This window comes from Cajanus cajan, chromosome 9 (genome assembly GCF_000230855.2).
Source record: "Cajanus cajan strain Asha chromosome 9, NIPB_CcT2T_4, whole genome shotgun sequence".
Classification (NCBI taxonomy): Eukaryota; Viridiplantae; Streptophyta; class Magnoliopsida; order Fabales; family Fabaceae; genus Cajanus; species Cajanus cajan.
Window position 1 is genome coordinate 15430306 of NC_138525.1, and position 141987 is coordinate 15572292.

Sequence of the window (141987 nt, forward strand, 5' to 3'; positions counted from 1 at the left end):
GATATCTTAACTAATTATTCATTATGATTCATAACTATGGTAGATGAATAAAGGAGTATATTTTAACAAGTAATGCAAACAATTCAAAATCAACAAGATGACAGATTTTTCTTATATGGTTATATATGGAGGCATTGGAAAAAATTTCATGTGGAATACATTAGCTTTTATATCAAGATCTTAATGACAAATTGTGCTAACAGTAGTATCCAATGGTATAACATCTTTCTTATTGCCTATGGGTAAAACAACTTGCTCAAAATTCAAAATTCTAGCTCCCACTTTGGATAACACAATTTGTAACATTCACCAAGGAAGTGAACTTGCTAAGTTTCTCAAATTAACAAAGTTGATTATATGGGATAAAGCTCCAATGACACATAAATTTTGTTTCGAAACACTTGATAAAACCCTTAAGGATATCATGAGAGTGGGTAATGACAATACCTTAGTCTTTGGAGAGAAAGTCATTATATTTTGTGGAGACTAGAGATAGATTTTACTAGTCATTCCAAGAGGGAGTTATTATGATATTATGCATGCAAAAATTAATGCACCATATTTCTTGGATTACTATCAGGTATTAACTTTGACTAAAAATATGTGCTTACTAATAAACTTGAACAACACATCTACTTAAAGCTCAATGAATTTTCATATTGGATTTTGGACATTGGAAATGGAAAACTATCTAAACCAAATGATGTTTATGTTTCTATTAACATTCTAAAAGAAGTTTTTATTACAAATTTTAATGATCCTATAAATGCAATCATTTGAAGCATATATCCTGATTCATTAAAAAATACAAAGATGAACAATTATTGAAGTTTAGAGCTATTTTGGCATCAAGAGTTGAGGTTGTCGATCAAATTAATGATTATGTTCTATCTTTGATTTCAGGTATTGCTTTTAATATGTTGATTAAACTATATCATGTAGAATTATAACACTAAATACATTTTTCAGTTGTTACTTAAGGTAATTATATTAAATTCAATTGATTTTAGGTGATAAAAAGGAATATCTAAGTTCAGACTCGATTGACAAGCTTGAAACAATTGAAAATCAAACATTTGAAGCACTTACAAGTGGATTTTTGAAATCTCTCAAAACATTCAGACTTCCTTATCATAAGATAAAATCAGCCTTGGAACACCAATTATGTTATTAAGGAATATAGATCAATCTAATATTTTACGCAATGGTACTAGTTTTGTTGTCACAAGACTAGCTAATCATGTCATTGAAGCAAGAGTAAGAGTTATAACTGGCAAAAAATTAGGGAACATAATCTACATATCAAGGATGTCCATGTTTCCTTCTTAATCTCCATGGCCATTCCAACTTTGTAGGAGACAATTTGCTATCATTTTCTCATATGCCATGACAATCAATAAATCACTAGGTCAAGTCATTGGAAAATGTTGGATTGTACTCGCCTAAGCTAGTTTTTAGCCATAGACAATTATATGTGACAATTTCTCGAGTTCAATCTAAATCTAGATTAAAGATTTTAATCCATGACAAAGATAGACAATCATTAAAGACAACTACCAATGTTGTCTTCAAAGTGGTCTTCCAAAATTTATAGCAGGCATTATATATCTAACCCAAAACTAACTATAATATCATATTTTGAATCTTGTTAGGCATCAACCTTTACCATTTTTAACATGAATCTAATAGAAAAATAATTAACTTGTATAGACCTTTCTAGTTTGAATATGCATATGTCTAAACTTTTACTCACATTTAAATTTTACATCAAAGTTGTTTTTAATAATCCTTTACAATATATTCAATTATTACAAGTTGTCATTGATTATGTTAATTTGATATAAATTTATAATATATGACAACTTACCAAATTTAATACACCATTTATCGTCACATATTTTAATAAGTTATTATTATTATTTATTTGTAGGATAAATATGTTAGTGTAGTATCGAAGTTTGACAACAAAGAATTTTTTGGATGAACATTATTTACTAAAATAAGTTGCTTCATCTATGTTGAATTTTCACACACAATCTAGTTTTAATCTTTTTGATCTTCCCCCCCCTCTAATGTAGTTTACTTGTTATTTAAAGTTTTGACCGTTTTAATAGGGTGTACCAAAAAAAATGCTATTTTGTTCTCATTAAACATAAATATCATAAAACAATACTTATTTTATGAGTTATACTAAGAAAAATAATAGACAAACCAATAACGATTTGTGCATTTGTACAAATTACTTAGTAATTTTTATATAAAACAATAAATGGAATGATTTAATTAAAAAACATATATTTAAATTGATTGATTAGATTAATATATATATAAAATAATAGAATAATAGATTATCATTATTATTATTAATTTAAAAAAATATAAAGTCATGATAACAAGTAAAAAATTGCCATAATCATACAAATATTTTTTAAAGTTTAATTTAATAAATTAGTTGTCGTAATCTCTAAATATTTTCTAATGATTTAACAGATTGATTTACTTAGAATGTATTATTATAATTTAATTACTATAATTAAGTATAATAATATATTTCAATGAATTAATGAATTAAAAAAAATAAAATCAATGAATTTAGGTAGAAAAGAATGAATATGGTAATCACTCGTGACATCTACCTTAGTGACAACCTCTTTTATAATATGTAGATAATACATAGATTTTAATTTGTTCAAAAACTAGATGTTTATTAGATATAATTAAAATTTATAATAAACTATATATATAAATAAATATTATATTTGAATATATAAAGATTCTATAAATATATTTTCAAAATATATAATTCACAAATATATATAATAAATATAAAATTGAATTATATAAGAAATTAAAAATTTCCTAAAAACGTTTATATCAAAAAATAATTCCTAAAAATACTCTCAACTAAGATAATTATATTCATAATTAATATTTAGTGGTTGATGGTTGATGGGTTGATATTCAATTTAGAATTTAACTTTACTTAGAATATATTTTTTTTACTTAGATTTGAAATCTATTTCTGTAAATTAAATATGAATAGTTATTTTTATGGAGATCTTGAAATCTATTTTTGTATATTAAATATGAATATTTTCTAAGGAGAGTAGTTTATTTTAAATGAAACCAATTTTTGAGATTTCTTCACAACCTCTTATATGTAGAAACTCATATCCTTTTAATTTATCAACGAAAACAATATATATCATTTTTAATTTTTAAATTCATTTTAATGTTATTTTAAAATGAACTAGAATTTTATATTAAAAAATGAACAATAAATAATAATTATCTTTATATAAATTATAATATTTATTTTGAACAACCATGTTTTTAGAAATTATTTTTTAATAATAATATTTGTAATTATTTTTCTTTGAAGGTAACAATTTTAAAAAAATTTCTTTACTCTATTTTTTTTAATTAATAATTCTCAATTTTATTTCTAAATAACATTTCAAGATTTTTAAAAGAAATTATTGATAGTTAAAAATAATTTGTAATTATTTATCATGAAATTAAAATATTTATTTGATACAAACTTTAATTATTGTAATGTGATTTTTATTATCTATAATAATAGATGAAAAAGAATATCATTTTTTTCTTAGACACGTTTATTTTTTTAATTAATTAATTTAAATTTTTTTAAGTATTTTTATTTATCATTTGTACTCTCTCTCATTTAATCTATAATAACATATAAAACTGATTCATCATTTTTGTATATACAAATTTTAAGACATTTTGCCTTTTATTTATTATGCTAATTGCACAATTTATTTTAATAGATAATAACATAATAATTTTACTTAATTAATTTAAATAATAATTATCATTGTAACTTCCACATCCCACAGCACCAACAAGGCATATAATCCTCATTTAAACAAAGGCACTTTGTGTCCTTGTTAATAAAAAATTAACAAAATAAGTGAGTATTTATTATTGATAGTGTAAATAGTTACCTTTTATTATATATATATATATATAAATAATTTAAATATAACCTACGAATATCTTTAAGTTATAGATGGTAAAAGATTATTATATTATATAAAAATGAAACTGAAAACTTTTTTGTGAACGTTATTTAAGAATTAAAATATAAATAATATATAAAAATGAAAGTCTGAAGTCTGAAGGTTATCTAAGAATTAAAAAAGAGGAAAGGAAGGAAAAAGAAGAGTTAGGGAAGGGAATTGGGAAAGGAAAGGAAGGAAAGGTGGCGGCGGCACAGAAAGAGAGAGGAGAGGGGAAACGAAAACCATGAGGCATGAGGCATGAGGCATGAGGCATGAGGCATGAGGCATGAGGCATGAGCAGTAGCAGTAGTGTAGTAATAGGCATCTGATCGAAGGGCTGAAAGGAAATCTAGGAAAGCAATCGAACGGCGAGCGTTGGGAGAAGCAAAACGAAGCCACGAATCCTTCATCTCATCATCTTATACCCTTCTTAACTCTCCAATTCAGATTCACCCTTTCTCACGCTCCTCTTCTCTTTTCCCTTTTTAGCTCTTTCTTTATTTGGCCTCCACACTCGCGCATCCATTTATAGAAAAGACAAACACACACACACACACACACACACCAAGCCACCCCATTCGCTCACCGTCCATTCATTCCTTAAGATGCAGCAATCCAACGCCTCTGATTCCTCGCAACCGCCGTCCGACCAGAACGGGCCGCCGCGCCACCAGCCGCCGCGCCCGCACCAGTGGCTGCCCATGCAGTACCCCGCCGCCATGGTAATGCAGCACCACATGCTGCCGCCTCAGCATTACGCGCCGCCGCCCTACGTGCCTTTCCACCACCAGTACCCCCCGCACGTGCCGCACCAGCACCACCACCAGCACCAGCACCAGCACGTGCCCCACCACCACCACCAGAACGGATCCGCCGCCGACAACAAAACCATCTGGATCGGCGATTTGCATCACTGGATGGACGAAAACTATCTCCATCGCTGTTTCGCTTCCACCGGCGAGGTATGCGCGCAATGAGAACGAATCATTGAGAAATGCTGTTATTCGTTATTGTTAGTTTGTTGTGTACCACGATTTATGGGTTTTCTTATTGAATTCGTGTTTAAGTTTATACTTATGTATTGTGTGTGAGAAGCTATTAGAATATCAAGTAAGAGCAGTTAACATTCACATTTAGGTGAATTTTACGTGGTTTTTTCTTTTTTGCTTTTTTTGCTTGTCAAGTGTCAACTTCATTCATATTTTTTTTGAAAAGGTAAAAAAGTTCTTTGGTACTCTTTCATTTGGAATTTTATATGAAACTTACTAGTTATATAATATTTTAAGTTCAGTCCATTAATCCAACGTTATGTATGGTTTGGATGAGTTTGAGGATTTATAGTGTCTTGTCTTGAACATGGGACGCAATAATGGTTTACAATGAGCAAACCATTAAACAAGACATGTTATGTATTGTCATGCTATCCAAAATTGTATTTAGTGGATGTATGAAAATGTTTCTGTTGTGGGAATGAAATCAAGTGGCTATGCTTATTGGTGAAAATAGATTCGTACTTGTTTGGGAATTAATAGTTGAAGAATGCAAATGGAAATAGGAAAGTGGGTGTTATTTTTAACCATTCCCATTTAATGTTTTTAATTGGTTTTGTGCAAATGAACGTGAATGTATTTGATTATTAATATGTGATGTGGTAATAATGGGACAAGGTTATTGAAATGCCTATTTATAGCTAACTTTGCCGTGAGTGGATAATGGTATTATGAGGTTATTGAAATATTTAACAGTGATTAATTGGACTTTAAAGATGTTTAATATTTGCTACATTGATGAAAATAAATATGCATTTTGGAGGCTTAATTTGTTAAGACAAAATATGTTGCCAGTGCTTCTTATATGCAAGCTTCTGACTGTTATATAATTTTGCAGATTTCTTCCATCAAGGTTATTCGCAATAAGCAAACTGGTCTATCAGAGGGTTATGGATTTGTGGAGTTCTATTCACATGCTACAGCTGAGAAAGTTTTGCAGAATTATGCCGGAATTTTGATGCCCAATACAGATCAACCATTCCGTCTGAACTGGGCAACATTTAGCACTGGAGACAAGGGTTCAGATAATGTTCCTGACCTTTCTATTTTTGTAGGAGATCTAGCTGCAGATGTTACAGATAGTTTGTTGCATGAAACTTTTGCTAGTGTCTATCCTTCTGTTAAAGCTGCAAAAGTTGTTTTTGATGCCAATACTGGCCGTTCAAAGGGCTATGGTTTCGTCAGGTTTGGAGATGACAATGAAAGGTCTCAGGCCATGACTCAGATGAATGGTGTTTACTGTTCTAGCAGGCCTATGCGTATTGGTGCTGCAACTCCAAGGAAATCATCTGGTCATCAACAGGGTATGCCAAATCACATTACTTCCTTGGTTCCTTCTCATATATGAGATTTTACCCTTTTCACCTATTTTAACCTCAGATTTCAGCTGTTCTACTTCAGGTTTTTATTAATGAACTTTGAGAACTACATTTCTTGCTCTTGCTCGTATAAACAATAATCAGTGTTGTGGTTTAAATGGTGGATTCAACGACTTTCTAGATTGGTAAATTCCTTGAAATACAAGTAATATGTGCTTTTCACAGCAAAAGAAATAAAAAAAGACAATCACTGTCTCTTTACTAAATGAAAATGAACATCAAATTTGTTTGCGATTTCTTTCGGTAGAAGTTAAGGTAGTTGAAAATTCATCTGAATTATTAATTGCTTCTAATTATGTGAGGTATATTTAAGTGTCAATTTGGTCCATTGGTGTGTGGCATGATATAAATTGCTTTTTTTAGCTTCAAAATAAACTAGTCCAAAAATTTACTCAGTCCTTAATACCCCCCGTTCTTGAATTTATATTTCTGAATTTGTTTTGATTCTTGTCAGACCCCCACAATGGAAAAAAAGTTAATTGTTTTGTTGATGTTGTTTTGTTTTTTCATTGCATGCTACAATATGAGTTTGAAATATTTCGCACCTACATGGTGCTGATTTTGTTAGTTTCCTTGTTTAGGAGGCCAGTCAAATGGCACATCTGGCCAATCTGAAGCAGATTCTACAAACACAACAGTGAGTTTTTCAGTTCCTTTTATTAAGGGTCGCAGTTTAGCCATTTACTGCTTATTTCCAATAGCTAACCAGTAACCAATGATTCATTATAGATATTTGTTGGAGGACTCGACCCTAATGTTTCAGATGAAGATCTTAGGCAGCCATTCTCCCAGTATGGTGAGATAGTATCTGTTAAGATACCTGTTGGAAAGGGGTGTGGTTTTGTCCAATTTGCAAACAGGTAAGAGTTCTGGCCTTCTCAAATCTTTACGTATTGACAGATAACATATTTTTAATCTCTTTATTGATGTAAACACAACATCATTATTCTGAACAACTTTTCCAGGAATAATGCTGAAGAGGCATTGCAGAAGCTAAATGGGACAACAATTGGCAAGCAGACAGTCCGTCTTTCTTGGGGCCGTAATCCAGCAAATAAGCAGGTAAGACTCACTCATGCATTCCCACATTGGCATTTTCATTAGTCTGTTGATCTACAGAAACAAGCATTGTTTGTTGACCTATCAATCCAGCTAGCAATACTGTATAATACACCTGTTTAAAGAAAACAGCTTCTATTTGGCTCCTTGTAATAATTTAAAATATAAGTTATAAGGAAGTTTTCTGGATTTTCTTTTAAGATCAATGGATAAAAGTTTAGTTTTCGTAATCTTATATCCCCACAAAGTTGTGTTAGAGTGCGAGATTGTCTTACTGCTGCCTTTCATTAAGTTGCATGCGATTATTCACTCAATTGGTATATATTTGGATTGCAGTTTAGAATGGATTTCGGCAACCCCTGGACTGGGGCATATTATGGTGGCCCTATATATGATGGTTATGGATATGCATTGCCCCCTCGTCATGATCCCAGCATATATGCTGCTGCTTATGGGGCTTACCCCCTTTATGGAGGCCACCAACAACAAGTAAGCTGATGAAGTTCAGTACAGTGCAGTAGTAGCTTTTACAAGTTACACAGAATCAAGCTTGAATGTGCAAATTAGCATCTCTCTTTGTAACTTGTTTGATCTGTTGAATTCTTAAGAATCCCTCCTAATTGTGGAGCGGAGATGAATTTTGATAGCCTGAGGTAGCAATGTAGGGATTCAATTAATCATTTGTTTAGGCCTGTAGGAGTAATGACTAATGAGGACCTTAAACTTATTATAGGAATAATTGTCTTAAGTATGACAGCGTGTGTGCTTGCGTGCATTTTATTTGATTCCTGCAGTTGATATCGAAGCTTTGCCTTTGTTAGCTTTTAAGGGTCATTTCAATTCTTCTTTGCCAATATTTTTCTTGCATGCCCCTATTCTTTTCAGAAGCGATTATAGCATTCAAGTTCATTGTATTTAAGAGATTTCGTTCATTTTGTTGTCTTCTATGAATCGGAAATCTGAGCTCATTTTGTATGTACATCCATAGTTAAGTTTGAAATATAGTTCAACTTTGCTAAAATAATTGTTTGCAGAGAAAGCTTTCCGGTCCCCTAAAATAATTTCATGTTTTTCGTCTGTAGTGTTTTTTACTCTTTGTATGGAATAATTTTAACCGCATAATGTTCTAGTTTGCCTAATTCATGCCCAAATAAAATTGAGATCCAACCTCGACAACAAAATATGATAGCTGTGTTCATTTTAATCTGGGTTGAGTCTGTATATAATTTTGCTGTATATTGCTTCAACATGCGTAAGATAATAAGTCCCACCTTCATTCCTTTAATAGTTTGTGTATATAAAATTGTTCACCATTAAACCCAGAAGAAATAAAACGGATATTGGCATAGCCTTAGGTTAGGTCCTTGAAGAGAGAGAGAGAGAGAGAGAGAGAGAGAGGAGTGGGTGTATTAATTAAGAATTTGTAATTGAGTTGCTTGAACTTAAAAGTTCAACTTTTAAGTAGAGAATCTCAAAGGAGATAAAAATTCCAGATTTTGCTGCTCGAATATTGAGAGTCGGCGTGGTATTCCTTCAAATAGACAGATAAATGTATTTATGTAACTTATCATATGTACACATCCTTGAATTTTTTACCCTGATATGGAAAGGATATATACCGATCTTTGGAGCTATTTGCCTCCTCTAATTAGAGCTGATGATGAATTTGCATGTGAACCTCATCAAATTTTCACATCTATTTTAAGGATATGTACCACAAATAGACATAAGAGGTTTATTTAGGAGGAAGTTCTCCACGAAGGAAAAATGAGATCATGGTTAGCGCTCGCTGTGGTTGGTTACTTGGAACCATGTGCCCTGCTCCTCTTACAGTGACGAGTGTGAGCCCTTTGTACACAACCAAGTATCCTCCAACCTGCATATTATATGCTGTAGATTACTTACATGTGGCGTTTAAGTTCTGAATATATATATATATATATATATATATATATATATATATATATATATATATATATATATATATATAATAATGCTTCATTGATTACCTCATTGCCAGAGTACCATGGACGCCATGTTGTCACCACTGGGAGTTTCAAGGCATTTACTGAATACCTAGATGATGTTATGGGAACACGCCCATCTGTATCGCCACTGCATTATTGAATAGCAACAACAATGTTAGTGTCTTGGATCAATGTAGCATAGCAATTTGTATAGTCTCTCACCTATAAATCCAAGTGTTTATGCCACTTGATATTAACCGATTTATAGTGGGTAGAATTGTTGCTGGGCTATCTGTCCATCCCACCCCTCTGAACAGAAGCATCAGATGCATTAATTCAGGAAATAGAATAATTACAATTGAAAAATGTAGTCAGGAAGACACAATTAGAGAATTTTCATTTGTCTACCTGCAAGGAGACCATTCTGTGGCTTTAGCATGAAGAGCCTCTTGTACTTCAGCGAGATTTAAGTAGGTGTTGGTATAATCGTCAGAACAAGGGTCCAAACTACTGTCCTACAAAGTTAAACATTGGACAGTTTCTGGCTTAGTTTTGACAAAAATAATCTTGCTCTATTGATCTTAGCGTTCTTAATATGTTCTCAGTAATTAATTTCCCATTTTTGTGAACTTTGAATAGTTCTTACCAAGAAATTATTGTACAGCATGAGTGTGATATGAGACTATCAATGTAACAAGTAGTCAAATTTTACTAATTTTTAAAAAAAATTGAAAACAGCAGGTGTTACGTAAAGATTGCTGAACCATAAACAAATGGTGGTCCGAGCCATACAATAGTTTTTCATTCTTACTCACCTAGTTTGTCTAAATTCATACATATTTATGGGTGTTATAGGTCGAATGAAAGAAGAATAAAAAGTGTGAAGGTGGCGGAAGTTAAGAATGTAACTCAAAGTAAACAAAAGTAAAGATGAAAGAATATAGTAATATAAAGGTTTAAATACCCATTTGCTCCATATAATTTCATAAACTTTCTCCCACAGATAGTTAAAATATTTCATTTCAATCTATATAATTTTGTTCCTTTTAATATCCCGTATAGTTCTAAAAGGTAAAATTTACGAAGTTATAGAGATTGAAAGGAATATATATATATATATATATATATATTATAATTATACCGGTATAACTTTTACCAAGTGTTACACCGCTTAATAACTTTATATTAAATGTGAATTTTGTAAATCCAACCGTTAGATTAAAAATTCATATCACTTTATACGTGTATATCAAATTTTGTTAAAATTGAACAATTTGAAGGTGATCAAAATGTTCATAATTTAGTATATTTTGAAATGAATATATTATGTCAATTTTGTTTTATAAAAATGAAGTATCAAATCATTTTGGATTAATATAAAATTTTGTATATATGATCTAAGAGATATGAACTTTCAATTTAATGGTTGGATTTATAAAATTCGCATTTAATATAAAGTTATCGAGTGATATAACACTTAGTAAAAATTACACCGGTGTTATTATAACTTCCTTATATATATATATATATATATAGGGATGGGCAAAATGAATTAAACTGAACTGAACTTATAAAAATTATACTGAACTTTAAAGTAGTTCTCATGAATTGAACTAAACTGAATGTTAGTTTAGACGAACTAAACTAAACAGTTCTTTTGTATCATTGAACTGAACTGAACTACACTATAAAAACTTGAACTGAACTACAATTCAAACTGTACTGAACTGTTATGATATTTTGAATTGAACAATTTTGACTCGTTGGTTTGTCAAGATAAGACACATTTGCCAACTTTACTTTATTTTCCATTTTATTTAAAATTTTCAAAGGAAAAAAAATATAAAATTGAGTCAAACAAACTTAATGAATTTTAAGCCTAATAATAAGTGATCCAACATAGCTCAATTGATCTGTTAGGTTCGATAAAATTGATACAATTTTTTTTGAATTACTTTTTTTCTTCAAAGTTTTGATCATTAGATTATCGAGTTAATCCATTAAATTAAAATATGTTAGACACATTTAATTTTTATCCTTTTATAAAAATAGTTTAATTTTTATCATTCAGTTCAGTTTTTATAGTTCAGTATAGTTTAACTTTTCAACAGTTCAGTTTAGTTCAATTTTTTTTTAAATAGTTCAGTTCAGTTTTTTTAAAAACAGTTCAGTTTTTTATAGTACAATTCATTTCAGTTCACCAACAGTTCAATTCAGTTTAGTTTTTTTTGCCCACCCCTATATATGAAGAGGGTTATAATAATATCGGTGTAACTTTTACTAATTATTAGACCGCTCAATAACTTTCTATTAAATGTGAATTTTGTAAATTCAACCGTTAGATTGAAAGTTTATATTACTTTATATGTTTATATCAAATTTTGTTAAAATTGAACAACTTAAAAGTAATCAAAATGTTCACAGTTTAGTAAATTTTGAAATAAATATATTATGTTAATTTTGTTTTATAAGAATGAAGTATTAAATTATCTTAGATTAATATAAAATTTTATATATCTGATCTAAAAGTAAAGAACTTTCAATCTAACGGCTGGATTTACAAAATTCATATTTAATATAAAGTTATTCAGCAATGTAATACTTAGTAAAAGTTACACCGGTGTAATTATAACCCCTTATATATATATATATTTATTTATAGGAACTAAAATGAAACACTTTTAATTATTATAAAAATTAAAAGGTAAAATTCATACAATTATAAATATCAAAGAAGTAATTAAGCCTAATGTAAGAAAATATATTAAATTTAGATTTTACTATGATTAAATATGAGTATCCTTTTAAGTTTATTTTAACTATTTATGTACTTAACCAAGTACACTTCTCTACTTCCAGTAGAGTCTTCACGTAACAAAAATGAAAACGAGTATGACATGCAACTTACAGAGTTAGTGGCAGGACTGGCACCAGCTTTTGCTGCTGCTGAATCGCAAGGAGGAGCATATATGTCATATATGTTAATGTTTCCAACTTCATCATCCCCACTATTTTGATATTTGCTGCATTCATTTGTTAAGTTACCACTCTCAAAGTCACAATGTCTTTGAATTCCTTCATGTGTTTCATCAGAGTTCAGAGCATGTGTCCAGAAATAGTCATACATTCCCTTTGCACACATACTATCATCTATCCACCCATTCCCAATCTGCAATAAGAATAGAAACTTAAGACCAAAACAAGTTGAAGTTTAAATGTAGTAAATTAAGAGTGTATTTGTATACAAATTTAAAAGAATTTTTGAGAGTTTTTTTACTGATTTTTTTTTTTTTTTTTTTTAGAGAAACTCTAAACTCTCAACAATACTTTTAAGTTTGTATCGAAACATATTCTAAATGTAACAGAAAATTAAACTCACCGCAACCCCTTTTAGGTTGATCACTGTGTGATTGGTAAGCTTATTATTAGTGAGAATAGTGTCAGCTAGCTGAGGGACATAATGTCCAGCATAGCTTTCTCCAGTGATGAACAAGTCTCGAGTTTTGTACTGTGGAAATCTCTCAAGCCAATTTAGAAGAAAAGTGTAAGAGTCCATGGCTGTGCTCTTGTCACCGGTATTAGGGTAGTCAGAAGAAGTGTTTGAATATGAAAAACCAACTCCTGCTGGAGACTCTAGGAAAATAACGTTTGCCACTGCCAATTGTTCAAGAAACTCTCATCAGTTCTAAATAATAATTATGCCACGGAACCAAATCACAATCACTTGTCTTTCTCTATCCTCCCAGTTAAAATGTGACAGACAAGAGACAAAATTTAGAGACCGACTCTTAATTAATTAGGTGTTTTCTACCATGATCTTCCGTAAGAATTTGAATTTTATATTGACATTTAATGCAAATTTTGTATAGAGTAGATTATTGGAATGAAACTCTAATTTTCATCGGAAAAAGATATTGTAAGCACTTGTTATTTTTATTTTTTTTATAATCCTGTTATTAATACAAAGTATTTATTAAGATTGATAACTATATTTTGTTAAAAAATTTGGTCCATTATTTTTAATGAGATCTTTTCTTTCGGTTACATATTTTTCATTCACAAAACTTAAATTCAAAGTCTTATTTAAGAAGATAAATCCAGTATTACTTAAATCAATGGTTTATTATATTTATTTTTCTATCTAGCTAGCAGCTACATTATGCTTACTATTGTTCCATGCATATTGATTTCTGTGAAGTGTTTTTCCATCGCTGTTGACTCTGAAAGGTCCCAGTTCTTGCATGGCTCCATACCCAAAGGAAGAGCAGCCAGGCCCTGCATATCATACATATATTTAGTGATCTAATTCCTTTAAATTACTAGTAAAGGAAAGCATTTTCATTGTTAGAATGATAAATGATTTTGATTTTCTCAAGTTGCAACAAAAAAGAAAGTATTATGCCCAGAAAACATTAGATAGCCCTATCATCCCCTCTTGTGGAAAAATATATGTTGTTTTCAAGTTTCGAGAGTTTTAGTTGGTAGATTTGTTATTTGGTAATCAAAGTTTAAGATGAACCTAAAAGAGAGAACTACTAAAAATAAAAGAAATAAAAAAAATGAGATTTTGATTTTGAAGATGGGTATGTACATGTATCTTGAAATTTACTACTAAAGAAAGAAGTTATCCAAGAATTGCAACTAGAGTGGCATTAAATTTTTTTCTTTCAACATTGGATGGAAATAATGATTTTAACTTTGAACATAAAAAATCTATTAGGATATGTGGGATTTCAAATAGTTTAATTGTATGAGGCTCTAAATTCAAAATTTATTGTTGTGTAAAGTAAACATTAAATAGAGGGAAAAGGGGTTCTTAATTAAGTCACTTGCAACATTGGTTACTAAAATAAGAAAAATTAATATGTTAATAGTTTTTTTTTTAACTTTTATAAGAGTAATATATATAAATGAAAAATGCGTATTTTGTTACTTAATTGAATTCTTAATGCAAAATATTAGTTCTACAGTTTTTCATATAAAGTATACAATGTTAACATACAATTCAAGAATATAACAAAGCATAACTTAATGAATTAATTAATACTATTATAGCTTTTTATTTAAATACACTAATATAGAATAATGATGATTAGCTTTTATGGACTTACTAATATTGTTTTGATCCATTTATGGACTTACTAATATGAAAACAGAAGTGTGGATTAGGTTATGTAATTATTGTGATAAGCGGTATTAGACTGGTAAAATAGGATCATGATAACTTCATACTATTTTTTTTTATCACACTTATTTTTTTCTTCGTATATTTCACATTTTTATAGTAAAAGTTACATATTAACTTTCCGTGTGAAAGAAAGCGTAAAAGAAATATAAAAATAGGTGATGTCAAATGAATATTACCCATTCAAAGTCAAATATTCGAGATTATGAGATTCTTGGTTCAGTTCCAATTGATACTACTACAAGGCAAACTTAAGAATTTTTTGCTAATTAAACTTCTCAATAATTATTAAGTTGACATCATTTTTAGTGGCAGACATGAGTAATGGCTTCCGTGTTAGAATTCCACTAGCGAATATGTTGTCAATGTTGGAGTGTGGCGATTGATTGGGAATCTATTATCTCATTATATAGCAACAAATTATGAAAAAGAAATTAGCATATAAAAACCCATTGATAACTTACACGGAATATAGGGTGGGGTCATAGTGTCATATTATTCAACACTAATTGAGTCCACTTTATAATTCCCGGGGCAAAAGGAATTCTTTCTCTTTCTAGATTTTTTTCTTCTTTCAATCATTGTATTTTTTTAAAAATATTTATTTAACATTATCTACTAATTTTGAGTTTTAGTAAAATTCTCCAACCTCAAAATCTAACCCGTTAATAAATACATTAATTTAAAAAATAACAAATAATTAAAAATAGCCAACCTTGCCCCAAATATGGCACCTTTAAATAATTGAAATATTTGATTCTCAATTATATAAGTGAATAGAGATTAATGAGTACATTCCTAAATAAATAATTATATTTTGTTTACTATTATGACATCTTTAAGGTTTATTGCATTGCATTCCTTTCCCAATAAAAAATCTCAACTAATTTACAACTCGTTTAGTTTAATTTATTTTAGAAAACAATAATACATTTTTGTCACTTTTCTAAATATAAAACTTCTAAAACTAATCGATTATTTCTACCGAAATAATTTCACACTTAGGAGCTATAAGAATTTCTCCACTTAAGATCGATGATAAAAACTAGCAATGATCCTGGTAAATTCACTAAATCTCTCTTTTATATATATTTGATTATTGTTTCAATAATAATGTAGTTAGTGTAAATGATGTACTGACTTTATCAATAACTGATCTCAGCTAAAAGTTTGCTAGATCATTTTAAGTAATATTTTTGTTTATATATATATTTTTTCATTCACGGTACTCAAATCCGAGATGTTGATGAAGAGCAATGCATTTGATTATTTGATACATAGAAACATAGAAATTTATCAAGAAACAAGATGCATTAGAGTTACCTCCATTTAGCCATAGAACAAGAGGCTTGTTGGAGGAGTTGTTAGGTGACTCCACAAAGTAGTAGAATAGTGCTCTCCCTGCTTTTGCATCCACAGTCACATAGCCAGCATATTGATCAAAATCCACCCCTTGTGGTTGTCCCGGCAAAGCCTTCACTTTGTCACCTTCCCTCAACCCACTTTGTTCCTCAACAACATAAACCTTCGAATAATGTCGGTCGTGGCCACTTGTCGCCATTGAAGCCTCTCCATATGAACCTTTCTTAGATCTCCTTGATCGAATGAACCTGTAGAGGTATTCACCCTCTTGGTTGGCCTCACATGAGATGGCAAAGTGGCACCAAGACAAAAACAGGAACCACAAAAGCAATTTTGTTGATAACATTGTTAGCCTCATCTTTATGTTCTAGTGACTAGTAAGTGTCGTGTTATACCTCTTCCAAGCTCTCAAATCAAGTATATTATATATATATATAATTATAATAAGATTTTTAATAAGACACCTCCACCACCATCTTTTTGTTTGTTAATAAAAAAGTATTTTTTTTATCTTGTTGATTTTTATAGAGATAAAATGGTGTATTTAATTGTAACTTAATGTCTAAATCAAGAATTGAATTATGATTTTTTTTATTAAGAAACACTAATATCAAATAATTTGTACTAATAATTTTTGTGGTACCATCATATTCTTTTAGTAATATATATTTCATTTAATTAAATACTGTTTTAACTTAAATTTATTTGGATAGACTCAAGAATAAAACTGTTAAAACTTAAACTTTAGATTCACCAATTAAAAATTATCTACTATATTATATTCTATAAAAAAAGAAAGGTCGATAAAATTTCTTTTAAATTAGGACAGACCCAATAGTAAGACTATTAAAACTCATATATATTAGTATATAGCTTTATTATTTCAAGTATAAAAGTCTCTTTTAAATTATGTTTTAGACCTTCATCATTGTTGGATTGACCCTAACATTATTAGAATTAGCGTATTTAAGATAATGTCTGTTTTGATAATACCTTAATAAATTAAAAAAGAAGTTTATTAATTACATCTAACTCTTAATCGGTGTAATATTTTTTGAGACACTGAAATAAATATAATCAAAGATAACATGTTATAATTGAGGATAATATATTTAATAATACCGTTCACTTATTATATGTTAAGGTATATGATTAGATATTTTTACAAAAAGAAATCTTATTACATGTTATAGGAATTGCTCTAGGAATTTCATATATTATGCATGGGGACAGGATATTGTTTTTCTTTGGCATATACAGTCTATATAATGAAAGTGGTGATAAGGTTATATGATCTCGTGCGATGTGTTTCCCTTTGCTTTTTTTGGTGAGCGATGTGTTTCGTCATCAACTAATAAAGTGAAGTTACATGTATAATTCGCGTATAGCTTACTCATTTGTGTTTTTGTTGTTAGAGTATTGTATTCAGCATTCACACGTTTTTCATACAAAAATAAATCACATGTATTTCTTGATTTGATAAACAATAATTAACTGTATTTAATGGCAGGCAATTTATAGCTTTGACTTTGGGAAGGAAAATATTATTACTCTTATTACTATTTGATAACATGAAATTATAACTACTAGTATTAAATTTAGATAGAATCATGTATTAGGTTGTGAATGTAGCAATTATAAGGGTAGCATGTAAATATAAAATATTGAATTTTATCTGTTATTGCTTTATAAAATGTATTGTTAGATTATAATTAAAGTCTTATATCATTAAAATAAGAAAAAAAAATATGTTTATAAACACATAAATATTTTCATTAGTATGATATTTTTTAAGTGGTGAGAAAAAGAAAATTTATGAGAATTTAGTGTATAGTATATTTCAAAGACTCTTAATTAGGTGTATTCACATTATTAATTTGTTTTTATTTTCGTATTGAAATATGTATATTTATCAAAATTTAATGTCATGATGGTTTTGATTTAATGATAAGAAAGAACTTTAAAAGATGATGTCTTGTTCGGTGTTTAATTATTTTCCACACAAAGAAAGGTTTGTTCGCAACATATCATACTATAAATAAGTGTAAAAATTGACATGAAACCGATTCCATAAATTTAGGTTTTTGTTGCGAAACTAAATGTTCTGATGAAGGTGCCGTCACGTGAGCTCTAAATGTATTCAGTGCATTGTGTAGAAAAAATAAACCAAATAGAATGAAACTTGCATAACATTAGGCATACGTAAACATTGTCGTAATTGAGTTTCTAAAGAAATAATTCTATTTATTTTCTGCCATTTATTTTTGTTATAAACTTAAGTATACAATATTGTAATAGCAAAGGCTGGTTGAGCATCCATCTATGTACGTGGACACTCTACGTCCCATCAAAGAGGGAGCATCATGAATGCTTTCTTTCTTCATTTTCTTGGCTATTTTTTGGTAACCAATTGTTAGTTGAACTGTTGAAGATTGGAAACACTCTCTGAATTTGCTTTGATGATGCATTCACATGTGGATATGGATATTTTCTTGTTTAGCGTCTTTAAAAAGAAACATTCAATTATTAATGGCCTTATTATTTTAGATTCTTTTTAATCTTATTAATGTGAAGTATTTACTGTTTGTATATCAACTTATAGAATTATGTTATTAGTGTGAAATATGCATCAATTTTATCATTTTTTTTAATGAAATCTGTAATCTTAATTATGTTCACTTCTATTTATTAGATTTAAATCAAGATTTTGTTTAAAGGTAAAATTGATATATGAGATTTTGAGAGAATGATTATTGGATGGAGAAAGGCCAACTATAAGTATAACATTGTCCAAACACAACTTGCTGAATAAGATGATTGGGCTCTAAAGATTTTTTCGTTATTTGGGCCGAATGAATGGTGCTTTTTAGGTCATAGAGAAAAATATGATCCAGTCTTGTATTTGGAAGTTGAGCCCATTTTCATTGTCATACAATATCCCATTCCCATACCCCAATTCATCAGTCAGTTGCATATTTATGAGGGTGATTCCTTTTGCAATCAATTCTTTTTTTTTTTTTTCTGCCAGAAATTAGTTTTTGAAATGAGTAGACACTCACTTTGATCCTGAATTTGGAAAGAGTTTTCATATTAATCCCTAAAATTAAGAAATTATAAAATAAAAATGGAGAGTGGTGTAAATTAAAATTTCAAAATATAAAAATGTAATGAAGTGTCAAAGAGAAAATGGGTGTGTAAAGCCCATTCCTTGTTTTAAGTAAAATCAGGCATACAATATATAGAGTTACTTTTGGCCCAAATCCTTTACTGTTTGAGTTTAATGAACTCCTTCTATTGGCAACAATGAACCTGTAGATCACCTAAAGTCTTTTTAGGTAAATTTTTCCATAAATATTTATAGAAGATAAAACTAGGAAGAAAAAAAATAAATTAATGAAAATTAAAAAAATCTATTTTGATTTTTTTCTATTTTAATTTATATATAAGCTAGTTTTACTTTATGAATAAGTTGATTTTAATTTTTTTTTTGTTTTTCTGTCTTTAAAGTGTTTCTGGAGAATTTTATCCAAATATATTCCTAATAAAGTTATGGCTTAAAGTTTGAGATTTGAGAATAAAGTTTATATACTTTTTTTAACTATACAAAATAAATTAACAGAAATTAAATAAAAAAAACTAAACCACACTTAAGTTTTGAGACTCCAACTTTCCCTATAAAATTTGTCTGCGTCGAAAAATAAAAATGTTACAAAAAAAGCTGTCAATTCAAAAATAATATTTTCAACTAAAAAATTATATGTAATAGTTCAATGTGCAAGTATGATTTCTACTATAGTTTATTAACTAATTTACATATTTGTTTGACTAAAATGAAAATATTTAGTAAATGGATTTAGATAATTAGCTTACAGTAATTTTTTAAATGGTGTTTGAAGTAACACACTGGAATGTGTTTAACAAAGATAAATAAGTGAAGTACAAAGTATGTTTCCTTCTTATTGGTTATAAATTAAGCATAAAAAGGTTGGAGTAGTAAAAAAAAGTATAAAAAAGGTTAAAGAAATAAAGAGAGATTATATTCGACATAAATCATGCATGACCATAAGACCCTAAACCCTCTTTATTATAAATCATTCATTACATTTTCTTAAACAAAGGATATCCATTGAGGAATTTGGATCCTCTTTATTTATTTTTGTGTTTATTTCTTTCATTAATTTTGTAAACTTTTAAGAAAATAAATAAAATGAAGATAATATGTATACATATTTTTAGGGAGAGTTGCATTTATGTTCTCAAAACTTAATAATAGAAAAAATGAAAGAAAAAAGGGAATGAAAATGATCTTTACTCTCGTCTTCGTGGATGAATTACCTCTTTCCCACAAGATTTTACACCCGGGTCAAGATATTCAAATTCTTGACTACATGTTAAGGGCCCCAGATTTAATGTCACATGAACTTAGCAATAGGTCCAAAGATTTTAAGTTATGATGACGGCAATATTATATATATATATATATATATATATATATATATATATATATATATATATATATATATATATGTATGAATTCTAGTTGTATGTTATATATAATGAAATTTTATTTTATATAATTAAATTTTAAATATTTAAAAAGTGTAAATTATATTATAATTAAAATTTATAATAAATAAATATATACAGTAAAATTTGAATTTATAATCAATAATTTGAGTTTTGATATAAAATCATTTTTAATTATTGATAATTTATTAGAAAACAATAAAATTGAATTAAAAAATAGAGTTAAAATAAAAGGTTTGCACAATTAAAAAAATTCATTAATACATATAAAAACAAAAGGTATATAATTTTACTAATTGATTTAGAAATTTTTTTAGTTAGTTTTATATTATTTTATTCGAAACACTAACAGTTTTAAGATAAATTAGCTTTTAAGTTAGCTTGCAAGTTATTGTTAATCTTAATGGACAATGCCGTATTCGAAAATACCTTTACATACCACATGATTAATGACATACGACTATGCTGAGAATATAAATCCTTTAACTATAGTTGTTTCATGGTCACCTCAGTGTAGTGATGAAATGGATTTCCAACTACCAACAATATTTTATTTATCAAGAAAGACAAATGAATATTTTTGCAATATGAATAAAACAAGTGAAGAAAAAATTTAAACAAATCTAGAATGCCTCGAGGAATAAAATAGTGGGTGTTGCACCAAGAAAACAAAAATTGAATGCCCTACCCAGAACCCTATATTAAATTGAAGGATTTATATGGTCATGAGAATGCATGATACTTTAACATTTTCTAAACAAAATAGTGTGTCGTGAGCATTTAACCTTATTTGGAGTGAAGAGAATGGGGACCCTCTTTTTCCTTGCCCCAAAATAAGAGCTGGCAAAGTCCAAGGTAGACCCATATACAAGCTGACAACCATTGGTCACACCATAATTTATGTATCAAAGTTGTGTTCCTGTATTTTTCTGTGACCTTGTCTCATTTAACAGTTGTGCATGCCCCCCATAACCATTTTCATTTTTAATTAACACAGTTACTATAATGGTAGATGCAACTTCCCACCTTAAAATGTTATAATTATTTTTCTATACCCCTTTCAATTTCTGTACTCAGTACTCGTGAATTTGTGTTTTGTTTATGAAGCAATTGTAGGGCAACCTGTCTTAGTCTTATGTGTTAGCTTCTGCGGTGACCCGAGGGACCTGCTGGTTGTTCACTCGCTACCTATACACCAATGAATTTTCAATAGGGAACTAGGTGGTTGATCATAAGTGAAAAACAAGGTATAAGACTCATCAGAAAATAGCCATAGACTAAGCTATAAATTAAGCAGATTCATATATTAGACTGACAAAATTATGTACAAGACTGAGTAGCCTATGCTATAGACTGGAAAGATAAAGTAACAAACTAAGCAGATGACATCAGACCATCTTTAATAGTAGAAATCATTTTGAGTTTTTAATTTTTTTTCTCTTTAATGTCACTTAAAATTTAAGAATTTTTATATTTATTTAAGTGAGGATAATAAAAAAAATTATTAACAAGAATTGGTTCTTGAGGAATGTTATATAAAAACAATTTTTACAATGTGTTATATCCTCATCAGCATGTGTCAATAATAAAATTTATAAAAATTAATTCTTATATTTAAAATCACGGTTAAAAAATCTTATTGAAAATGACTTAAGATGATAAAAAAACTATAGACAGTAAATTATAAACCAAAAACCTTGTAAAAAAGAATATAAACTTATTTTAAATTATTTTATTTATGAAAATAGTTTTGTACGTACACATTAATAGTGTTACAATAAGTATTTAAATACTTAAAATATTAAATTAACGAATTCCGATTTGAGTAAAATAAAAAGTAAATTATGATTAAGCTAATAAAAAATAATTATCATTTGCCTATAAAAACTTGTAAGAAAACAAACTACAAAGAACCTTACCAAAATATTTTCTTCTTGCTTGTTACCTGTTATTATAATTACCTGCTTTTTATTAACACAAATATTAGATTAATAATATTACAAAAACAAACCTTATGAAATAAGGTTGACTAATGAGTCACAATACACATCATTTTACTCAATTAATGATCATATATAACTTCAAAATACTTTCTCATGAAACTTTTCTTAACTATTAACTTCTCCGATATGTTTTGTTGTAAAAAATATAAATAAATAAAAACTTCTCCAATATGTTTTGATCTTTCTTTCTTTTTATTTTTTTCTTTTACGATAATTAATGAAAACCATACAATCTACTTTTCTTACTAGTAGCTCAATCTCATGACTTCTAGTTCTATGTATCTGAACTAAATTATCTGTCATATTTTTTTTAATCGGTGTTGCACCAATCTTACAGTATAAAATCATTTCATATCTTATCTTTTCTTGTGTGATTACATACCCCTCTTAACATTTTTATTTATTTTACTCACATATTTCCCTTACTATTTCTTCAAAGTTCAACTATCCCTCTAGCATAAATTATTAGCCCAATAATAGTGATGGAAATTTGATTAATTAGTATTCTACACATCCTCAAATAATTCTGATTCGGGCAGTGACCAATAACATCACAGAACTAATTGCACCCCAATGCAAAAGTAATGATAGAAAAGGACCAGTTTTGTAGCACACGTAGCTGCTTTTCACCTTTTTTGAGTGACTACAGAAAAGTGCTTCTGTTCCTATTCCTCATCTCAGCCAGACAAACATCTAAAGTAAGACTCCAGAAACCCATGGCCATATGAACGTTCATGTACAACACCACCTTCTAAAACATGGTACCTACCACCTCCTGGACCCCCCCCCCCCCCCCCCCCCCCCTCCTTATTGGTGCACAAATCCAAACCATTTTTTTTAAAAAAAATTTCCAATCATTTATTCACCCAGCAATATTGCCACTTCACTACCATGCTAATGTTATATATATATATATATATATATATATATATATATATATATATATATATATATATCCCTACCATGTGATTAAGTGAAGACATAATGGTTAATGGTTAGGTGCATCATGCATGAGCTATATATTGGACACACAAACTGGTACAAACTCACTGTTTATATAAGTGCAAACTAATCTTTATTTAACATGTAGTTTATTCGTTCGTTAGTTAGCTTACTCACCTAAAAAAGTTTCATATGCACATGACATCGGTTAGTGAATAGTTATTGTCTCGATTCTATATACAAATCATGTATAAGCATTATTCTTAGAATTATCGTATAATATAATTCTTTCTTTGTTTACCGCCATCTTTCTCAACAGTTAAATTGAAAAGCATCCTAATGAAGCTAATTATAAAAAAGAGAGAGAAGGTGGAAACCATGGATAAGGACAATGATTTTGAATGCACGACGATTTAACTCATATCTTTGACATCAAATCAGTCCCCACTAAGAAAAGAAAAAAAAAGTGAAATGTGGTTCACTTTGAACATGATGGAAGACGTGGATCACTAACCATTACGAATTGCACGTCTTGTACTATATATATGTGGGGTATAATATAATACAAGTTTTTTTTTTTTTAATATAATGTATATAAGTTGTTCACCATTCACCGTCATTGAACATATTACATATGAATCTAGATCAAACGAAAGCCAAACAAAAGTACTGAGAAACGGCTTCTAGTTCTCAGTACTCTTTGAATACAAAATTGGTGTAATATTCATTTACAAAATTTCTACCACCCCACATGGCAGTTTGGAAGATTGAGGACAAATCCATTCAATACTATTTGAATGAGGTAGTGATTAATTAAATATAAAAAATATAATTTATTTCCTCATTCATAATGTGAACTAGTTTAACGCAATTAGAAGCACTTTTATTATGTTGTCTTTTACTCTGGCGAGGGAAAGGTAACAATGAAGAGGTGTTGTTGGTGGGTCTAAAATGTGTACGGAAATAGCAGGAGGACAGTGCTATCGTATGTAAAAGCGATTTTTAGTTATGCTTTCCAGCTCAAAGTGGTAACTTTATTATGTAATATATAAATCACAGTGATTTTTATTCTGATGAGATAACTTACAGTGATATTAAATCATTCACTTCTTTAGAATCACATTTTCATTCCAAAAGATAATCGATTATGTGATCAATGATGTCTGATAATCTCATAAAGCGTTATCAAAAGTCCCTAATTGGAACTTCATTTCTAGCTAGTTTAGTGCACCAGTGCCACTACCAAAATTATTTCACTCAAATTTAAGTTCAACATTTACTATTTACCTGCACAGTTACTCATAATTATTGCACAGATGGTTCCAATTGTTAGTAGATTTTAATTTTATGTATTTTACTATTTCAGTAATAGTAATGAACAGGTGTTGTAGGTCATAGTTAATACCTTTTACATAGCTATAGTTATAGATCACTTGTTATAGGTATCTAGCCCTGCTTTTTAAGGCGAAAAATAGGCTGCATTCAGCATTCTACTGCAAATTCATACAGAATTAATAAACTCTAGGGTGTGATTTTATTCTAGAACCTAACCAAATATGTAAACGCTGAAGTGTGTTGATTTTGGCCAAAGGAAATACGCTAAAACAATATGTGCTAGTTTCAGAAGAAGAAAAAAAAGGTGGACACATTTTCTCATCGCATGCAGTACATGTTTTACACATCTTCACAGCTCGTACAAATGGTCTTTTGCAGAGGCACGAATAGTGATCTTCAAAAGATTCAAAAATCATGTCAATGTCTATGGAGAGGTTCTTCCAATTTTGACTTGAAAATATTTTTTATTTTTTATTTGTTGTCTACAGACAATCATAACCATAGAAATTAAAACAATTTTATCATGAATATAAGGATAAATGCATTATATAATCAACCGTAACATGTGCAGTTAATTTTGGACCGCAGCTGAAGAAAATGACGTGTTGCAGATGCAAGAATTCGCTTGTAATTGCAAATTTGTTTTATGAGTTGTTGTCCTGTCCTGGTGCCTGGAGGTATCATTGTTAGTTACGAAGCACTTTTCAATAGAAATAGACAATTCAGCAACCAAATTGTCGCATAAGCTGACACCAACATTATATGATTACCATAATTTACCTTAAACGTGGTACATAATTGCGATAGTAGCATACCTTTCACTATTTTCTTTTTTAATTTTTATCATTATTGAGTAAAATTTTATAAAGACAATGTTGAAATTAAAATTTGTTAGTGTACCCGAAATGTTTACATCAACTAGCGTATAATTGTTATAATTTAATAAGTAATTTTGAGTTTGAGTTGTGATTATCCAAGTGTATTAAATGTTATGAAAGATTTTATTGTGCATAATCATCATTTTAGTGAAAATACATAGTTTGTAAATGATTTTGTTATTATAGTATTTTTTTACATTTTTCTCTAGTAAATTTGACCTAATGAAAAGATAAGGAAATAATCTTGTTCGTGTTAACGTGAATATGTTATTGACTTAGAGTTTTTTCACACGTTAGAGATCAAATATGAGATTTTTCATTATTTAGTTTTAACTATTAGAATAAAAATATAGTCTTATATTCTTAAAACAATATGATAAATATGAATTTATAAACACATATAAAGTCTTTATTAGTATAAAACTTTGGATAATGACCAAATTAAGATAAATGCATGAGGGTTGTTGAAGATCTACATTAACCAATAGTATGATCAAAGTGTAATATATATAAATAAAAAATAATCTTCATTTTACAAGTTATGTTTATAATGTTGAGTTAGCTTTGATTTACTTTTTAAAAATGATATTAGAGTTTATTCTAATATTTTTTTTTATTATTGTTGGTTTATAGCAAACTACTTTGTATACACTACAAGAAAATGACGATTTTGCGACGGTTATATGGCCTACATTGCGACGGTTAGAACTGTCGCAAAGACAACATTGCGACGGTTTGGGAATCGTCGCAGAATCGTCCGTCACCAGGCAATTTTGCGACGGTTATCAGAACTGTTGCACAAACCGTCGCAAAATTGGAATTGCGACCGTTTCAACTGTCGCACCAAATGCCTCTATATTAACATTGCGACCCTTTTCATCAACTGTCGCACCAACTGCCTCTAAATTAATATTACAACCCTTTTTTTACCCGTCGGAAATTATAATTTTTTTTTTATTTTAATAAATTTATTAATGTAACAATCCTTATATTTGGCCTTTCAAGGATTTTATTTCACGATATTTCACTGTTTAGCATGTTTTATCCTTACTTGTGCAATTTCTGGGAGACTTCCCAGAAGGTCACTCATCCCTGTACTACTCCAGGTCAAGCACGCTTAACTGTGAAACTCTGATGAGTAAGCTACCGAAATGTATATGTATGTTGTCAGTATAACTTGTACAAATTAATTCATTTAAGTCATCTTCAAATATACAATCTCATATTTGTACTATAATAATAATATATAATAATTTTATATTACAAATAATAATAATAATAATAATAATATATTTAGTTATTCTTTATTTATATGTACTTACTTTTATAATTAACATCTACTTATTTCGATTTAAAATTATAATTTAAATTATTTAAATTTTTTAATTTATAACGACAATATAATTTATAAAATTATAAATATTTATTTATTACATACTTATAAATTAAATTTTAATATTTTAAATAAATTATTAATTAATTTAATATATTTATTTACCTTAAATCAAACATATAAAATTAAAAAAAAATGTATTTATCCTTGTTTTATTTTCTAATTATCAACTATTAATAAAATACTAACTTAAAATCGTATCTAATTATATATAATAATCTCATATCAAATTTAAAACCAGATATTAGTTATACAAAAATATTAAGATCATATAATAAATTGTCAATAAGATTTTAGTTAAATAATTTAAAATAATTAATGTTTCAATTATATTGTTAATTAGAAAATAATTTATTCCAAAACTAATTAATTTTTTTATATTAATTATTAGTAAAATTTAATAATTTTTAAATTAACAATTAATTGGATCGATGAAATTCAACACACACGATGAGTTATTGAGTGGAATAACTTTACCAAGAGTTATTTTGTAAGTTATCTTAAATCAAACATATAAAATTCAAAAAATGTATTTATCCTTGTTTTATTTTTTAATTATCAACCATTAATAAAATACTAACTTAAAATCTTATCTAATTATATCATAATATTTTCATATCAAATTTAAAACCAGTTCTTACATTTTCAATAAATATAAATTTTTCTGAAATATTCCATCAATAATATAGCTTTTCCTACAAAAATTTTCTCATCGAAAATATAAATTTTTCGACAGATTTAATTTTGTTTTTATAAGAAATCATCTTCGATTAATATAACATTTTGTATATATGATATAACAGTAAAAAATTTTCAATTTAACGGTTAAATTTACAAAATTCACATTTAATATAAAGTTATTGAGTGGTGTAACACTTAGTAAAATTTACACTGATGTAATTATAAAATTTTTACCATGCATGTTTATCTTTTGTGTTTTTTATTTATTATATACGTTGATTGAAAAAATCAAAATAGTAAAATTGTATATATTGAAGAAAAAAATCAAAATAAGAAAAATCAGAAGATTTATGTTCCATTTAGAATTGTTACTATAAGATATATTTTAAAATAAATTATCATCTAAAAATATATATTAGATATTAAAAACATATTTATATCATAAATAAATTAAACTGGATTTTTATAAAATTTAACATATTTATTTTTATATTTTTAATAGTGTTAAAAAGATGGACATTTAAAATAAAATTTATAAAATTTAACATTGTAAATTATTCAATAACATGTGATGTGATAACTCAAAAATTAAGTTATAAAATGATAATTATACTTATTTATATACTCTAACACATCTTACATACAAAATAAATTCATAAGTTTGTTGAAAGATAAATTTATATTCTAGTCACGATTTTGAAATTATATAAAGAAAAAAAATCGTGTACCTCATGTTAAAGAAAGTATATATAAAACTGTTAATAAAATATAAGTTCATTAAGATAATATACATAATACTTCAAAAAAAAAACTTTTAAATTCTAATAAAAAAAATGCTGAAAATTTTGCGACGGTTTATGACTAACTGTCGCAATGTTAAATTTGCGACGGTTTACGATAAATCTTCGCAATGTTGAACAATTTTGCGACGGTTTTGAAAAACTGTCGTATGAAGGGTCGCAATATCAAAGTGACGACGGTTTCTAGATAACCGTCGCAATTTGCCCGTCGCAATTTATCATTTTTCTTGTAGTGGTATAAGTAACATCATACATAATAATATGATTAAATTAGTGTATATAAATAAAGAATAATTATCACCTTAGAAATTAATTTTATAATATTAAGAGATAAGTTTCGATCCATTTCTTTAAAAGGATTTATATCATATAAATGTATGTTGAGATGTCTTTAAATCTCATCACTAAAGAAAAGACAACAAAGTTATTTAACTTTGCTATAACCATTTTCTTTATTATTTTCTGCCATTTTCAAATGATAATTTTTTGAGATCGGGATTTCATATGCCTCAACTCTGGAGAAAGATCTGGTTGGGGGAGAAGGACGTTGCATGATTGGGAAAAATTGACGACCGTATTTGGACCAAAGCTGTCTAAATCATCCCAATTTGTTTTTGGTCACCATTACAACTAATGGAGTCAGCATACAAAATTAACTCCATCTTTGATTATTTGACCTGTGTTTGAGAACCGTTTGCTTTGACTTAAAAAAAAAATCTCATTTTTTGATGCACAAAATTATAAAGTAACTATTTATAACTTTTATTTTTGTTTGAAGGATTTGAAATGTCACTCCAAACACACGGTTAATCTTGCATGGATAGTGAAGATTAACTTTATTCGCGTTCCTAATTGATAATTTACAGTTGAATATGAGAGTTTTTTAATCATTGATTTTGAAAGAAAATTGATATGGTTAGACTAATATAAAAGAAAAGCTGTAAAATTAAGGTAGACTGACTCAGAAATTTCTTGTATTAGATATCAATTTAGCAATAGCCAAATGATAACAATATTTAAATTTTGTGACAGACGATCAAAATATATATAATGCAAAATCGAGGTATATTGGATTAAGACATAATTATCTATATGAGAGTGAGGTTGGGTTCATGAACTTAATAAGGACTTAAATATGAAAAGCATACAAGAAACAGTACTTCATTAATTTATTATTTTATTAATCCACACAATTGTATTGTTAGAGATTTTTTTATATTTTAACTTCTTATCTAATTCATTTTTTGGTAAAAGATTTTTTAAGGATTTTTTTTATCTTTTTACTAAATTCAATTTTTTATTTATCATATTTATTTATAAATTAATTTTTAATATTTTAAAATAAATTATGAAAATTAAAAATAATTTTGTGTTGTAATATAAATTATTTATTTTGAATATAAAATATGATTTACATATTAAAATAATTATTTATACAAATTTTAAATATGATTTATATATTTGAATATAGTATTTATTTGTGTATATAATAAATATAAATTTTAGTTATATATAATAAATATTTTTCTATGAAATGCTAAACTAAAATCCTATTTTTTTTAATAAAATTGAATTGAATTATTTGATAATTAAACTATAAAAATTGAATTATTTTTTAAAAGAGGGAAAATTCTCCTACTTTTAATATTTTATGTTTATCAATGCATAAAAAAGAAATAGAAAAAAAGATTAGATTCAATTCAATTTAAATCGTATTTTAGTTCGGTTAAAAATACAATTTAGTTTAGTTTTGCTCAAATTTCTTTCTACTTCAGTTTGATTCACTTGTTTTTTCAATTTGGTTCAGTTCTTAAATATTTCAGTTAATATTTTTATACACCTTACTAATTTTGAATACTTGTGAGTTTCTATTTTTGTTTTTTATTTTTTATTTTTAAATGCAATTTCAAAACAAAAGGCATTTTTCAAAAATGAAACTGAAATGACTCCTTAACTAATTTTCAAAATATTTTCACATTAATGTTCAAAAAAATTGAAATTTTGATTTAGTTTTTTAAAAAGCAATCTTTTGTTGCATTTGACAATAATTCTTCTCACAACCACTAATAGCATTAATATTATCATTATTATCACTATCACTATTATTATTGATATCATTGCTACTTGCTAGTATCGTCATTACCAACATTGTTATTACTGGCTACTACCACAACATTGTCATCATCATTGTTGTCACCACCAATATCACCATCGATATTGTCACCACCACCACTATTAATATCGACATTTACACTACTACCACCAATGTCATTGGCATCAACATCTTAGACAAAATGACACCACTATTTTTTTTTGTGATAACTATGATATTGATACGAAATATCTACTATTAGAGACTATGAGTGCACACTATACTAGGGGTTTTCATGGATCGGTTTTTTGAAAAAACCGAACCAAACCGAACCAAACCGTTTTATAAAAGTGGATCGATTAACCGATCCATTTTTATAAAGTGAATCGGTTTGATTTTTTTAAAATATGGATCATTTTTTTGAAATTGGATCGATTCAGTGCAGTGCAGTTATCCACTTTTTACTCATATATGGATCGGTTTTTTTAAAAAACCAAACCGAACCGAACTGATCCACTTTGTAAAAATGGATCGGATAACTGAACTAGTTTTATAAAGTGGTTCGATTCATATTTTTTTCCAAAACGGATCGAATTTTTCAATACGGGTTGGATCGGTACAGATCAATTTGGATTTTTTGCACACCCCTACACTGTACATTGTGAGTCTTAGAATGTTGTTGTTATTTAATTATTTCTACGTTATTGTGTTGTGTTGGGAAACTCTAGAATTTGAAGATATCTTATGAGTTTTAGTAGTTTATAGGATTTCTTTGGATAGAGGTCCAGTTTGACCCTAGGAGAGTTAGTATATAAGGTTTTTGTTTAAAATCGAGCTTCACAAGTTAAAGTCCTCAAAAACCTAGAGAGATGAACTTGAAAGATAAGCTTTGAAATCGTAAGTTTTCTTCATCTCCAACTTCCTCTTATAAGGATAATCCTTCCCCCAAAGCCTTATTTGTGTTGTATTGTGGTTGATTCAGATTAGTAGGATCTTGAATCGCGTTGTTGTGGATCTATGCGGGTGTTTCAGAATTGTTAGAAGTTCTTCTTCCTCTCTTCCCCATTTCACTTCTGTTACGAGGTAAGAGAAGTTGGGAATGGTCCTTTTGTTGAATTCAAATGAGTTGCATGTTGATTTAATCTTCATTTAATCACAATATGTTGCTTGGGTTAGGATCGAATTGGTGAAATCAAGTAGGTTGTTTGTGAAGCATGTGTGGTGTGAGAATTTGATTATTCTGATTAATTGGAGTTGCATGTTAAAATTATGCCATAAATGTTTTGACTCATAGTGAATATATGTGGAATATAAAAATTGCATGTTGGTTTTACTGAATTTTAGGTGAAAGAGAGGCTGATTCATGTCTTGCATTAGTGCAAAACTCATGTTGCACTAAATGTGCCTTCGTGGCGTCAAACATAATTCCAACCAAAGGCCTATATTTCGATTCATGTCAACGTAGGATTGGTAGCGCCAAACATAAGGAGGGAGACTTGTCTCAGGTTGTAATGTCGTTGAGTGTGATTTTGAATGGTGTCGAATGTGAGAGTATTGGAAGGTCCCTAACTTGGTGACGATGAACCCCTAGTTGAGTGGTGCCTAATGTGGCCAAGCTAGAACTCTCTAGGACTCTTTGCCTAGACAACATCAAGCTCCACTATGGTGATGTCAAACGTGAGTCAAGCAAAGACTCGATCTCTACCTGAAATGAGGCCGAAATTGGGACTTTGCCACACTAGGTGTGAGGTCCCAAAGGCCTCCAAGTTATCCACATCAAGCACAAATTGTGTAGTGCCGGGCATGGGCGAGGTATAGATTTTTCTACTAGATGAAAATTAGTTGATTAATTTCATAATTTGTGAACATGAGTAGAGTAGATTAATTTATTGCATGTTTTAAGTTGCTATGTGTTGTTTATTCCATATTCATTGATATAGGGTGATATCTAGAGATGATTGATGGTTGAAAGTTGGAAGTTGAGCTGAGTGTATGTTGTATAGTTGTATTGAATATGTTTAATGCATGTTGTTGAGATGATGAATGTCGAGAATGTTGTATGCATTTAGGCATGGTGTTGAAAGTTGTGTTGATCAACTTAGGACTAGAGGAGATGTTGTTTTAAAAGTTGCATAACCCATTATGTGGATATTGTATTGTAGTGCTCCAAGAGCCCAATTTATTGGAAAATCCTTCTTAGTAAGTTGACAATTGAATAGGATAGTTGAGTCTCCTCTAAGACCTTAGTTGGTATCATATGTGGGTAAGGTTGAGACATACATGTATAAAACAACCATAGTAAATGGCTTTGGTATGGAATATAGTAGCGATAAATATGAGGTGTTGTGTAGTGGAGGTCATCTAGTAGATTGTGAAATGTTGTCTTTTGATGCTACTACTATGTGACTTTTGTATAGTTGTGCTTGACTGACACTTAGGAATGCATTTTCAATTATATAGATTACCGTAAGTTATATACTCGTATATATGATTTGTTTCAGTTCAATTGTAGATATGTTTGAGCGACCATTGGTGGTTGTTACACACACAAGATGAACATTCCCCTCCCAACATAGTCTATTCCATACATAAGGTCAGCATTTGAAACTTGGACATCTTGGTTAAGGAATATAAGCTACTACCAGTTCTGTCAACTAATGTTAATTTTTTCTTTTCGACTAACATTGATTGACACAAGTTATACCGGAAGCTAATTTTAATATGCGGGGTTTATTTAAAAAAAAATAAAACTAAAAATTAAGATCTAATATAATTTTTAAAACTTAAAACTAAAAATTCACACCCAAGGTAGCGGTTCCACTTTCCACAATATTGATTGTTGCCGATAAAATGAGCTTTAATTGCACAAGAGAAATTCAAGCGGCACCTAATTTTATTTATTTATTTATTTATTATAGAAACTACTTGATATATGAATCAAATCCTACTTCTATTAAATAAAATAAAAAAAAGAGAGAGAGAGAGAATCAAATCCTACTTATTTCTTTGTCTTTACTTTATCTGTTTATCCTACTATATATGCAAATTATCATTAAAATTTATGAGATATACCCTAACTTTTGAATCAGCATTATTAAAATGGTTGAAAAATACATTGTGTTCAGGAAAAAAGGTGCTTTCAATTTTCATGATCAAGACCTTACGGGAACGACATTGAAATATTAGCTGGACAATTAAATTATAGCAGTAACTAGTCTCCTTTTTCCTTGTATTTTTGGGTCTATTATAGTCTATAGTCTCTTTTCTTCTTGACTAATAAAAAAGATGTTTTAATTTAGCGTGTGATTTGGAGATTGAAGTCACTATCACACGATCGCAGACAGTGACCGGAGGCATGTAATAATCTGTTATATCGAGCTTAATTTTAATGTATTTTAAATATAAAGATTTTATATTATTATTTAATGTTATGTCCATATTTTATTTAATATAGTTAAATTTAATGATAATTATATGCAATATTGAATTTATTCAATAATGTTACATCGTTGAATTTTACTACCAATTTTTTTAATAAATATTTAATTTTGTTTTTGAAAACATATATAGTTGAATATATATATATATATATATATATATATATATATATATATATACATAGTTAATCATCTATATATTGCCAGTATAAAAAAAATTTATACTATCAACTAATTATATCTCTTAATTGTGTCATGTCACTGTTAAAAGTAAATATGTTTACAGTGATATGACACAATTAAGAGATATAATTAGTTGTCAGTGTAAAAAAACTTTACACTGACAGTGTATAAGTGATTAACTCATATATATATATATATATATATATATATATATATATATAAGAGTTCAAACGATACCGGTATAACTTTTACTAAGTATTACACCACTCAATAACTTTATATTAAATGTGAATTTTGTAAATCCAACCATTAGATTGAAAGTTCATATCTCTTAGATCATATATACAAAATTTTATATTAATCCAAGATGATTTGATACTTCATTCTTATAAAACAAAATTGACGTAATATATTTATTTCAAAATACACTAAAATATGAACAATTTGATTACCTTCAAGTTGTTGTTCAATTTTAATAAAATTTGTCATACATGATCTAAGAGATATGAACTTTCAATCTAACGGTTGGATTTATAAAATTCACATTTAATATAAAATTATTGAGCGGTATAATACTTAGTAAAAGTTATATCGGTGTTGTTTGAACCCTCCTCTCTCTCTATATATATATTTCTAATTATTTGTCGCATTAAAATTGACATATTTTACACCCAATGTTTAATGTAATTTAATTAATATTCAATATTTTCTAGGAGCTGATTATAAAGTTTTAAAATTAAAAAAAAAATATTTAATTTTTTTTACAGTAATAATACATAGTCTTGTTTAGTTTTCTTTTCGCCTTTTCCTTTCTTATATTCCCGCATAACCAAAAAAAGAACATAAAAATCAAATCATGTATGTTATATGAGTTTTTTTTTGTTTTTTTAAAGATAGGAAAAATTACAAAGATGGTTGCAATGAGGATTGAACCTAGGTTCTCATGCTTCTAACTACTCCAACTCCTCTCCACCCAACCATTAGGCTAATCCTAGTGGTTTAAATATGAATTAATCATCCATACACGGCCAATGTAAAGTTTTTTACATTAGCAACCAATTATATTTTTTAAATTATTTTTTTATTAAATAAGCAACTGACATATTATTAAAAGATATGATTGGTTGTCAGTGTAAAATTTTTTTACACTGGCAGTATATAGGTGATTAACTCATGTAATATTAGGTAAATGAAAATTCTAATAATGATGTAGTCAAATAGTTATAGCATAATTACATAAATGATTTGAATTATATGTCAAAAAATATTATGAAATAAATTTAAATTTAAATATTTGTAACAATAATTGTATGAGTTTATGATGAAGTTATTTTATGGTATTTGTTTGAAATAATATTTTATAAGTATTATTGTTATAAGGTTATTTCACACATAACTCCATAACGATGAAATATTGTTCACTTTGAGTCTAATTAAGTCCTCACGATTTTACTTTTAGTCATCATCCAAAAAAGTCTCTTAACAATTTATATACACTATACTGTATATAAATTTAAAGTATAATTTATTTATACAAATATTTTATAGAAATTTACTCTTTTATTACATAAAATTAAAAAAAAAAAGATGTTATAATAAAAAGTGTAAAACGTTATATTGAAAAAACATATAAACTGAATTTTATTTGTTTTCATTCGGAATGATTTTTTAATTGATGTTTATTAATCCCAGTTTTATTATAACAATTTTTCAACAAGAATATAGCATATTTATTTTTCATATGTTTTCTATTTATTAAATTATTATTAATCAATTATTATTTTATATATTAAATGATCGAATTTTAAATAAAATATGTTTGTGAATACATTTTACTTATTTTTATTTTATTTTATCGATCATATGATATATAATTTCCGATATCCCATCATTTATCCTTTTATATAGATGAGAAGAGGAAAAATAAAAGCGAATACAAAAATTTCAAAATTGAAAAAAAGGATATATTTGAAGAAAAAAAGAATTGATCGTTTCCCCTTTTTTTTTAAATCTATTTTTAGTCTTGTATGTTCATTCTCTCTTTAGTCAACCAATAATATTTTTTGCCAGACCCACTAGCTTTTTAATCCAATACGCTTCTAATTTATTTATTTACTTTTATTTCAAGTTAAAAATTAGAATCCAACATCTTATTTATTTGGTTTATCACTCATGGTGTAGAAAAATTGCATTTCATTCTATTGGTCTTTAGTTCACTTTATCAAAAATGGGACATAAATGAAAAATTCAATATGTTCATGATTTTAAGGAGACTAAGATGGTGATTGATCACATGACTTCTTTAACTCATTTTTATGATATATGATTTCATTTGTTAGATAACTTTCCTTATAAGATCTATAGGTTTTTTTTTTTTTGGGTTAATATATGCAATAGATCTTTCTATGACTTGTAGCCCTCCTCAATATATATCTATATATATATATATATATTAAAATAAACACCTTATGACAAGATAGCATGTAACATTTACATTATTGATTTTACAGCCCATCTCTCTCTTATTTGCGCAAATAAATAGAAAGGATATCTATCCAAAGAGAAAATGGGTGTTGACAATGACAATAACAACTAAGAGGAGGTTGCCTTGCCAGTTGTTAATATACTCAGATAACAATAACACCAATCCAACATTGACTTCAAGTTCAATTAAATGTTTTTAATTTATAAATTATTTAAATTATACAATTCAAATATATTATTTAAATATGTTTAGAACTATAAATCTGTTGTAAATACATGTACTGATACAATATAAGCATTTTTAAGTGAACTGCTTCATTAAAATATTCATACAGTGAGAGAAGTTGATTTTTAAACTAAAACAAACCAGTTCTTAATCTGTAATATCATACTATATTCTTACACACACTATATTATAAGAATATTTTCATCTGGTGTAAAAAAAATATTTTTTTCATCTAAATTATTTATTTCAACAGTCTAAACTATGCTTACCCAATACAATATCGATTGTGTACTTTAAATATGTTTTTACCCATTAAATTCGAAGTAAATTTACTTTTAATCTTTTATATAAAAATTTTATTTTTTACAGTTTTTATAATTTTAAAAAATTTATTTAAATTTTTCAGATCATTACTAATAGACATAATCGCATCAATTGTGGAATATTGACCAAGTTTTCTTTTTAACTATGATATAATTATGAAGTATTTATTATTATAAATAATAATTAATCTTTGTTGTGAATGAATAAAAGATGAGTATTTCTTTTTTAATATAATTTATTTTATATTCAAAATTAGAATTTGAACTCTAAATAATTTAATTAAAAAAATATAATTCACTTTTACTTGTCTTAAACAGTGTTAGTAATACTCACCAAAATTTAATATAATGTTTTCAGACATAAGAACATAAGAATATTAGTAGAGGGAGATTTATGAGTTACGAAATTTGAAAAGAAGGAACAAAAAATAGTTCCGATGGAAACTTTGAAATTGGAATGCCCTATATGCTATAGTTCAAATGGTATCCTGAAACGAGAAACGAAATTCTTTACTAGGCAACGCATGTGATTTGTGCAGCTTTTGCCCCAAAAAAACACCACCCAACAATCATATTTATTTAATAAATCAACTGCAACGCATTACAGACAGTAAAAAGTATCCTATCCCCACCAAAATCTCCTTTCTAATGGTGTTTAAAAAGCATTAATACAGGAGGTTAATCATTACTTTCACTTCATAAATTGCACACACTCACCATATAACCACAATAACATGTTACCGTAAGTAGAAAACATGGTAAAAGCAAATGGTTGAGGCGAATAGTTGGTAGTAATTTGTCTTGCCACCACATTTATCCTCTATTGAATAGTTATTAATTAAAACACAGACACAGACTTTGGAGTAAAAAATTTAAGGATGAAAATATGCATGTCGGTTCATGATGACATAAGCATAGATTGGAGGGTTGTATGATATTGATTATTGAATCTCAGAAGCTAGCTGTGTCTTATTCTGCATCGAGGACCAGCTTGGAAATGGAAGCTCTTCTATCTATCTCTATTCTCTAGTCTTTTTCGCACAACCAGCCATATCTTTCAACTTCCAAATTCACTATTACGAAACTGCAAGATACTTCTACCTACACTTCATCATACATATTTCTCTCTCTGTCCCCTACCACTCTTCAATATAATATTCCTTTTATCTCAAGCGGTGGAACACTCTCCTCCACCACATTAATGTTTGTCTCTTTGTAGTTTTGTATTCATCATGTTCATTGTGCAGTGATGAATTCAAGTGTTTGGCTTCGGCATCTTCTTCTCATGCTGCTTCATTTATTGTCAAGTTTTATTCTCATTTTGGACCACTGAGCAGGGAGCAGATTCTTTTAATGCCAAGATAAAAAAATATAAAAAGGTTTGATCTTTGGTTCCTCGAAGCAATTGATGACGGTGTCAATGAATTTGTATTACTTACAAGTTGTTCCTGTGCGATTTGGCTGTGAAATTTGACAATTGGGTATGAGTGGTAGTTTCAGTTTTTTAGCATAGGTTGAGAACATGAACAGAAGGGTCAGGACTAGGAAGCTCCAATTCCAATTCAATAGCCCATGAAAAAGTAATTGAAGTTTGGTACAGTCAGAGGTCAGAAAAGGGTACATTCATGTCACTTGTATGTTTGAAAAACAGTTTGTACAGTAATAGCCCAAGTTCATTATTTTTATTATTAAAGTATCTGTGGAGCGTAACAACTTTCATCTCAAACTCTGGCTTCAGTTTCAATAAAAAATAAAAAATAAAAAAGTATGACACGGATCAGTTTATGGTGTAAAGAGGGTGTGTTAAGAAAAAGAACAAAACTGTTTCATAATCTAAATCCGTGATTTGTTATTGATTCTAAATTCCATTGTTTCCCCCTCTGGTAGCTTCTTGGATTTGATTTGATAGATGTTCTTGTCTTTAATTTTTTCTTTGATGGATTCTAACTTGTTTTGCATTGAATGAGAATGTAGATGATGAAGGGAAGCTTGAGAGTTGCAAATAAAAGTGGAAAAGCTTCTAGCAGAGAAAGAAAATTGGCTTTGCAACAAGATGTAATGCAATGGCACTGTGTTTTTTTCCTTGTCCTTATTTGAGTATAGCTGGCAATTGAGCTGAATTCTCCAACCTTTCAGGTGGATAGGTTGAAGAAGAAGCTTAGGCATGAGGAGAACATCCACAGGGCATTGGAGAGGGCTTTCAATAGACCCTTGGGAGCTTTGCCTCGTCTTCCTCCTTATCTCCCTCCCTATGTTAGTATATGAATTTCTCTGAAGTCCTTTTCCGAACACAAGCACTCTTGTCCTTTTTTTTTTTTATTCCATTGGAATCGAACACGGTACCAAGGGAATTTATAACAACTCATGCATCCTGTTCAAGCACTCTTTTCTGTTGCTAAGTTAGAAAGAAATTAGAATTTAGAAATGAAATTTTAGTACTGAATTTTGATGCTAAAAACTGTAGATACTAGCCCTTCTGGCTGAAGTGGCAGTTCTGGAAGAGGAAATTGTGAGGCTTGAAGAGAAGGTTGTGCATTTCAGACAGGATTTGTACCAGGAAGCTGTCTACATGTCATCTTCAATGAGGAAACTGCAACATTCAGTTTCACCTTCTCCAGACAAGTCAAATACAACAATGGATAGTCCCAAGTTGGATAAATTAAAGTCTCAATCTGGTAATTCAGCAACAACATCTGCAACTAGGTCTACCACAACACTCACTGGTGAGAAACTCCATCATTATGTTTCATTGGTTCAGATTAAGTAATTGATGCCTCAGATTTGTGCCTACATTTCTCATAATTTGTGCCAAAAAGAGTTTAGCCACTCCCTCATGGTTTGTGCATATTATTTTTGCTTGCCAGAGGATAGACAAGGGAAAGACAATCAATCCTGTAGTAATTCTTCCAAGAGCAGGCAGCAATCCTCCAACCAAATTAAAAAAACTCCAATTAAGAATATTCATTTTGACAATAAATCACTGCAGAAAAGATGGGATCATCCTAAAAGGAAGGTGTGTTATGTCAACATGTATATTGTAGAAGTTGGGTGATATAGCTAGTAGGTGAAAATTGAAGAATTACTTTTTAGTCAATGAATGTGAGCTTTCACAATGTGCAGCAAGAACCAAGGGTGAACAACCAGCAAATTGCAGATGTAAGAAGTCATAGTGCACATAAAAATTCATCAGAGGCTGAGAGTCCAAATATAATTTCAGAAAATATTGTAAAGTGCTTATCAAACATTCTCTTGAGAATGAGTGCTGTGAAGAATCCAGGTTCTGCAAGTGACATACGACCCTTGTGGGATCTAAAACCTCAAAACTGTGATGAAGGAGCAGATTTTGGGGATCCATATGGCATCTGGTTGGAATTTGGAAAGAGGGATATTGGTCCATACAAGCAACTATGTGCAATTGATGCTAAATCTTTCAATCCAAAACGAACTGCAAATACTTTGTTTTTACTACATCGGTTGAAGTACGTAACATTGTTCTATTTAAATTCAAGTATTGTTTACCTTTCCATCACACTAATTTGTTACTACTTGTGTTAATCAGAAGTTAAAGAGTTTTCATTTTGGGAAATTTGCAGACTTCTTTTAAGGAAACTAGCCTCTGTCGACTTGGAAAACCTCAATCATCAGGAGAAGCTCGCATTCTGGATCAACATCTACAACTCGTGTATGATGAATGTATGTCAGTTATGTCCATTACAAAACATTTAGAATCAATTAAGATTCAAGTTTTGAGAAGAGTTTTTGAGAATTTTTGTACAAAATATATAGAGCTTTTTCTGGTAAAGAAGTTATCAAAACAAAAGTTTTTTTAAGTTTGTATCCAAACAGACTTTTAGTATGATCTGTATCTAAACGTTTTTGTTTTTACTCTTGTGCACAATTTATTGTATCTTTCCTCAATAATCTGAATAGCTCATCTTAAGTGATGCACTTAATTATCTTCTCAAACCATAATAAATGATGGTATTTAAGTTCTACTTTGGTTCAGACATTCATAGAGAATGGCATACAAGAGAGTCCTGAAATGGCTGTTGCACTTATGAGGAAGGTATGGACTACTAGTGTAATTTTTTTATTTCAGTTTAGCAAAATATAGCATAAGTATGGTGCCAACAATTTATGTGGTTTTATTGTTACTCAGGCAACAATAAATGTGGGTGGACACGTGCTAAGTGCAACAACCATAGAGCATTTCATTTTAAGACTTCCTTATCACTGGAGATTTGTAAGTCTTGTCCATTTCAACTCTAGCGTTGTCTGTGGATGAGAATAAAGAATTAACTACTAAATTTTAAACAGACGTTTTCCAAGGGAACAAAAAATCATGAAATGACAGCAAGAAGTATGTATGGACTGGAGCTGTCAGAACCCTTAGTCACATTTGCTCTCTCTTGTGGAACTTGGTCTTCTCCTGCTGTAAGTTGATTGGTAGTTTAAACTGAATTATATAATCTTTCATAACCCCACACCTAAGGTGCTGTCCCATTCATGACTTGCATTTTGTCTCCTTGCATCATTAAACAACATTTGAAAATCACAAATGTTGTAAATCATGTCAAGATTTAAAAATTCTTACCTCCTTTTTAATACATCTATGACTAAATAGTCCATGTATCAAATCATTCTTCACAAATCATGATTTTTATTGGCTGACAATGTATTTTTTTTATTTATGCAAACGGTGCATAGAAATTAAATTTGATTTACTTATGGATTTGTCATGAACTATGCCAAATGCAGGTGAGAGTTTACACAGCATCCCAGGTTGAGAATGAACTGGAAGTGGCCAAAAGAGAGTACTTACAGGCAGCAGTTGGAATTTCAGCTTCAAAGTTTGCTATCCCAAAGCTGCTGGATTGGTATTTACTGAACTTTGCAAAAGACTTGGAATCATTGCTGGATTGGATCTGTCTCCAGTTACCAAGTGAACTGGGTAAAGAAGCCATTAAATTCCTTGAGGAAAGAAAAACTGAGTCCCTCTCACAATTTGTGCAAATTATGCCATATGAGTTCAACTTTAGATATTTGATATGCACATAATTTCACTCCAGTTTTCTGTACATTGCTCTATTGCAATTTTGTATACATCTGTAGATCATACATAATAAAAATGTAGATGATCATCTGTTCTCTCCTCCCATTGGGGGTAAAAATGCTCAGATTCCTTCTTATCAATGAAACAATCACAATATAACCGGTGGAATTTGAACTTAGCAAAATTTTCGAGATTTAATTCCACTTCGTCACCTATCTTTCACATTTATGCGAGTTTTGCCACCCTAATTTTAAAATCACACATTTTGTCATTCAACTTTTAAAATTTTACATATTTTATCATCATAAATATGTCATATTAACAATTTATGTAAGCAATCCACATTCTACATCAACAATTATAAGAAACACATCGATGATCAAATTATTAAAACCTTGAAAATTGAGTGACAAAATTCGTAAAACTATAAAAGATGGATAGAAAACAAAAAATACAATCAAGTCAATTTTCAATTTTCAACAAGTACTTGAAGGAAAAGTATATAAGAAGGTAAAATGAATTAAACTTTGTCAACAAATCAAAATCAACTTATGTATTTTAACTTTTATGAAAACTTTCATCTAACTTCTCACAGTTGAAGTGTATATGTTGATTTTAACTTGTAAAAGAGTTTGATTCATTTTATTTTATTTTATTCTAAATATTTATCGATAAATTTATTAAAAAAACTTTTTCATAAACTTGTCTATTCCAATTAAATGAGTCGATGTTCAGCCATTATGATACCACTTAAAAAGACTTAAATTCTGAACATTCTATCCTCTTCTAACTAGGATTTTTTTGTGTGTGTGTGTGCAAGCAAATTGATATGTAGCAGCATTGACAGATAAAGAAAGTTATTAAGGTGTATATTAAATTGCATATGTTACATGTCAATCAATGAACAATGTGTTCACATGTATTGAAATTAATAATCCAGCATCCAAAGCAGGCTATTGGCACACGCATTGTGGTCCATCTTATGGCAGGTTATATTTGGTGAGGCAGAAGAGGCCACTTCAATTAATACACTTTATGCAGTTAAGTGCTCTAATTGCAGTTCCATTATGGCTTTCATTGCTTTCCAGCACCAAACAGCTTTGCCGCATAAAAGCTGAATTATTAACCAAGTTTTGCTTTGTATTCTTCTGTTGCCAACTACTAAGAAGAACACATACTCCCTCTTTGATCTTAAAAAAAAAAAGTGTTTAAAATTTAAACTTAAATATAAGTAAATTTTACCTAAGTCAACTTTATTTAATATTTTTAATCTAAAAATATATTTAAGACAATAAACAAAAATACTATCTTAATAAATATAATTAAAAATATTTTAATAAATATAATATATATTTTATATGAAATCGTAAAAATTAAATACATTTAATTATCTTCATTAATCTATATGAAATTAGTTTTATATATATAGGCTTGGACAGAGTACCAAATTGTAATTCCTTACTTAGGATTTCGCTGGTCCGTATTCGACATGCTTAACATTGAAGTAGACAACTTGTTTTTTCCTTGTTTGAAAAAATTTCGGCCGAATTGAATCCATAAACATTGCAAAAAATTGTGATCTGCTTCACACAGGACCCCTCTGGTTTCAGTGTACAAATTTGGTTAGGAACTAAAGTGCTTTTTTGGATAAATTTTACTGTAATCATTTATAAGAAAAGAAAACAAGAAAGTAAATTTTAAGTTTAACTTTTATAGAAGTATTCATGTCTAACTTTTCTAAAAGCTGCGATATATAAGCCGTTTTAATGTATGTTGAAGCTAAATTCATTTTACCTTATTTTCTTTTGATGCAAGTATTTATGGAATAGTTTATTTAAGGTGAAATTACTCTTTTAGTCATTTTTTTTATTTAATAGTTTAGTTTGGTCATTTTATTATTAAAAGGTTTAAGTTGTTTTCTTAATTTTAAAAAATGATACACTGTGGATTTTTTTTTTCTAATTGAAATTAATAATATTAAATTCTTGCACAGATAGTGTAATAAAGAATACCATATAGCACCACATGTACAAATGATGCAATTTAGTGTCTTGGTCTAATTAAATTAACATGTTAGTTTCAATCGGACCAAAATGTTATATTGCATCATTTTTAAGAAATCAAATTCCACCTTTTAATAATAAAGGAGACAAATTAAATCAAGTAAATAAAGAGATGATCCAAAGAGTAATTTAATGTTTATATAAACATGTATTCAACTATATCTTTCATGTATCATCAATTATCATCTGTTTTCAACTTACAACTCAATTTGTTGTTGTGTGCTTGAAATTTTTTTTTTTTGAACATATCAATTGAAATTGCTAGAAAATGGAGACAAGAAGTCTTCTATTAAAGATCTTCAGTCCTCAATTCTTTTGTCCTTGATCCCCAAATTTCAAATGTTGATTGTACCTGTAAAAAAGACTTTGATGCGAAAATTAGTAGGTATTCGACGTGTTCGAGTGTGTTTTGTCAGATTACATACCTCATGAGGGTTTGATGCATGTATATTTATAGGTAAAGGAATGTTACTATTAAGGACCTTGATCATTAAGTGTATTCAAGAGACTATATTGCCTTATAGCGATTGAGTGTTACTCTTTATCATGATTGCAACAAGGAGCTTGACTAGGCCGAATACTTTTTAACCTCAAAGATTACTATTTGATAACTGACAACATCTCAACTTATTATTTTGTAAATGAGGCTGACAACATCTTGATCCCAAGACTTCTCTAGTACACAAGCCCCCAAGTCTTTGACATATGGGAGATGAGTTAAGTAGATAGTGAAAATTTTTGCTTCCCTCCAAAAATTTCAGTTGTTTCTTTTTGAGGAAACGTATAACTTTTAATAGCCATTTCACTTGCAATGAATGCATGTTAGAGGACACAATCACGTGGATATGAAACGTCTCGCACATATGGAAAATCGTAACCATTTCCACCATTGATATCAAAGGGATCTAACGGTTTAGGTAGATGCAATGCTTCTTATCTCGAAGTTATCTTCTTCTATAAATAAGGCCTCTTAACCCCTTAGAAGAATTTACCTACTACCTCCAACTTTCAAATACACTAAGCATGTGTTTTCCTTGTCTTAGATTTCTAAAAGTCGAGTACCGACCAGGTATGTCTTTCTTTCGTCTTTTATGAGTTTCAACAATAGTATAGAGTCTCCAATATTTTGTGGAATGGAGGTTAACATTATTTCTAGTTCTCCCTCATTTTTCTCATCTTCATCCTTTTCCTCCAAAAACTCTCACTCTTCTTTTTCTTCCTCTACTCATACATCTAGTGCCTTAATTACTTCTCCATTAGACCTAACCCTCCTCAACTGAATGCTGAGATACTTGTAGAGGATAAGAGTTAGGTGGTTATTAATCAACATGACAACCAAAAAGGTCCAAGCAAGGAAGTACCTACTACTAAGACCGTGGATAATCTACCTTTTTATGTTGATTCCCAACCTAAGAGTTAGGTTTGTCATGGAGACAAACGAGTATTCAAATTGGGTTTTGAACAAAGTTTTTGAGTACTCGTCTAAATTCATGGATGAGTCTTTACTGATGAACTTCTTCCATTGAACCAATATTATGGAATTCAACAAGGGGGACCTAATAGAGGTTCAAAGTCCCTTCGAGGAAGATAGGGTATGCCAAGAAGCTGACAATGATGAAGCTTGCTTATTCTTTGTATACAATTGCTCTTTCAAGTCGTTGAACGTCTGGCTACCTTTTGACCCATTCACATTTAGGGTGTTATTGTTTCTCAAAATCGCCCCAACATAGCTTCATCCTAATTAATAGTTGAACTCTTTTGTAGGCATTTTGGTTTGTCTGTAAGACACTAGACATAGAGCTCACTTTGAGAATATTTTTACATTTATACGAAACAAGGTCGAGGCCCACATCGAGGTGGCTCTCTTTGATTAGTTGCACTCACTGGGTATTGTTCGAGTCATATATTACATCCTTCAAAAACTTCAAGGATGGCTTTTTCAAGGTTTTACCGACTCTAAAGGGTGCACCCTTCTTCATGGAGCTAATTCCTAGGGACGAGGAGCATTCGACTCCCAAATTTCCTTTCCATTGGATGAGAAACCCTTTGAAGCACAAGATTTGGGAAACAAAGTCAATGAGTCCTCAAGAGTAGGAGGACTTAAAAATAATTAAACTTCTTTTTGTTCTCGTTTGTTGTTTTCTACATGATTTTATTACATGCTCTTATTTGTTGTTTTCCACATGATTTTATTACTATTGAATTGTTACAAATTTATTACATGTTCTCATTCGTTGTTTTCCACATGATTTTATTTCTATTGAATTGTTATAAAATTTGATTATATATGATTAATGTCGTGCATTAAGCCTTTTTTTTTTGCATAAATTGAGTTGTTTATGGTTTTTGTGAGAACCCTATGAGTATGCGTGTGAATAATAATTGTGTGAGTAATTAATAGAAAAGTGTAATGGTATAAAATTTGTGTCTTATGGATGCATTTTAGGGTGTTTTATTGATTGAATTGTTCTATGTAATTTTTGGCTCTTAAATCACATGTTTCACAATTCTGTAAGTTTAGGGTTTCTAACACCATTTGCGCCTCGCCAGACATTGTGGTGCCCAAGAGTAGAGTTCACTCTTTGTTTTGTTTGTGTTAGGCATGGGATATGCCTCACCGGGCACTATCAAGGTCGCGAGAATATATGAACCTAACATCAGGCGTGAGTTGAGGCTCACCAGGCATGGGGGCTCCAGGAAGTCCTTGTTGCTATATCAGGTGAGAGTCATCCCAAGAGCTACGAGTTCTCTCTGAACGAGCTACACCGAGCACAAATTGACTTCCATTTGGCGCTACACATTTATGAAATTTGTTTTTTTTACTCAAGCTGAAGAGGTTTTGTTGAGTAATTTGAATGTTGCTAAGTGTGAAATACATGTTCTGATATATTGATTGAATGAGATACTTCAATCTTGTATGGAAAATAGTGTATATGGTAAATCATATGTATTATAAATCGTATGTATGACAAATCATATGTGTGCCAACTCGTTGAGTATGTGTAGTGATTCATAATATGATAGAGAGTCTATGTGACATGTATCATATGCACACAAATCAGCAAATCGACAAATCATTTCATATGCACTGCGCATATCTTAAGATTGGTACCACATGCATGCAAACCGAGAGTCTGTGTCCATTGCATTTAATATTCGCATGACTGATTTGTATCCAGAAAGTTATGATTGATGCATTATGAATGAGTGATTGTGTTTGATAGTGACTAATATGAGTTATGGTGTTTGATAGTGATAATTATTTGTTAATATCATGTTATTATTATAAATAATGTATGAAGTGTATTTGACTATTCATCTCTTATTTCATGCTATGAGCTAGAGTGAGAAGTTTTCTCACTCCCCTTGTTTCCATGTCTTGTTGTTCTCATTAGGGTCTTGATGATGCTGGTTATAATATTTAATCCTTGTCTTGAAAGTACTCTAATAGTATATGTGACATTTGGGCTTAAATTAGGAATATTATTTATTAATTCTTATGATAGGATTATGTTTAGTTTAAATTTTCACCTTAGTATGGTGTTTGTTTAAGTGTATGTTATGTGAGACTCTTTATCTTATGTTAGAGATTTCACTTTGATTATTTATGTAAGATAATTGGAGATTTTTATATCTTTGTTATGAAGTATTAATTATATGAGTATGCGAGGAAGATGGTGTCACAGATCAAGTATGCAAATTTAAAAATAAAATAAAATTATTTGATACTTTGTTATATAAATTCAAATCAAAATATAAATATTTAATTTTTATAATTATCCGTCAATTTAAATTAATAAAATAAGTATCTAATAGTTTTCAAATTTCTTAAAAATTTATAGAATTGATTTATGCATTAAGAACTTTTAATTTAACGGTGGAATCATTAAAATTTTATCTAGAATATGAGTTATTGAGTAGAGTAAGTTTAGGTAGACATACTCTTGAAGTAAATGGATATCTCTCTCTCTCTCTCTCTCTCTCTCTCTCTCTATATATATATATATATATATATATATATATATATATATATAGCTGGCTCAAGTAAGAACACTTGCTAATATATATGAGAACATGAGAACAATTAATAACAAACCTTATATTAAAATAAATGGCGTAGATTCAAAGATGTTATCACGTATTATTATCATCATAGTTTTCTCTATCATTATTGTCCTTATGTTGATTATTGCAACCACCACCTCCATCTTCATCACATTGTTATCACATCATTACTACCATTACCATTTCCACCACCACCTTCATTGAATTGTCGTCATATCATCATCGTCGTTGTCACCACTACTTCCACCACCAACAACAAGAACATTACCACCATCATCGTCGCCGTTTCCACCACCAATATTGGTGTCACCACCCTCACCTTCGTCACTACAACCACCACCGTCGCCACTACCACTACTGTTATGGCCACTACTACCACCACTATTGATGCTAGTAGTGGCAATAATGGCGACGAGGCATGGGTGGTGGTGATGGTGATAATGGTGATGTGGAAGATGTGTAGTGGAGGTGGAGGTGATGGAGTTGATGACAATAATATAAAAAAAAATAAAATAAAATAAAACTACAATGACAATAGTACGCGATAACTTTAGATATATATGAAGAGGTATCCATTTACTCCAAAAATAACTCTACCTAGAATTACTTCACTTAATAACTCGTGTTTTACATCAAATTTTAACAATCCAATTATTAAATTAAAATCTTTTAATACATGGATTAAGTCTACAAATTTTTAAAATATTTGAAAACTATTTAGTATTTCGTTTCATTAATTCAAATTGACGAATAATCATAAAATCATTTTATACGTTGATTTGAATTTATATAACGAAGTATCACATAGTTTTTAAATATTTTAAAAATTTGAAGACTTAATCTATGCATTAAAAACATTTAATTCAATGTTGGATCATTGAAATTTGATGTAAAACATAAGTTATTGAGTAAAGTAAGTCTTCCTAAACTTACTCTTAAAGTGAATCTCTCCTCTCTCTATATATATATGTGTGTGTGTGTGTGTCAAAAGAAGTATAATATCTTTGTAACGAGCATAAGACTAAGGAGGGGAACCATCCCTCAAAAGCCGGCCCAAGAGGTTGGAGAACCTCCCGCCTTATAAGGCCTCCCTGGTAAGGAGACATCCCCGATGTGGGACTTGTTACATTACCACCCCCTTCGAAAGCCAGCGTCCTCGATGGCTGCACTCCACGGTACTTTACTCACCGGTACTTCACTCGGCCCTTGCCGGTCAGAACCCTCCGGTGGTCAGAACCCTCCGTGGGTAGCCCTTCTCGATTTGGCTGGCTCTCAATGAAAGCACCATTGTAACGAGCATAAGACTAAGGAGGGGAACCATCCCTCAAAAGCCGGCCCAAGAGGTTGGAGAACCTCCCGCCTTATAAGGCCTCCCTGGTAAGGAGACCTCCCACCGGAGGGTTCTGACCGGCAAGGGCCGAGTGAAGTACCGGTGAGTGAAGTACCGTGGAGTGCAGCCATCGAGGACGCTGGCTTTCGAAGGGGGTGGTAATGTAACAAGTCCCACATCGGGGAGGTCTCCTTACCAAGGAGGCCTTATAAGGCGGGAGGTTCTCCAACCTCTTGGGCCGGCTTTTGAGGGATGGTTCCCCTCCTTAGCCTTATGCTCGTTACAATGGTGCTTTCATTGAGAGCCAGCCAAATCGAGAAGGGCTACCCACGGAGGGTTCTGACCACCGGAGGGTTCTGACCGGCAAGGGCCGAGTGAAGTACCGGTGAGTAAAGTACCGTGGAGTGCAGCCATCGAGGACGCTGGCTTTCGAAGGGGGTGGTAATGTAACAAGTCCCACATCGGGGAGGTCTCCTTACCAGGGAGGCCTTATAAGGCGGGAGGTTCTCCAACCTCTTGGGCCGGCTTTTGAGGGATGGTTCCCCTCCTTAGTCTTATGCTCGTTACAATCTTATTGTCTACTTTGAACTTAAACTCTTATGAGTTTACTTTTGGTCATCACTCAAAATGTTTCATATAAATAGTATTTGTGTGTGATTATAAACTTATATTACTCCATTTTTCTTAAGGGGTAACTCAAGTGAGAGCATCGACTAATATGTAAACATAAGAATAACTAATAACAAATATATATATATATATATATATATATATATATATATATATATATATATATATATATATATATATAAGGAGGGATCCGTTTACTCCAATTATACTTACTCCATTCACTTACTCATGTTCTACATCAAATTTCAATAATACAACTATTGAATTTGAAGTTCTTCATACATAGATCAAGTATGCAAATTTTAAAAAGAAATTCAAAATCATTTAACACTTCGTTTCATTAATTCAAATTGATGGATAATCATAAAAATATTTTATATATCGATTTGAATTAATGAAATGAAGTATCAAATAATTTTTAATTTTTTTTAAAATTTACAGACTTGATATGCATTAAGAACTTTAAATAACGATTGGATCGCTAAAATTTAATATAAAACATGAATTATTGAACAAAATAAATCTATGTAGACTTACTCCTAAAATATAATATCTTATAACTTAAATCTTTATGAATTTATTTTTTTTTATCACTCAAAATGTTTCATATAAATTGAGTCTTAGTATTTGATTATAAACTTATGTTACTCCTTATTTCTTAACGTAAAACTTAATTTATATTTTAAAAAAATCGTTAGCAATAGAGAATCATTAACGTAAACAAAATCTACTGTATACTTTAAGTCTTTAATCATGATAATTGCTTAAAAGATTAAAAAAAAACTGATTTTACTTAAGTGAATCAATTGTGATAATTCTCATCTGCGGTAATAGCTCATTTAGTTGGCTGTACTTTTCATTGAATAATAGTATGCATTAATACTTTAATATATGAGACTTTTTTTTTAATATATTCTTTTTTTTATGTATTTGAATAATCTGGGTCAGTTTTTATTTACCTGAATGACCTGTTTTTAAGTTCAAGTGAAAAATTGGTTACAATAGATTTTTAAAATTTTTTTTCAAAATTTCATTGAGAAATCAGTTACCCATTTTTTTCAAAATTCCTATAACTGATTTTTCAATGGGCCTATTTTTTTTTTCGTTTTTCATTTTCTAATTTTAAAAAGTTAAAAAAATTAATTTAATTAAATTTTTAGAATATAATAAATATATTTAATATTTAAATTAAATAATTTTTAAAGATTAATATTTAATAATAAAATTAATATTATATTTATTTTTAAATTATAATATTTCTGATTTTAATTTTAAAAAAAAATATAATTAATTTTAATTTTCAAATTTTGGAAATGATTTATTATAATTAAATTATATATTTTTTGAAATAATTAATATTATAATTATATATAAAATTTAAAAATTATGTATAATATTTTAGATTTATGTTAAAATTAAAGATAATGTTAAAAATGATTTATTTTATTAAAAAATAAAGATAATTTAATTAAAAATTTAGAAATAAAATATAAAGAAAAATATATTTTTTTAATAATGAAATTGTATTTTTAAAATATACAAAATTTAATATTATAATTTAGTAAATCATTTGTTAAAATTATAAATATGTTAATTAAGTATGTCATTGATTTATGTGTGTCAAGAATCAAATGCTTTAGTCATGAGTGTCATTGATGTAGAATGTCATTGAATTACGCGCGTCAGGAATCTAATGTTTTAGTGTAGAGTGTCATTGATGCAGATTATCATTGATGCAAATTGTCATTGATGCAGAGTGTCATTGATTTAAGCGTGTCAGGAATCTAATGCTTTAGTCATGAGTGTCATTGATGCAAAATGTCATTGATGTAGAATATCATTGATTTACGTGCGTTAGGAATCTAATACTTTAGTCATGAGTGTAATTGATTGAACCCTATCTTCACCTTCTATTTAAATGAAACCATTCTTGGGTTCAAATGCAGAGTGCAATTGAGCCAAGTATTCTTGTTTCTGTGTGTTAGTCTTTGTCTACAACAATGTCTTCCTCTTATTTCTGTGTGTTAGTCTTCTTCAATGGTGAAATCACTCAAACAAACGAAGGGGATACTTTTGTATCCTCTGACCCAATGTTTTTATCAGTTAATCCATGTACCACACTTGATGCGTTGAAAGCTAAGATCCAAAGAAAACTCAACTTACCACAACCACATTCAGTTGATCAACTTTACTTCTAATATCCACAAGTGGTAAGAGGAGGAATGCTTAATTTTCGAGCTGTCAAGCTTACCGACGATGAAGACGTTCATGGTATGATTCAAATGGTTTATGGCCTTAAATTTCTCACTTTTGATAAACTATATGCGGATCTCACACCAATAAATAACAATCCTCCACCTTCCTATGAAAACCAACCTTCTACCTATGAAAACCAACCTTCTTCCTATGAAAACCAACCTTCTTCTTATGAAAACCAACCTTCTTCATATGAAAACCAACTCTTTTATTATCAAAACCAACCTTCGTTAGACGAATTTCATCCACACACAAGTTCATTCATCCACCTAAATGACGATCTTTTACCACATGGATCCTTTACCAACCTCCTTAGATTTGGAGTCCCACAAGAAGAAGAAGAAGAAGAAGAAGGAGTCCGTGAAGTTGGAGTTCCTGAAGAAGAAGTTGGTCCTTTCAGTGAGGGCGAAGATGATGCAAGACTTCAACAAGATGAACAAGGTCTTGTTCTACAACAACCTCAGCACGTAGGCACATCTTCAACCATATTCAGTTTCCCATCACACATGCATAATGTTGATTTACAAACAGATTTCACCGACCCTGATTATAGACATGCACTTGACCATGTTGATGTCGACTACGCTCCTAACACCCTATTTCAAGGCATGACTTTCAACACAAAAGAGGAAGTCCAACATGTTTTAAACGCACACCATATAAAGAAAGGTATGTATTACAGGGTGGAGAAATCGTCACCAACATTAATTATTGCACGGTGTGTTAACACTACATGCGATTGGAGGTGCAGAGCGGCTTTCATTAATAGAAGCCAAAAATGGGAGGTTCGTAAGCTACCAAGTGAACATTATTGTTCATCTCCTGTTATCACACAAGATCATGTCAACCTTGGCTATATATATATTAGCAAAAGTATTCTTGCTTTGGTGGAGAGTGATCCATCAATTTCAATTCCAACAATAATAGCACACATCAAAAGTGTTAAAGGGTACACAATCTCATACCGCAAAGCATGGATGGCAAAACAAAAGGCAATTGAACACTTACATGGCAATTGGGAACAATTTTACCATGATTTACCCAAGTTGCTAAAGGCCATGACAATATTTCTTAATGGATTTGTTGTTGAGAAGCAGACATGGCCCCTATACAACCAACAAGGTGAGATGGTTCATGATTATGTTTAATTTCATAGAGTATTTTGGACATTTAAACCTTGTATCGATGGGTTCAGATATTGTAAGCTCATTGTTCAAGTTGATGGTACATTCTTGTATGGGAAATACAAAGGAACTGTCCTTGTGGCCGTGGCTCAAGACGGTAACAACAAAATCTTTACAATTGCTTTTGCAATTGTTTAGGGTGAAACAGCAGATGCATGATTTTTCTTTCTACATTACCTAAAAAGACATGTTTGCCTTCAAGATGACCTTTGCTTAATTACCTCAAAAAGGCCTACATTAGACAAGGCAATGGTTGGACACTGGAGAATTCAGTGCATATGTTGTCCAAAACTTCATGAGAGATTTCAAAAATGCAGAATGAAAAAAATTAATCAACAACATGGGTATGTACTTCTTATCATTAATTATTTTTATTTGTTTGACCATATTTCAACAATACAAAATTGTTCATTTTTTGCTCATCTAATTTCACGGCTTATGGGACCATTAACCCAAGGGAAACACGTTTTCTGGTGCAAGAGACCATTAACCCAAGGGAAACACGACCGACTGGAAATTTCACGGTTAGACTACATGACAAGTGGTGTGATTGTAGGAAATTCCAGAAGCTACACATGCCATGCTCCCATGTTGTTGCTGCATGTAAGCATGTTCACCACAATTACAAATCTTACATAAATCAAACATGCACATTATAGTATGTTTCAAATGTGTATAACGAATTATTTGGTGAACTACCGGTGAATCTTATTGGCTGGATTGTGAAGAACTGCAAATCATACCAAATCCGGAAAAGATTAGAAATAAAAAAAGGTCGTCCAAAGCCATGCAGAATACGCACTGAAATGGATATGATTGAATCAGGACAACCAAAAAGATGTTCTATAAGCAAGAATGTAGGCCACTCCAAGAAAAAAATGTCCTTATCGTTAAGGGAGTTCAGGTCAACAAGCTTAAATCGATAATCGATTGTTGTGTGTCTTTCAAAAATTTCATGTTCTATAATTTTAATTTTTCCAATAAATTTGTATTTTTTTTACCATTTCTAATATTTAATATAATAATATTGTCATTTATTTAAAATAAATATAATATTAATTTATTATTAAATATTATTCTTTAAAATTTATTTAATTTAAATATTTATTATATTTATTATATTCTAAAAATTTAATTAATTTATTTTTTTTTAATTTTTTAAAATAAAAAAAAATAGGTCTATTGAGAAATTAGTTATTGGATAACCAATTTTTAATGAGATTTTGAAAAAAAAAATTCAAAAACCTATTAAGAAATCGGTTACGCAATAACCACGGTCATTCAGATAAAGAAAAAGTAGCCTAAATTATTTAAATAAATAAATAAAAAGAATATTAAAAAAAAAGTCAATATATTAAACATTTAGCTATTTATAAGTGATAGGATAAAGTACCGGATAAAAAAACATTTTGTACCAAAAAATTGACACCCCATAGCATAGGGATGATACCTAGGGTGGAGAGTTTAAAGAAGTCATTTTTGTCTTATTAATGAGTTTGGCATCCATAGCCAAGTCAGAACCCATCGTGCATGAGCTTCCAGAAATGAAGAAAAATATAACCTTGATGTGTGATGTATTGAATTCAGTATTAAGTGGTCCTATTTTGTCTTTTGTAACAGTGACCAACCCTATCTACCACTATGGAATTGAATCATCCTCTCACAGGGTTTTGCGGTTGGAATTTTGGAACTCCACAAACAGACAAAAGCATAACTAAATATATACACGATAATTAATAGGATTTGTTAAATAGATTTTTCTTGTTAGATTAAAATGAAATCAAATATTTTATATTTAAATATATTTTTAATCTCTATAAAATTAACAAGTTTTAATTTTAACCCTATAAAAAATTTATTTTTCATCTCTATAAAATTAAAATTATTATTTTTAGTCCTTATTTTTATATGATCATTTTTTAGCTACTTTTTATTTATTAAAAGTTAAATAATCATCTTAAGTGTTATTTATTATCATTATGACATCATATCGATATTTAATATCTCTAAAAATTATAAACTTTAAAAATAAATATTATTTATTTAGCTTAAAATGATCATTAGGGAGTGAAAATAGTTAATTTAGATTTTAGAGAGATAAATATATATATATATATATATATATATATATTTAGGGATCAAAATCAAAATTTATTTATTTTAAAAGGATTAAAAACAATGTTTATAAATTTTAGAAAAATAAAAAAATTTTAAAATAACAAAATCAAAATTATAAATTTTAAAGGGACTAAAAATATATTTAAATTGATATTTTATTATAAATGAGCTAAAATAAAAATATTTATCCCAACAATATACAACCTAGAGCACATAGGCTTGATGATGGTTAGTTGAGATGGTCCACTTGTGCAAAGGAGTAATGGCTGATACAATGATTTTAATTTTTAATGAGATTTGGTTCGATATTTATGATTTTTTTTTTGTTAGCCCCAAGATTTAACACGGCTGTATACACAAGGCATGATTCGAACCCCTGACCTTGTTTAAGCGTGGATCAACCTCTACCGCTAAACTACACGCTTGGGGTTAATTAAATTAATCTTTTATAATTTGGTTTGGTTTGATTTTTATAACTTTAAGATTTTTTATTTAAAAATTAACAAAATAAATATGTAATATTATGTTATTTATTTATTATTATACGTCAAAAATAAAATTAAAGTATATAATTTTAAAAAATTTCGGTTACTTAAGTATTTAATACCAGTTCTTTTATTATTATTTTAATAAAACATTTTTTAATATAATTTTAATTATCATATTAAATATTTTTTATAATATATATAATTTGTCACTTAAAAAAAATATTTTTAGACATTATAAATAATTTGGTTTTTTTAGTTTAGTACCTTACAATTTTATAAAATACTTTTTAAATATTATGATATATATATGGAGAAAGAAACAATTTTTAGTAGCTTACAATTTCATAAAACATTTTTTATGTTATGTGTCAATTTTATATATATGCACTATGCATCTGAAAAAGAAAATTATTTACAAATATGTGTGATTTGGAGTAGTTTCACATTTCAATTCAAAAATCAAACCAAACTATGTGGTTTTGAAAACCAAATTGAACCGCTAATTTACAATTTTTCCTCAGTTTTTGTATGTTTTTTTTAGATTAATTTGTGATTTTTCGTCTAGATTGATTCGATTTTAAACATTACTAATAGCAGTTAAAATAATCGACTAACAAACTTTATGGCATAAGCAAATAATACTTGGTCTTATTATAAAATAAAAAAATGCTAATTCACATTGATTTTCATGAACATATATTAGACACGGAGTGAATTATATCCAAAGAAGTTAATCTTATTTGATCATTAAGATAATAGATAGGGATGTCATTTCCATTACTACTGATCGAGAAATCAATTACATGCTAAATTTTTTTTAGATCAAATAATATTGTCCACTTTGTAGTTAGTCAAATTTAGTAATATTCAATTTGATTCAAAACTTTATTTGCCAAATTGAAGGTTAACAAATACTCACTAGAGGAATTTTATTTTTGACACCAAAAAATCCCCTTCAGTGAGTATACTTACCAAAATAGAATTTTAATAATCATAAGAGGTGTTGAACTTGGATCATCAAAAATACAAGCTCGAACCAAAAATTAATCTTATTTAATTTCACTAAATACATCAAAAATAATTTTTTGTATTATAATTTTTTTTTAATTAAATAAAGAGTATTTTAAGATATTATCATTAAATAAAATAAAATAATTAGTTAAATTTTATTTCTTTATATATATATATATATATATATATATATATATATTCGAGAATGAGGAGTACCATTTAAGAATTTACTATGACCTAGATTTCTATGCCACAAGAATTGATTATGAATTACAAGTCTGTAACATCAATAAATTATTCTCTCTCTTTTTTTCATTTCATTTAACGATTTAGTAAAAAAATTGTCTTATTATATATATATATATATATAATATTTTTAAAAATATTTCTGATAAAAAAACACATTTTATCCATTTCTAAAAGTCATAATTCTTAATATTTATGATCTCTGAAATCATAATTCCATGAGAAAAATTTTGGTGTTCGAAACCCCACTAAACATCAAACAAAATAAAATGGGATGCATGCTTTAATTCAATATGTTTTCGGCTCTCTTTATGAGCTTTTGTTTATCTTCCATTAATTAATCACATGAATAAAAAATATTTTATAAATATTTTATTAATCTTCTTAATACTACTCTTGAAAACAAATATTTTTTTAATAAGCATATATATTAAATGAATGTATTATTTCTTTCTTTCTCTCTCTTAATTATAAAAAGTATTGTATAATTTGTTTTACAAATAGATTTTTCTTAAATTTGTTTTCGTTTGTTTGTTTGAACAAGGCTCAGTTGTATGGCTAGTTCCATGACTTGAATTGAAGTGGTTAGGTGATTCAATAAATATAACAGTGGTCAAATTAAAGCTCTCAAATGTTTTCAATGACACGCTCGTGCTCTTAAAGTTTATAAAATGTGCCTAATATCTTAAAGTTTTTTAAAAAATGAATTTACTAAAATATAACTTCTTTTAGTACGTATTAGTAGTTAAGATTTTTCTGTTCATCGCCACTTTCTTTGAAATTAAATAAATTTTTTATATAAGAAATATAATTTAGACAAAAAAGTTGATAATTATTCAGCAAAACAAAGAGTTAACTTAAAGTTTATTTTCTTTATTTATATTATTAAAAAAATCGATTCCCTTCTTTACACATTTTGATTGGATTTTTTTTATTATAGCTAATTAATCTCTTATTATTACTTTATTTTTCTCTCTCATTTTGCTTCTTTTTAAGTTTATTTAAATAAAATACATGAGGGTACTATATATTTCTTTTTCATTGGTTACTTATAAAAATAATTGTTTTTTCTTGGTCCACGTGATAAGTTTTTCTCAAACCAATTATATTATTGTAGCTCTGTACATGTTTTAGTTCTAAAATTTTGTTTTCATAAATGCTTGTAAATAAAAAAAAATAAAAAAAATAATAATAAGGTTAGAGATATTTTCATCAAAAACAAAATTTGAAACATGGGAGGTTTAAATAGTAATTTGCTGGGATACCAATAGTAGTCCCAAACATAATCCTAGAACCTTGGAGTCGTGGACCTTCAAATTTTGGGCCAATCAAGAACCATATTAAGTGACTTGGGCTCACATGCGCCCCTGTTATTATGGATGAATAAATTAATTAAGGTAAGTCAAACAGTTGACTTTGACTTGAACAATTCCACCAAGCACAACTGCACAGCACAATTAGTGGTTATTTGTTTATACCATCATTATTATATTAAACTATTAATCTCTTTATCTTCTAATGTTGATACCCACCGTCTTTACTTTTATATTTCATGTAATATGACAATCATCTTTTTTGTTAAGCTGAGTCACAACAGACTCTAAGTTGGAAATTCTCCCTTGTTTTTTCATGCCAATAATGAAAAAAATTATTTTTAAATGACTATTTTATAAGGATTCAATGGTAATGCACAAATACTATACAACAATTTTACATGTTTATCTAATCATAATTCATCATAAATGATATAAGTTTATTGATCATTACAATAATTATCTTAAAAGTTATAAGGATTTCTAGTTGACTGACTGTGTAAAACTTTTTAAGTTGATAGTGTATTACCATTAAACACTTTTTATAATATACAAAAAAGTAAATTTATTTTTAAATTATTTAATAATATATTAATTAAAGTCGTGGTGTGTTTTATTTAACTTTGTTAAATAAAAAACTATTGTTACAACCAACCATAATTGAATTTAGCATAATAAATTAATCTTTCACAATGTGATGAGTGGAGATTTTTTTTAATACAAAATATCAACGAGTTTTGTAATTATTGATGATTGATATATATGTTGAGAAACATTACTTTAGATAAATCTTTCCTTCAAAATAAACTCAATTCCACGTACCAACATCATATATAGTTAGTTGTTAACAATATTAGTTGTCATTAGTTTATTACAAGTATTTGTTATTATATGTTGTGTTAAAAATAATACATGCAATGCAAACTAGATCGTTTTCAAAGAAGTATTTTCTCTCTATAGATTCCATTGGTGTTATTATTTTATTCGGTCGTAGATAATGTTTTGTTTTGGGCTCACTGCAAGTAATGCCTCAATTCTAGAAGCTCTTTGCTGAACGAGTCTATAGAGGCATTTACCACATGTTTCTGATCCCAAAGACAATGAGAAAAAGGATACTGTCAAAGCATAACATGCCAACTCAACAATAACTTATGCTTTAAAAATAATATACCATAGTCTTATTTTATAATAGTATCTTCTCAACAAACAACTCATATATATAATTTTCCACATTTTAGTGTATATTGATCCAAGAAAAATAAATAGAAAGTTTTTTGTAAAGTCTTTATCAGGGTTTTATTATGATATTGAGCGTACTTTGTTTTCTGCATGCAATTCTTTTATCTCAGTCCATTTCATGCATTTATTCTTAATATAAAAAAACCTCATCCATATCCTTATATTTAATTTAAATTATTTATAACCAGGAATTTACGATGAATCCTCATCCATCACTGTCCAAATTCCCAAAAACAAAAGACGATTTTTTAAAAATAAAATATGGTTTGATTTTGTATTTATTTATTTTAATTCATGTTGAACTGGCAAGTACTTCTAGATACTAAGACCCCCAACTCCTTACCGTCACCGAAGATGATAACAATCCATTATAATTTTTTTATTCAATTAATAGCAGCTCCGAATTGACCAAGTTAAGGGTAATCACGAATTAGACACAAACTTGCCTTTCAAACAAATTAAATAATGACCAATAATATTATACGCCAACCACATACGTGTACATAAGTAATACATTAGAAATACCTTCACATCAAATCGAATTACATCAAAATCTTCTCGAAGCAAGCAAAATAGATAAAGGATCGACACCAACACTTTTTTTTTTTTTTAAAAAAATTATTTTGTATTGTTTACTAAAATCTCATGACTGTTGAACTTAAGTTTATTTTAAAATTTCTTATTGTTTACTTAAATTTTAATTTATTAATTTTTTATTATAAAATATATATTATTAATGGTCTATAAGAATATAAAAATCACTGTAATTAATTAAATTTCATTCAAATTATAAATATGCTAACAACATATTATGTGATGCTCTTTCTAATTATTTTTTATCATTTAACAGAGTTTAATTAGTGTGACCATACAAAACTTAATTCAATAATAAATAGAATTAAGAAAAAATAATGAAATACTAGCTATAGTAGATATGATATTTTGCTAATATTCCTATTGAAACGTGGACATGAATTAATATAATGCCATCCCAGCCCTCCTATTCAACCCCACTGTCCCCACGTAAATTTCACACTATACAGATGAGTTTAGCTACATCTACAAGTTAAACTCCATTACATGGATGCTTACCAAACCAATATATATATGTAAATGACCCATGAGAGTCAACAATATTGGTTAGTTAACATTATTATTGATTAATTCTTTACGCACGATTTCTATCACATTCACAGGCTAGCACCGAAATGAGAATTTTCGCATAAACAATATGGAACGGTATTAAATGGCGGCTTAATTAACGTAGCACACAACAAACCAATGGTCAACAAAACAATCCCCAACCCTTTTCCCCACTTGATCCTTCTCCTCACCTTCCCCTTCACCATCACCACACATCTTATATAAATACCCACATCTCTCACACAAACATTTTGCTACTAACCCAAACTCACAAACCAAACTTACCCAAGAGATCATAGATAAATTTACGAGCTGTCCAAGAAAAGTTTTATTACTCATTTTTATTTCTATGGAAGTGGTGGTACAAAGCCCTAGTAGTCCTACTATGGATAATTTTGATTTTGGTGGCAACGTGGGATCGATATACCAAAGTGCTCCTTCTTCACCTAAACGATTTGGTGATTATTACCTAAGTGCGCCCGCGAGTCCATCTAGGTTATCTGAGTTATACAATCAATTTGAATATTTCTCTTCAACCGATCCCTCTTCATCATTTGAGGCAGCCAACAAAGTTGATGATGGCGACGAAAATAGCGACTACAGTTTTGCCTTCTACGTCAATGACGACAAGTCCTCCCGTCCGGCAGAGGAACTCTTTGCCGGCGGCAAGATTAAGCTCTTGGACGAGTCTCGGTCCAAGGAGCCTAAACGAGGAAGAGAGAGAGAAAGAGAGAAAGTTATGACGACGACAACCTTGTCGTCGTCAAACTCGGGTAGAAGGGCAGCACGATCACACTCGCCTTATAGAAAATCAACTTCCCACTACTTGTGGGAAGCAGAACAACAACAACAGCAACAACAACAGTCAAGAAGAAGCATTAAAGAGGAACCGAATTCTTGTTCGAAGGGGTCGAAAAGGTGGTGGTTGAAGGACTTTTTGTTGTTCCGTAGTGCCTCCGAAGGGAGAGGGTCGTGCAAGGATCCGTTGAAGAAGTACTATAGTAAGAAGAATAATGGTGAAGAAGTGAAAGGGTCATCAAGTTTTAGATCCTCGGATTCGAGAAAGAAGGGACCTGTTTCGGCGCATGAATTGCACTACGCCATGAAGAAAGCGGAGTCCGAGGATATGAAGAAGAAAACCTTCTTGCCATATAGACAAGGAATCTTGGGCAGGTTGGCTGGATTCGGTCTCTAATTACTGTATCAAGTCTCTTGGATACAATTGTTCTTTTTGTCTTTTGTTAAAAATGTTGCATTCTTTTGTTAAATTAAGTGTAATATATATATCTCTTCACGGATCAACTGAAGCAATATGTGAAATATTGGATTAGTTGTATTAAATATTTAAAGGAGAAACTTTACCTTCTATGATGAAAGAAAAACTGTCACTTGTAATGGTACTAGTAGGTTTAGAAGGAAAACAAAATTGTGATATGTATCACTAGTGATGGATTTGAGCTATATAAACCCAATCATTTGTCCTTTTATGTGAAGTAATTATATATGATGTGAGTTGCAACTTGCATATCATTTGCTAATATACAAATAAAACATCAATTACTTCATCACCTTAGAAGAAACGTAAATGCGTATCATGTCCTACATTTTATGCGAATATTTTCTTATTCCTTGCATAGTTCGAGCTAATTCATCAAATATTTGACTACCTTCCATATATATAGGAGTATATGGAAAAGTTTGTGTAACATTATCATACTGAAGACAGGAAAAGAGTCAAGAATGTGACTGAAAAAAACAGAGAAAGATTAAAAGACTAGTTAATGATAGAGAAAAACTCAGGACGGTCCAATTATGTTATTGGATTCCTTTTGTAAAATAATGTTGTATGTATCTTTTGTAGCCTTGATCCCAATAAAGTCCAGCCCAAAACACTTTATACCTAAACCAAAATAGGAGCAAAAACAAACCAGATTCATAAAGTAGTAATAAATTAAGTACCTTCGATACCACCAATTATAGTCATCACTCCTCAACAATGGAATTACGAGGTTCTTTGGTTTGTGTAACGACTCGGTAAATCATTATATTTAATATAATATAATATTATGCAGCAAAAAAAAATATAAACTATCCAATTATTTTAGGGTTTTCATACAATAATTTTTAGTCATTTATGTAATTTTATTATGTACAAAGATAAAAGACATAAATCCCCTCATAAAGTTAAATATATATACCTTGGACATATATATACAATCTACACAACTACATATTTGTATAAAATAACTTTAATCGTCAATTGAGCATTTATATAACAACCATGCTACATCGGAGTAGCATTACCAAAATTGGGTTATCACCAACATAACCTCTCACTAACTAACCAAGTCATCTGGCTAAATTGTCTTGCTTCAAAATCAAATATGATCGTTGCAATTTCAATCACGAGGAAAGGGATGGGTAAACTCGTGAAATAATTAACATGGGATTAATATACATGTTCAACTTATAACTACATCAACAACTTAGCAAAAACTCTCAACTAGTTCTCAATACAACATCAATATATCATCTACAAGTACAACTTGAAAATCTTCATATACAACTTACAACGTGAATAACATTTTCAACATACACAACTTTCCATCACAACATAAACAACTTTAAACAACCAACACATCATTATCCATATCAACATATGAAGATCTCCTATAATAGAGGTGAGTTGTTTAGGTGGTTCGCCGCAACCAAATCACTATTTTTGATCTATCATCGCCAAATTAAGTAGATACAACATTAGGCCTCAGAATGTTAGTTATACAACTTAAATTAATTTCTCAAGTTTCGACACTTAAACTAGGAAAGTCTAATACTACTGTTAGGGTTGAACAATTTGAGTGTGAGCCCACCACAACATTAGCATACATATCTAAGCATCGCATGGGATTAGTCTGTCAACTATTCTCTAAATACTATGCATCTTTCTAACAATCAGTTAAGAATTTTACCTCTCGACTTTATATTTTACTTAGTTGGTCACTTTATACAAGTATGATTCAACCTTACCCACATACGTATTTCACTTAAAACCTAAAGGAGACAACTTAAAATAACTACCTATTCAGAAACTAACTTACTTACTAAAGGATTCTCAACTTGGGCTCTTAGAGTACCACAACTTATATCCACACAATGATATATTTTAATTTTTAAAATAACTATATCCACACAATGATATATTTTAATTTTTAAAATAACTTTAGTCTCGACTAGTTTTTATGTATCTCAACTAAGACATGTATCTTCACCACATGGCTAATAACTTAACAACTTAATCAACTATAAATATTATACAACTTTGCAACTTAATCAACTATCACCTTACATCTTAACAACATAAATCATCACTATACATCATCTCAAATCAATGCATAATGAGTTACCATCATACAACATTTAATTATATAATAGAATCATCATTCTTCAACTATTAACAACTTAAAACATCATATTTTATTTCAATATCCCACACCCAACACCATCTTTCTTGTGCCTAACATCATTAAGGTAGAATGCTTCGGGCTTGCCCAAGTCGGACGCCAATCTACCTACATTTAACGTGGATGAGGCAAAGAGCCTTTGAGTCAATCACGTTTAGCATGGCTAAACCCATGCCCAACCTCAATTTAGGTAGAAAGCCTCTACCTAACTAGTGTCCGACATCACAATAGCGCTTGGTGTCATCTAGGTAAAGAACCTCTGTCTCAGTCACACTTGGCACCACTCATCTTGAGTTCAACGGCACCAAGTCAAAGACCTCTTTGAGTTCTCTTGCCCAATGCCACTTATTTCATGCTCAAGGTGACCAAATCAAAGAGCTCCTCGCTGACCATGCTTGACACTACTAATCCCGCATTGACATGATTAGGGCAGAGAGCCCTTAACTTGAGTCATGCCTAGTGCCATGAAGGCATGCCTAACGCGATGAGAATTTTTGCACTTGGTAGAATCTTATTTTGGCTCAATCCACCTGAAACTCAGCAAAAGACCAACATGTAACATAAAATTCAACATATGTGCATCATAAACAACACCAAACCAACTCAAAACAACACATGCAACCATTGAAATTCAAAAATCACCCAAGTCACTCAAGAATTCCATTCAAGAGCCTTCCTTTATAACATTTTCAATCCATGATTTTCACCAATTTAATCATGCAATGATGAATACATATAGTAAAATAATAAGTATTCATCAAACAACACACAATTCACAAACTTCCCTTACCTATAGTTGTTCAACTAAGAAGAGATGAGGAAGAGAGTGTGATCCTACTTGTTTCTGACTTTGAGATTCCTACTCCAAGAGCTTGAATCTTCAATTTAATCACCTTAGATCGACTATAAGGAAGGTTGAAGGAAGAATTCAATAAAAGAAGATGAAAAAGAAGGTTGATGATATATATATATATATATATATATATATATATATATATATATATATATATATTATCCTAGATCAATGTATAAAGATTCAACAATTATACCTCAAAATCCAATATATAACACAACTTAATCATCATACAACATATAATAGATTCAACTAACTTATTCATGTTCACCACTTAATCATTAAAGTAATAAATGTTCACAAGGAAGTCAACACCTAGTGTCATTTGCCTTACACTCGGTGTTATTTGGCAAGAAGCTCTTTGTCTAGCTCAGTACGACGTCATTCAACTTGTGCTCAACGTGGATAAGGTAGAGAACCCTTGAACGCCAATGCCTGACGTGGCAAACTCCACGCTCATCCTTATTTCAAATAGAGAATCTTTGTCTGACTCACACCTAACGTCAATCTAGGTAGAGATGATTATTTCTCCTCACATCGACAACATTCAACTTAATGCTTGGTATGACCAAGTTAGAGACAATTATCTCTCCTCACATTTGGTGTCACCAATTTAGCATTCGACATGAGTAAGACAAATGACCTTTGATTAAGCCACGCTTGATACCATGATGATATACTTGGCGTGATGGTGGATTCTGCACATGTGCATTCATGAAAATGGACAAAACCACCTGAAGGTCAGAAATCTCCAACATGCAAGGGCATATATTACATATACACAACGCATTCAACTCATTTCCAACCAGAAATACCACATGCAACAAGAAATTTACTAGAATCACCAAGTTCACCTTAATATGCTCAAAAGTACCAAAACTTTAGGCCTCCATGCATTGACATGTTATCTTTGATGCTCTTAAGTCTAAATAATATGTTCAAAATTATAGTCTTTATTAACTAGTAGTACTGAAAATGAAGATTCATCCACTGATTCAATTAAAAATTCATCAAAACGACATTCTTTGCAAAGGAAGATATGTAGTGCTACATATGTTAATACAAGTTCAACTTGTCTATTAAATAAAAATGGAGATGCTAACTTAAGAACTGTAAAGTGTGATTTTAAAATTCCAAATATCCTATTGATCATATTTCTTAAGAACGCATGACATAAATTGAATACTTCATTATTACCATGACCTACAAATTTTTTTAGATGATAAATGAGAGAGATGAATACGGAGGAAAAGGAATGAGATAGAGAAGAAATGAAGAGAGAGAAAAGAAGCTAATAAAGGAAATAAAAGAGGAGAGAGAAGTAAAAAAGGTAAAAGAGAAATAGAATATGAAAGGAAGAGAGAGGGATGAGAGAGAGAGAGAAATAAGAAAGCCCATAAAGAGAAGATTAAGGAGCGTGAGAGGGAGAGAAGAAAGAAAGAAAGAAAGAAGAGAAATAAAAGAAAAATAAAGTCATGCAAAATCTCATATTTTTATAAGATTATTAGATGAGTGAATTATATATAAATTCTACTAAAAAAGTCTAAAAAAATCTATTATTTAAAAGAATTAATTAAAATCTCTATATTTTTAATATTAATAAACTTTTTTAAATAAATATCTAAAAAAATCATGATTATCTTAATTAAATATTATTAAATTTGGATATATTCATAAAAAAATAATGATTATTTTAATTAAACATCACTAGACATTTTTTATTAAATTTTTTAAATTAAGTATTATAATATTTTTTCATAAAAAAAATCTTTTAAAATTGTAATTTAATACATCCTTAAATAAAAAGAAATAAAGTGACCTCGCGAGCTGTCAATATACAAGACCAAGAGTGACGTTTATATTTACAATAAGCTTTACAAACACATCTTACAATTTTATTTTATTTTTCTGTTTCTATGCAACATCACATTACTTATCTAAATAGTAAGTACCTCTGCTCTTATTATTATTTTTTCTTAAATTATAATATTGTTGGCACAATAAGTATTAATTTTATTTTATGAATGGCATGTTAGAAAAGTGTTAAAGGAAGGTACCAAAACGTTATCCGAAGCTGGCGGTGAGAAAAAATATTTCTCCTAATATTTAAATATTTTGGGATGGATATAATATAATATTTTATTAATTGAGGTACGTAATTTAATTTATAAGGTTTAATTAATTCCCGTTGGGGAACGTGTCTGATGTGTGGTTTTCCAACAAAGATTAAGCACCGTCAGCAGTCACGCACACGTGAAATTGAGTGGGACCCACCCACCCGGCAAAGGGGTTGGAAGGGGACAAAGGGGTTCCACCGTCACGCCAAAATCTCTTATCCCAACAATATTTCCAATTTTTTATTATTTCCTTTTGGACAATATACCCTACACACGAATTCAAATCTCAACCAAATAAAACAACCATGCTTCAATTTTCGCCAACTTCATGCATAATCCTTTGCCCATCCTTAATCTTGCAATGTACCTTCTTCTTTCTAAATTTAAACCACCCGTTTTTTTTATATTTGTTGGGGTAAAATCTGGATTTTTATTTTTATTTTTGATGAGGTTCGAGTTTTTCCGTCCCGCTCTCGTCTTCATTTCTTTTTTTTCTTCTTCTTTTAAATAAATATAAAAAAAAATTTATAAAAAAAAATAATACAAATTTTTACATATAAATATTTTTAATTTTGGTTTATATATATATATAAGGCTAAAAATCTATTTTGGTCCCTTATAATCTTTTTTTGTTTCAATATAGTCCCACTTTTATTTTTGGTCTTAATTTGATCACAAACTAATTAATTGGTTTCAATTTAGTCCCAAATTAATTAATTAGTTTCAATGTGGGACTTCTGTCTAAAATATTTAAACGGAGTTAAATTTTGGCCACGTGGATGCCACGTAGATGCATACGTGGATGCCACGTGGATGACAATTTTTTTTTAAAACACCTGGACCCAGAACGGCCCGTTCGAAAACCAGAACGGGCCGTTCTGGTTGCACTCTTGGTGTGTTAATTTTGCAACTGAAACGGGTCGTTCTAGATGCGAAAATTAACACACCACCAGTACAGCAGAACGGGCCATTCTGGATTCAGAACGGCCCGTTCCAAAACTGAGAATAGAACATTCTTGGCTTAATTGTGTTTTTGATCGCTCAAGTATTATAATTATGCAATTTTGATCCCTAAGGTTTTAATTGAGTAATTTCAGTCCTTAAAAGATTTTAGTTGTATAATTTTAGTCTCACAATTTTTAATTGAACAATTTTAATCTCTCAAATATTATAATTGTTCAATTTTAGTCTTTCTCATTAAAAATTTAATAATTTTAAAATTTTAATATATATATATATAATGTTTTAAAACTATATAATTGTTTGCTTATTTAAATTAACGTATATTATAATTTTTTTTTAATGTATCAAATGATATATATTTATTATTAATTTTTAATGGAAGAAACTAAAATCGTACTATTATGATATTCGAGAGACTAAAATTGTTCAATTAAAAATTGAAGGACCAAAATCGCGCAATTGCAATTCTTTAAGGACTAAAATTACCCAATTAAAATCTTGTGGATCAAAACTGCACAATTGTAATACTTGAGAGATAAAAAATGCAATTAAACCAATATTCTTTATTAATTTTATTAAAAAATATAATAATTTTGAAAAATATTTTTTTAGGGTAAAAATTTTAAAATTACTTATTTTTATAAAATACAATTGTCTTATAAATAGAGTAATAATTTTTTATTTTTTCTCTTTTTGTTTGAAGAAATATTTAAGTATCACTTTATAATTTTTTGCAACTTATTTAAAATTAGAGGAATAAAATGATAAAAATTAATAAGATAAACATAATAAAATAAAATATATAAAAAATATTAATATATTTATTTTATTAGATATAACAACATAATTAAAATATAATTAATAATATATATTTTATAAAATTATTAATATTTTATATATATATAAAAAATGAAATCGAAACGGCCCGTTCTGAAACCGGAACGGGTCGTTCTAGTTGCACTTTTGGTGTGTTAATTTTGCACCTAGAACGGGTCGTTCCGGATGCAAAATTAACACACCAAAAGTGCAACCAGAACGGCCCGTTCCGGTTTCAGAATGGGTCGTTCTGGGTCCAGGTGTTTTAAAAAAAGTTGTCATCCACGTGGCATCCACTTATGCATCTACGTGGCATCCACGTGGCCAAAAGTTAACTCTGTTTAAATAATTTGGACGGAAGTCCCACATTGAAACCAATTAATTAATTTGGGACTAAATTGAAACCAATTAATTAGTTTGAGACCAAATTGAGACAAAAAATAAAAGTGGAACTATATTGAAACAAAAAAAGATTATAAGGGACCAAAATAGGGTTTTAGCCTATATATAAATAATTTTTTTATTAATTATTAAGCGGGACGGGGGCGGGGGCGGGACAAGTATTACCATCCTGTCCCCGCCCCTGATTTTATCAATTGGGAAAAATTCGAACCCGATAAACACAGATTTTTCCATTCAAATTGGGGCGAGTTTAGACAGATACTCTTAGAGGCAGGTTCGATTGTCATGCTTAGTTCTTCTCATGTCCTTTCGTGAGAAAAAAATCAAATTTCAGTAAAAAATAATTCTCATTCTATAAACCAATTTTATTCAATAAAATACTAATAAAATAAAATTAAATAATAAAAAAAATTAAATTTTAATGTGATAAATTTTTGTATAAGAGAATTTAAGTGAAAAATTTATATGAAAAGATCGTATTCAATTTGTCCTTCCACATTTGCATTTTTGTGTAAAGATTGTAAAGAAGGTGATAAAGGGGATTAATTATTAGGATAACTCTAATAGTTTATATTTTTGTGTTCATTTAATTTTTATAGATATTAAATAAATATATTTATTATAATTTCATTAATTTGTAAAAAATTATTAAAAATAGAAAGAGAAAAAATCATGTATAAATTTTAGATGAAAACACACTTCTCCTATGTTCTAGTTAATCGGTGATGGTTGTTTGTATCATCTACACCCACACCTAAATAAAAACTTGCATGGCACGCCACGTATGAAGCACATGTCTCCATAAACCATTTGATTAAGCCACGCGGGGGCTGCTTTCATCATGTCAACCACGAATTTTTTTTTAACACTTTTTAAATTTTTTTTTTTATAATTATATATTGATATGAAAGTATAAAAATTTTTAATTTAAATTTTTGCAGGTATTTTGTTATTTAATAAATAATATAAAATTTATTAAGTATTGAAAATATATAATAACTAAAAGCTAGCATTATATTTATACCGTATCGGCACACCGAGGGGGGAGTCGGAAAAGGGCCAACCTGATTTTGGCCCAGGCATGGAAACAATCGGAATCTGACTTGATCCCCTCCCACGAGGGTGATCTCGGGGGAGTTCGGTCGGAATCCGATCTGGACTCGATCTCAAGGACAGTTAAGCCCTTGCGCCTTATAGGCTTAGGGTTGGAAGGCAAGTGTACCGTCCCAGTCGGATCCCGATCTGATACCCTTTACAGGTTTTGATCCAATGAATCTTGAATATGGGTCTTTTCGGTCGGTAGGCGATCTAACCTCTCACATGGGTAAGATCAGTCAGACCGTGATCTCACCCACCCCCTGGACGAGCTCGACCTGGGTATGGTCGGCCAGGGTGTGCTCGGCCATGGTGAGATCGACCAGGCTATGCTCGACCATGGTGAGATCGGCCAGGCTGTGCTCGGCCATAGTGAGATCGGTCAGGGTGTGCTCGACCATGATGAGCTCAGCCAGGGTATGGTCGGCCAAAGTCCGAGTGGGTCTCACCCTTTGGACTGGAGATCGGCAAGGGTGTGCTCGGTCATGGTGAGATCGGTCAGGGTGTGCTCGGCCATGATGAGCTCGACCAGGGTATGGTCGGCCAAAGTCCGAGTGGGTCTCACCCTTTGGACTGGTCTGAGAATCAAGGATAAAAAGCCTATCTTTGATAATCAAATATTCCCAAGGAAAATCGTTATGGAAATCCTCGCGCTCACAAGGCCTAGGTGGCCCATGAACAGAAAAGTATAAAACCTAAAACCCTAGAGTTAAAACGGAAGATTACACTCTTGAATGCTCTGGCTTTTGAGACTTGACCTAGGAAAAAACCCTAGTCCACCCTTTGGCCGGAACAATATTAATACGGGTGAAATTAGATTCAAATATCTTAAATAAAACATTTAATTTGGATCTTATGAATTAAAAAAAAATATTAATGATAAACATTACTAAAAGTAGTTGGTGGGTATTAGAGGGATATAAATACTTTGGCGCACAATAATAATGATTAAAGGATATGTGACGCGCACAATACTACAAAATTGAAATAGAAATTGAGATGATGTTGTTAAATGTTTGTTGTCTCAAATATTCAACCTACTACGAGTTTTATGGATGAACTTGAAAAGTAATCTTTTGTGACTCCTCACTCATTTAAGTTGGTAATTCTCTTTTTAAGTTATATTTCTTCTATCTTAAAAATGTTTATTCATAGACCTTATATCTTAATAACAAGACAAAAGGAAAATTTTTAACTTAAAATTATATTTTTAAATGTAAACAATATTTTAAAGTAAACAACATGCATTCTAAGCATTTGAAATCACTAGTACAAAAAGGGTAATTTACGTTGGTTATTTTAAGTTTTTTATGTCAGAAAAAAGTTACGTTAATGCGAGAAATGTAAATTTATGTCGGTTGTGATAACCAACGTAAATTTACGTCGGACATTCTCAAGAGCCGACATAAAAAAACGTTATAAAACAAACAAAAAATACTAAACTACTAACGGCGGACATAGTATAGTCCGACGTAAATGTATGCATTTTTTTTAAGTTTGTATTATTTTTTGATACACCCAAAACCTGCATACAATCCAAAATACAAAACCTAACATAGGTAGTCCAGAATACAAATTCAAATATAATTTATATTTCAAAATTTAATGAAAAAAAGAAAATAATATATAAATCTTAAAAAACATAAATTAAGACAATGTAAATCTTATTATCCTAAAAAAAGCTATATAGAACATATGTTTGTCAATGCTATCAAACTAGAAACATAATATCCAACTAACTAAATTTAGAAATCTAACTATTATATACTTTGAAGAAAAAAAGTTTCTCATTGTTCTCTTATCTTGATGATTTCATCTTTGGGCAATGGAGATGGATCTTGAAAGACTTAAAATATTAATTTAAGTGTCATTAATATGCAATGTTAATTATCATAAAGGTAAATATACTTAAATAAATTTTGATATGAATTACCTGCCCCCAAGAATCAGTAATACCCGCAGAAACTATGGCTCTCATCCAATACATGATGTAATAGTCACATTCAAACGAGTCTTGTTGCTTATTACACTAAAATGAGAAACAATTGAAAGACCTAAAATATTAATTTAAGTGTCATTGATATGAAATGTTAATTATCATAAAGGTAAATATACTCAAATAAATTTTGATATGAATTACCTGCCCCCAAGAATCAGTAATACCCGCAAAAACTATGGCTCTCATCCAATACATGATGTAATAGCCACATTCAAACGAGTCTTGTTACTTATTACACTAAAATGAGAAACAATTGAAAGACCTAAAATATTAATTTAAGTGTCATTAATATGCAATGTTAATTATCATAAAGGTAAATATACTTAAATAAATTTTGATATGAATTACCTGCCCCCAAGAATCAGTAATACCCGCAGAAACTATGGCTCTTATCCAATACATGATGTAATAGCCACACTCAAATGAGTCTTGTTGCTTATTACACTAAAATGAGAAACAAATAATTATTATTTCCAAAGTCGATAAATTCAAATATTATTGCCTCTATTAAATAATTTACTAACCTTAGGGAATATGAAGTGCAATGTCTTTGATCTAGCTCTTCCACTTAAAATATTAGTTCCAGACACGATTTTAATTAATTAAAATAAAAACAGATGTTAGCCAATATATATAGTTATAGTTTTAAAACATAATGAAAATTTATAAATACCCTTGTAATTGGCATTTCATTTCGTGGCTTGGTTTTTGATGTAGTGAACAAAACCACACCACGATGTATTCTTTAGGAATGATTAAAATTAACTACTAATGGGACCTACATTGTATGACAAACAAATTAGTTATAAAATTACCATGATTAAAAAACCAATTAAAAAACTAACCCTTCAATGTATGGAGCCATGTATATATTTCTTCCTGATTCACTCATCCATGTTTGCATATATTGCTGGATCTAGACCTGAGTGCTTCCTGATTTTTAGATGGATTAAGGCTCAATAAATCCATATACTTGTGCTTGTGCTTGCTCCACACTCAATTTATCCATGTACCTAACATAATTAATTATTATAAGTTAAATGTAATTATTGTAATTTTAGACTCATAAAAGAAAATATCACTTACATGGCCAACAACTGTATGATAGATATATTTAACATGGAGTTTCCCCCAATAATCTCTAATGCGTTGGGCAGGGATATGTATAGTGGAACATTAGAGCTATCAACTCCAAAAACTCTAATGTCCCACTGCAATTGAATTGGTTTCTTCTTCAATCGTGGTAATATGGTTAAAAGCCTAGATATGGGATCATCCTCAGCTTCTGCTATCAGCATCATCAATAACAAGTTCTTTCATGACTTCCTTACCACGATTGATAAAATCCTAAAGAAATAATCAAAATTAGTTAAACAATAATAGAATTATAAGAATAAAATATAGCAATAATAAAATTACCTTTGCCCGTGCTGAAAGCGGCATCACCAAACGTTTTGGCCAAGCTAAGAATGTGTCGGTTGCCTGTCCCACTAGTTGAACCTCTGTATTGGGCAAAGGCACTGGAGCAACAACATCTTGAACTTAGTCAACCACAACCCGTGTCCAGTCTGACTCTAGAGGGACACCATGGATGGTTGAGCCACCCTCAAATACTCGACCAATAGCCACTAATCGTGGGGGATCATCCTCAACATATAACTCACACTGGTTTGGTACATTAGTGTGAGTTTGTTCCCCTAAGGGATTTGGAGCAGCACAACTCCCTTTAGTATTGACTCGAACACCATCATTAGCAACTGTAGTTTGTTGCTGAGAACGAGCCAAAAACTCAAACTTCTGTTCAAACTCTTGTCGAATGTTATTCAATTTTTCTTCAAACTGCATCTCCATTCTCTACATAGCATCCTGACTGCAAGAGTCAACAGTACTGCTCTTCGATGGTGGTGCATCAAAGTAATCTCGGTGACTCCAAGAACCATCAATACCACGCACACGGCCTGGGTGCTTTGGCCTTCCTATGGCCTTGTGAGTATATCATCCCGACCATGGGGAACAAATGAGCCATGGGTGGTCTGCTCAACTAAACCCTACTGTAACATATTAATAATAAGTATATCTTAAACTACACTTATGAATTGTAAATTGTGAATGACCAACAAAACTGGCCATGAATTGTGTTTACTACTTAAGTTCCCATAAGGATTCATGCCATCTGTAGCTAGACCAATTCTCAAGTTTCTTGACTCTGCACCAAATTATGGAAATGTTTCATCAATCCTCTTCCATTGCAGAGAATCAGCTGGATGTCGAAGAAATTTGTCACATTTTTTACCATTTTCATGCCATGTGAAGTTTTTTGCATCCTCTTTAATGACAAACAATCTTTTAAACGTAGGTATTATTGGCAAATACCATAAGACCTTAGCAGGGGGACCCTTTATTTCTTCCTCACCACTACTTCCATCAGCTTTCTTTTTGAACAACGACAATCCACATGTCAGACACACTTTCAATGTAACAAAATCATTTGTATACAATACGCAATCATTAGGGCACGCGTGTATCTTATTATACTCCAAACCCATTGGACATAGTATCTTTTTTATCTCATAGTTGCGATTAGGTAACGTGTTATCTTCTGGAAGCATCTCCTTCAACAACTCCAACAATTTTGTGAAACTTTTATCAGTCCAACCATTTCTTGCTTTTAAACTAAACAATCTTAAAGTTCTTGATAATCTTGTAAATATACTGCATCCTGGATACAATGGTTGCTCAAAATCAGACTTTAAGGTATCATACACATGTGCTCTTTCAAAATTTTATTCACCAATATCACGTATCATCTCTTCTAAATTATTGTCCATCCCTTCAAAATTTTCAGTTGTTGACACCGTTGGAATGTCTAATATTTCTCTATGCCATGTCCATATTGTATAACTCTTCACAATACCAAATATAAATAGGTGATCACATATTTCTCCAACTTCATGACGTATCTGATTCAAACAACGAACACATGGACAATAATATGCCCCTTTGATGGGTTTTCCATTTTCTCGTGCAAATTGCAAGAACTCTTCAACTCCATTTCTGTACTCCTGACTAATGCGACGTGCATTCATCCAACTTCGATTCATTATCTATATATTAACACAAATTAACTATTGACTCAGTTATTCATAATTATTCTAACCTAAACTACAACCCTAAAAAATCGATAGTAATTTTGGATAAAATAGATAAATGTTTCTACTAACACGATGCTAAACTAAAGGTTAATGCCTAATTTTGTCCCTCTTAATAATTAAATTCTCCTTCTTTAATGCATCTGGAACGACCTGTTCTGAAACCAGAATGGGTCGTTCCAGATAGACAATTAACACAAAATTAAAACTTTAGCCCATAGGCAAATTTTATGACCTTAGATTTATAGATTTATACATAATTTACATTTATCTCATATTATGAATAATGAGTGACTATGTTTTAACTTTGCAATTATGTAATTTGCAAATGTTTCTATTATAAATTATGATAAAGGATTAATTGATGAATTAATATATGAATTACATATTTCAGAGTAGGCATAGTATCTCAAACAATGTTACAAAATAGTTATTTCATAAGGAAGAAATAACTAATTAAGATTATAGGCTAAATGTCATGATAGGATATTTCTATATCCATAGGCATGATTTATTTTTATTATGATTTTTATTGTCCATATATAAAATTTATAAATTTTGTTCATGTTTTGCATCAAAAGTTTTGAATTTACTAATTTATGAATTATTATAGAATTAATATTATATTACGAAAATGATATATCTTTTATCATCCTATACAGACATTCCAAAAGTTAGTGGGAGTCAAAAATTCCAAATAAGTGAAAGTGAAATCTCGAAAAGTAAAATTTGAGAAAATAAGGGGAAGTATATGATACTCTTGAATATCACTTTAAAGAAAATATTTATTGGATGTTATGAGATTACATCACAAGCATAATATTTTTCGATTTTAAAGTTGTCAATTTTATTAAAAACCAATTAAGAACTCTCGGCTAAGTATTTTTAAAGAATATTAAAAGTGAAAGCCAAGACAAGCAAATTGACATAAAGTAGACATCAAAAGAGAGTTAATCCCCATTGAGTATATTGTTGCAAAATCAATGATCCAGTAAGAGATTGCTAGCTACAGTCTTTTAGGATCATATACTCAAAGACTTGCATTAAAGTTTGGCTTTTTGATTTTATGACTTTGTGCATATTAAGTTTGTCATATAAAGATATGATTCATTTGAATCAATATAGTATGGACCTATTTCAATTATTAGAAAGTATTATTCGTTGTAATACATGGAAGGAAATGTTTATCTTGAAACATAACCATCATGATTCATGATAATTTCTATATAGTTTTAAAATTTTCAAGCTTTAAGTTAAATGGCCATATTTAGTTGTTAATGATAGGGATAATCTCTAAGGAGTATATGAGCCAAGTGGGAGAATGTTGAAAAAAAAAATATTATGTGGCTCATATAATTCATGTTTGATTTAAATACCTTATTAATCTAATTAATTACTTGATAATAAGGAGCAATTATAGAATAATAATAAGAGCTATTAAGATTTATAATAAATCTTAATAGCTCTGCGTTCTGTGTCGACGCATTTCAGCAACGGAGCCGAAAATCCTCTTCTATACAAGTCTCCTTCAATCACGACATATCTAGCGGTCTGCGTTCGGAGCTTTTTAGCCACCGTTGGGTCAGATGGTAGGGTACCATGCTCAAGATAATCTATCATCTCGGTGATCCATGTACGAACAGACCCCTCTACTACCAAACATTCAGCAGCTACCACACTTGGCGCTTCAAGATCCAAGTGAAGTGTGGTTCGTAGCTGTCCAGGTTTTCTGGTACTGCTTGCCAACCGAGCCAACTGGTCCGCCCTCGCATTGTGTTCTCTTGGTGTGTGCTTTACGTAAACTTCTTCAAACGTATCGCGCATTTTTTGAAACAAATGGTAGTATTTCAACAAGTTTGCATCTTTGACCTGAAAATTATCATTCACTTGTTCGGCTACAACTTTTGAATCAGTCCAGCACTCCAGTTGGTTAACACCAATCTCTCGTGCAAGCCTTAAGCCAGCCAATAACGCTTCATATTCGGCCTGATTATTTGAAGCCTTGAACGCAAATCGTAATGATTGCTCTAGGATTAATCCTGTTGGTCCCTCCAAAATTATACCTGCTCCACTGCCTTGATTGTTGGAGGAACCATCCACATGTATCGTCCATAAATCGTTGACAAAACAACCCCTCGGCTGCAACTCATTGATAAAGTCCACCAAGCATTGAGACTTGATTGGTCCTCTAGGTTGGAAACAAATGTCGAACTCCGATAACTCAATAGACCAAGCCATCATCCTTCCTGCCAACTCAGGTTTACGTAGTACTTTAGCTATTGGGCAATCGGTTCGAACAATAATTTGGTGACTCTGAAAATATTGCCGGAGGCGCCGAGCGGTGTGAACCAGCCCTAGTGCCACTTTTTCCAAGAGCTGGTACCTTGTCTCGGCCTCTTGTAACATACGGCTGACGAAGTAAATGGGCTGCTGTCCTTCCTTTTCTTGAATTAGAATTGTGCTTATTGTATCATTTGACACACACAAGTAAACCACAATCGGTACTTCTGGATCGGGCTTAGAAAGGATTGGTGGGGAACCGAGGCGTTCCTTTAAAGTCTGAAAAGCCTTCTCGCATTCATCGGACCATTCAAACTTGTTTGCTTTTCTCAACAATCTCACCATAGGTTTCGTTATTTCAGCTAAACACGGGAGAAATCGGGATAACGCTGTAAGCCGACCTGCTAGCTGTTGAACTTGTTTAAGGGTCTTAGGGCTTATCATGTTGACGATTGCCATACATTTGTCAGGATTTGCTTCGATTCCCCTGACCGAAAGCATGAAGTCGAGGAACTTTCCTCCGGACACTCCAAACATGCATTTCTCCGGATTGAGCCTCATATCGTACTTGCGCAACTGTTGGAAAATTTCCGAAAGATCCATTGTATGCCGATCAACGTTTCTGGATTTTACAACCATGTCATCCACATATACCTCCATATTCTTGCCTATTTGATGTTGAAACACTTTATTCATCAACCTTTGGTACGTTGCCCCTGCATTCTTCAACCCAAACGACATTACCCGATAGCAGTAATTGGCCGAATCGGTTATGAAGGCTGTCTTTTCCTCGTCGCGGGCATGCATGGGAATTTGGTTGTATCCCGAGTAAGCATCAAGAAAAGTCAACATCTCATGTCCTGAGGCTCCATCAACTAATCGATCTATGTTTGGAAGTGGATAGGCATCCTTAGGGCATGCCTTGTTGAGACTTGTGTAATCAGTGCACATTCTCCACTTTCCATTCGACTTTTTCACCATCACCACATTTGCCAGCCAAGTGGTGTAATGGACCTCCCGAATGAATCCGGCCTCAAGCAACTTGGCAACCTCCGTTTCAACTGCGAGTTTTCTTTCGGTCCCCATTTTTCTTTTACGCTGCGCGATTGGTTTTGCTTCGGCACATACTGATAACTTATGACACATGATTTTTGGGTCTACACCCGGCAGGTCAGAAGGTGTCCATGCAAAGAGATCTTTATTCTCCTTTATAACTTTACATAGGGCCGAGCGATCATTTTCGGAGATTTCGGCACCGATGTATGTAACCTGCTCAGGGTATGAACCTATCTGGAATTGCACTTTTGACTCAATCGGCTCCACCCTTTCTTCATTATTCATTCTAGGATCAAGATCCCATATGGCCTCGTCTACAGTAGCCGAAGCGTTCACAACATGAATTCTGTTTGACTTGGATTTTCTTTCTTCCAACGGCAAAACTCGCAAACTAGCATAATAACATTCTCTCGCTGCCTTCTGATCAGCATGAATTGTGATTACTTTTCCTTGGTCGGATGGAAACTTCATCGCCAAATGTGGTGTTGAAACGATAGCTCCCAGTGCATTCAAAGACGGTCTGCCAAGGAGGATATTATATGAGGTACTTACATCCACCACAATATATTTTACCTGAACTTCTCTGCTTTCCTGTTCGTCAAAACAAAAGCGTGTGAAGAGTTTAATGTAACCTTTGGTACTGACCCTCTCTCCTGCAAAACCAACCAACGGATCGTCATAGGGAAGCAATTCTTTTTCGGAAATGCCCAACAGCTTGAATGTGTTCCAATATATGATATCTGCCGAACTGCCCTGATCAATCAATGTTTTCTTGACGATGCAATTGTGAATTTCTACACTGATGACCATCGGATCGTCTTGCTCTGGGTCAATGCCTTTGAAGTCAGCATCAGTGAAGGTTATTGCTGGCAATCGCCGAGATGACTGTCTATGAACAGTGTTGACCGATCGGATAGCTCGGAGATGTCTCTTTTGGGCCGAAGAAGTTGTGCCCCCGCCCGCAAAGCCACCAGCAATAGTATTGATAACCCTCCTATGCGAAGGTGCCGAGTCATCTTTTCTTTCGCGCAACCTGCTTCTTTCACGTCGAACTCTATCAGAGGTTTTATCAGAACGGTCTTGCCTGTGCCGATCTTGATACCTGGGTTGATATGAACGATTCTGGGATGAACCTGATCGGTCCACAAAGTTATGCAGTTTTCCTTGCTTAATCAAGTCTTCAATCTTATCTTTAAGGGCCGCACATTCATCAGTTGAGTGTCCACGATTCCGATGATACCGACAAGATTTGCTAGTATCTGCCCGTGGTGGAGTGGAAGCCCTCTTCGGAATTGTCAACACTTCAGACGCCAAAGCCTGTTCGAGGACCGCCGCGCGATTGGCATTAAGTGGAGTGTACTGAGTATACTTCGGACCCCGGATAGGCCGCTCCCGAAGGGATATTTCTTTGCCTCGCCCCCTGTATGATTGTTCTACCAGTTTTTCGGATTTAGTGGACTGCTCGGCTCGGGCCTGATTTCTGAATTCTGCCAACTCCTCCATCTGCATGTACTTATCAGCCCTCCTACGTAAGTCGTTCATGTCCGAAGGAGGCTTTTTACAGATGCTGTTGACGAATGGGCCTGGTTTCAAAGCTGTTGTAAGATGATGTAGCGCCACAGCTGGGTTGAGATCTCTGATTTCCAAAGTAGCCTTGTTGAACCGATCCATAAACGCCCGAAGAGACTCCTTTTTGTCCTGTCTAAGACTAACCAGAGATAAAGACGTTAGACTATGAGGGCGACTCGTCGCAAATTGGATAGTGAACTGTGATGACAATGTGTTGAAGGAATCTATTGAATTGGGTGGGAGACGAGTGAACCAGCTGAGAGCTCTGCCTTTGAGGGACGTAGGAAAGATCCGACACAACGCAGCGTCATCGGTCGTACTCAGAGTTACCTGTGTCAGAAAAACATCTAAATGTTCATCAGGGTCAGTGGTACCATCATATTTGTCAATAGGTAAAGCCTTCCAATTATTCATTAAAGGGAGTTGCATAATGGAGGGCGTAAACGAATGTCGGTGTGATCCGACAGTGGTTATATCTGCAGGACGACCCACAGTAGGTAAGGCCGAAGGGAACCTCTCAGGGGCTACTGCTGAAGCATGAGGAACCGATGTATGGACCGCGTGAGATTGATATGACCCTTGAGTTTGTGTGTTGGTGATATGAGTAGGCTTCCATGTTGTATCCTGACTTTTCAATGCTTCATTCTCAGCCCTCAAGGCCGAAAGCTCTCTTGCATCCTTCTCTCTTTGTTGTTTCATTAATTCCATTTCTTGTTTCAGCAAACGCACTGTTTCAGAGAGATCGGTTTCATCCACCACTTCCACATGCTCCTCAATGGGACGATCTTGCGTGTTTGTTCTCCTAGTTATCGGCATCGTTCTTCTCAACAAACTTCCAACCAACTTCGTTCGGCCCCACGGTGGGCGCCAAATGTACCTGTATAAGGATACACCAAATAGTCTTCCTGTGTTTTGAAGGCCGAACGAACGCTCCAATCCGATATGAGTGAAAGGGTTTGTACCTGCAAAAGGCACTCCAACGCTCAAGTCAGCACGGGCACAGAAATCTAGGGTAATTAATGAACAGTGACGTTACCTTTTGACCTGAGCTATTTATACTGACGATCGTGGGCCCTGGACCTTATGGGCCCTGTAAAAACTTACCGTATCAGGTAATACTTCTTAATCAGCTAATTAACCTTTAATGGTTTATTAAAGATAATTAATAGAGATAAGCCGAACCAGGTGGCCGATTGGCAATCGGCCACCTGATTCGGTCCCTCAGTAACCGATAAGAGGGTGGCTAAACGCCCCTACCCGTACAAGTTCTTAATGGATGAACTAATGGAGGGTTATTATGATTATAAGGGAGAGGGTCCATAGTCTTGCATATATAAATGTTGTTCCATTGTTTAATAGGCTTAAGGAAGGACGAAATCGAAGAGCTCTCTCTATTTCTCTAAATATCTAAATATTGTTACATATTTAGTAGTTTGATAACAATGACTAAAAGAGGTACATTTTCACTATTATAAGTTGTAGATTAAGGTTTTAGTTTTCTTACATGTCAGACCATCGTATGCTTTTATAACAAGGTGTTTCCATCCTCTAAGGAGTGAGGCGTTGACTATGTCGTTAGTAAAGGATAATCGTAGTGTTCATCGACAAACTGTCCAAGGGGAACCAAGGAAAGGAATGGCTATCCTTGCCAAGCTCAGATTCCTGTGTAATATTTTTGGAAATAAATAATTGTGTTCTTTAAATAATTTAGTGGGATTTTATATAAATAATTATGGTTTAAGAAATGATGGATGTATTTTAATTATTATGTTGTATTCTAATAAAAGAATAGGGTGATTCTAAAAGAAGAGTTTTAAGATGAGTGCTTTAGTTTACACTTTTTGTTTTGTCTCTCATGTTCTTTTTCTACAAACAAGTTGAATAATCGCCTGAAGAGTAGAAAGCTACTGGAAATCACCCCAAAGATGTTAATCCTTAGTCTAGCATTCATCAAAGTAAGGAAAATAGGTAATCTTATTCTAAGGTGTGAAGTATCTGTTGTGTAGTAGAAATAAGCCTCAATCTTTTTGTTTATATTTTTGTACTTTATGGTCAAATTAAAATCAAATATATTTTTTTGTGTTTATTATGTGTATCATATTTCAACACTTTATATCTACTGAAATTAAAAATTTAAACGAATATGATTGCATGATCTTTGTATAATATAGTTAAAATTATATCATTTTCTAATTTATTTTTTTCAAAAAAATAAATAAAACTTAGTTTTTTAAAATTTTTATGTAATATTATTGAAACAAAAACTTTATTATTAAACATAATTTGTATCATATGTTGTTGGCTTATATTAAATACAAAACATTTAATATAATAATATGTTATCTGATTTGTTATTATGATGTGCATTAAATATTAAATAGGATCTTAGTTTATCTTGCTTTTATCATATTCTACACTTTTCCTATTATACTCTCATATTATATCTTATTTTATCCTTACCACTAAATGTACTCTTAATTTAGTTGATGACCAGATAATTGTCAAAATGGACATTCCAAATAGATAATTAAGGAACTTGGGTACTACCCAACCTTACTCATGCAATTGTCCTATGGTTGTGAGGTTCTCAATCCTATTGAAATTTATTCGAGTCTTATCGATATATAGAGTGTACTTACAAGAAATAAGTACCCGTCCTTCTTCGAAGTCCTTAGAAGTAGTTAGTCTTCAAAGTGGTAGTTGTACCTATAAAAAAGACTGTAATGCCTAAGTTAGCAAGTTCTCAAAGGTTATAAGTGCTTTCTCAGATTGATTGTGTCTTCTAAGGGCGAAATGCAAGAATATAAATAATAGAGAATATGTTACCATTCGCGTGAAAATAATAAACAATATTTAAAATATTTAATTATCATGTAATAGTTAAACATTACTCTTTGTTGTCTTAGCCAAGGAGCAGTGAGTCTCAGCATGTTGAAAACCATTCAGTTTGGCAATGATGCCTTCTCAACATGCCAGATAGTATCTAGATGTACACACCATGTTCTCAATTTTCCCCTCTTAATATCTATCCTTGGGGTCAAGGTGTCTTCGATAAGATGGTTCAAGACCTATCTAATACATAACCCCCCCCCCCCCCAAAAAAAAACTTTAACTTTAACGAGTAAAATTTACTTTAGTTCAGATGACATGTTTGGTGGGACAAGATTTTATCTCTTGGATTTTAAAAATGTTTTGGGGTTTCTATTGTGTTGCCATTTTGGGATACATGATGTCAGGATTGCTTCAAAGGGAGTGTAATGATTATAAAGCAGTTGGCTTGCATAAGAAGTTTCTAGAACCCTAACTTGAGGGGGGTTTCAAAATATGAGGTCGCATCCCTCTAGTCCATCGATCTTTTAGAGATCTGACAATTCAAGGTGGTTGCGATGTTTCATTTCTTAAAGCTCTTAGGCCTATAAATTAGGCCACTTAACCTTCACATGTGATTACCTAGCACCTCTATCTTCAAATCACTTTGAGCACTCATCCTCATCCTGTTTTCTCCCTTAGTGATTGAGTACCTATGAGGTACATTTCCCTTCCTCTCCTTTATGAGTTTTAGTAATTATGTTGAGTCTCCTTATTTAGGTGGGATGGACGTTAATGTTATATCCTCAAATCATTCATTTGAATCCTCTAAGTCATCTTCCTCACCCATTCTCCCAACCTCTAGTGCCTTAATATCCCCCATTAGGATGAAGCACCCCAAACCTACCCATAAGAGAGAGATTACCCAGATTCCCAAGGTTATTCAGGATGATAACGGCTAGTCCGAGTGGAAGGGCTCTTCTTAAGGATAATCCAAATTGATAGAGGTGCCCAACTTGGACATTGAATCTACCATGGTTGTAAACGATTCTTCAAATTGGGTTCAAGATAAATTGCTCGAGTATGCCTCCAAGTATGTTGATGAGGGTTTGCTTATCTGTTTCTTGGAGTTAGGGATGGGAATAGGCTAGGCCTTCAAAGTGGTGGTTATACTTACAAAAGAGACTATAATGCTTAAGTTAATAAGTGTTTGGAGGTTGTAAGTGATTTCTCAAATTGATTGTGTCTTTTGAAGGTGAAATGCAAGAATATAAATAGCTAAGAATACATTACCGTTTGAATGGAAATAATAAAGAGTATTTAAAACCTTTAATTATCGTGTAATGGTTAGACATTACCTTTTATCGTCTTAGCCAAGGAGCAATGGGTTTCGACATGTCGAGGACCATTCGATTTGGAAACGACACCTTCTCGGCATGCTGGATAGCATCTCGATGTACACACCATGTTCCCAATTTTCCATTATCCTTAGGGTCGAGGTGTCTTCAATAAGAACGTTCGAGACCTATCCAATACAAAAAGATACCGTCATTTAAGAAAATTATTGCATTTTAATATGTGCATTACATAGGATAACTATTTATTTTATATAATCAAATTTATAATAATTTTTTTTAATATTATATATTGTATTGTAAATTAAAATATATGCAAAATAAATAATTTTAAACATATAAATTATATTTTAAATTTATAATAAATAATTTATATTGTAATATAAAATTATTTTTAACTATTAATAATTTTTTAAAGAAAAATATTGAAAAAAATATGAACATAATATATTTAAAGAGATAAGAAGTTAAAAAATATTGAATTAAATATAAAAATGATGTATTGAGATAATATTTGAATTTTGAAGATACAGTATATATTAAATAATGGAGCATTCGTTTGATATAAAAAAAAAATAGATTAAATATTTTTTTAGCATATGCAAAATAAGCATATTTATATTTTTCCACCTGTAAAATTTTTCCTTTGTTTTTTATTTCTTTAAAATTGAAACTATTGTTTTAGTTGAACTATTATGACTTTTTTTAATTATTTATGCGTTCATAATTAGAAGATTATGTGACCATCCTAGGTAGTACTCATAATTGTCGGTGCTACTTTAAGTGCATGTGACAATTCAAATTTTTTTTATATATAAATACTTGTAATAAGTATTATATATATTCCTTAAATTGGTCATTAGGGACCAAAAACAATGTTTACAAATTTTAAAAGGATTAAAATTAAGAAAAAATTAATAGAAACAAAAATTAAACATTCATTTTACAAAGACTAAAAATATATTTAAAATTAAAAAAATAATATATATATATATATATATATATATATATATATATGAGGAGGGATCTGTTTACTCTAAGAGTAAGTCTACTTAAACTTACTTCGTTCAATAACTCATGTTCTACATCAAATTTTAACGATCTAATTGTTAAATTTAAAGTTTTTAATGCATAGATCAAATTTGTAAATTTTAAAAAAATTTGAAAATTATTTAATACTTCGTTTTATTAATTCAAATTAATGTATAAAATAATTTTATGATTATCAGTCAATTTGAATTAATGAAATGAAGTATCAAATGATTTTTAATTTTTTAAAAATTTTCAGATTTGATTTATGCATTAAGAACTTTAAATTTAATGGTTGGATCGTTGAAATTTGATATAGAACTTGAGTTATTGAACAAAGTAAGTCTAGGTAGACTTACTCCTAGAGTAAATGACACAATAACTCGGAGATCATAAATTTATATGCGTCGTCACGCATTTCAACTCAGAGATCTCCTACAACACAAGGTGAGTAGCTTAAATGACTAGATCCTACCGAACCGACAACACAGGTGATCTTTTTGGGCTTGCTAGATCAATAGCAATTTGGATATCAATCTACAACATAACAACTCGATTTCTCAAATTTTGCCACTTACGCAAGGAAGTATAGTACTAATGTCAAGATAGAACAGTTGAGTATAGGCCTACCATGGCATTAGCTAGCTTAACTAAGTCTCATATGGGTTTAGCTTACTGATTATCCTTCAAATACTATAACCTTCCAATACTCGATTAGAAACTAAGTTTTTGACTTCGTACTTTACTCAATTTTGGTCGTTTGTAATCAGTATAGCTCAACCTGACCCTTATATTATGGTCACTTCATACACATGTGCCTCGACCTTGTCCACACACAGTACCAACTAAGTTTTAGAGGAGAACAACACAACATCCACTTCAAAGGTCAACTTCCCAAGAAGGATTTTCAACAAATTGGGCTCTTATAGCACCACAACACACTCAATTCACACAATGGGATGAGCAAATTTCAAAACATCTATTCTATTCCTAAGTGATCAACACATCTCATCAACACAACACAACAACACAATTTCATTAACACTGTTTAACAACACATTTTTATCAATACAACAGCTCAATCAACTCACAACTTTCAACTCATATAACCTCTCTACACAACTACACAACTTCACAACTCAATTACAACATGCATTTCACATCTCACAACTCAATCATCACTACATACTTCAACATAAAAAGGAACACATATTCCAACAATGCAAACAGAACCATGCCCGTCAAAATTGTTATTTCATCCGACGCTGGGCTCACATAGAAAGCTCTAAAGCTCTCTCACGCTCGGGGTGGGAAAATCACGCCCAACGACTAAGACCCACAAAGAGCACCAAGGCTCTCTCACACTCGACATAAGGAAAGTCACGCTCGACATCAATTTGGCAGAGACTCCCTAAGACAATTACGCCTAGTGTGGTAAGTGCCACGCCCAGCGAATTTACCCGAGAGCACCAAGGCTCTCTCACACCCAACGCAAGGTGTTTCGACCGACTTTAAGGCTGGGTAGAGACCAACCAAGGTAAATCACGTCTGGTGTGATTACCTTGTGCCCAGCCTCATATCAACAAAGATCCAAACCACTCCAACTACTGATATCACTCCCAAAGCCACCCCTTCCACGCTCAACGCCATTTATCCAAAGACCCCAATCCCACTTCTCACCTGGCACAACCAGCTTTGCGCCCAGCGTGAACTTGAAACTTGGGCATATGATGAATGCCCGCCTAACACAAATTCAAAGATAAGCACTCCAAGTTCAAAAATTCGAACCAACACATGCAATATAAGAAAGATCCAACACATGCAATCCACAAATACATTAACATTGACCACATAAAACGTAGAAACTCCAAGAATAAGCATCATGCAACAACAATCTCCATAAATCATCTCATTCCTCAAACCAACCCAAAACCCCAACCTTCACCCCAACTCATTCACATAGATCCACACATTACTACTTGAAATCAATCTAACAGTTCAACACCTCAATTATAACTCAATGATTCTAACTTTCCTAACCTCGAAATTGGAAGAAAATCTGCACTCTAAGCTACGCGAGGAAGAAGAAGAAGAACGTTGACCGACTCCATACGACTCCAACATTTTATTCAAACTTCTCCACTACCTAAATCACAAACAACACCACTTAGAATAGAAGTGAGGGAAGAAGAAGAGAAGAAGATTGAAAGAGGAGAACTCATGGACGAAAGTCCTTCACTCTAGAATCTCTCTCTAAAAACTCAAACCTTACATCAAAATTTTGAATTCAAATTTTAAATTTATAAAAATAATTAATTTTTAATATTTTTTTTATTATTTAAAAGTTTAAGAGTCAGATAGTAAGAAGATTATATACAAGAAAATAAAAAATCACTTTATATATATATATAGGTAGATTTATACATATGTAGATTTATCATATTCATGTCACTAGCGACTACTACTGACAGGCGACAAAATTTGATTAACACCTATATCCACATCCTGACATCCAACAAAAGGAAGAAAATGATTAATTATTATTGTTAAAAAGAAAATATGTTTACGTAATAGCAAATCCATAAACCGGTAGCACATAAGGTGCCCACCAAGTTGGTAAAATTATTTCTCATTTATTAGTTTTTTTTTAACACCTCCTCATTTATTATTTAAAATTTGAGATTGGATTCGATTTTTGATTATATTTTTCTTATGCTAAAAATGGAGTATACTATTTATAAATTAACTTTAATAACGTCTTAATTTAAGTTTATTTATAAATAAAAAATAAAAACAAAATGAAAGGAGAAAGCGGTCAAAGAAAGACAAACCGAAATGAGGAACAGTAGGAAGAATAATAATACTAAATAGAACATAATGAATGAGCCAGCCAGAAGAAGCTTTGTTCTCCCAAACGTATCTTCTCAAAAACTCAGTTTCCTAGAAGTTCCTCTCCACACCATGCATGAACCATACTATTTCTCTCTCCGTATATAATAAATCACTCTTCTCACTCCTCTCCAACACTACCACTGATCAGTGTCACTCAAAAATAGAAAGAAAAAAAAAAAAAAGGTTTTAGAAAATGAAACCAAGTTCTTCATCCTCCCCACGACCCAACAACAACAACAACAACAATTGTTACAGAATAAAAGGCCCATGGAGCGCGGAAGAGGATCGGATCCTGACCTGGCTGGTGGAAGCCCATGGGCCGAGGAACTGGGCCTTGATAAGCCGTCACATAAAGGGCCGGTCGGCGAAGTCGTGCAGGCTTCGATGGTGCAACCAGCTGAGTCCCGCGGTGGAGCACCGACCCTTCTCCACGCGCGAGGACGAGGTTATACTCCACGCGCACGCGCGCTTCGGGAACAAGTGGGCCACAATCGCCAGGCTTCTTCCGGGCCGAACCGACAATGCCGTTAAGAACCATTGGAACGCCACGCTCAAGCGGAGGGCCCCCCAACGGCGTCGTTTTGCCACGGAGCGCTTCGAGGACGACACGTTTACTGCGTTGACTCTGGCACCGCCGGGGAGTTTCGGGCCCTAATGAGGGATTATCCAAATATTTAACACATTCACTTAAGGGAAGTTATTTTGTCTCTCAACCCAAAAACACTCAAGTTTCTTTAAAATATTTTTTAATTTGTATTTAAATAGCCTCTTAGATTTTTTTTTTTCAGAGTAATTATTAGACTTCTTAAGAGGAAGAGTTCGGTGAAAATTTTATATTATTGCTTAATTGAAAATTTATTTGAAATATGAAAGTTAAATTGAGTTTTGGTTTATGTAATAATTTATTAGTATTAGTGAATGATATTATAATAAAGATTAGTGTATTTCAAATGAATTATGACGATAATTTCGTTGATCAATATCATTGGTATTTACTATTTAGCTATGTCCATATATGTAAACACATGAGTAACCAACCGCTCGCATAAAATTACACTAGAGAACAAAAAAAAAAAAACTAGTATTATACAAGTGTTTTATGTATAAGCAACTATATCTTTTATTTCTTTTCATTAGAGTCGATCTTGTAACACATTAAATATCTTAAATTTAAGATTCGTATCTTATAAAATACGATAACTTATAAATAAAAATTATTTTTATACCATCAACTTAAAAAAGAGAGGGAAACAAATGGTAAATCATATAATAAAAAATTAGTCATAATTGTATAAATTTTTAAACGTAATATGTCAATATAAAACTCAAAAATGTAAAATAAGATATATTGTTAATAGGAGTAGAAATAGGTTAAACTTTGCTAGTTCTTAACTTGTGTATTTGTCATGTCTTTCTTAAAATTTTGTCATAACATATAAACTTGTTAAAAGATCTATTTTATAATAACTAGTATGGTCGAGACACTTCGTGCCTTTATTAAAGATAAAATAAAATAAAAATTAAGTAATAAGTATAAGTTAATCTAATGTTATAATTAGTCAATTAATTTTAAGGTCTTAATTTTGAGAAAAATATTATTTTTTTAATTTTTTAAAATGAAAGGGTATAATGGTCAACAAAATATGGTGACCAAGGTGGTTACTAAAAGAAGTATCCATTTCATATATTAGTATATATTTAATACTAATATAGAAAAAAAAGGTAATGATTTATTTAACTTGTTGTACTTGATATAAACATAATTTTTAAGATCTAATATCACATTTATGATAATATTTATTTAAAAGCATACTTTATAATAAGATCTTTAAATACATTATAAATTTATTTTTGAATAAATTTATAAGTTTTTAATTTTTAATATAAGTTAACATGTTTAATATTTAAAATAATAATAAATAAATGTATGATTTTAGTATATTATAATAAAGTTTTATATAATAAAATATTTATTTGTTTTATTTAAATAGATTGGGCTGGTATAGCTTAATAGGCTTTTTGATACCTAAAATTTTACTTAACTAAATAGATTTTATTAGAAGTCTGTTCTGATCAATTTTTTTTTTGGAAAGTTTAGTCTGAATTATTTACACCCGTTACGGTTAAGCAATTTAGGGTTTAAGGTTTAGGATTAAGCAATTTACGATGTAGATATATTTCACTATGTTGAAAATATTTCACTAATATTGAAGGACTAATTTAAATTATTCTTAATTTTTTCAATTATTTTAAATTATTTTTTTACCTTAATTATCTCTATTTTTATTAACAATGTCATACTAAATAAATTTCAATCCAAAATAATGACTATAAAAAATATATTTAAGTCCACATTTTATTGTTGATTAATGCATTTTTAAAAACATAAAATAAAATGACGAGAGAGAAAATTATTAAATAAAATGTGAGATTTAGAATTTTTTACTTTCTAATAAATTTTAACTCATATATAAGATATGAGCTAATCACTTATGCACTGTCAGTGTAAATTTTTTTCACACTGACAACTAATTATATCTATTAATTGTGTCATGTCACTATTAAAAGTAAATGTGTTTATAGTGACATGACATAACTAAAAGATATAATTGGTTATCGGTGTAAAAAAAATTTTACACTAATAATGTATAAATGATTAACTCATAAGATAAATGTGTACTTAGTCAATTGTTACCTTGCACTTATTGGTTAACTGCATACACGTGGAGCATGCAATATTAATTATTGACATTTGATAATATGTTCTCACCATATCCTGGCAAAATTATTATAAGATTGACATATATCCATGAAATCTGGAACTTGTTCAATGTTCGACTATGGAGCCTATATAGATCATTCCAAAATAGACAAACTTTTGCACAGAGATTTGTAGCTGGTTTCACAACTTTGCAGTTTGTTTCACCTCATCTCTTATTTCCGGAATTTCAAGGTGAGAATATTTATTTTTATAATTGTCAGATCAGAAGGTCATGCAAGATAATTTTTAAATATCTTTTATTTTGAGGAAATTTATATTCTTATATTTTAAGCAACCTTATTCTCACATGAGAAGTGAAAAAAAAATTCTATAACTAAGAACATATACAAAGTTATTTTAATTATACTTTTAATTTATTTTTTATTTATATTTTCTAATTTTAAAATATTTCTTGAAATATTAATATGTAACCAAACATCTTTAAAAATATATCAAGAAATTACAAACAAGTCATTAATATCGGTGGAACTAAATCTGATCTCCTTAAATAAAGACTTTACATTTGTGAGACCCTCTTCTTTCTTTTTCCTTCCTCCACTCTCAACTCTCTTTCATTTTCCTACTCACTCAAATTCTCTCTTCTCCTCACAAATCCTACTAATTTTAGAATTCCTTTTCTCTTCTTCAAGTTGAAGCCGTGAGTGATCTAGGAGGTGCAATTTCTCCAACTTGAAAGCCATTCGGAGCCAGTCGTGTGCGGGTTCTCTTTCTCTTCTCCGTTCTTCTTCCCAGAGCTCGGATTTCTCTTCATCGAGGTAAGGGAAGCTAGTTTTTTTTTTATAGATTGTTGGCTGAAGATGAGTTCTAGAAGCTCATTGTTGTTTGATGATGGATGATTTTGGATGAGATTGATGAAAAATGGATTTCTCCGGGGTTTCGAGGTTTGGGTGAAAAAAATGGGATTTCATTGATTTGAGGTTGCATGTTGTAAATGAGGTGCTTTTATTGCTGTTTGACGGAAATGTAAACTTTTGGATGGTTTGCATGTTGGTTTTATGGTGTTTTTCGTAGGTTTTGAAGAAATTTTTGAAAGTTTGAGGGTTCCTGTTTGAATTTGCGCCGGACGCAGTTCTTCGTGCCGGGCTAGATTTGAAATGGGGAATCCCTGGGTGAATCGCGCCGGGCGTGCATTTAATGAGCCGGGCGCGCTTTTAATGAGCCGGGCGTGCATTTAATTTTCAGAATTTGACTTTACAATCTTCATGAAAGTTGTAGCCTTGGAGGTTAGCTTTCCAATGGCGCTGGAATCAATCAAAAATGAGTTTTAGAACTCTAGATATGGCTGTTTTAGTGAAGAGGGGTCGAGCTGCTAGCTTTATTTATAGCTGTTGCGGTTTTTATCATTTTTAATATGGTAGATGAAGGAGTTAGGACTTGGTGTCTTCATGAGAGTTGTAGGAAATCTTCTTATCTTTCATATGAGATAAGGATGAGTATGATAGGAGTAGTATAACTCTTGATGCGCTGTTTTTTTGTGAAGGTTGCATTTCACATTTAGTGATTTGGTTAAGTTGAAAGTTGTTTTAGGTGCTTAGGTTGATTGGTGTTGCTTGGGTGGGTAATTTGACAAGGTAGATGAGTTGTAAACAAGCTGGATGAGTCGTATTATGTTTAGAATATGTTGTATGTTGAATTAAAATATTGTTGTACTATAGATTGTTGAGCTGAGTTGTGAGTAGTAAGTTGTGTTGTAGACTACCTAGTTGTGCTGGATGCTGATATTGATGTGTTGCGCTGAGTGCGGCCTTTGTCGCGCTGGGCGTGAGACTCCTTGGGAGTCTCTGCCTTGTGGGCGCTGGACGCAATTGGTATTGCGCCAGGCGCGTGTGAGCCTTAGGCTCTCTAGCTGAGTCCTGCCGGGCGCGAGCATGCTTGCGCTGGGCGCGCTAGCCCCCTGGTGCTCTCGGGTTGCACTGCGCTGGGCGCAACTACGAGTGCGCCGGGCGCGGAGATGAGAAATGAGTATGTACTGATTTATGTTGTTTTATGCTGAGTTGAGTTGAAATGGATGAATATAATGTAATGACTAGTAGATGATGTTGGTTGATTGATGTTGAGTTGTAAAGTTGTGTTGTGTTGCAAGTTGATGTTGAGTTGTAAAGTTGTGTTGTGTTGCAAGTTGATGTTGAGTTGTATAGTTGTGTTGTGTTGCAAGTTGATGTTGAGTTGTACACTTGTGTTGTGTTGCAAGTTGATATGTTGAGTTGTAAAAGTTGTGTTGTGTTGAATGTTGATATAAATTGTTGTAGGCCATAATGGCTGAGTTGCTGTAGGTCGTAATGGCTGAGTTGTTGTAGGCCGTAATGGCTTAGTTGTTGTAGGCCGTAATGGCTGAGTTGTTGTAGGCCGTAAGGCTGAGTTGTTGATCACTAAGACTAGAGGAGTTCTTTTCGAAATTTACCTCATCCCATTGTGTGGATGTAGCGGCTGTGGTGCTCTACGAGCCCAATTTGTTGAAAACCCTCCCTGGAAAGCTGAACCTTGGAGTGGTAACTTGCTGTTCTCCTCTAAGTCTTAGTGGTCCCGTGTGTGGGCAAGGTCGAGACACACGTGTACAAAGCGACCACGGTATAGGGGCCAAGTCAAGCTATACCGATTACAAGCGACCAATACTAACTAATATGCGTGACGAAGCATTGTGTGTTATTGTTGTTTACTGCTGATATTGCTGAATGATGTGAGATGTGTACTGTGATACATTATAGGTTGATGTTGTTAAGTTGGTTGATGTGCTGATAGTTGTTGATCATTCATATTTTATATATGTATGTTGTTTCTTTTCACTAGCTTACCCTTTGTTGTTTCCATGTGGTTTGGACTGCGATGATCATACTATGTATGAGAGCAGAGCAGGGATAGGTTGGTGGCTAGTGGTGAGTCTGCAGCTGGCAGGCGGAGTTGAACCTTGTTGATGTTTTGTTGTTTCAGCTACTTGGTGTAGTAACTTTGGATGTATTTTGTACATTTTGAATCTAGTCAGACTTGGACCATGTATATATGTATATTCTAGACACTATATGTATACACTTGTTCCTTTCTGTCCGGTTTTTAGGTGTACTGTGTAATGTGTAGTGACCAGCCGGGTCGTTACAACATTTGAGTCTTATGGGGAAAAAGTGATTGAAAGGAGAAATTTCATAAAAGGTGACCAATTAGATTTTTCTATAAAATTAGTCATCAACAAAGTCGATATAGACTTCCCACCAATAATTTGATTACCAAAGGAAACATATCCAAAAAATTCCTAATTATGATATTCTTGAAAATGTGATTCCTAAAAATGGAAAGGGCAAAACGATAATGCAGTCTAGCATGTTTGGGCCAACTTGTTATCAACCTGCCAAAAATGGGTTAGGCCACACCTACTCGCCAATTAAAAGTGGACTAGATACATTACTAGAAAAATATTATTTTCCTATGAATTTTCCTACAAAAAATATTCATAAGAATTTTTTTTGCAGATTTTCTTGTAATAATAATTCCACAAAAAACTTTTTGTGAATTTATTTGTGAAAAATAATTCGCAGGAATTTCTTACAAATTTTGTTTATGAAAAATAATCTATAATAAATTTTTACAAATTTTACTACGGTTTTAGTGATCTTAGGAATTTTTTCATGGTGAAATTCACAAAAAATGTTGTTTTCTTTTGTTTCTTACAGATTTTCTTGCAAAAATAAATTCACACTTAATATTTATTAGTAGTATAATAAATGGAAGGAAAATTTCATAGGTAACTTTTATTGTGAATTTTCCTAAGAATTTTAATCCATAAGAAAAATAATAAAAAAAAATATATTTAAATTTGAAAGTTTAAAATTAATTTTTTTATAATTTAAAAATATTATTTTACTAAATTATTTATAAATTTATCATTATAATTAAATTTAAATTAAATTAAATTAAATATATAAATTTTATAAGTATGATAAATTAATGATAATGAATTTTAATTTAATGATAATTTATAAAAATTAAAAATTAAAAGTATTTACTTAACAAAATATTATTTTACTAAATTATTTATAAATATTTCATTAAAATTAATTTTTAATTTAAAATATCAGTAAATTAAACATTAATTTTAATTAAATGTATAAATTAATAATAATGAATTTTAATTTAATGATATTTTTTAAAATAAAATTATTTAATAAAAAAACTAGTTGTTTTTAGAATATTGAATATTTTAAGAGTTAATATAATTTATAATAATACAAATTTTTAGTTTAATATGATGAATTGATTTTTTTTTTCTAAAAACATGTTCTACTTAATATTTAAGAAAAACTTCAAGTCCTACATCAATTAGAAATAAAATAATTAAAGAGTATATAAGTAGGTCAATTCTCACCTTACAAGTTGATTTTATTGAATTGAATTAAATGTATAACCTCAAGAGATTTTAAATTTAAAAAATTTGCAAGAAAGTTACGTACAAATAAATAAAAGAAAAATATTTATTTTATAAAATTAATTTAAATAGAAAAAACTTACTTAAAAAAGTAAAATATATTAATAATTTAGTCTAAATTTCATTTGAATATTAATTTCTTATTAGTTTAAGAGAAATTAAATTTATAAAATAAACTAACGAGAATAACAAGCATGTATTTTATTTATTTAAAAGCATTAAAATCTTTAAAAAATTACATCGTAAAATCTTTAAATTTAAAATTTTAACATAATTCATTTTATATAGAATAAAAGACTGGCTAGTGGGTGGTTCACGGTACAAAGATTTACCAAAGACATCCACCATTATCACAGATAATTATATTTTTTAATAGTAGGAAACTGCATAACTGTTTGATATCTATCACAGAAAATAAGCAATCACTTTAATCCTTAAAATATTACTCTCTCCTAATTATTCTTTAAAGTAATAAAGATTTATAGTACAGTAAAGTATTAAAAATCATACTACATAGTCTTTAAAGTATTGAAAATCTTTCAATTTAGTCCTTTAATGTTAATAAAATATATCATGGTAGAAACTAATGAATTTTTTTAAGGATTATTTATATAATCTTATTACTTTGAAGATTATTTAGAAGAAAATGTGTCGTTTGGAATAGGGACTTTCACATATTTATAGTCTGTTCTAACTCTCATAATGTGATCATGTTACTGACTAATAAAGATAGATTATTTTAATTTGTTTATATCTATTTGTAATTTTTCAGTTATGTATTCTTCTGTAAGTTGGTGACAATATAAACAGAGTATTCCATCAGTAATTGTCTCAAAAAGTTACTTAGTAACAGTTTCATATGAACGATTTATTAATGGAATATTATTCATAAATAATCTGTTAAAAACTTGATATTACTTACGAATTTTCTAGATTACAGATAGATTTTGTCCGAATGTGATATGAACATTTCTTGTAGTTGTAGGATATCGTTATATTAATTCATCCTTGTGATAGTGAGATAAAAGTTATTCATAAGATTCACTGAAATGAAGGGCATTTGGTGTCATGTTTTGAGAGAATTGAACCAAATAGTTGATTGGTTGGCCAATCATAGCTTAAGTTTATTAAATATCAAGTGTTTCATTTTTCCCATGGTTTTATATGTAATGCCTTAAAGGCATACCGCAATAGCATTTGTTTTCCTATAGATTTCTTGGCTTTTATAATATATTCCATTCACCAATAAAATAAAATGATTTCTTCCTATCCCATGTAATGAGTTAAGATACTGGTAAACAAATATGGGCCTTAGGTAGATTATTTTTTTTAAGGTTTAATATAAATGAAAATTTTACAAATTTTCAATTATATTCCTAAACTATTTTTTTTTTAATTTGGTCCATCATCTTTTTTTATAATTTTGTCATTTAGCTTTTGTAGTTAAAAATTTATTTATAAAATATTTTTAATATTCGTATACTTACAAAATCATATTAGATTATTATTTTGTATCATTTCACATATGTATCAAGAATATTTTGGAATTTTTCATGGATTACAAATAAATTTATAATTCCATAGATTAAATTACACAAATATAAAAAGATGAAAATCTAACTATGTATTTTTTTAATTTAAGAACCTAATTGAAAAATCTTAAATAATAAATTCTCTATTATTTGAACTCAACTTTAAAAAGAGATATTTTAATTGTAATCATTAGAAGTAAAGCAAAATCAATCAAAACATAAAAAATTACATAGGAAAATAAAGCAAAAATAAATTATTCATTATGCAAATGATGTTTGAATTTGCTTCATTTGAATCCTTAGTCCTTACTTAAATAATCTAGATTTTATCTGAATTCAAGTTCTAAAGATAAGATTATAAATCAAAATTTTAATTATTTGTTTTTTTTCTTCTGAATTTTACCTTTTAATGCTTGAATTAAAATATTTTATTTTATTTTTTGTATATATATATATATATATATATATATATATATATATATATATATAAAAGGAGGGATTCGTTTATTCAAGGAGTAAGTCTACCTAGACTTACTCCGTTTAATAACTTATGTTCTATATCAAATTTCAACAATCCAATCATTAAATTTAAAGTTTTTAATGCATAGATTAAATGTATTTTTAAAAATTTTGAAAATCATTTGACACTTTGTTTTATTAATTCAAATCAATGTACAAAATAATTTTATAATTATCTATCAATTTGAATTAATGAAATAAAGTATCAAATGAATTTTAAATTTTTAAAAAATTTGTAGACTTTCTATATATTAAAAACTTTAATTTCAACGATTGGATCGTTAAAATTTGATATAGAACATGAGTTATTAAACAGAATAAGTTTAGGTAAACTTACTCCTAAAGTAAATCAATCCCCATATATATATATAGACAGAGACAGAGAGACGTATATATAAACTAAAATGAAACGTTTGATAAATAAAATTAATAAAACTATCAAGATCAAAAGGTAATTAAATTAAAATCAAATTCTAGATATTTGAGATCTAGATCAACCTTTTACCTAAACTATGAGTACCCTACTTTCTTATAAGTCTTTGATTAGATAAAACATTATAATTAATCAACAATTTGAAATATCTCACAGTTAATAGCCTTCCTAGAGACCAATTATGTTGTTTATTCTCATTTTTAGTCCCATCCCTAATCCAAACTTCCAATTGTAACTAAAGATCTAACATTATCCTTGGGTAGTCTTCATAAAAGTATGGAGAATAGAAACAAGGAATAGACATAAGATAACCTTAAAAAGAAGAATCTACAATTGCAAATTATCATTAAAAAAAAACTAATAAAAATTGTATAATTTTATCATAATCTCACAACTTCACATATGCCAAATGATAATTTGAGTATATTTATGACAAATATTACCCAATTAAGAAAAATATTCTAAACACAATCAACTCAAACAAGCCAACTATATATGCACACATACATATATATATATATATATATATATATATATATATATATATATATGATTAGAATAACTGTAGAATATTAAAAAATTAAAATCAAAGAAATAAGAATGGTTTACCAAAATTATACAATATATTATGTACATTTACACGTGAATTTCTTGCCTGAGAACAAGTGACGACAGAGCCTCATTACCATCGTGTACAAAAGAAAAATAATTATAGTTACAATAAACCAATAAAAATTTTATGATTTCTTTTACCTCTCAATCTTGATTCTTCCAACTTCTAAGCGTGATGACATGCTTCAAAACTTTATGATCGTTCTCGCGAAGGTGGAAATATTTCTGGACTTTGCAACAGACATGTAATTGAGGGTACCAAGTGTTAATGAACATCAGAAAATATCGGTCTGTTTCGATGAAGTTTTCCATAAATATTTTTAAAAGAGAAAAAATAAAAAATAAATTTCTTCATAAGTTAAAACTAATTTATTCACAAGTTAAAAGTAAGATTTTAAAAAAGTTAATAGGAAAAAGTTTCTACAAATTAGCTTTATATATATACCAATTTTAACTCATGAAGAAGCTTATTTCATTTTTGTTTCATATATATTTTTCCTCTTTTAGAAATGTTTTTGGAAAAATTTACTCAAACAAATCCATTAATCACTTCTGGAAGAGAAGTGATGAATTAACGACAAGGTATAACATTATGAGATTCCTTAACATTGGCATTGCTTTGTTCGGAAGTATCGCTGTCAAAAGCAAAACAAGAAGCAGAATGAAGCTCAGTCAGACACCAATAAATATATTTATGAAACTTACATTTATGATTGACAAAACTAATACCCGATTAATTTCTGAATTTTGTTAAAAATCTGTGCGCTAATGGAGGCTTGCATCATGCGACATCTATTTTTTGTTGTGTCTCTATCACCAGCTGAATTACCCTACAGAACACAAACAATTGAAACAACGTATGAGGGACTCACCCTTATAACATTGTTTTTTTACTCTTCACCAAGCAAGTGCTGGCTCATAAATTATGCTTCATGATGCCGAAACGCTAACATTTTTTTTCTTGACATACCCTCTCAGTGGATGAAATTCTTGAGTCTGATTTTCCATATGTAGAGTCTATTTTCAAACTAGTGGAATGCACATGAATTTCAACCAATTAAAATATTGGCACTTACTTCTGGTCCTAGGTTTCCTCTAGGATATGATTTTGGATGAACTAGAATATCTTGATCATGCAAATTCTGCACAAAAGCATGCTTAAGAAGAGTTGCTGCAGATGGTCGATCAGCAGGGTCCCTTTGGAAACATTGCTGGAGGAAATCCTTTCCCACTGAAGATAAAGTTTCAGGTATAGGTGGGGAATTTTGCAGTACCTTGAACATGGCTGAAGGCTAACAAATAAAACATAACCACGTTATTAAAGTGAAGATTTGGGATATCTAAGGGATGCAAGGATATTCAAATACGTTAGCATATGTCAAAGTAGGATAATCAACCCACCCAACCAGAGAAGTAGAATATGTCAAAATTAACCTATCTAATTTATATATTTGTGTAGCACTCCGCTCCCCCGCACCCAAAAGAAACAAAAGAAAAAACTTCTATGTTGAACCAACAATTTACAAGCACAAGGCTTGACCATAGTGAGTCAACAAGCATAAGAAGGTGCTCACCCCTTCAACTTCACTCCAAGGAGGTTTTCCTGTCAACATTTCTATAATCGTGCACCCTAAGCTCCATATATCAATGGCCTTGACAACATCAGGATTAGATTCATTCTTTATGCCACCTTTCACCACCTTCAATGGACAAATTGGAGTCAAAAGGGCATGTCATTACCCATCCAAGACACTCACTATAGACGATTTAAGCAATAAAATACCTCTGGAGCCATCCAATAAGGACTACCCTTTAGAGAAAGATCATATGAATTCCCCATTAGCTGGAAAGAGCAGATTCGTCAGATAGCAAGTTCACCAGAAAGTCAAACAAAAATTAAAGACACTAACTTCAATAATAATGCAAACCATAAAGACAAATAACATGAATGAGAAGGTTATAACCAGATTAGCAGAATAGCTACATATCTACCTAACCAAAGGTGTGTGTATATAACTATATATATATATTTAAAATATAAGTATAGAGTTTAAAAAGTAAAAACTTACAATTTTTGCCAGCCCAAAATCTGCAAGCTTGACAATGCCTGATTTATTGACCAGCAAGTTTGCACCTTTGATATCTCTGGAGAACCAAACCAACTATTTTAACAAACTTCAAATAGGCAATGCCAATCAGATTTTATCAGCAGGATAGAATGGTTCCTTTCATTAAACATCCTTGTCACCTGTGGATGGTTTTGTTACTATGTAAGTAAGCTAATCCAGAGAGAATATGCCTCGTAAAGTTGCGAACCACAGATTCTGTCATAGCTCCACAATGTTCACGCATAAATTTACTGATTGACCCTGGATGGACATACTCCATATATATGTACAAATGATCGCCAACCTGAAAATACAAATGCTTCAAAACGTCAATCTAATTTACTATCACAAATATCCTTAAGTTTTCTTTAGATTGTAGCGATTATGTTTGTAACAAGAAGCTAATAACCAACAATTAACTCACTGTTTCACTTCCATAATACTGCACAATGTTGGGGTGGTGTAGTTGACGGAGAATTTTGATTTCCTGGAACAAGGAACTTTTCAGAATAACAGCCTAAAAACCGTCCATTTGGCAAATGTACAAAAGAAAAACAAACACAACGGAAAAGGAATATAAAGAGTTAAAGATCTAGAAATAGAAACTTGCATTGGAATTCAAAATTCTTCAGAAACTGTACGACAGTACAATAGAGCACAAAAACTAGTGCTGTTGTAAGCTAGAGTGAATTGTATTGACAGTAATTTATTGAAGAAAAAAACAAAGATTTTGTACTATCTAGAAAATAAATCTAGGTAACAAGGTAGATCTTGTAAAGCCACATTGGAATATCACATCGGTACAAACATATCATCCTACTTGGACTCTAGGCTAGCTATCTTGACTTTTCTCTTTAGAAAGCAATTTGTGGATCATTTTTCCTAGTTATGAGAACAATGAATTGGAAAACACAATGTAGTAAAGTAACAGAAGAAACCCAGACTGGAGGGAAAGATGGAAACAAGTCAAAGCCGTCCATTGCCAATATTATAAAAGATTAAGGATTAAAATAATATTCCTTTTGAAGTTCCAACTAAACATTCCAACTTTCCCGGAGCAGGTATGAAATTAGCTTTTGTGTTCCATTCACATTAAAATAGTTAACTTGCAGTGCTAGATGGTTTAACTCCACTGATAATTGTAGAGCAATAGTTAGGGTCAATCAAAAATGGAGTTGACTGGTATATTCTTACCATAAGCTCAATACTATTTTCTCGTATCCATATTTTTCAATAAAAAGATTCTATATGTATAAAAATAAATCAGGGAAAGACCTGCTCCAGTTGTTTTATGCACTCAGCAGAAGAAGGATCATCAGGAATTAAATTGACCTCCTTCATTGCACACGACGCTCCAGTTTCTCTGTTTAGATAAATAGTAATATGCACATGAGTAACTAAACAAAATGGCATACTTATTAGTAGCTAATGGCAAAAAAATTGAAATCCAATGCATACAGGTTGGTTGCATGAAAAACACTTCCAAAGGTACCACGTCCAATAAGTTTTCTTTTCTGCCATTGACCTTTCACTGAAGGCAGATTTTCAGTAGCATGATGCATGGAACTTGATTGATGCAACATAGCCATAGATAACGGTGCTGATGACGAAACTCTAGGAGGAAGAGGTAAGGGGTGTGCATCAACCAGGTTATTTTCTGGGCACACCCTGGACAAAGATTTATGGTGCTGAGCTTCCTCCTCAATTTTAGGATTGAAGTAACAAGTGAGACTCATAGGGCAATTAAGAGGAGAATGGTCTGGATTATGAACAGTTTTAGCTGATAACATTTTCAAATTGTCACTAACTTCAGAGAAATCTACATTGCTTGATTTACATGGACTAGTATTAGGACAAGTGACTACACTTGTTGGTGCACTCTTGGGTATGGCAGCAACACCCAAATTCAAGTGGGAAATACCTTCATCGTGAGAGACTTGTCTGGTGGTTTTCCATGAAATATTGCCAGAATTAACAACAGCAACATAAGAGCATCTATAATGGTGCACCCTTTCTATAGATTTTATCTCACTTTTGGTGGATCCTGTCAAGCCAAATCAGATTTAAAAACTTCAATAACTTTTTACGCTAACAGTAAAACCATTTAAAAACATAAAACGAGTCACATATATTACTTCACGAATTAATACTCTAGGCTAGAAAAATAATATATAATTGCTTTCTACCATACTCTAATGGTGTCAGGCCAATTCAAATTTCACACAAGAAGAAATCACCTGTCAAGAAATTTGCTGCAGCAATATGCTCTCTCAAATTGCATTTTGAATTTGCAAGAGTAGAATCCAAGGAAGATCTATTTAAATTGCGTGTAGAACTTGTAGGGGTCACTGCATCATGATGCACTGCGTTCCTGATAATTTTGGAACCTTCTTACATTATTATCAATTAATAATATTCAAAATTATAAACCGTTTAGATTGATCGAGTCTTGTTAAGCAATAAAATTGGTGTAAAAATGGTGCATGGTGGGTGTGCATTAAAAATGGTAAGGACCAAGAAAATAGTTTTCCTAATAATGAAAAATGGATATATACCTTTATACACTTACCATGCAATTCTTCATTTCATTCTTTTTTTTTTTCTTGTCAAATCAAAATATTTATCGTTTCTTTTTATTATTTTTTATTTTAATTTTAGAAAAGTAAATTAAAAGACTAATTTAACATTATATACTTTATTATGAAAATTATTTTATTTATATATTTTATTTATAATCATACATATTTGATTTTGAAACTTATTTAACTTTACAAAATTAAGATAAGAATTATCTTTCAATTATATGTATTTTAATTGTCTTATACGTGACTTGTTTTTGTCAATACCCTCTCTTACAATTGGAGTGAATCTAAATAATTTATATTCTATCTTAAAATAGAGGAGAGTTTAAATGGCACTGGTATAACTTTTATTAAGTGTTACACCATACAATAATTTTATATTAATTGTGAATTTTGTAAATCTAACCGTTAGATTGAAAATTCATATCACTTTATATGTGTATACCAAATTTTGTTAAAATCGAACAACAATTTAAAGGTGATCAAAGTATTCCTCGCTACGTTGGAGGCACCTCAAAGGGTGGGATAGCTGGCCCCAAGATTTAACGCGGCTGCACTTAAGCGTGGATCAACCCCTACCGCTGAACCACACGCTTGGGGTTATATTTTAATATATTTTGAAATGAATATATTACGTCAATTGTTTTTTATAAGAATGAAGTATCAAATCATCTTGGATTAAAATAAAATTTTGTATATATGATCTAAGTGATATGAACTTTCAATCTAACGGTTGGATTTACAAAATTCGTATTTAATATAAAATTATTTAGTAATGTAACATTTAGTAAAAGTTACACTAATATCGTTTCAACCGTACTCATTAAAATAATAAATTATATACCTAACTCAACTTACAAAATCGATGGTAAGATTTTTCTCCATTTATATAATCATTTATCGTTCATGTTATTATTAATCACTTCTCCCTTTTAATGAAGAATCAATGTTTACCTGGAAACAGAAGAAGCAATGTGGTGATGTTCTAACGATGATGAGAGGCTAGGATGTACGGAAGTGGAGTTGATTGACTTGGCTCGACTGGTCAACGGCGACATGGGAGGCAGCAGCAGTTGCGGCGCAGCAGAGAAGGAGCGGTGGCCGGAAAAGCCGTGGGAGCGACACTCCGGCGAAGCCGCAAAAGAAGAAAACTCAGCAGAGAAGCCAATGTCTAGGTCGCTGAGGTAGCGGAGCTTCCTCTGCCTGGTCAACCGCCGCGCCGGAACAAAATCACCGGCTCTTCCGTCGCCGTGGAATTGCATGGTTCCGGTGGACGGCGGCGAAGGAGAAAGCGGTTTGCGAGAAAGAGGCATTTGAGATGTGAAAGCAAAATTGAAGGCAAAATTCATTAATTCTAAATAGCGGAATGTGGAACGTTGCAAAAGCCATAGAAACAACGCGGGAAACACCTACGTTGTTTCTTTGGACTTTTGTTGTGCCAATAATTTCCAACGTAAATTACCTTGTATCTGGAATTATGCACATTTCACCGCCCAGGCTTTGACCGCCGTTGAAGTCGTTTTTTTCCTATCTGTGGTCGGAGCAAACTCAAACACTTATCTAAATACTGCAATAAATAGTTGAAGAGAGGTAGCATAAGCTTAGACTTTCTTTACGATTTTCTTATTAGTTAAAATTTATTAAAAAAATAATATTTGATAAATTTCATATTTTATTTAATCATTCTTTATTTTATAATTCTTAATAAATTTTAATCGATAAAAATTAAATGTATCATTGTTACTTCTCGTTGAATTAGAGATTGTTATCTACTAAAAAATTATCACACGTATACACATATCTTTATATTAATAAGATATTATCTATTTTATCTGTTTTAGACTCAATTTTTACGATTTTTTTTTAGATACCACTCGTATGTATATAAATTCATGTTGATACTCTCCGGAAGGATCTTAGCCTCTTTTGCTAATTTGTCTTCAGCTTTCCTACAACTGTTTTGTGGACCGTGAAATGCATCTATTGATTGAGATTAAAAGTTGAGAAAAAATAACATTGACTGTCGGATGCATCTCGGAGCTTCGCTATGTTACTAGTCATCATTTTTGCCCTCAATAGAACGATTCTAACATCTAAAAGCACGGAATCTCAGAAATTGTAATTCATTTGATACAGTTTCTCCATTATTTGTCTCCACTAGATACATTTGAAGCATTGAACCAGTTATGTCTTTAACTCGTGCTCCGTTGTGCGTTGCCACTAGTTCAGCATCAAGCATAAAACCTAACAGCATTATGAATTTATAATCGTGATTAGGATAGCATATAGAAGTTGTAGAATTGGATGTATCAATTGTCTCGACAATTTTCTTCTTTCACCTTTAGGTGTTTGTAATTAGTTATTTATGTAAATTTTCTCCTTTACATGGACGTTTTGAACAGAAAATTGGGGACACAAAATTATTTATTCCGAATGTTTGCACCAAGCTAGAAATTTCAATACAATACAAATCAAATGACTTCCTCTATTGTAAGTCAACGTCATCCGCTAGATCAAATTGATGACATTGAATTTCTGAAACGTTTTGTTGAGATGATAACATATGAGGTTCTTCCACAAAATCATGCACCATTAACTTTTCACCCAAGTTCTTAAGTCCTAATCTTGCTTGACAATTTATTCTAATCTTTGGTCTTGGATTAATTGTTTTATAATTTCATTTGTCTGACTTTCATAAACCTTCTTTACAACAAATAAAGAGGCAAGAAGTAATTGAGTCATCCTTTTTCTTGTACGTATATTGTTTTCTCATACCAAATCCAATTATTCTACCATAAGAACTTTTAAGCATCCTCAATGTTATTAAAAATATACCCTTCTTTATTTTCGGTCTTCTTGCATCTTGTATTAATAATTCTACATATCTCAAAAGAAAATACATATTTATATATTAATAATAAAAGAACATTCATCGAAAACTTTATTACTACATTAAAAGACATTATTTACATATTGATAAAAGAGCAAACATTTGAAAAGCAACGAAAAAAGTTTAAAGCGATAGTAATAATGGAAAACTCATAAGCTAATACGTGACATATGTTATGAAAAAGTATGAAAGCTTTTGTTCTTTATCTATTTGATGTACGCTATCAATTTAAATAAAAAATAGAAGAAAAAAAACATAAAAAAATTTGAAAAAGAATATTAAAGAAAGACTTTCAAAAGCAAGATACACACAGGAAAGGTGAACTTCACTAAAGGAGAATCCAGTTTTTGGATTTTATCAAATAGAGATCGGAAGCTAAAAAAAAAATAGAGAACTTGAAGAATGTTCTTGTGCCGTGAATAATAGGGTAAATTTTCACAAATCAGAGTTGCGTATATGGTGTCATGATTCGGTGAATTGCTGATTGGCGGAAAATTTCATATATTTTTAAATATTTCTTATTTACTTTTAAATATTTATCTATTTAACCACTAAGATTAGTTTAGTAGTTGAATAAAAAAGGATTTGAGTAATTAGAAAGTTAGAGACTTGAGTTTAATCCTCGTTACGACCATCTTTATAATATTTCTTATCTTTATAAAAAAATGTTTATCTATCTATCACATTTATATAAGATAAAAAAAAGTTTTGACTTCTAATCTCAACCATTAAGATGCATCTGACGATTAAAAATGTTGATGGAGGAATGATGGAGACATAAAATATTAAGAATAAAATATTTTTTTGTTCCTTTATAATTTCTCAAGTTTGATTTTAGTCTCTCTAAATTTTTGTTTTATTTTAGTGTCTCTAATTTAGAAATACACTAGTTTTGATTCTCAAAGTAGTTTGAATAATACTTTATAATTGCTTTTAAGCGATATCTAAAATACTTAAAGAACTAAAAGTCGTTGAATTTAAATTTTAAGAGACTAAAATAAGAAGAAAAAATTTAGAAGAATTTAAAGCAAATTTCAATAATTTTAGAAAGATTATAAATACATTTTATCTATTACTCAATTACTACAATTAAAAATAATATTTTATTAAAAAGTGAGTTATTTTAGTAAAATTTTATCAAAATAAAAAATATATATTTATTTTTATCTTCAATCCATGTAAAAACCTTAAATTTCATACACAAAGGAAGAGTATATAATATTACAATTTACATTATGTAGATATAATATGGTTATTATAGTAGTGTGTAACCTTGAACTTACAAGTATAAGCTTTGAGTTTCATGATGAGTGTCTCTATATTAGTAATTACTTATCAATTATTATGATTAGGGATGACAAATAGACATGTACCTCTAGGTAATACTCGAACTCATCTCAACTTTGACAGGGAATATCTGATTTGATTGGGTACTGGTACAGATAAAATCCGATATATTAAATTGGGTATGGATATATACTTACCTGTCTCGTACTTGTCCTCGTCCCTATCCCCGGTTTAATACACATCCCCAATTTAATTATATTAAAGAATTTTAATATTTTATTATGTGTAATTATTTATTATAATTTGAAACATTTATAGTTGTTTAATTATTAAGAAATTTCTTGATTAAAATATAAGATAGAGAAATAACCTAATTATAATTATAATATAATAGAAAAATAATTTAAAATATTGTGTGTTTTTTTTTATAAAAAAATAATTTTTTGATAGATACGGATATACCGGATACTCGACGGAAACATAGATGAAAACAAAAATAATACACCTAATAAGTATGGATACGGAGATGAGGTTAAGTTAAGAGGATAAAAATAATTATCATGAAACTCGTATCCGACCCCACCCCGTTACCTTCCCTGGACTTACGACATCAAATGACACGTAATTTCCTAAACACGTCGAGTTTTTGACTCTCAATTAACGGTGAATGGTAGAATTTTTATTATAATATTGAATGGTGTTAGATAATATCAATTTTAAGAAAGCTTTCATGGTTCAAATAAAAATGAAACCGTTGACCAAGTGTGCTACCTTCTTAAACTCCATGAGTTATGACCAACGCGACCAGAATGGATAAATGACTATTGACTAAATTATAAACTTTTAAAATTATATCGAAACTAGGAAGAGGAGGCATTTCGTAATTTGTGTTTTTTATTTGAGGATTGGGGAGCTTAAAATAGTTATAACCATAAAATGATAAAAGAAAATTAAGATTAAAATTACACAAACTAATAATTTCTTTATATTTTTTATTTTTAGTCTAGACCAAAGAGAATCATTGGTATTTATATTAAAAAAATTATTATGAACAGTAAAATTTTCTTCTATAGTATTTAATACAATTACATGCTTAGAAATTAGGATTTAAATTTAAAATCACTGGTTAAATTAGCTTAAATAATCCCTTACCAATTGACTTATATTTTCATTGAAAGTATTCCTTTTATATGTAGTATAAATAATAGTTAATATTATTTTTAATAATTATATCTATTTTATATTAAAAAAAATAAGCTAAATATAGTTTTAAGTGGCTTTTGTATTAGATTAAACAATTTATACCAAATTGAATTATTAATTTGTTTTCAAAACTTATAATAACAGCGATTAGATTCGAATAACTATTTTAAAATTACTTTTAACTAAAATCATTTTTATAAACTTTCACTGTAAAAATAAACATTTGTGACCTTATAATCACATCTCTTTTTTTTTAATCTTTTTTATATAAAAATTACAATAATGACTACAAGATTTGACCTAAAAATCTTGCACATATTACCTTAATTCGTTACTATTAGATTAATTCTATTGATTCCACATTTATTTGTATTACACATAAAATTAAGACTTAAATGTATTTTGGATCTTTTAGGTACTGTGATTGTGCTATTTTGGTTTTTCACTTCTTAATTGAGCAATTTTAATCTTTCAAGTATCATAGTAGTGTGATTTGGTATCTCAGTTTTTAGTTGAGCAACTTTTATCTTTCAAATATTATAATTGTGTGATTTTAGTCTTTCGCATTAAAAATCTAATAATTTTTGTTGATATTTCTAATTAATTTTCTTCTAATATGTTTATATTTTTGTATAAAATATATTAATATATACTAATTTATATTTATGAAATTATTAATTTATTTACAAATATACTAATGATATATATTAATTTTATTTATTTAATTATAATATATATATATATATATATTTGATACATGAATAAAATTTATAATATATGCAAGGCCAATAATTGTATAATTTTAAATTATGATATATATATATATATATGTATATATTAATATATATAATTTTAAAATTATTAAATTTTAAATAGGAGGGACAAAAATATATAATTATGGTATTTTAATTTAGAATCAAGATTAATTTAGGTATACATCTGATTACATTTAATAATTTGAAATTATTTTACAAAATTAGTTTCACTTTAATTTTTGTATAAATATGTTTAGATAATTTAGAAAAAATAGTTTTACACACTACAAATATAGTTTTACCGTTAAATTCAAAAAGAAATGTAAATTTGGTTATTTTATAATAAAATTTTCATTAAATGAATATTAAAAAATTTACAATTTAACATCATTATTAGTTTAACAGTATTTGCATTCAATATTTTACTATTCTTGTTAAAAGTTGTTTTTTAAACAAATAATTTTCAATATAGCATTACTTGTAATACTACTTTTCAATAAAATTAAATATAATAATTTGAGTAAAATTAAGTTTGGAAATAGTCACGTGTCAATGAGATGGAGCCCACTCCATTGTAGCCTAGGTCTTGAACATTTCTTCCTCACTTTCACTCGGGTTCGTGGAAAAAATCTTTAGAAAGGAAAATGTTAATGAGACAACACGAGAGGTGAGAATAAATAGAACGTTTTTCTTTTTTTTTTTACTAATATTTTTTATTTAATATTTTACAATTAATAATTAATTTATTTTGACTAATAATTAATTTATTTTGACTATTGCAAGCATATTAGTTATGTTATGTCTCATATAATAAAATGATAGGAAAAATTAAAAAATATTAATTCAAATGATTTATCATTTGTGTTTCTTAATTATAAATAAATTAAAGTTCAATTATTGACTTAAATAAATTAAAAGTACTACTTTATTTTTTTAAGGTATGTATTTTTTTATATAAATAAATATATATATATATATATATAATATTGATCTATAAATTTAACTAAATATTAATTACTAGTAATTTGAATTGTTTAAGAAAATAGAGAAAGATAAAGATGTAATAGAAGCAATATTTACAACGGAGAAAATCTTAGTATATGCACAATTTTTCAATTATTGTAAATAAAGGAATAATTAAATCTCTAGGTAAAATCTTACCTTTCTTTCATATTGTATTATTAACTGTCATAAGAGTTCTGATATATCATGAGCATAACCATCAACATAACAACCTTTTGAGTGTTGAATAGACTTTTGAACAAAAATAGTATGTTGAACTATATCTTTTTGAAAATAATAAATAACACAAAAGTCTTCTGAATGCTAAACCTTGATAACCTTAAGTAATGTTTTTATAATATCAATTTTATAAGAAATATTTTTTTATTATAAATGATGTTCTAAACATAAACATTGACTTTTGAGATATACATCTAAGATAGTTATAATCTTCTGAACATGAGCTCATGAATAATGATATTATTCTTCTAAGTAATTGAACTATTTATGTTTAGATCTTCAAAACACCAAGGCAACTTGAGTATGTTCTTGCCTAGGCCTATGTTGCCTAGGATTTTTTTTATAATAGTCATCATCATTATGACTGCTATAAAACCCTTCACTCATAGTGATGTGTGTTGGTGTGTGTTGGCTTTTGGGCCTAGAGACTCCTTCTATATGTTTGCCTCTAAAAGGTCTTTCACCACCATGGTGTCTAGGTTTTGAAGGCCCACTTTCATTTAAGCCCTTGGGCTTACTAGTTTCACCATTCCCATTAGAATGGTTAACTATAAGTTTACCCAACATTTCTCTTATTTCCTCATTCTTCCTTCTATTTTCTTCCTCTTTTCTTATATTTTCCTCTTCCTTTTTCTTATGTATTCTTTTAACTTCCTAAGTTCTTTTTTAGTAGTACTCCTATCAATATGGGAATTATAACCACACACACTATTATGCCTTGAATGATCACTCATTTTTGCAGAAAAAGATTTTCACAAGTTTTTTAATAAAAGGCAACAATAGAGTGATAAAGATTTCCACAAAAGTTTTCTTTTTTAGTGCAAGACTTGGTACTTGGAGGTCTAAGTATACAAAGTGATCTATCAAGGGAAGTGAGCTACTAAGAGCTACTAAGGGCCACTTAATAACCAAGTATTTTCAAGTAAAAATTATTAAACCACCTTATATTTGTCTCACAAAACAATTTTTTTTTTTTTGCATAAAAATTTAAGTGTGTGTGTGTGCACTCACCCCTAGTAGGCAAAAAGAAGCCTTCTGAACTAAAAATATTACTAAATGAAATTAAAAAAAGTAATCAACAATAAAGTAATAAGGAAAGCACATAAAGCATATACTAGTCAAATTTCCTAGGGTGAAAGTCCAAGTGACACTTAAGAGTCCCTTAAACCACTTCCACAAGTGCTAAACAGTTACTAAACTTTATTAAAACTATTTAGGAGGTGGTGGGATAAGTCAAAGGTTTCCCAAAAACCACTCCTAATATGAGTATGAGTTAGAAAAAGGAAACAAGAAATTAACCCAAGAATAGGACTAATGAATTACAAGTAAAAGGATAGGTAATAGAAAGAAATTGTAAAAATTCACAAAATAGAAAACATAATTTTGTGACTGATTTAGAGACTGAAATTTAGTCCCATGGTACTTTCCTCGTAATTTCGTCACTAAATTTCGTCTCTAATGGTGCAGGTATGTCTTTGGAATAGTAGCATCGGCCAATCCGTCACTAAAATTGTCTCTAATGTTGTCTCAAAACTGGTTCAAGAATCTGTTGTAAAATTCTGTCTCTAAATCTTCTTCCTTATAAAGAAAATTCTTGGTTGCAAAATGAACACCCAAATTAGCCTCACTAAAGGTGTTTCTCTCAAGTTTATATGTACCTCAATCCCTCCAAGTTGTTGTCCACTTTGAAGTTGTCCACTATGTCTCAAATTATCCAATATTTTCAAGTGGTGAAGTTTTGAAGTGTACCTACACCACAAGAATGCACAACACACCAAGAAAGACAAGAAGCCAACAAATAAAAACTAGAAAGACACAATTAAGAAAGGATAAACTCAAGTATCAAGAGATATGACAAATTCAAAGAGTATTTAAAAGACACAAAGCAACAAATAAAATACAATTTCAACACTAGTTCTCAAATGAATAGTCCTAAGAATGACACTAAAGTTGATTACAAAACAAAACAAAAATTTGTGCAATTAAATTGAACAATTAAGAGGTATATGTAGCCACCAAAAATAGAAAATAAAAGTCAAGAAACAAGTTCCAAAAATATAAGAACAAGTGCTCTAAAATTTGTTTTGTTTTTCCTTTCAATTTTCACAACTTTTGTATACTATTTTTCTTTTTTTTCTTCAATTGCCTACTTGGCTATTTTTTTTTATTTTTTTTATTTAAAACTGAATGTGAGCACTAAAAACAAAGTACAAAATTAGGAACAAATGACTTATTAGTGGTGGAGGAAAAATTAATAGAAAGTGTGATTGAACTAGAGAAATTTTATTGAAATTCAAGACTAGTTTTGTTTCTAGTTTTCTCTAGGTTTTGAAACTTCTTTTAATTCTTTTTCTCACACTTTCTATTCAGGTTTTGTTGTTCAATTAAGACACAAATGACTCAGAGAAATTGCTGGCCTTAAATTGCTAAGCAAGAATTAGCAAATGAAATTTACAAAAATATGACATTAGAACATGTTAGATCTAATAACATGCATAAAATTCATATGATGAGCACTTCTAAGTTTTATAACATGTGCAGCCAACAATGTTTAAGAGACAAAAATAGAGAATATTGTTCAAATATTCAAAAGAAAAAGGCACACAATGGAAATAATGACATATAAGAACTAAACATGACAACTAGACAAAACTACATGGATTAAAAAATTTGAAAAAGCACATTGTCATACATTTTTCTTTTAGAGTTCTTTTGACCGAAAATTTTAAGGGACTCCAAACAAGATAAAAGCAAGCCTAAAACATTAAAATGCAAGAACAAGATTAACCTAAAGGCACACAACAACAAGATTGATCCATATAAATTGATGCATGGATCAAAAACTCCAAGACATAGGTGAATTATTCTATAGATTTATATATGTGACACAAGAACAATTCTAAGCACACAAACATAAGACATTCAAGAACAACACATTTGAACGAATCAAAGACATAAGAAATTTCATGGAAAAAGATTACCAAAAATCCTTGCTCATGATACCAAATGATGGAAAACCTTTTGGAGAGAAATGGAACAAGTTTCAAGGGAGAAACAAGCTTTGAGAGAGAGAATTAGAGAAAATTCAATCTAATTTATTAAACTCCAAAGTGAAATTTTCGTCATTACATCCATTCCTACATATAGAAGTTTGGTTGGCTTATGGTGCAAGCTAGACTAACCATGGTTAAGTGGAACCATGACTAGCTATCTTGTACTTAAGCTAACCAACTCTAGGCTCATCATCTTTTTTAGTAGCTTCTTCTAGTCTCCTTACCATAGACCTTGTCATAGGCCTTATTGTCTTCATGGATGGTCCTCCATCAGAAGGCTAGCTTGCTTTTTACACGTAGTGCCATCCTAATGCAACATGCCCAGGTGCGATAATTGTCCCCCTTGAGTGTTATGGCCACAAGAGGCATTCCTAAATTATCTAAGGAGCTTAGATAATAAGGTGATGTAGGTGTGATGATAAATAAAGGTTTTGCATCTCCAGAGATATTCTTCATCTTCTCCAACTCTAAATCTTCTTGCTTTAATGCCATAAAAGAATACTTTTTGTATATATATTTTTTATTATCACTTTATCAAGAACCCGCACAAGAGCTCCATTTATACATTGTATTGGTTGAGAATAACAACTCATCTAACTATTATAATAAAATATATAAATAATTTAATTAAAAAGCACAAAATGTTACATTAAGCATTTAATTGACTATTATCATTCTTCAAATTAAGTTACTTTATAATTCATAATACTAGAGACAATTTTATCATATTAATTATTATAATAATTTATTTATATATAATAAACAGTTATTTTGTACGAGAATATTTGAAGAGATTTTTCTTTAATAAAAACATTTTTAGACATTTTTCTTTGATGAAGAATTCTTTTAGAATTCTTTTTATTTTCTTATCTAATTAAATTTTTATTTATAATATTTTAATTAAAAATTATATCATATTTTAATATAAATTATTTATTATAAACATAAAATATAATTTATATATTTAAATATAATATTTATTTACATATAATTTATTTATTTATTCTTCATTACTAGTATTTTAATTTGTGTATTTTATGGTATAAGTATTTATTATATATATAACTAAAATTTATAATAAGTTATATATACAAATAAATATTATATATATTATATTTAAAATTTTTATAAAGATATTTTTAAATATATAAATATTTTAGATTTAAGATAAATAATTTATATTACGATATAAATTTTTTTTTATTTATTGATAATTTATTTTAAAAATTATATAATTTAATTTATAAATAAATATGAAATTAAATGAAAATTTTTAACAACTCAAATATAAAAAATTAATCTTGAAATATATTTTATTATTGCATTTAATATGTAGAATTAATATATAATAAGGCTTAGTTATATAATATATTAGGTAAAACATAGTTAATTAAACGATGTTATAATCAAAGACTATATGTTTGGATTGACGTTTATATATTTAAACACACATTGACATATGTTTGGTTGTCTTTCTCCTTTTTGCTAAATGAATTTTTTTATTGCAACTTTTGTTTCATCTAAAGCAACATATTTGTTGCTTTTACTTAAATGTTGATAAAAATCAAATATAAATCAAACTAATTTAATTCATTTTTAACTAAATTTAAATTTAAAAATTAAATTTAATTCAACCTAACTTTCTTACTATAATCTAATTACACACTAAATTGATTGAAACGGGCTTTCACATAACACAAGTGTAGCCCAATACTAAAAGACCCTCCTAACAAATTCAAGAAAAACAGAGAAAAACGCGTAAAGAAAGAGGTTTCAACTTTCAACCCTATTCGCCGGCGAAATTTATGACCGGCGGGAAAACCTGATCGCCGGAACCGGCATGCTTCGTCGGAGTCTATGAAACAGAAAGCGTTCTTCTTCACCAGACTGTTTCCGACTCCGTCGCTGTTTACTCTTTCTCCGCATCCATGTTTCCCCTTCTCCACTCACACTCGCCACTCCTTCGACGACGTCGTTCCGGGCTGCAGCGCCGTTTACCGCCACGCGCTCAAGTTCCAGCGCCCAGCCACTATTTGGTGGACCCCACGCCTCGAGAACACCGCTAGCTTCATCGGCTCCGTCACGCGCGAACCGGTGCGCGTCAACACAAGAAACGGTAGATTCGGAGTTTATACTTTGCTCAATGTTCGGAGATCAAACCAATCAAATAGCTCGTATTTCAGGTTCCTTTTTTTTTTTTTTTAAATTATTATTGTTACTCTTATTATTTCAATGGGAATTTGCAGACTAAACACTCAAATTGGTCCTGGATTTGGAAGGTGCTACTAAGAAATTGTTGTGTACGAGTTCCTGAGAGTGCAAGTTCACAGTTATATTATGTTTGGATAAGTTTTTTTGGAGAAGTACTTATAGGAGTGAAAATCAGAAACAAAAGTTGAAATAAGTTTTTCTATAAGCTAAAATTAGTTTATGCATAAGAGAAAAAATTATGCATATTACTTTATGCATAAACTAATTTTAATTTATTGAAAAATTTATTTCATTTTTTCTTCATAATTTTCTCTTCTAAAAGTGTTTCTTTAGAAGTTTACTCAAAAAATCCTATAACTCAAAAAGAAATGTGTGACTAAAGTGATAATATTGATATATATTCATGGAACCAAAATGACACTAAGTTGTTAAATTTAAGGACTTATTTAGTATTCTAGGAACTTATTTAACAATTTCTTGATTTCAAGTATCAACATGTCGGTGCCTTCAAAATTAGGGACCAGAGTGGGTATTGACTTGAAATTTGCAAGTATTGTTGCTTTGGTTGAGACATTGTGACTAGATCAACATTATGCTGAGCGTTTGTTACAGGGTGTTTCTGATGATGTGGAACAGTGTGGCAGAGCTTGCTTCAGAACACTTGCAAGCAAATGATTTTATTTATGTTTCAGGTTGTTTGGAATCTTACACTAAACCTGATGCCAATGGAAATCTCCGATTGAATTATAAGGTTCATTACATAATTATCTCTGATAAGATTGTTAACTTTTGTAATAAGTAGTTAGAGCAAATTACATGACACTGATTTGTACATGATCCCTTGCATTTTTAATCATAAAATCATTTTATGTTTATAGCAACACCCTTATAGAGCAAATTACATGACACTGATTTGTACACAATACTTTTCTTGAATAACATGGGGTGTCAATTTAATGTATTTCAAACAATTTAAGGGATTAGTGTAAAGGTAAAAAATTAAAAAGGGAGGGATATCCAGGAGAAGTTCATTACATAGTAATCCAATCATATATGTATGATAAGATTATTAACTTTTGTAATAAGTAGTTTGAGCAAATTACAGGGAGACTCTGAGGTTTTTTTGAGATTGTGGATGACCCATTGCATTTTTAATGTTTATAACAATAACAATCCCCTTCGTTTATTGAAATGGCACATGACCTCTGCTTTTGTATCGTTTATGGCAGCCCCTTATAGAGGTATACACTGTATTGTGTTTCTTGAATAACATGAGGTGTCAGTTTCATTTATTATTGTGCAGGGGTCAACAATTTAAAAAGGAGGAGTATCAAGGGGAATTTAAAGAAACCTTAGGAGTGATCAATGTAATTTACTCTAAAAGTTGTATCTTGAGTGATTTTAACTGATATATTGTGTAAAAATCTTTACATGAAACCATACGAAAATGAAGCCATTTTAAGGTTTAATTTCCTATTCGATTATTTTGGTATGTCGTACGTCAAGTGCACTTAAGTTCTAGGTTCTTGTTTGAATGGTGCTCTGGTTTGCATGTGTTATTTCTTGTGTGCTAGGGTGACAAGCAATTGAAAATTTGTAATGTTGTTTCTTGGTTATTTTCTGGTCGGTGGAACTATTGGTGATCATTTGCTGTAATTTTATCCTTGGATGTCCTGTTTGGGGAACTATTTCATCATAATTTACTCAATTCACAGCATTACCACATTTTCTCATGAATACTTAAAGTTTTTAACTTTCTAATATGAAATTTTCCTTTCTTTTTTGTGAGCCTGTGTGAAAACAAGCTTGATTCACAGAACACCGGGTTATGATTATGAGTTTATCACTATCGTTCTCATGGTTTAGCTACAATAATCCTTTGACAAGTCTTCATGATAAATATCTCATTTATGTCGTTGGATTAATTTATTTTATCTTCCAAGTAACTTGTAATCAATATCTTTTAAGGAGAAATTTTGAAAGAGAAATGAAAAAGAAAAGCAACCTCCTGTTATTCAAACAATATCCAAAGATGCTATTAGATGGCTATTATCCGCATGCATAATAGATTTTTCTATCGCCTATCATATAGTTAAATGGATATTGCACATCAAAGTATCCCCGTTTTACCTATTGCTTCATGTTTAGAATTTAAGTCTTAGATTTTATGTTTATGTTTGTAAAATACTATCCTTAAAATGTATTATGGCGCTCAAGTGTTCACAATTCTTCTTTTATCATTACACTTTTTTTAATCTACATCATGTGATATTTCTCTTTTTCTTGTCGTATGTAAATTTTGCATTTATTTCTTTACAGCTAAATGTGAAGAAGTTCGAGTTTGTTGCTCAAAGTAATCAAGGCCACAAGAAACTGGAATCTGTTGAAGGTATGTTTGGTTGCTTATGTTAACACAAATGCTGAGAGCTGTTGTTTTTCTTTGGTTATTGTTCTTGTTTGAAAGTGCGCAAAAATATTTCTCAAGTAGTTATTAATGTTGAAACAAATTCTTCTTTACGAAGTTTCTAGCACAGGAAACTGATGCATGTAGAGATGAATATTTGTTTTCTAAAGATATAATAAATTTTATTTTAATGAGAAAAGAGAAAAAGGACAGATCAGAGAGGCAAATATTGATGTGTGTATAGAGGAAAGGAAATCTCTGGAAAGTCTAATGTGATTTTTATGCATATTAATTATTAATTAATCGCTTTTGTAGGGAAGTATTATTACTAGATGAGGTTTTGCTATGTACTGCAAGACATAGAAGTCTATCTAATTTTGGGATAAACTATATCTGTTATTGCTTTCGTATTCTTCTTTTATAGATCTTTTGTTGCACCAGGGATCAGGTTTTCGTATCTTTCTTGATTGAGTTGGTTTTACAATTTTTATGGTTACTTCATTGATCTTAAACTGATTTATTTTCATGCATCTTCATGTTCTTATCTATGTGCTTATTCTTTTCATGTCAAATAAATATAGTGGAAGCTGGCGTGCGAAGTAATCAAAAGCGGCTTTACCTTTGGCAAGTGTTTTTTGCCAACCCAAATGAGTGGTGGGATCAAAGAAAGCGCAAGTTAAATCCAAAGCAGCCTGATTTTAAGCACAAGGATACTGGTGAAGTTCTGTGGCTGAGTAACTATGATCCTCCATGGGTTCAAAGACAACTCCAATTGCTTGACTCAAAACATGCAATAGGAGGATCTATTGGTCATCGTTCTCGTGTCAGCAACTGGGTTTATGACGAGTAGCCCAAATCAATAAAAGAAGACAACCATGGGAAATGGAACCTTGTACATGATAGCATTTTACTTATTGATACCATTATTTGGAACGGAATGTACAACATAGTGTACTTGGGTAAAATATAAGTAAGGGAATGAAAATCACAATGATAATGATATTGGTGCTACCCTCTAGGCAAAACATCTCGTTTGTAACTTGTAAGGTAACAAAGCTTATCTTCCTTGAGAATTACTCAGTAGCTGGAAAGAATGAAAGAAATTTTGATAATTCATGGTATACCAATACATACCAATATACTACATTTGTGTAGACGCATGTAAGTTAAGGGACTTGGAGCAGAACAGTGTCGGAGTACTTTTAGTTTTGGATCTTTAGATCACAGCCGCATGTTGGTGATAACACATTTAGATAAATTTTTCTATAAATATTTATAGCAGAGTTTCTTCAAGTAAGTGTATGGATAAATTAAAGCCTTGACACAATGATAAGGTTGTGAGATACAAGGAAAGTCTATGTTAAGTGGGGTTTAAGAACTGTAGATTGAATATGTCAAAGCTGCACACTTTTTCGCATCCTAGACACATGTAAGATATATCAAACTTGCATGGAAACTGTTTTTCCCCTCGTGCTGCTGCTTAACCATGTAAGAGTCGGTTATGATTTATGGTATTACCAAAATGTCTTATTAGTTTTTGCTTCTTTTTTTCTGTTTCTATTTTCACTTCAATTTTCCTTGGCAAAATTAAATACCCACGCAGAAACCATATGGTAAAATTAAATGCTCGTCACTCAAAGATAAATGTCTCTCATAGAGAATACTTGTGTTGTATACTAAAAAAAAATTAAAAACTTTAATTTTGAAGGGTCATCAAAGAATTACCTTAAATTCGAACATCTTCACACCTGAGTAACACTTATAATGAAACTTTTAAAAGCAAATTAATAATTTATTTCTTAAAGTATTATTCTCTTTATTGAGTAGTCCATAAATTAAAAAAAGACAAGTTGAGTTATTTTAAAAGTATTAAAAATTATGTTAAATAATTTTTAAAATATTTAAAGAACTTTCAAATTGATTCCTAAACTGTATTGAAAAACATCAATTTCGAGATTAGAATGGCGTATATTTGACATTTCAGGAATTGTTTAAATAGTTTTATTACTTCAGAAATTAATTTAAGAGAAGATAAAAATTTGAGGATGAGATGGGTGGTTTATTTGAACAAAATACATAAGAAATCGAATTTAGTATCAAAAGATTTATAATACTCACTCATTTTTCTCAACAAACTTATCTGCACCCCATGAGAGATATAATACTTAAAAAGGACGTTGGTTTTCTTTTCGGCCTTGGTTGCAAATTGCAATTCCTGCATGTGAAATATACCTTATTTTCGTGAGAATCTAGACATTTACGCTAAAAGGCTATTATTAGGTTCCTTTGGGACTGTGTTTTCCCTTTAATGTAATTGCTGTCGTTCTTTTTGTTCATTCAATTACTTTTGCTTTGTGAAAAATTCAAGACTTGCCGAATTGGGGTGTCTTGGTGGAAATTCAATTGATAACTAGTAAATCTTTCTTTTGCGGTGGTTCTACTTTCTATCCTTATTTCTTTTCTTATGAAAGTTTGGAAAAGGTTTTGTGAAGTGATTCATATAGAAATGGTGTGAAAACTTTTAAGTTTTAAGTGTCTTCAATGTCAGGAGTTGAATACTAGCGTAACCTTTCACATTGTGAATTCTTGGACTTGGCCATGTTAAAGCCTTTGAAATTGACTTAAAACATTTTGGTGCATGTTCCTTTGGCCGGGATCAAAATGCAAACCCCCTGGCAAGACAAAATCTTAATTCCTTTCCCTTTTAACCAAAGAAAAATGAAAAAAAAAAAAAAAAAAAAAGTGGTTAATGCTATCACAAGATCCCCATGAAAACATTGAAAAGTTAATGCTGTCGTGATCCTGTAGAGAATATAAAACCATGAACCCAAGACAGATTCACTCCATCTGTCTTAGAAGAACTCTTAAAATTGAAGTTTTTCTTAGGATTGATTAATGATATAATCAAAATAGTACATATAAATAAGTTATAATCCTTATTTTATAACTTAATTTTGTAAAGATGAATTAAGGTATGAAATAAACATTCTATAACCTCTATTAGAGGACTAACTGCTTCTTAACAAAGATGAAGAGGGAAGATGGATCATGTGACCCAATTGGATGACAAGGCTCACAATAGTGGACCTTTGAAGCATTATGGTTAATGGTTATCCATAGATTGGGGTTTACTTTTCTGATAATGATTACATGGAAAGTTATAATGGAAATACAAACGGGTGCCATGACATTATTGTATTTAGTTTGAATTTCGAAGTGTTTATTTGAAAATCCTAACTTCCATGTAATGTTGAATTAACTACTATCTTATCAATGTTTTAGGGAGTTTTGCACTTTCATGTGTGCAGTATTAGTGTTACTCAAATGGTCCACACTAATTTTGACCGATACATGATCTATTTTTATTACTTTATTATAATTTATGAAACGTTATGCTTGTTTGACATTTTTGTCTATTTAAGAAAATGAGACACTCTTTAAAAGAATTTATTTATCTTTCAATAGGCACATGTCCTTTGTGTAGTTATTTATTTTATCTTTCATTCCCTTTCTGTTTTCGAAATTTTACCTGTATAAGTGTATATCTTTCTATTCTTTCGTGCAAAATTAGAATATTCATAATAGTGGTGTTGGTTTCATGGCCTTTTCTTAATAATTATGTATTTTCATTTTATTCATTTTGAGTTTTGTGTACCCCAATTATTTATTTATTCTTCTATTCTTTTGTTTTTTTTTTAATTTATTTTTCTCTTCTTTTTTGCTTTAGTGTGAATATTTAAAGATTACATTGATGGTCTTTGTCGTTTTCTTTATTAAGTTAAAACATGCTAAAAAGATTTGTCTTGACTTTAAAGGTTAAGGTTTTGAGAACGTGTACGTTACAACGATTGTATTTTATTGGTTCTATTTTCTTTCTTCCATTAAAACTGATAATTGTATTTCATGACAAAACAAAATTCTGATTTTGCATTTTTTATATATTAAGATAATAGTTTTAGTTCATGCAATAATTTGTAACATTAATTTGAGTAATAATTCTATTTTTAATGTTACTTAAATATAAAATTTTGTAGAATATTATTTGTTATGATAAACTTTGTATACAAGTTAAAATAAGAGTTATTTTTAAATAAAAATTTCTTTAAAAATTTTTCAAATATGTAATAATCAATAACATCATCTAAATATTATTTTTATCTTTGATATTATTTGATTACGAGAATTTGATGATTAGTTATTTATTAGCTTAAAATTTTTGTGTAATAATATTCTTTTTTAATAAAATATATAAAAAAAATTTCATCTTCTTATAAAATATTAAAAAATAAACAAAATAATTAATAAGGTTAATTGAATAATAATTTTATCTTTAATGTTATTGTCTAAGAATTTAATAACTAGTTATTTATTAGTTTAAATTTTTTTAAATAAAAAACCTTTTTATTTATAAAAAAATTAAAATAAAGGATAAAAATATATTTAATATATTCAATAATTGAAATTATGGTGACAATTATGTTGAGTGTGCGACATACATTTATGTTCTCTTTATTTGGTCTGTAGATGGTAGGCTCACGAAGGGGAATTCAAACAAAACACTCATTCTCTAGTTAGCTAGTGACAGAGATGGTAATTGGACCTAAATTCCACGGGTACATAAAAAAAGACCAATAAAAAGAAGAAGAAGAAACATGAACCAAATAATTAAATAAGAAGAAAAACTATCAACTACATAGGTTTAGGTGCGGTACGAGTGTTTATCTTAAAGCATTTATGGAAACGAGTGATAGTAGATATTTTATGGAAGAATGTTTTTAAGGGCTATTTTCTTGACAAAAATCTTTGTAGAGATTTTCTTATAAAAATCTTTTGCTGGGAAATCTGACTAGGTCATTTTTAGTGAAGTCATTTTTTTAATTCTTGTTTTATTTACATAAAATTTGAACATGTGACTTTGCTTAAATGGATCAAGTTTAATATTATTTGGATTAATAACTTGTTAGTTCAATAATAATATTTGTAGGGATTCTATTAATTTTTTATTTATCATATTTATTTATAAATTAAATTTTAATATTAATTATAAACTCCTGTATGTTAAATAGGAGCAATGATGAGAGATTGCAGATAATAGGCACATGATTTTAGGTTCAAACTCTAATACTGTTAATGTAATTCTAATAAATTAAAAAACACAAGTGATTATCTTGAGTGAGTTTTTTAGGACGATATTGTTTTTGGTGATTCTCTTTAAGTTCTTATTTAATTATTTTTATTTATTTATTAACAGAATTAAATATTTTAAAAATAAATTGTCACTACAAGAAATGTTACATATAGTGACATACAAAAAGTGTTACTATAGGTACAATATATGTAAGTATATGTCTATTTGACATATAGTTACACACAAGTTTAGTATTGATTTTGAATGAGATTTAACAACATATTTTGTATGTCACTATAGCCTATATCCACACTTTTTAATAATATACTAACATATATTGTAGTTATTATGTGGGTAAAAGTAATTTTTAGTAACATGTATAGTGTCACTATAGGATGTGTGTCACTATATGGCAATTTTCTTGTAGTGTGCATAATTTATAAAATCCCAAAATTTTTAAAATAAATGAAGTTTTCTTTAATAAAAAATATATTATAGACTTTAAACAAAATAAGAATGTGTGAGAGAAAGAAGAAGAGTTTGCATTGGACTCTAAGTTTAACTTAAAGACTTTTTAAAACAAAAAAGGGTTAAATTTTCATTATGCATCCTTTCTAAAGAGCACTTGTTGGGGAGAATCTAGAAGATTAGAGAGTGCAAAGTAGTATTAGAGCTACAAGTAACGCACAGTACTATAGAATCATCACTCACGGTAAAAGGGGGTGTGAGATAGTCACATTTATGGGTACATATGAGAGATAAGGATAGTGAGACAATCCTTAAGCTTCTTAGTTTCTTAAGGAATTTTTGTAGGAATATATGATTTGTATGTGGAACTATTGATATGCAAATTTTATGGTTGAACTTTTGTGATTGATTATTGATGTATAGAATTGCCTTGTGTTTGAGGGTTATAGTTGTATGCATAATTTGGGGGTCCTTGCGGAATTGGATGAATTGTGCATGAATTGGTCATGAATCTATGTTTTATATGTGCTATACAATGTTTTTACCAAATAATTGAAAGAAAGAGAAGAATTAATGGATGTGAATGGGTTTGGAATACCTTGTAACACGTAGTTCATGATTCTGCGAAGTACATAATTTGCAAAAGTGTCAAACACATCTTCATGGCACCAAGTGAGATGAACCTAGATTTCTATGCTAGGTGTGGAGGGAGCCACATAGGGCCATGGATGTTAGAGAGGTCCCCGACTTCTTTACATTGGGTGAAAGTTGTCTTACCTAACACCATTTGACGTTGTTTTTAAGAGGAGATGATGTCGAGCATGACTCAGATCACACTAGACAAATTAGTTCTAAAAGGGTCCCTGATTCCTCAACGTTGGATGTGAGAGCATCCACGTCGAGCGTAAATCAGACAAAGAGGTCCCATACCTCTTCACGTCAAGCATGAATACCACCATGTTGGTCGTGAATATGGTAGACAGACCCTGATCTCTACACTAGACGTGAGCCTGATCTCATCGAGCACCATGCCTATTTCATAGCTAATTGAATTATAAAAATGAATTAAATAATGGAGGAGCCATGAGGAAATATTAAAATAAAAGAATTAATGAATTAAACAATAAGATATAAACGTATAAAAGGGAGAACTAAAGAGAAGTTATGAATGTAGGAGGTCAAGAGAACAATACATTCTTATGTGTATGAGTAAATACGTATGTATGAGAAAATATGATGATGCATATTTTTATATTGGCTTGTCTCAAACACCAAGATTATGTCTAAATCTTGATCAAACCAAATCAAGTTACATTGTCTTATCCAAGATACATGTATTCTTTACCAAGCCACTTCTGGCTTAACCCTAAGTATTCTTTAACTTGTCATTTCAAGCAACTACCAAAGTATTCTTTTTACACAAAGTCTCTCCAAGCTTTAACATTAATTATTCTTTTACAGACAAATCCTTTTAAGCTTAAACTCGAGTATTCTTTTACAAACAAGTCTCTCCAAGCTCAAATCTAATAACTTAAAGTTACAAAGGTTTATAAGGTTGTTTTGTCTTCCTTTTCAAAATGTGATACAACAAATTAAGTACAAGATATTTTACAAGACAGAATATGACTTTTTACAATTTTTTGTCACATTGTCGTCTATTTCTTTCTAAGCTTCAAGCTTCCTTTTATAGTGTTTCACTAAAGATAACTATTGCAAATCCTTGATTTGCTTCTTAAAGGGATAAATGCTTGCATTAAATATTTTCACCAAATTATCACTTCTTATTTGATCAAAGAAACTACTTATCACCTTTTAGGTATCAAATGGGTAGAGTCATGCATGTGTCAAAGTGTTACAGCGATGAAACAACTTTTGACTGCAACTTTTTGTTTTTGTAGGGATCTGCTTGTCCTTTTCTGGCACAAAAGACATTTTTCTTTTCTTTTTTTAGAATGTTGGTATTAAGAAAATATTTTTAAATTTAATTTGTTAAGAAAACATTCAGACATAGTCAATTCCTTATTTAGAGATCATAAATGATAAGGATTTAATACATATCCTTTTTTTATGACTAAGGGTTCATCTTAGTTAGTAACATAAACGTCTTAATGTGTCTTTTGTCTTATATAAGGATTTGTCTTATTAATGGATTGCATCTTAATGGAAAAATCGTCTTTATCATTTTGAAAACTCATATTATTGATCAAAATCTTCTGTACTTTTTAACAACAAAACTTAAAACTAGAGGAATGTAAGATTGTCTTTTGACATAACATGTAAGAAGATGAGTTTGATGGAGGTGAAACTTAATGTTTCTTTAATTATTTAAGAATCTTACTCTGATAGTGTGACATCAAAGTTAGATAGTTTATGTTTTCTTTAGTTTAATAAAGCTTATCAATTTTATGGCTTTTAGTATCTATGAAATTTTATGTAATTGACCAGTTATGCCTTATCTTGATTATTAAGAAATTTTATTTATATTTTAATTTCAAAATTTTATTTTATGGAGATTTTGTGAATTCTTTTTGCTAAAACGACCATGATTTAATTTATTTATATTAAAATCATGTATTTTAAAGTTGATGTAGAAGGGTATCACATTTAGTGGTTGTAGAGCCAAGTTGGTTTATTCAACCAATTTGTTATATACTTACTATGTTTCCTTGTGTATACTTTGAATTGTGTAACATTGTTGATTGATTTGTACACTTTTCTATGAATCAAAAAAGTCATGGCCGAGAGAAATGATCATGCGCTACCTATGGCCCTTTAGACAATAGTCAGTCTTTGTGAAAAGCGAACGTTATTGAAATCAACTAACACTACTATAATTTTTCTTATTACATGCGACTTTTCTTGTGAATTTTTCATAAAAATTTACAGGAAACTTGTTCTTAAAAATTTTTCTGTGAAATTTTATCTGCACGTAATACCTTCGTGGATAATATGTTTTTGCGAATTTTAAAATTCGCAAGAAGTTTTCTTGCGAAATTTCTTGCGAAAAAAATTTGCAAGAAAGTTTCCTACGAATTTTTTTGCAAGAAATTATGCAGGAATATTTTTTACGGAAAAAATTAAAGAAATTAATCAACTTTCAAATGTTCACAATGAATTCATCTGAAACATTTGTTTCCACGCCTCCAACATATGATATATAATCTTTTAAATTCTAAGATTGTAGATTATAAACCTAACACTCAACCTTACAAATCAACTTGTAAGGTAAGTGTTGCCTCAACTTATATACTCTTTAATTGTTTCATTTTCGATTGATGTGAGACTTGAAGTTTTTTTAAAATATTAAACTTATAAATTTAAATATTTTTTTAATTTTTCCTGCAAATTAAAATTAGCAGGAAAATCTGCAGGAAAAGTTACTCTTTAATTGTTTTATTTTCGATCGATGTGGGACTTGAAGTTTTTTTAAAATATTAAACTTATAAATTTAACTTTTTTTTAATTTTTCCTGCGAATTAAAATTAGCAGGAAAATCTGCAGGAAAAGTTACCTACAAATTTTTTCTACCATTTAGTAAACATTACTTGCAAATTTATTTTTGTAAGAAAATCTGCAAGAAACAAAATAAAATTCTTACAATATTTTCTGCAAATTTTTACCATGGAAAAGAATTTCTATGATCATTAAAATTGTAGCAAAATTTGCAAAAATTTCTTATAGATTATTTTTCATAAAAAAGTTTGTAAAAAATATCTGTAAATTATTTTTCTCAAATAAATTCGTAAAAAAAAATTTGCAAAATTATTATTGCAAAAAAGTTCACAAAAAATTTCTGCGAATATTTTTTTGTAAAAAAATTCGCAGAAAAATGACACTTTTCTAGTAGTGTAACTGTCTATGTTTCAACAAAATGATTAGTTTATCTTCAAAGAATACCTCCTTTTGATATCCACAATTTTTATACTTGTTTTAGCTTTAATAACTATTAAAAAAAAATTCAAAAACTGTCAAGAATATTAAAATAGTAAAAATTATCATGTAAAAATATCATTTTTTTTTCCTGATTTTTACGAAAGGCACAAAATGCCTTTTAAACTAGTATTTATAATTAAGATATGAAGTAGGATTTTTATTCAACAAAAGTTTGATAATCAATTTCAATTTTGATATTTAGGTACTTAATACAAAAAATAACCATTAAAACTAAAACCCACAATGTTTGACAGAAATAGAATTGATAGTTTGAGCCCTTGAAGATATCTTTCCATGTAAAATAGAGCAGCACAGTGAGAAGATAAATTACTTCTTAATTATTACTCTACTTTATGTGGGAATAATTTACCAATTTGGGTTCATCTGAGTGACCAAGTGGCGAAAGATTCACACCGTTGAATCAAATAGCTGAAATTCGAATGTTGGCTCAAATTGAGAAGATCAAGTCCCTGTACTTTAATCTCATTCTAAAAATAAAAAAAAAAAAAATGGTACCTGATTGGTATAAATTAAACCCTAGGTTGGTTCAGCTTGATTGGGAGTGTAGCTTGACCTACATTTCAGCAAGAGAGAGAGAGCAATATGTGTGCTGATTATGCTTTAGCTAAATCTGATTATTATTCGCAATAAAACTATAAACTTTTGTAATATATATATCTAGAGTTAATCACTTATACATTGTCAGTGTAAATTTTTTTACACTAATAATTAATTATATCTTTTAAAATTATTTATTTTATTATTATTTTATTAAATAAACAACTGCTATTAAAAGATATGATTAATTGTCAGTGTAAAAAATTTTTACACTGACAGTGTATAAGTAATTAACTCATATATTTTATCCCTGGGAAATTTGTCTTTTAGTTATCCACTAAAGTCATAAAATGTGCTAAGGATTAAGTTATATGGAGTGTAGACGCGAAGAGCATTGAGGTCAAGTCTATGTGCAATTATGCATCACAATTTTCTATTTGACTCTAACAGATTGGAATGGAGTTTTCAGTGTTTAGGCATATTCCATGATCACCAATCGTAAGGTGTGCTGGGGTTGGCTAAGGGCATAGTGGTCATTGCCCTAGTCAACGGGCCCTTTGTTGACCTAACCAGCTATGCCTTCCAATATATAAAATCATTCTTACACTACACCTAATTAATGACTTAGACTTAGACTTTCATCATTTATGCCTCACTACTAGTTTACTACCAAATAATCATATGCTTCATTCAATAATTTTTATTTTTTTTTATCGGAAATTTGGAATATACTCACTTCTTTTATTTGTAACAAACCTCCTTTTACATCTTTGAATGGGGAACTTTATCATATGGAAGAATCCCCTCTTTTTTGTTTTGCCAAATAATTAACTTGCAAAACTTGGTGTGTTCTTGGATTGATGAGAAACCGCAGGGCATATATGATTCATCATTAACACAACCAAATTGGATCTATAGGTAAGATCGATCAATATCCATACGAAGATTGTAGGTGTTTTTATTTATTTAAATTTTAGGTGTTTAATTAATAAATTATAGATTTAATTGCATTTTTATTCTTATAGTTTCGGTGGTTGTACAATTTTGATACCAAATTATTTTATTATAAATTTAATTAATTTTTAAAATTAAGCAATGTTGATTCACTCGTTAATATGTTATTCAAAATTAAATAGAAAATATTAATATGTCTTGTGGATGACACTCTCGAACAATTATTTAACCATGTTGACTTTCATATAAAGAATAATAATTTTTTATTACATTTATGTTATGATTCTTTTTATTTCAATTAAAATTTATAATTTATTAGAATATTTTTTAAAAAAAATTAGTACTATTATTTTCATATTTGTCTAACTAACTATCTAACAATATAAGACATATTAGTGTTTTTTTTTTTAATTTTGAATGACATGTAAATGGATGGATCAATATTGGTTAATTTTAAAAATTATGTAAACCAAATTTATAATAATTTTTTTTTGAGAAATCACTGTTTTACATTCAAATACAGGAACTAATCTCTTTTAAGGATTTGACTAATACTAAATAAGAAATATATCGCCTCCCAATTTAAATTTTCTGCATACACAAAAATTAAGATTCACTACAACAAAATTGATTATTACCGATAATTATTTAGTGACAATAAATTAATTGTATTTATTTCATTATTTAATAAAAATATTAATGACTAATATATAATGACCACTAAAAATGTATTTATACCACATCAAAACTTACTATTAGCAACAATTATTTATTGGAAAAATTTAAGTCTCACATCGTCTAGAAATAAGATAATTAAATAATATATAAATGGTTGATAACTCTCACCTTACAAGTTTGTTTTGTAGGGTTAAGTTAGACATATAACTTACTATTTTAAATTGATAAAATAATTAATTAGGAGATAAGACAATTAAAAAATGTATAAGTAAAAGACAATCATTATCTTACAAGTCTCACATCAAGTAAAAAGTAAAAAATGTCACAAAAAGTTATATACTTTTTTCGACTATTATAAGAATTTTTATCAGTATTAAGAATAATTGTCACTAAATATTTTAGCAACACTGCATACAATAACTATTGTGGAAATGCCACTAAAAGATTTTGTAACAATTTTTATTATCACTAAAAAATCATATTAAATGTCACTAAAAATTTATTCTGTTGTGGTGATTTGAAATATAGTCATTTAGTTTAATAACGAGAGTCTCTTAACATTTGGTTCACTTTCTCACCCGTAATCCACCTATTATATGATTTTACTTCTTTTTTTTTTTTTTCAATCTGCCTATATATGATTATATATACTTTTTTGGTAGTGAATAATCTATTATATGAACTAGTAAGGTATACGCGCATTCACACGTATTATTCTCGTTTTTACGCATATTAAATACATGTTTTTAAAATAAATATAATTAATTCTTTAATTTTTCTAAGCATAAAGAGAAAGAAAGTGGTGAAACACATAAAAACTATATTTGGTTCAAGTATAAAATGTTCACAGATATTTCATATTTTATATAAAATTATATTTAAATTTTTTCAAAGATTCAACTTATGCTGAATATAAATATTTTTGTAAATTTGAATTGTGAAAGGACAAAAAAAATCAATCATTTTATAATTACATTGTTAAATAAAAATTTAAAAATCAATCATTTTATAATTGCATTGTTAAATAAAAAAATTATTAGTCTTACTATATTTAAAGTTTAATCCATGCTTATGCATGAGAAATATATTTAGTTAGAAGAGAAATTTGAGTTCAAAAAATTAAAACGGATTTAAATTATATTAAATTTAAATTTGTTGTAATTTGAAATATGAAATGATAAAATAAAATAAATGATTTTATGCTTATATATTGTAAATAAAAATATAATTTTTATAATTTATAATATATTTTAAGTTTATAAACATTATTTTGAATAATTTAAATATAAAAATTAACTAAATTAATATATATATATATATATATAATAATTGTTGCAATCAAAATATCACTTACAATAAATTATTGTTTTAATATATAATAGATAATTTATATTTCATTAACAAGATGAATTGTTATGAGAGATTAACTAGTATATTTCTTCTAGACGTGAGAAGAAAATGTACTAACTATTGAATTATTTAATATAGACAATTTCTCTCCATCATAATCGTGTAATTAATAATTATAGCTGATCATAGAAAAGCATATTCTAATAAATACTTAAAATGTGGTATTTTTGTCCAAATATTTAAATCGAAAAGTATAAGGCTTTCGAATGACAACATATTTCCAAATAAAGTATATTAATTTTTAGAGTAAAATATTTTAATTTAAAATAATATAATAATATTACAAAAAAGAATAATATAATATAAAATTATTTAGTTTCAAATATGAATAATAATATTTTAAATTTAAACCAATTATTGAATAACTATAAATTATGTCAAATACTCTTTTATTAAAATTTGATTGATAATATTCATGGAATCCACCTATTATATGATTTTATTTATTTATTTGGTAGTGAATCGCCTATTATATGAATGATACATCCCCTATTCACTCAAACATGTACTTACCTTAAAAAAAACAGTTATTCTTTGCTCAGAGAAAAGTGAAATTCAATAAGAAAAGGAAAGAAGAAATGAAAAGGCAGAAAGAAACAAAAAGAAAGTTATGTCAGCTGCTTTATTTTCTTAGAGTCAATTATCAGTTATCTCCATTGATAGTGGTGGAGTGTGGAACAAATATTGAAAAATGCACGACATGTCTTTTTTGCTTTTAAGATTGTTTTTCATGGTTAGACTTAGGGTGGTAGATTTGTTGTTTACTTAATATATTTTCTTATTTACTTTTACAACTTTGTGTGCCCTCACTTTCATGTTGATTAATTTGTGTTTGTTGCATTTGTGTTATTTTATACTATTTATTATGGATGTTGTATGTGATCATCAACGTATTATATTTTAATAATAATTCTAAATATAGGGTCAAAAGAAAAATAACAATTCTAAATATTTTTGTAGAAAATAAAATACTTATATTTTATCCTATCAGAAAATTTTAGTTATTGTTTAGATCAGAATATTCAATAAGTATAATTTATTCCTTTTCAAATCTAGTTATTTTTATATATACTGGTGTGACATTATTGACATAAATCATATGCTTCTTTATGTGATAATATTATTGTTAATTAGTAATAAAGCCAGCCATGATTTTAACACTTATGATGGTTATCTTATGGGTTTCTAGAATCACGAAAGTAATATGAACAATAATAATTAAGAAAAAGTGGCATGCACCATGTCGTATATTGAAAGTCGACAACGTATAATCTATTTCTTTCTTTTTTAGATGCCGTCATTTTGGTGTCTGTGATATTGTGAAAGTAAACATTACGTATAAAGAATAAAAAGCTTATCAACTTAATAAATAATATAAAACGTTTTTTTTAACAATATGAAAAGGGTTTAATTTAGAGGATTAAAGGGTTTAATTTAGAGGATTAAAGTCCCTTCTGGAAATGGTAAAATGGGTCAGTCCGGCATATTTTGGCTCGGCCTGCCAATATAAAACGGGTTAGGGATGCTGGCCCGTCCTGTCTAAGGACGGGCTCGCGGTTGACGGGCCATGTGAGACCCTGCTTCCTTTTTCTCTTTTTCCTATCCCCGAACCCTCAACTCTCACTCTCTTATGCTCTTGCTCTCAATTCTCCTCTTCTCACTCTTGAACTGTGGTTTTGGTGGCTGAAGGTACTGATTGAAGGTTTGAAATTCTTGTTAAACCCGTGCGGAGCTCCTCCCATCTTCTTCTCCAATCCCTCTTCTCCTCCGTTCTTCGTTTTCTACTTCCCGGAGCTCGAAATCTTCACCCGAGGTAAGGGATGCTGGTTATTTCCGTTGCATTTGGCTGTGTATGAGTCCAGAACTCATTTGTTGGTTAGAGATTTTTTTTAAATTTCAAGTTGGGACTGTTGAAAAATGGGGTTTTTGAGTTTTCGGAGTTTTTGATAAATTTGGGGTTTTTGATGAAGTTGTGGTTGCATGTTGAAAAAGATGTTATTTTTGAACTCTTGGATGAAAATGTGTTACTTTGGCCGGATTGCATGTACTGGATAGTGATTTTTGCAGGTACTTTGGGAAAATTTTCGAACTTGGTAAGGTTTCAGATGAGTTTCGCGCTGAGCGCTGTTCATCGCGCTGGGCGCGTGGCCGCCATGGGACCTCATTTAGCCAAGCTCGCTGAGCGCCTTGATGAGTGCGCTGGGCGTGCTTGAGAACGTAGGTCTCTGGTTGGCCCTCGCTGGGCGCGACTTGGACTGCGCTAAGCGCGATACCATTGTAACTTGCTGTTAGGCTCTAGAGGCTGCGCTAAGCGCGGCCCTTGTCGCGCTGGGCATGAGACTCTTTGGGAGTCTCTGCCTCATGGGCGCTGGGCGCAATTCCGAATTGCGCTGGGTGCGAGACCAAGGGGTGGTCTCTGCCTTTCCCGCGCTGAGCGCTGGGTTAGGTGCGCTGGGCGCGTGAGACTCCTTGGAGTCTCTGTCTGGCCTGCGCTAGGCGCAGTTAGTATTGCGCCAAGCGCGGGAGAGCCTTGTGCTCTCTGGCTGAGTCCCGCTTAGCGCGAGCCTGCTTGTGCTGGGCGCGCTAGCCCCCTGGGGCTCTCTGGTTGTACTGCGCTGGGCGCAACTTCGAGGGCGCCGGGCGCGAGGATGAGACATTTCCTTTTATGTATTGAATTATGTTGTTCTATGTTGATAAGTTGAGTTGTATGTTGATAAGTTGAGTTGTATGTTGATAAGTTGAGTTGTATGTTGATAAGTTGAGATGTGTTGTATGTTGAGTTGAAAAAGTTGAGGTGTGTTGAATATTGATATGATTTGTTGTAGGCCGTAATGGCTGAGTTGTTGTAGGCCGTAATGGCTGAGTTGTTGTAGGCCGTAATGGCTGAGTTGTTGTAGGCCTCAAGGGCTGAGTTGTTGTAGGCCTTAACGGCTAAGTTGTTGTAGGCCTTCACGATAGAGTTGTTGTAGGAGAATCTCCGAGGTGATATGCGTGACAACGCATTTATATCTAATTGCTGGTTGGTTGCATAAATTGAATGGATAGTAGAATGTTGTTGTGTTGACGGTTGAAGTTGTGCTGATTATTAGAATTTTTGCTGTATGTTGTTCTTTTTATACTAGTTTACCCTTGCTGTTTCCTTGTGGTTGGACTGCTATGATCGTATGATTTACGGGAGCAGAACAGGATTAGGTGTTTGGTTCATGGTGAGTCGGTAGCTGGTATGCGGAGCTGGCCATATTTTATTGATATTTTGTTGTAATAGCTACTAGGTGTAGCAGTTGGTTATGTATTTTGGCCGGTAGGATGTTTTGATACACTCTAACTCTAGTCGGATCGAGGCTTTGTATATTTTTATATTCTAGACCCTATAATTATATACTTGCTCTTTCTGTCTGGTGTTTCCGGTGTTTTGAGGTTGGTGTGTAGTAACCGGTCGGGTCGTTACACTTTAGTGGTATCAGAGCAGTTCGAGTCTAGTGGACGCTCTTTGGGGGTGGTTCCTTTAGGCTTTTGTTGTGCTAACTCTGAGTTGTGATATCTTGATGTGTTGATTGGCTGTGTTGATTGTTGTGGTGTTTTGTTGTATTGTTGAATTGTTGTTTGGTTTAGATATTGTTGCTAAAGGTGTAATTACTTTTGTAGACAATGTCTAGAGCCAACGAACAGATAGCCAGGGCCATGGAGATGATGGCCATGGCTATGCAACAGCAAAATTCCTATTTTGCTAGGATGGAGGCAGAGAGAGCTGCAGCTGGTGCAGCAAGGCCCACTGGGTCGTAGGAGAGCCGGGACCTGGCTGAGTTCCGGAAGTGCCATCCTCCTCAGTTCAAGGAAGAGGCAGATCCAGAGGTGGCTGACCACTGGATTTGCGAGCTTGAGAAGATCTTCACTGTGCTGGGATGTTCTCAAGAGAGGAGGCTAGCATACGCGGTGTACATGCTTGTTGGAGAAGCCGAGCACTGGTGGAGGGGTACCCATCATATGCTGACTGCTAGAGGGGTGGTTGTGGACTGGGAGTGCTTCAGGCGAATGTTCTTGGAGAAGTATTTCCCTGAGAGTGTGAGACATGCCAAGGAAGCTGAGTTCATGCGCTTACATCAAGGAGGGATGACCGTTTCGGAATATGCGATGAAATTCGAGCACCTAGCTCGTTTTTATTCGCAAGGCATCGCCGAGGCTTGGAAGTGTCGGAAGTTTGCGGAGGGATTGAAATATGATCTGAGGAGAGTGGTGGTGCCTATGGCCATCACTGAATTTCCAGCCTTGGTGGAGAAGGCAAAGGTGGTTGAGCGGTTGGAAGGTGGTAATCGCGGGGTGAAGATTTCTGAGGGGCCATCCAGGTCCAAGAAAGGGGGGAGCCAGAGGAAGCCATATGATAGGCCCCAACCACATCAAGGGGGTCCTGTCATCAGGCAACCTGCTGGTGCTGCTGCTGGTGGAGGACAGGGTGGAAGTGCTTCCCTGAGATGTTACAAGTGTGGTGGGTCCCATATGATCAGGGATTGTCCCCACACAGAGAATCGGTGTTTCAGATGCCAACAGATGGGCCATGTATCATTCAACTGCCCTGCCAGGGCCAGACCAGAGAGGAGTGCTCAGAGGAGTGATGCTCAGAGAGGAGATGCTCAGAGGGGCGGCAGACCCACCACAGCTGGTAAGGTCTTTGCTTTGACTGGTGCTGAGGCTTCGACTTCTTCGGATCTGGTGAAGGGAAAGGGCAGAGCTGCTGGTAAGGATGTGGTATTTTTGTTTGATTCTGGAGCTTCCCACTCTTTTATCTCTTATGCTTGTGTTGCTATGCTGGGTGTACCTGTGTGTGAACTGGGGTTGAGACTGCTAGTGTCGACGCCCGCGTCTGCTTCAGTAGTTGCTTCTGAGTTGTGTGTTGGTTGCCCTATTGATGTGAATGGGAAGAGGTATAAGGTAAACTTGATTTGTTTGCCTTTAGTTGATATTGACATAATCTTAGGGATGAATTGGTTATCTGCCAATCGTATCCTTATAGATTGTGCCAATAGGCAGTTGATCTTTCCTCAGGCGGAGGATGAGTTGTTGATTTCAGCTAGTCAAGCTGAATCATTGTTGAGAGATGGAGCAGAGTGTTGTCTTTTGCTTGCGGCGTTGAGTGTTGAGATCGGGCGGGCTATTTCTGAAGTTGAGGTGGTGAAGGATTTTGCTGAGGTGTTTCCGGATGAAGTACCTGGGTTGCCTCCTATTAGGGAGATGGAGTTTACCATTGACTTGGTTCCAGGAGCGGGGCCAGTGTCGGTGGCTCCCTATAGGATGGCTCCTGCTGAGTTAGTTGAGCTGAAGGGTCAGTTGGAAGACCTATTGGAGAAGCAGTTGGTGCGGCCGAGCGTTTCGCCGTGGGGTGCTCCTGTGTTGTTAGTGAAGAAGAAGGATGGAGGTAGTCGACTTTGTGTGGATTACCGGCAGTTGAACAAGTTGACCATCAAGAACAAATATCCACTCCCTCGGATTGATGACTTGATGGATCAACTGAGAGGAGCATCGGTGTTTTCAAAGATTGACTTGAGGTCGGGCTATCACCAGATCAGGGTGAAGGAGGGTGACATACCGAAGACTGCTTTCAGGACTAGGTATGGTCACTATGAGTATGTCGTGATGCCGTTTGGTGTGACCAACGGCCCTGCAGTGTTCATGGATTACATGAACAGGATCTTCCGGCCGTTCTTGGATAAATTCGTGGTGGTATTCATTGATGATATCTTGGTTTATTCAAGGACCCAGGAAGAACATGGAGAGCACTTAAGGTCGGTGCTGGAGATTTTGAAGGCGAAGCAGTTGTATGCCAAGCCTTCTAAATGTGAGTTTTGGTTGGATGAGGTGAAGTTCTTGGGCCACGTGATTTCAGCTGAGGGGATTTTTGTTGATCCGGCTAAGGTGGAGTCGATGTTGAAATGGGAGCGCCCGAGGACTGTCACTGATATACGGAGTTTCGTGGGTCTGGCGGGTTATTATCGGCGGTTTATTGAGGGATTCTCCAGGATAGTAGCGCCTCTGACCCAGCTGATGAGGAAGGAGCAGCCGTTCATTTGGATAGATGCTTGTGCACGGAGTTTTGAGGAGTTGAAGAGGAGGTTGACTACTTCTCCTGTGTTGGTGTTGCCGGATTCTGGTGAACCCTTTGATGTGTACTGTGATGCCTCTCACCAGGGTCTTGGGTGTGTGCTGATGCAACACAGGAAAGTGGTGGCGTATGCTTCAAGGCAACTGAAGAACCATGAGAGGAATTATCCCACTCATGACTTGGAGTTGGCAGCTGTTGTTTTTGCCTTGAAGATATGGCGACATTATCTGTATGGTGCTCAGTTCAGTGTCTTCAGTGATCACAAAAGTTTGAAATATCTGTTCGATCAGAAGGAGCTGAACATGAGGCAGAGGAGGTGGATGGAATTTCTGAAGGACTATGACTTCCAGTTGATGTATCATCCTGGTAAGGCCAATGTTGTGGCGGATGCGCTGAGTAGGAAATCCATCGACATGTCTGGGATGATGGTGAAGGAGCTGGAGTTGGTGGAGAAGTTCAGGGATTTGAATCTCTGTGTGGAGTTAGCTCAGGATCACATTAGTTGTGGGGCAGTCACCATAACTAATGAGTTCTTGAGGCAGGTGGGACTCAAGCAGTTGCAGGATGCCGAGTTGGTGAAATTTCTGGGTTTGCTGGGTACCGAGAAGGCGGTTGGCTTTGAGTTGGGAGGAGATGGAATCTTGAGGTTCAAGGGTAGAATTTGCCTGCCCCAGGATGCTGAGCTGAAGAGGGTTGTGTTGGAGGAGGGCCACAAGAGTCGACTTAGCATACATCCAGGTATGACTAAGATGTACCAGGACCTCAAGAAGACTTTCTGGTGGTCTGGTATGAAGAAGGAGATAGTTGAGTATGTGGCGGCCTGTCTGACTTGTCAGAAGGCGAAGGTTGAACATCAGAAGCCGAGTGGATTGATGCAGCATATTGAAATTCCATAATGGAAGTGGGATAGCATCACTATGGATTTCATTGTGGGGTTGCCTAGGTCAGCTAGGAATAGTGATGCTATCTGGGTGATTGTCGACCGGTTGACCAAGTGTGCACATTTCTTGCCTGTCAATATCAAGTGGTCCTTGGAGAAGCTGACGTAGTTGTATGTGAGGGAGATAGTACGGTTGCACGGGGTGCCTTCCAGTATTATTTCAGACAGAGATCCGAGGTTCACTTCCAGATTTTGGCAGAGTCTGCACCAAGCATTAGGCACGAAGTTGAAGCTGAGTTCTGCTTATCATCCTCAGACGGATGGTCAGTCAGAGAGGACAATCCAGTCCTTGGAAGATTTGCTGAGGGCTTGTGTGTTGGACCACTTGGGTAGCTGGGAGGAGGTCCTACCGTTGGTAGAATTTACGTACAATAATAGCTTTCATGCTAGTATTGGGATGGTGCCGTTTGAAGCCTTGTATGGCAGGAGATGTAGGACTCCTCTGTGCTGGTACCAGGAGGGCGAGTCAGTGGTTGTAGGACCGGAGTTGATCTTACAGACTACTGAAAAGGTGAAAATGATTCAGGAGAGGATGAAGACTGCTCAGAGTAGGCAGAAGTCATATGCTGACAAAAGGCGTAAGCCTCTGGAGTTTTCCGAAGGGGAGCATGTGTTTCTGAAGGTGACTCTGACTACTGGTGTGGGTAGAGCACTAAGAGCAAGGAAGTTGACACCGAGGTTTGTGGGTCCCCATCAAATTATACAGCGTGTGGGTCCGGTTGCTTATCGGTTGGCTTTGCCACCATCTCTTTCAAACCTACACGATGTGTTTCATGTTTCCCAACTGAGGAAGTACGTTCACGACCCGAGTCACGTGGTGGAGTTGGACGATGTATCGGTACAGGAGAATCTGACCTTTGAGAAGTTACCAGTAGCTGTGATTGACCATAAGATGAAGGAGTTAAGGGGCAAGTCCATTGCTCTGGTGAAGGTGTTATGGGATGCAGCTACCGGTGAGGCTACTTGGGAGGTGGAGCAACAGTGCAGGGAGCGGTATCCGTTTCTCTTTCCAAGTAAGTCGGTTTTTAGGGACGAAAACTCTTGTTGTTGGGGAGATTGTGAGACCCTGCTTCCTTTTTCTCTTTTTCCTATCCCCGAACCCTCAACTCTCACTCTCTTATGCTCTTGCTCTCAATTCTCCTCTTCTCACTCTTGAACTGTGGTTTTGGTGGCTGAAGGTACTGATTGAAGGTTTGAAATTCTTGTTAAACCCGTGCGGAGCTCCTCCCATCTTCTTCTCCAATCCCTCTTCTCCTCCGTTCTTCGTTTTCCACTTCCCGGAGCTCGAAATCTTTACCCGAGGTAAGGGAAGCTGGTTATTTCTGTTGCATTTGGCTGTGTATGAGTCCAAAACTCATTTGTTGGTTAGAGATTTTTTTTAAATTTCAAGTTGGGACTGTTGAAAAATGGGGTTTTTGAGTTTTCGGAGTTTTTGATAAATTTGGGGTTTTTGATGAAGTTGTGGTTGCATGTTGAAAAAGATGTTATTTTTGAACTCTTGGATGAAAATGTGTTACTTTGGCCGGATTGCATGTACTGGATAGTGATTTTTGCAGGTACTTTGGGAAAATTTTCAAACTTGGTAAGGTTTCAGATGAGTTTCGCGCTGAGCGCTGTTCATCGCGCTGGGCGCGTGGCCGCCATGGGACCTCATTTAGCCAAGCTTGCTGAGCGCCTTGATGAGTGCGCTGGGCGTGCTTGAGAACGTAGGTCTCTGGTTGGCCCTCGCTGGGCGCGACTTGGACTGCGCTAAGCGCGATACCATTGTAACTTGCTGTTAGGCTCTAGAGGCTGCGCTAAGCACGGCCCTTGTCGCGTTGGGCGTGAGACTCTTTGGGAGTCTCTGCCTCGTGGGCGCTGGGCGCAATTTCGAATTGCGCTGGGCGCGAGACCAAGGGGTGGTCTCTGCCTTTCTCGCGCTGAGCGCTGGGTTAGGTGCGCTGGGCGCGTGAGACTCCTTGGATTCTCTGTCTGGCCTGCGCTTGGCGCAGTTAGTATTGCGCCAAGCGCGGGAGAGCCTTGTGCTCTCTGGCTGAGTCCCGCTGAGCGCGAGCCTGCTTGCGCTGGGCGCGCTAGCCCCCTGGGGCTCTCTGGTTGTACTGCACTGGGCGCAACTTCGAGGGCGCCGGGCGCGGGGATGAGACATTTCCTTTTATGTATTGAATTATGTTGTTCTATGTTGATAAGTTGAGTTGTATGTTGATAAGTTGAGTTGTATGTTGATAAGTTGAGTTGTATGTTGATAAGTTGAGATGTGTTGTATGTTGAGTTGAAAAAGTTGAGGTGTGTTGAATATTGATATGAGTTGTTGTAGGCCGTAATGGCTGAGTTGTTGTAGGCCTCAAGGGCTGAGTTGTTGTAGGCCTTAACGGCTAAGTTGTTGTAGGCCTTCACGGCAGAGTTGTTGTAGGAGAATCTCCGAGGTGATATGCGTGACAACGCATTTATATCTAATTGCTGGTTGGTTGCATAAATTGAATGGAT

At 30.9% G+C, this 141987-nt stretch overlaps 8 protein-coding genes and 1 pseudogene across 15 annotated transcripts; 6 read left to right on the forward strand and 3 right to left on the reverse strand.

Moving 5' to 3' along the window:
• The window catches only part of LOC145951968 (uncharacterized), a 3607-nt pseudogene extending 2013 nt beyond the window's left edge, over positions 1-1594 (forward strand).
• A 2550-nt stretch (positions 1595-4144) lies between these two features.
• On the forward strand, positions 4145-8317 carry LOC109812320 (polyadenylate-binding protein RBP47C'). Its single transcript, XM_020376261.3, has 6 exons — positions 4145-4987; positions 5913-6378; positions 7035-7090; positions 7183-7313; positions 7419-7515; positions 7849-8317. The coding sequence occupies exons 1-6, from the start codon at positions 4631-4633 to the stop codon at positions 8008-8010; spliced, it is 1269 nt and encodes a 422-aa protein (XP_020231850.1). The 5' UTR covers positions 4145-4630; the 3' UTR covers positions 8011-8317.
• Positions 8318-8917: 600 nt separating this feature from the next.
• Positions 8918-16444, reverse strand: LOC109812319 (serine carboxypeptidase 1). The gene is made up of 8 exons (XM_020376260.3): positions 15988-16444; positions 13647-13754; positions 12859-13133; positions 12388-12648; positions 9888-9994; positions 9702-9788; positions 9522-9627; positions 8918-9388 (listed from the first exon to the last, which is right to left on the reverse strand). Exons 1-8 carry the CDS (start codon positions 16382-16384, stop codon positions 9248-9250), a joined length of 1482 nt encoding a protein of 493 aa, XP_020231849.1. The 5' UTR covers positions 16385-16444; the 3' UTR covers positions 8918-9247.
• A 21825-nt stretch (positions 16445-38269) lies between these two features.
• LOC109812317 (uncharacterized) lies at positions 38270-42501 on the forward strand. Of its 5 annotated transcripts, none has more exons than XM_020376255.3 (11): positions 38270-38964; positions 39305-39385; positions 39467-39583; positions 39795-40053; positions 40195-40343; positions 40451-40809; positions 40924-41023; positions 41337-41396; positions 41490-41573; positions 41648-41764; positions 42089-42501. In XM_020376255.3, the coding sequence occupies exons 1-11, from the start codon at positions 38956-38958 to the stop codon at positions 42386-42388; spliced, it is 1635 nt and encodes a 544-aa protein (XP_020231844.1). In that variant the 5' UTR covers positions 38270-38955; the 3' UTR covers positions 42389-42501. The 5 variants fall into 5 exon arrangements, with proteins under 5 accessions (XP_020231844.1, XP_020231845.1, XP_020231846.1 ...); XM_020376256.3 differs by having other exon boundaries at positions 38271-38947; XM_020376257.3 differs by having other exon boundaries at positions 38271-38936.
• A 19207-nt stretch (positions 42502-61708) lies between these two features.
• Positions 61709-62956, forward strand: LOC109812321 (uncharacterized). The gene has a single exon (XM_020376263.3). It carries the CDS (start codon positions 61819-61821, stop codon positions 62662-62664), a length of 846 nt encoding a protein of 281 aa, XP_020231852.1. The 5' UTR covers positions 61709-61818; the 3' UTR covers positions 62665-62956.
• Positions 62957-77761: 14805 nt separating this feature from the next.
• On the reverse strand, positions 77762-88071 carry LOC114916439 (uncharacterized). Its single transcript, XM_083064177.1, has 2 exons — positions 87983-88071; positions 77762-82106 (listed from the first exon to the last, which is right to left on the reverse strand). Exons 1-2 carry the CDS (start codon positions 88069-88071, stop codon positions 77762-77764), a joined length of 4434 nt encoding a protein of 1477 aa, XP_082920303.1.
• A 1435-nt stretch (positions 88072-89506) lies between these two features.
• On the forward strand, positions 89507-89968 carry LOC109817421 (transcription factor MYB73). Its single transcript, XM_020382658.3, has one exon. The coding sequence runs from the start codon at positions 89507-89509 to the stop codon at positions 89966-89968; it is 462 nt and encodes a 153-aa protein (XP_020238247.1).
• A 9605-nt stretch (positions 89969-99573) lies between these two features.
• LOC109817416 (uncharacterized) lies at positions 99574-105844 on the reverse strand. Of its 3 annotated transcripts, none has more exons than XR_014429722.1 (13): positions 105250-105844; positions 103951-104084; positions 103172-103757; positions 102989-103076; positions 102138-102200; positions 101854-102017; positions 101675-101750; positions 101389-101448; positions 101180-101305; positions 100682-100897; positions 100335-100435; positions 99747-100240; positions 99574-99648 (listed from the first exon to the last, which is right to left on the reverse strand). XR_014429722.1 is itself a non-coding variant. In XM_083063840.1 (13 exons), the coding sequence occupies exons 1-13, from the start codon at positions 105642-105644 to the stop codon at positions 100177-100179; spliced, it is 1932 nt and encodes a 643-aa protein (XP_082919966.1). In that variant the 5' UTR covers positions 105645-105844; the 3' UTR covers positions 99574-100176. The 3 variants fall into 3 exon arrangements, 2 of the variants coding, with proteins under 2 accessions (XP_082919966.1, XP_082919965.1); XM_083063840.1 differs by having other exon boundaries at positions 99574-100240; positions 103172-103493; positions 103635-103757; XM_083063839.1 differs by having other exon boundaries at positions 99574-100240.
• A 10575-nt stretch (positions 105845-116419) lies between these two features.
• LOC109817420 (protein OSB1, mitochondrial) lies at positions 116420-120461 on the forward strand. 2 transcript variants are annotated; one of them, XM_029275223.2, is made up of 5 exons: positions 116420-116908; positions 117549-117687; positions 118220-118303; positions 119256-119325; positions 119922-120461. In XM_029275223.2, exons 1-5 carry the CDS (start codon positions 116583-116585, stop codon positions 120188-120190), a joined length of 888 nt encoding a protein of 295 aa, XP_029131056.1. In that variant the 5' UTR covers positions 116420-116582; the 3' UTR covers positions 120191-120461. The 2 variants fall into 2 exon arrangements, with proteins under 2 accessions (XP_029131056.1, XP_020238246.1); XM_020382657.3 differs by lacking the exon at positions 118220-118303.
• Positions 120462-141987: the final 21526 nt, after the last annotated feature.

Excerpts from the sequence above, each read along its gene's own strand:
- LOC109812320 (XM_020376261.3), top strand. The coding sequence starts at position 4,631 with ATGCAGCAATCCAACGCCTCTGATTCCTCGCAACCGCCGTCCGACCAG. Across the intron at positions 4,988-5,912 it reads GTTTCGCTTCCACCGGCGAG|ATTTCTTCCATCAAGGTTAT; the intron begins GTATGCGCGCAA and ends ATAATTTTGCAG. Across the intron at positions 7,314-7,418 it reads TTTGTCCAATTTGCAAACAG|GAATAATGCTGAAGAGGCAT; the intron begins GTAAGAGTTCTG and ends CAACTTTTCCAG.
- LOC109812321 (XM_020376263.3), top strand. The coding sequence starts at position 61,819 with ATGGAAGTGGTGGTACAAAGCCCTAGTAGTCCTACTATGGATAATTTT.
- LOC114916439 (XM_083064177.1), bottom strand. The coding sequence starts at position 88,071 with ATGGCGTTGAGCGTGGAAGGGGTGGCTTTGGGAGTGATATCAGTAGTT. Across the intron at positions 82,107-87,982 it reads GATATGAGGCTGGGCACAAG|GTACATTTGGCGCCCACCGT; the intron begins GTAATCACACCA and ends ATCCTTATACAG.
- LOC109812317 (XM_020376255.3), top strand. Across the intron at positions 40,054-40,194 it reads GTCTACCACAACACTCACTG|AGGATAGACAAGGGAAAGAC; the intron begins GTGAGAAACTCC and ends TTTGCTTGCCAG. Across the intron at positions 41,765-42,088 it reads GAACTTGGTCTTCTCCTGCT|GTGAGAGTTTACACAGCATC; the intron begins GTAAGTTGATTG and ends TGCCAAATGCAG.
- LOC109817420 (XM_029275223.2), top strand. The coding sequence starts at position 116,583 with ATGAAACAGAAAGCGTTCTTCTTCACCAGACTGTTTCCGACTCCGTCG. Across the intron at positions 116,909-117,548 it reads TCAAATAGCTCGTATTTCAG|GGTGTTTCTGATGATGTGGA; the intron begins GTTCCTTTTTTT and ends CGTTTGTTACAG. Across the intron at positions 119,326-119,921 it reads GAAACTGGAATCTGTTGAAG|TGGAAGCTGGCGTGCGAAGT; the intron begins GTATGTTTGGTT and ends AAATAAATATAG.
- LOC109817421 (XM_020382658.3), top strand. The coding sequence starts at position 89,507 with ATGAAACCAAGTTCTTCATCCTCCCCACGACCCAACAACAACAACAAC.
- LOC109817416 (XM_083063839.1), bottom strand. The coding sequence starts at position 105,644 with ATGAATTTTGCCTTCAATTTTGCTTTCACATCTCAAATGCCTCTTTCT. Across the intron at positions 101,751-101,853 it reads AGTAACAAAACCATCCACAG|AGATATCAAAGGTGCAAACT; the intron begins GTGACAAGGATG and ends TTGGTTCTCCAG. Across the intron at positions 101,306-101,388 it reads CTTATTGGATGGCTCCAGAG|GTGGTGAAAGGTGGCATAAA; the intron begins GTATTTTATTGC and ends TGTCCATTGAAG.
- LOC109812319 (XM_020376260.3), bottom strand. The coding sequence starts at position 16,384 with ATGAGGCTAACAATGTTATCAACAAAATTGCTTTTGTGGTTCCTGTTT. Across the intron at positions 13,755-15,987 it reads TGTTCTATGGCTAAATGGAG|GGCCTGGCTGCTCTTCCTTT; the intron begins GTAACTCTAATG and ends TATGATATGCAG. Across the intron at positions 9,789-9,887 it reads ACAGAATGGTCTCCTTGCAG|AGGGGTGGGATGGACAGATA; the intron begins GTAGACAAATGA and ends GCTTCTGTTCAG.